This window comes from Neodiprion virginianus, chromosome 6 (genome assembly GCF_021901495.1).
Source record: "Neodiprion virginianus isolate iyNeoVirg1 chromosome 6, iyNeoVirg1.1, whole genome shotgun sequence".
NCBI classification, from domain to species: domain Eukaryota; kingdom Metazoa; phylum Arthropoda; class Insecta; order Hymenoptera; family Diprionidae; genus Neodiprion; species Neodiprion virginianus.
The window spans coordinates 30,500,528-30,610,748 of record NC_060882.1 but is presented as its reverse complement, the minus strand read 5'-3'; the positions used below and the strand labels follow the sequence as shown (position 1 = coordinate 30,610,748).

Here is a 110,221-nt window from a genome sequence, read left to right as displayed (position 1 = left end):
CAAAAAATAGCCAAGAACACATGGACAAAAATGTGGGGTTGGTTCGTAAGCTTCGGCACTCTCACCGCAGGAGGAATCGGGATTTGGGTAACCATCCAAATAACCAAATTCATCCTCGACACAATAATCCACGGATATGCTCTGAGAAAAGCCTACGGGTGCAGCTTTCACATGTTTGGAGCCATATGGAATTCCCTGACCAACCTGCTCTTACATCTAGCCAGGCAAAAACAAGAGGATGATACGGAATCCAAAGGACCATCTAACAATCAAACTAAACCGCCGCCACAACCAAAACCTTTAGACATATCCTGGAACCAAGAACAACCAAAACCGAAACACTGCTCCGGAATCCCCGAGATACACATGGACATGTCAATCAAACACGAATACGCAATACCCAGTTCCTTCAAGCAAGAAGCACCAGCGCCAAAACCTACGGTCACGCGATATTATGAATCAATGGGAAACAATGCGAGCAACGTTAACCAGACCAAACCGACAACAGCAGAAGGCGAAGAATACAAAACACCCCAAGGAACGCCGATACCCATATACCCCAATTTAAACATGAAGCCAGCAACCCAATCACCAATTGCAAAAAACGTCTCAACATCGACCATGGACCCCAAGGACAACCAAAGTACCGTATGGATTGAAAAACCTACAGCACCCAACGACCGTCAGGAAGAATGATCGAGCAGAGGCTCGCCATTCTTGCATAAGGGGGGAGGTGTAACATCCGACCGGAACGACCGTATGTTTTATCGACTATTATTACTGCATGTTACTTTTATCAACTAACCAAACTCGAAGTACGAGAATCTTGTAACCATAAGAAATTAAAACAACTGTCTAACTATTTGGAATATCCCTAGATGGAAATAACTATGAAATTTACTAGCCGAGGCTTAAAAACCATGTTACGAGATCTTCGTACTACAGAGAACTATAATACTATTATGCGTTATTATATATCATATTAACACTATAATTAACTAACACAATTATACCCAATTATTATATAGCACTCAACAATGCCATTTGTGCATTTGGAGCTGAGAGCTATACTATAAGCAATATACGCTTTACTATATAGCCTGGAGTATAGAAGACTGTAAAACCATAGATAAACGCATAACCAATATAATGTAAAGATAGCACTGCTGCAATAACCCACAAAACCAGAGACTGCAAAACCATCAAACCGTGAATGCTAATTACCCAGCATGAACTATACCTTATTCCGCAACGCCGTATTGTAGGCAACACGCGCTACGTTTTGAAGGCAATGCAGATCTCCAATGTGGAACCATACAGAGCCTTACCTAGAGAATACATTAGGAAACTTACCGACGAAACGAAAACGTTCTAGAAGCTTCCAAGCCGATTCATATCAATATAAGAATGAACAACTACAGAAGGGAATCATATACAAAAGCACACATGTAAACCTGCTCTAAAGCTATGAATCATCAAACTACTAAATACTCTAAATCTGTTAAGATAATTATAACACAAACAACTAAGGATATTCGCAGCAGCGCGATTCTAATAATGTTAAACAAATAACAAACTATGTTCATAAACAATAGCTATTGTACTCCAGGTTAACAACGACAGTAGTCGACTATAATACATATGTAATTCTATATAGATATAGCTGTAAAACTAACAAACGACAGGTAACCAGAATGAAATATGGGCTTTGTAACGAACAAGATAGCAAAAACATTAAGAGGTAGGCAGGAAGAAGTTAAGTGGCTGAGGGGCGCCAGAAAGGGGGCTGGCGCCACAAAAGGGGCTGGCGCCACAAAGGGGGCTGGCGCCACAACGAAAAGCCCACGCAGTTCGGAGAACTACGGAACCGAGTCCACGCACCTACACCACCGCACCAAACAGCGATACACCATACGTAAAAACCTACGATATAGTAATAGCTAAAGAACTAAGATAACGGGCGTGTATGCGCGAGGATGTCGTGACCTAATTAGAAATTCCTAGAAAAAGAGGGGAGGTGCGCAAAGGTGACCAAAAAACTAGAGAGGGGGATCGTTCTGCGCAACGATCGACCCCTATAAAAAGGGCGACCGATCACTCGATCGCTCTCTTGTGTTTCTACCTCCAGATTCGTCATCTAGTTCCGGTACAGTCTCGCGGTAAAATCCTTTAGCCTTTTGCATTAAAACTTTCATACAACGTTACTCTGCCCAAAAGTTCAGCGAACTTAAAATCCATTTTGTCATACTAAGTTTAAGATCTTACAAAGTGTAACTCTGCGTTTGTGACTTTTAAATATCAAAACTTATAAAATAAACCAAGTTAGTCAAAATATCCAAAATATTAAAGTCAGTTATTCCGCTAAAACCTCTCACCAATCTACAAGTCATCGCATCCAGAATACTCTCGAAAAGGTAAGCCAAATTAAATCTTTTATCCAACAATTTCTCCCTCTTCGGTTCGTTCGATTAGGGCGACAGAATGCCCGTTGTCCGGTGTATTTCAATACTTAATCGGTAATTGGTGACCCAAACTACTGATGTGAGTCTGGCTGTAGCTGCGTGTGAATGTTTCCGGTGTCTAACATCTGGAGATTTCCACTAGGTACCGTTCCGACGTCACACTAGCACGAACAAACCTACTACCAAATAGGGCCTCTAAATTGGGATTGTCCGACCTTTATACGAGGCCCTAGTCGGTAACTTGCCATCCAATTTTCCTGACACACCATCTCCCATAAGGCCAGTGCCCTTTAGTAGAGTATGAACAGCATCTTCACGTTGACTGACCAACGGTCTTCATTGTAGATTCACTGTTCACCGACCAAACCTGACCAAACTGACTATGTTGCATCCGTCAATTAATGTCAAGCTACTGTCAAACAAGTGAAAACCAACAATCATTTTGAAGGAAAAGACGGAACAAAGAACTGTCGAATATTGCGACATGCCTGGAGGTTGCAGATTTCTTAAACAGTCAACACGTTTACAAGAAAAGTCATAATTGTATAAAGATGGATTTCGAAAGCCCTGATGTTGAAAAAGATTTTCCTGGCTTGTACGCTTCGGAATCCGGGAGAAAGAGCAATGAAAGCGACTGTAAGATATTAACGATTCTTCATCCTAGGAGCACGGGCTCATTTTTTGCCTGCAGAAATCGCACACGCATATTCACACGCGCGCGCGCGTGATAGTATTACATTCCTCCTGTGGAAACTATGTTCCTATTTCGGCATAAATCTCCCAATTTTCTCGAGAGTTGAATAAATCTTCATCGAGTTATATAACTTGTAACGGACATATACATGTAGGCCAAACTTCTGTGTAGAGCTACACAAGGTTCACGAGACTTGCGTGTAGTTCTAAGTATTGAAGCGTAGCATTTTTAATGACACCTGTAGTGTCTAACATTCGACTTGAAATTTATAGTTTTAAAACTCAAACAAACCACTAGTTCAAACAATATTTATGTTGGAAAGTTAGTGACGATGGACACGATAGGCCGTCTAAGAAGGAACTTCTCATTGGCAAACGTAAGGACAAAAAAGACAAAAAGGATCGTGGATATGCTACGCTAGAGGGTGAAAGCTCCCCAGAAGAAGACATCGAAACTAAGTATTGTAATACTTATGCCTTTATAGTAATAATGCCTTTCATGCAGAAATTATATTCATTTTTTTAGTATATCATGGAAAAAATAGAAGACAACATCTATCAGATGTTATCTCTAATTATGATACTTTCTCAATCAGATATCTCAGTTTATTGAATTGTTACCTGCTATTCAACACATATTTGTCCACGGAATTAATTTCAATAATTATCATTCAAATCGCTGAATGATGTACATTTGCGAAGATGTATTGAAGGCAACAAAAGTGTCTTATATAATACTAATATGGATTACGCGTCTTTTTTTTACGTCTTTTCTGGATGTAAAGCAATCACTTTTACGACAGTATAAATAAAGAGCATCGAAGTATGTAAAAGTACACTATAACATCCTAGTATTTCAAAGTGCTCTTTTTCGTACTTGGTTAAAAATAAAAATTGTGAGCCACACTTCTATTACGTAAAGTATTATGTGCACCATGGAGGGAAATTATATTTTGACTCACGTATTTGCAATATTTGTCTTCGGCTTGCGTACACATGCTCACTTACACCTCATATTGCAAACTTGTGCTTCGCGTGAAAAGATCTACTTTGCTTCTTTGGTGCACAATCTACTATTACAATTACTGATTTCTGTTTTGCTTGAAATCTTCCGTAATTCCTCATAATCGCTTTTAGTGAATTTTTTCTATCACGCTAAACCTTGTAAGGGTGCTCACTATTACATATTCTTAATCAACATTAGCATGGTAGATCTAATTACGTTTGCAGCCTATTAGCTGTTGCCTGTCGATTGACTGAGATTCTGAAATTAATAGCTTCTGTCATCACTCAGAGATGCATGGCCCTCATATTTTCTTTACGTAAATACTATTCCCAGCTACTTTGTTTTTGCTTGAAAAAAATAAGAGTGCTTAACGAATATGTCTAACAACTGCTTTGTTTCTAGTTGCGGTGACTTAATTTTGTTGATTATACTTGCTCTAATTTACTTAACAAACTTATATTTTGTGATAAAAGTTTTTATTTACTACGTACAAGAGACAAGCAATTAATTTCTTACCTAATAACATTTCCACATGTTATTTAGCTATGCACACTTACTCAAGACAGTTCTTGTAGGTTTGGATATGAAATTAGTATCTTATACGGTTGAGACTATTACAAATGAGTTAACGGCTTCTGCGTATCGCATCTATTGACTTGCGATATATTTACAAAATAGATGTAAAAGGGACTTATAAATCCCCATCCTACACAAACGTTTTTGAATTTATATATATATATATCTAACGAAAGATAAATGTGTTTGGCCATCTTTTCATATTGTACGCATTGTACTTCTTAATGTATACATTTCTTAGGAGTCCATCGAAGTCAAAAAAGTCTAAAACATTCAAGTTCCCATCTAAGAAGGAAAAGCGAGAGAAATCCAGAGAAAAAGATGGTAAGGAAAAGGAAACAGATAAAGAGAGAGAGAGGAAAAAAAAAGACAAAGACGACAAGGATACGGACAAAGAGAAACGTAAAGATAAAGATAAGGAGAAATCTAAACAAAAGTTGAAGGATCGCAAAAAAGGAAAACATTGGGAAGAAACTGTTGATATTGGTGGTAAGACAACTGCAGAGAATACTGAAGCCCTGTGATTGGGGTGATATACCAATAAAAAATTAATCAATCTTTATTGATCAACATGTTTCAGAAGAACAACCAATCTTTGGCGTTGCTCTTCAAATGGCTGTGGAAAGAGGCCGTTGTCATGACGGAGTGGAGCTTCCATTGGTTGTAAGAAATTGCATTGATTACATTGAAGAATATGGCAAGTCAATAGCATCAATAATTATATCTTTGAATATTTAGTGAAAACTGGCTAGACGGCCAGGCTCATGTACTTCATCTTGATGGTCAATTTGTGTGGAAGTGCTTTTGCAGTATAAAAATATCAAGGTCTAGAAGAGGCATTTAAAAGTCTCCTGTGTAATCATCGACTTGAGTGACATATAAATGTTATTCAATTATTGAAGTTTATTATTGTCTATTAGGGAGAGAACATCATATAGCTCAGGTCCGCTCGAGCACTCCGTTTATAGCAACAAAAAAATTATCTGTAGCTGATCAACTCTGGTATTCTCCAGTCGAAATTTCAAAATGGCCTGACACTGCAACGCTTACATGTATCTGCAAATTTTCTCGTTATCGCTTCCAGGTATGACTGTGGATGGACTATACAAAGTTTCAGCGGTAAAATCCAAGGTCCAACATCTGCGAAAACTTTACAATCAACGAGAAGTGGTAGATATGTCAGAGTTTGATCCCATGGTGGCTACAAGTTTGTTGATACTATTTCTCAGGTTGTAATTAAATTCTGACTGAAATATTGTTCAATAAAAATGAAAATATACCAGGTACGTAATTACGTGGAGTAATCAGGGTTTCTGTCTCCTACCTTGCAGAGAGTTGCCGGAACCAATACTTCAAAATGGCGAAGTTGTATCTCGATTTGAACAGGCAGCTTCATTGAAAGAAGTTGCTTTGAGAGAAACGCAGCTAATTGATTTGATAAGTCAACTACCCAAGTGTAACAAGACTCTTTTGGCATGGGTGATCTTGCATTTAGATCACCTCACTGCACATGTGAGTGTTCGGGAGTAAATATTCCTTGTAATGCTCAATGAAACAAGGTTCTTATTAAATTTTAGGAAAAAACTACCAAAATGAATGCTCAGTCTATCGCAATGACACTGAGTCCAGTTTTGCAAATGAGCCATCGACTACTCTTGGCATTGCTGTTACATTGCAAAGCATTATTTGCAAATGTTGAATTATCCAAGTATATTCCACCATTGGCCTCTGGTAGTCCAAACTTACCAGACACTATGGATGCCATAGCTGCCGAGTTGGCCAAACAAGAATCATTGCTGTCTCAAATTCATATGCAAATGAACGCAGGATTTGTAACCAAATTGAGAGAGGAACAATTGTGGGAAGTGCAGCGTCTCATAACGCAGCTCAAGGTGAGAGGTTTCGCAATTTCACGAAAAAAATACAGATTCCGGAAAGGAAAAGAATATTAATCAAATCTCAGTATCAGCAAACTAGCCAATGAGTATAAGTAAATTAATATTCATTTCTTAGTTTGGAATGTTTGTGAAATGTTTGTTTTGGAAATGACACTCATCCTGTAGGTTTGAAAATAGTAGTACAGATTGTAGACTTATTACACTTGTAGAGAAAATACAAAACTGTGCAAAAATTGGAGGGATCAACGCACAAAAGTTTAGAAGAAGATTTGAAGTTAGGCGACGAGGGTAATCTTGATATCAGTTTGCACAAAGCTAAGATCGTTCCTGAGGAAGATAATAGTTACATCAAAGCTGATTATCAGCCATTGCCTATGGCTGTTGTAGCCCATAAAGAAAGTTGTTCTCAAAGTATGGACGAATCAAACGACCAATGTGATACACCTGAAGTGAATGAGAAATTAGGTATGCTGCCTGCAAGTAAACACGTTTCGCAAACTAAATGCATCCAAGAAAAACTGGATGCATCAGCTAATGAACTAACACCAGACGAAGTAGTTAATCGAAACAGTGGGGAAACTTTGCAAATTTGTATGTATAATATTTTGATTGAAACGTGTATTTGTTAAAAATATTAATTCCAAATGACATTTATCGCACACTAGAAAATGTGATTTATACCTGTTTTATTAAAGTGAAAGCTCGACAGATATCTCTCGATAGTGACGAGGAACTGAGAGAACGGCTGATCTATGGCGAATTATTAGCAATGCAGGAATCACTAGGATCGCGTATTGCCGAAGAGCGAGGTGAAATAAAACGATTGGCCGAACTTTTGATGAATAAGGACTTTGAAAGAAGTAAGCCCATAGCAGTCCCCTGTACTCCCGAAGAAGCCGATAGGGTTGCAATAATTGAACTTGTTCTGGAAAATCAGATGCTGGAGGTAAAAATTACATTTCATAGTCGCTTTTATTTAATACAGTATACAAGAACATTAATTTCTGGTCAATGCCAAAAAAATTCATACAAGGGTTCGCATTCAAAGTTGCCGCATTTGAAAATTTTTTAAGCAGCACTTCTGCAACGAAATATACCACTGCGTAATTTGTAGCCTACAAGTAGTTCTTCCGAAGCGATACAACACTTTCTAATTTTCAAAGGTCTTTTTTGATCAAGAAATAAAAAATAAATAAATAAACCTGAATGAATCATGAATGAAAAAGTTATCAGTTCTAATAACAAGGTCATGAAAATTTTAGTTTTGCGTGAAATGAAACACTAAATAAGTGACAGCTTTACCAATTACCGACATTGTCCACATCTTTAATTATGATATATATAGGTATGTAATACAGCTTGCATTAAGCATTTTGAAGCAGTTCTCATATTTTTAATTTATCAAACATTTAAGGGACGTTAGACTGTACACATTTTACCATGTGAAAATTTTCAATTGTTTACGTCCCAGAATTGTTTTTGCGAACTCTTTTGTCAGATGAATGACTACTTGTAGCAACAGTATTATTTGGAAAAGATTAAATTCCCCCATATTTTATATACATAACAAAATTAGCGTCTTATTATTATTTTTTCTTTAAATTAAACTCTAAATAAAAAAGAATGATTTAAAAAAAAAAAAAACGAGGTTGCAACACTTGACAGGACGCGCTACTTTTACATGATGAATTATTACTACAAAATTTCGTGGTTTTTACAATAAATTGAGTTATTTTATTTTTAATTTATTTTTTGATTTTATAAGACAGACTTAACAAATTTATATGCATAAAAAGTTTCACGGGTACATGATCATGAATAAATTTTTGTTCCACACTCCTTTGTGCGCGTCTCCATTTGAACACTGTTGTTCATGAGCTAGAGCGGAAAATAAAAATAAAAATTTATATTCTTTTTAATATTTATTTCGAAAAGTATGAAATTCTATAACAATATTTCATGAATCTTAAGACTCGATCATCCACAAAAAACTACTCCCGAGCTTAAAATTTTGCAGCCTTATACTTTGGTCGTATAAAATAAGTATGACCTGTCTATATGTTATTAATTATTGTTTTAGAAAAAAAAGGCCACACTTGTGAGAACTATTATTGAAGAAAATATAGCTTGCGTGGAATTACGTGCACAATTCCTGATACAACAACTTTCAGATCAAGACTGTATGCTTGCTGCAAAAAAAATTTAATGGTTTCTAAGGTAATGACAATAAATTGATTTATGAAGATGTTTCTTAAACCAGCATACAATATAAACCGACCTGACTCTCATGTGTCTTTGACATACCTTTGTGATGCTATTAGAAGGCCTTCAACAATCAGTATATTATAGTTAGTTTTCAAGTAGTGGGTGAATTTTACTTGGGCAATTGAACAATCAGCCCTCATGTCTATACATTAATATAATATTTATAGAGAAGTCGCATTATCGTGCAAAATCATTTATTATTGTATACATTTAAGATTCTTCAATTTGAAAGACCCATGAAAATCCGGAGCTGTATCATTCTGACGCGAATGTTGGAAAATATCTTCGAAATAATCCTCGTAAAGTTTCGTTATATGGTGATTGTAGCCATAAAATTTCACCGATATTACTTTTTTGGGTTTAGTAACAGCAGGCTTGAACATAACCCCTGTTGTTTTGTATTCGTCAAAGAGCTCCACTGGAGATCTTAAAAAGGAGGACAAGAATATGTTAAAAAATTAATTCCTACTATTATTATCAGAAAATGTTTTGAAAGCACACTTTGAAACTATCATCAAAAGTGGATCATCAAAAGTGGTTCTTGTTTAAATATAGTAAATTGTCTCTGCATATAGAATCATGCCTCGTACTCACAATTTCCCAAATTCTGGCTCTAGACTGCCCTCTCCACTTGTAGGAACTCCTCTTGCAATATTTTTCGCCATTTTTTGCACCATTGGATGATAGTGCCTCTGAAAGTGAATGGTATTGAATCAACAGACGTATAATCACCAATTTGTGCTGAAAAATGCTATTTCTTTTAAGTTTACTTGTAAAGGAACCAGTTCCCAAAAAGCTGAACGTTGAGCATTGCAGTATTCAGGTTCATTCAGCACCGAATCATAGAAACCTTCTCCTATGGAGGAATCCGTGTCCAGTAAAATGTCAGTGGCTTTTCCAAGTTGCATCACTATTTTGATGATAGCTAGTATCCCAAGCGTACCATTGTGTTCTAATTGTAGTGCCAAAATACTTATTCGTTTCAGAAAGGCAATAAGTCGATTCTGTGAGATGTTCTTACGTTTTTTTATCAAAATGTTACCAAGCGTTCGTAAAATAATTATTAAATCCGCATGATTTTTACCCGCATGAATACCAAGTAAGTTTCTATAGAGGTGTGAATAAAACCTGAAAAACAAAAATCAAAGAATTTTTCCGCATTTAGTCCTTTGACATTGTTATGCGTGGATCACAAGTGAACTATTTTTGCAGCTCATAATTACCTTGATGGATCAATGTTCAATGCCTCCCCTTGTCCAGATAAAATAACAAAGACAGTTTCAATGCAATATAGTTGCTCTCTCAAAGTTAAGGTGTTACCATCCAATAATCGATTCAGAACATTAACTAAATCTTGATAGAACTCTATATTAATGCTGTGTGCAAACCTACAAAAAGTAAATAAATGTTCTTTCGCATCACACCACTTGAACAAGCCCAGTTTAAATAATGCAGTAAAGTCTAATTCTTTCTTTATACCACTTTAAGGACATAAATCACGTCTTTCTGATTGGGAAGGGGGACCAATTAGAGGGGTATGTAGATGCACTTGCTGTACTTAGGTCATGGTGCCTCTTGAGTATTCAAATGTAAAAGGCTTTGTTATTATCAACCCAAAAATTAGTCGGCAATAACACTTTACATAGTTGGTGTATTTGTATGCATATTCCTCCCTGCTTGGTCTGTCTTTGCCTATCAAATTTGAACTGGCTCAAAGATGTCTTATCTCTACCCCTAAGATACTTTATTTTGTGAGAAAAAAATGACGCAGCAATTTGTGCTTGGATGAAAACATACTTAGCTAATCCTTGTAACGTTACAGACAAAATTTTGCCCGTTGGGATTTGCTTCAGAATGCGGAAGTAAATAGTAAATACTATACTGGTTATATCGGTCAACACCCGTTGCTTGCTCTGTTTATTCTCTTCCGCTTTAGTCTCAATCATCTCTTTTTCAACTTGTTCTAGCTTCTTTTTTCTCTTCCGTTCTCGTTTACTCATAGAAATTAATTTCTGCTTATGCATCTGGAGTTTCTTCTGTTTCAATTCTTCCTCTTTGCTCTTATCCAAATTTATATCAGAAATTTTCAGAACCAACAGTACGGTCAATAATTCCACATAAACTGAGTGACCCCTAGTTTTTATATATTGATTTATTCGACGCACAATCTGTAAAAGGCACAAACAGATAAAGACTGGCAAAGTACTAGCGTTAATAAATTTTCAACAAGACTCAGAAAAATTTCCGTATCTATTTTTTATATTTCAATGATAGATTAATTTTATCATTCAAACTCTCACCACAAGAGACAATTCGCCACGTTTATCTTCTTTGAATATCTGAGTAACACATTTAGCCACTATCTCCCTTACATTTGACCATTTACTATCCAAGTATGGAACCAAAAGGTTAGCAATATTGACAGAGAAGTTGAAATATGGATGTGCGATCAAAAGCTCTGACATACAAGTGATAGCAATTTCTCCCAATATTATTTCCTGCTTTTGTAACTTGTTCATGTTCAATTTCTTTCCGTTCAACATGCTAGCAAATTTTTCAAGCTTCTGTAAGTACAACTTGTAGCTTTTCAACATTACTGCTTCATAATTTTGTAAATTCAATGTCTCCCGTTTCACTAAAAAATTTTATTTTATATGTATCGGTTAGGATGATATATCATCATATAGAATAATTTAACAAAATGTGGTGTTTTGGACAAATTGAATTGTGGACTAGGTCAGTAATCAGTATCATACATTTAACTTTATCTTGGGGGATTTGTTTAATGCTGTAGGAAGGTAGAATGTCCTTGAATACTTCCAACAAGGATACCATTGCCAATTTCCTAACGGTAATATAAACTTCTGGATGCTCTTCTTCCATAAGTGACAAAAGTACTTTCAAGTTTCCAGCCTTCAGTTCAGGATTTTCTAATAGGCCACTTGACAAAATTCCGATCTTGAAACGACGTGATTGAAGTACCTCTTCTCTGCATGCCAACAATTCTACCATTGATACTGGTTTACTTACATCTATTTTTCCCTCCTCCTAAAAAAAAGTGTTATTTAATACCATGTGCATTTTTACATAAAAACATACTTCTGATATGCCACAGGTCTTGAAAGACTTTCCCCGTTTACAATGGATTTACATCGCTTATAGATGTCAATACAGTTATCTTTTGTCTAATCAGTATTCTCAGATTTGGGTAATTTCTTACAATATATTCTAGGTTTAGTTCCTGGTCGGTCAATTCCTCTTCATCTACAGATTGTAGACCATTACTTTTACGATCCTGTTCAATTCTTAATTGTTCGTCTGTATCAAAGTTCTCTATTTCACTTAGTGGAATATGCCGTTCAATTAATTTATTTTGAGATTTGATGGGCAGGAGCATTCGTGTACGACTGGTTGTAATTGTGGTGTTGACTGTCGCATTTTCATACTTCTCCTCTAAATCATCAAGTTCTGTAGATTTTTTCCGTTTTCGTTTGATTTCAGGCTCTGATCTAGATTAAGACAATGCAGAAAGTGACTTGGTTTAGGGTACGAGCAAGCTGGGTGACTCCTTCAATTTGGATATATTTTGAGATGAATTAAGATTAAATTTAACAAAATGTCAAGATGGTAGTATATTGTAATTACAGACTGTTAAAGAGAAAATGAATCATCTGACATCAATATGGTTTCAATTTTCTGACTGAATAGGTGATGTTGAAATCACCCAAGATCTTTCTCCATTATAGAAATTTTGTTAGCAGGAATTTCTTTCCATTCAATCCCCAACGGAGATTGCGTTTTATTTTTAATACTCCATAATACTGACCCAAGTTTTTATCACAAGATTGTATATAAGGACATGAATTTGGATTAATTACATACTGGTTTAATCTAATTTGGTTGAGAAGATTGTAACTCTGGTTAGATACAGCTTTTTTCAAAAATTCCAAGTCATCTTTTTCAACCATTCCAAGCATATCTTCACCATGATCACTCTCATCTTCTGTTTCAACATTTTTTGACACTAGTGTTGTAGGTGGCTGTTGCAACTGTTTTTGAGTTTTACGGTTTCTACGGCTCTTCAATTTTCCCTGCTTAGAAAGTTTAGTCCTCGTCTGATTGTTCCTTTTTATCTTACTGATTTTCGACTTTGCTATTTTCTTGAAAGAATGATAGAAGATGCATATTAATAAAAGCACTAAAATGTTATGGAACTAAAGTTACTAATATTAATGTAATGAAAAATCAGGGAAAAAATCATCATTGTCCAATTTTAAAACAACTTTCAACGAGCTTTTCAATACATGAGTATATTTTTTTAAATTATGTTTTGCTAAGTTTGAAACAATCCTAAAGGTGTGAAGTAACGATTTTTCCTCAACATGCATTCTTATAATAATGTTACTAACTTCAAACTTATTAAATGCTGCATATTCTCTGACCACTGGGATCCAGATTGCAAAAAGAGCTGTTGTTAAGTATGGATGTTACGGTGCGAAAGGTTTGTATCAAACAGTAAGGGTAACGTAGCAAATAAAAATTCAAAATATGTGTCTCAGTTTGTTCTAACACTATGGAGTAGGGGTGCACGGTATTTCAGTATCTCCTTCCTCGAAATGTATCGGTACGGGAATACCGAAGTTTCTGATAACCTAAAGTTATTTAGTACAGTTTAATACAGATTTTTCTTAATCTTTTTTCCGACGATATTTGTAGATTAAAGTCTACCGACATTTCGATATTTCGGTTAACCCAAACTACCGAATACGAAACCCGTAATGAAAATCGGTACCTAATTTTCAATACCGCGCACTCGTACTACGACGAATCGGTTTTGTTTACTATTCTAAGACCTCTGGAAAATACGTTTTAATTCATCTCAAGCTAACTTAGACATAAATATAGTTATTACTGTTGATTTTAAGAACATTTACGTAAGAACAAGCTAAAATGTGAGAAATCACAATTCTCTACAAGTGTCGAAAGTGTGAATTTCCGGGAATCCATAATACGGTATATAATTTTTGATGCAATGAGCAGATGTGTAGTATGGCGCGTTGCACCATTAGGTTATGTCACCTTGTGCAATCGGGTGAAGAAGACTTGTATAGTGCAAATATATATTTGAATTCACTTGACTTACCCCCATATCAGAACAATGGTTTTTAAACAGAAAGAGTAAATGCTACTTTTATGCAGACACCACTTCCAGCGTCAATGAATTTCAAAATTGACTCAAAGCACGTGGACGACGCGGGATCGTTAACTCACGAGCAGGCTGATCTCTGCTGATGTCGCTGATGACCGCGGGACAACATTCAATGCTGGGTGTATTCCGAACACGAAATAAGAGAGAAGGAGACCGAACTCTGCCGAGGCCGCATCCCAAAAGTGGGATCAATTTTCCAGCGATAAAAAAGTGAGCAGTTCGCTGCGAAGAATAACGGAGATGACGAGTCACGCATGCGCAGTACGACTCGTACGACTTACCTGCGTCCTTATCTCTCTCGCGTAAAGTGCGAGTGAGATAGTTTTGTTATGACAGTGAGGTTAGTTTTTACGGTAAGATGTCAGCGTGTCGTGTACCGCAGTGCAAAACCAAATATAAAGACAAAAATAACAATCACACGTTGTTTAAAGCTCCCTCGGTACGTAACGTGATCATAGAGTGATGGTAAAACAAAATTATACTTCTGTTTATGTTTATTACCAGATTGTACAATAAATTGAAATTGCCAACAACAAGCAAGAAATATCGTTTTTATGTATATATCTAATTTGTGAATCCTTATATTCTACATCCTAACCTTATCTCCTAATTCTCATCACTGTAGCTGATAATTTCTATTATGTAAAACTTGTATATATCCTGATTCTCCTATTTACCATTTACAATTTTCGTATTGAACATGATTGATAAATTGTTTACATTTAAAGCATGAGTGTAACAAATGGTTGTTCAATATCCTAGTGATCTGGCAAAGGCATTTTATCTACGTTGTTCAGAAGAACAATAAACTGATCCATATTAACAAGGATAATACATTCTCAGAGCGGCCAAATTTTATTGTCTATGTATATTTCAACGTGCATATCTGGTAAAACAGCAATCCTTTTCAATCTTTTGTAGACCAAAAAATGTGCGATCTCCTCGTGTAAAACCCCAACTTGGTGCTGGTAAAATACTTACACATAGCTTTTTCCTCAAATACGTGTAATTAAATTCATTAAGTACTTGCTCCATATCTGTAAGAACGTCCAGAATGATTCAAATGCTCCACTATTTACGGCTTAAAGTTCCATAAACAACGTTCGTAAAATACGCACCTATGATTTCTGACTTCGCAGCGTATTCACGTTTCTTTTTTGCAAATAATAAAGCCATATTTGTGATTCTATCATTATGCCAAGAAATTATTACGCATCATAACCTCATGAACTTGCTGTCACAACAACAAAACTGTCTCACTCGCACTTTATGCGAGAGATACAAGGACGCAGCTAATCGTACTGCGCATGCGTGACTTGTCACCTCGGTTATTCTTCGCAGCGAACTGCTCACTCATCGCTGGAAAATTGATCCCACTTTTGGGGTCGGAGTTCGGTCTCCTTCCCTCTCACTTCGTGCTTGAAGCTTGGCATCTTGGATTACCACGCAGTATTTAACCTCAATTCGAGTGAGTAAATCTACCACTAGGCCTATGATTTACAACGACCTGAGTTTATTTTACCCAACAATTATAGCTCATTTTTAAAACGGTATATTTAACTTGTAGGTTAGTTTACTTTTATGCTGTCAACAGTTGCCAGTCGAAGCAAATCCCGACAGAGCAAATTGGAGAAAAAAATACTTGCATTCATGATTCTCCGGCACGTGCTTATCCATAGAAATGGTATTTTTCACGTGTACTCACTGTGGTGAGGCAATAAAGAAGCCTAAAGTCGGAAAACACTTTCAATTCAAGTGCAGAAATTCCATTTCAGTCAGTTGCATGGATTGTTTCCAAGATTTTCGGTACGTTCCAGTTGGGTGAATTTATCTGATTTATAAAACAAAAAAACTAGAATACAATTAGAAATATGAAAAATTCGTAATATACCTTGCATAATCTGTGTGCTAGATGATGTATGATTCCATGTATAGGGGACAAGAGTTTGTCAAACACACCAAATGCATAACGGAGGCGCAGCGGTACGGTGGAAAAGACTTTGTCCTCCGGCCGAGCAAAAATAAAGGAGAGCAAAAACAACAAGATTGGGTTGCAGTAGTACATGCTGTCATTGAGAATTCAGAAAACCTATCTGTTGCTGAAAGGAACATTCTTAATACATTGTCAAATCATGACAATGTGCCGAGAAAAAAAGCAAAGTTTTTTAATTTTATGAAAAGCATGTTAGCCGGTCGAGTTAACTTGACAGTCCTCGAGAGTATATGGACTAAAATGGAAGAAGCCTTCAAAAAAACTTTAGCGAATAAAGCTCCTACAAATACTAATGTTTGTTCTGTCGCTCAAGATAATGTAGTGACACCGATGATTCAGACAGATATATCGGAAAATGAGAACAACGAAAACTTATCCAATGAATATAAAACAGCAGATCCTAATGCCGAATACAGTGGGAACTCGGAGAATCAAAGTTGTGAAATCAGCCTGCAGACAACTGATAATAGCAGTAGCAATAAATCGAAAAAATCGCTGAAGCGGAAAATACCTGAAGAAATGCAATATCAGAAGAAGGAAAACTTCCACACTAACAATAGAAATTGTGAAAATTTCGAGCAAAATTTATGTTCAATAGGTATGGAAGAAAATTGCGTTGTAAGTAAAAAGTCTAAAAAACTTATAGGTGATGAATTAGAAAGTACTAATTTAACAACTGCAATGAGTCAGAATAATTCTAAAAATATTTCCTATAATAACGAAATGGTAATCAAGAAATTTAACTGGAGTGATGCTATACTGGAGGTACTTTACTCTAAAAAGGAAGTTTCTCTGAGGAAATTGAGAAAAAAAGTTTTGCGACAGTATCAAATATATAGTAAAGTTACAGTACTAAAAGGAAATGCTGCTGCTAAATTTGACAGAAAAATTAATAGAATGACACAGATTGTTATCGAAGATGGAAAAGTCAAACTAGCAAAGTGATATCTAGGCAGACAAAATCTTGTAAAGAAAACGACCACAATAAAAATAAGGGAATTTTGATTCAATATCATTCATCCTAAATTATTTGCGTTATTTGTTGATTTGCATGTGGTGGTATATCTTCTATATTGTTTTAATCATTTCCCTCCTGCCAAATAATAAGTAACAAATAACTGATCCAGCCACTATTCCGCCTACAAATATCGTACGTGGTACATGAATAGCCACTAAGAAATTTTTCCTAAAACTATAATAGGACTTACTTAATAAGCTGGCATATCTTCCCAAAATGGACAGTATTCGAGATATATGACAAGTACAGTCGGACCTCTCTATAAGTCCGTCCACGCTCCTAAGGGGAAGTTTTTCTAGGAAATAAAGTATCCCCATCTTGCTCTCCTCGCGAGCGGCAACAATCGTTTTCCGTCTTCTTCTACACACCGCTACCTCTTAATAGGACCTGCTGCTCGAGTGGGAGACCACTGTGAGCAAAAAACTAGGGAAGCGTGCTTATTGGGCGAGGTTATTACTCAGAGGTCTGTACATACGAGTTAGAAATCATAAAAACAATAAAAATTAAACATGTGAAAAATAAAATATACGTTTATTGTTTAAATGGAAGATTGACATATTAACGTGATTTTTGATTCAACCCCGTGCTGGGAGAAGTTTACAAATGAACAGAAGTTGTGAAATTAATCATGGCTCCATCCAGATGATATGTTTCTTTTAGAATCTAAAACAAATTGTAAAACGATGTTGACAAACTTTTAGTCCAAAGTTGAATTTGATTATACTTTCTACTCACTTGCCACTGCCCTGCGTTTATTGACATTACGTTCTGAATATGTGAATCGTTTCCTTTTCGTTTTGCATTAGTACATGCTTCTTTGCTACTTGGCTGAACAACCAATTTTCCCCTCTTATCTGTTCAATGACATATGTATAGATGAGTATTTGTACAGCTAAAAATATTTCTAACAGCTGTTAAAATATGCTGTGGAATATTAAGATAAAAGATAGCTGTATAACCTTTCGTTAATTGTAATAATCCATCTCTGATTAAAAATGAAACATGTAACATGTTTTCCACAGTTCGACCAAAGTCAACTGGATTGAGAATAAGTTTGAAGAAATCAAGTGGCTTGTCATTTGTTTTGTAATGATGAGACACAAGAGTTTTTATTTTCCGTACTGTTTCTTCAACTCCGTGTTCAACTTTATCGACAGCTTGAACATTCTCAGGCCTTTTAATAGCTACTTGGATGTCTCGAGGTCCTTGCTTTCGCTTTGCGATATGCCTCTTTTCTAATGGCTTCAGGGTTCCTACATATAAGAACAGAATTAGAAAATAGCCTTGTGTTTTGGAAGAGTAGGAAATGCATCTTAAAGATTTACAATGACTCACAATTGGGAACACAATGAACAAACCTAAAAGATAAGAATATTGTGGAGTAACGTTCAAACACTTCAGTACTTCATCAGTCAAAATCGGCCAGTGTACTTCCTCTAACATTGTGTCTGGGCGCAGCCGCACGTAAGATAACTAGAAGGTAAAATCTTGAAACTGATAACCATTACGAATTTAATTTTTTGTTTTTTCCAATTGAAAATCCGATGTGTACTAACTATTTTCTCAGCAAATTCAGTGTGGTCGTATGGGCTCATGTCTTTGTTCAAAGTTTCTGTACAACGTTTCAGAACATCTGAGGATACATACATCACTTCTGAATCTAGCAGAACTTCATCGGTGTAATTAGCTAAACAAACCATGCATATATTACTTTTAAAGAAGCGGTAGAGGATTATTTAGTTTTAAAATTCCATGTCAGTTTTGATGATATGTGTTCTAAGAAATTATGAAACTTGGGTGAAAAACATTTATGGAAAAATAACAAAGTTCGTTGCTTGAGAATATACCTTTGTCTATAGCTTCCTCATCTTCGTTTATAATATCTGTATTAGCCATTATGGTACGTAACGTCATAATCGTGTTTTTGCCTACATTTTCCTCTATAACGAAAACAAACAAAAATATATGAAGATATCGGCGGTCACAACCTCAAAAGCATGCTAGGATGAAACATCTTTTAGAATACGTGAATTTTGAACTGGTGTGAACTTACGGAGAACTTTTGTTTTTCCCAAATATTCTCGGTAAAACGCTTTCCGTTTTTGTGGAGAGTGAGATGATTCCACGGATACATTATTTTCGTTGTCTGACATTGCAAAGACAAATCGTTTCCGACCACTTCTAAGCAGATTTTGCCGCGTACTTACAGACCATGCACCTCGATAATCAGTTCGAAAAACCTATTTCGTCTCGAACGGCGCTCGAAAATCGGGAAGATGAAAAATGGATAGATTTCTCTTTGGATGTCGTTACAATATACGGGCCGTGTTCGAAAATTGACTGACAGTACTGTCAGCAATCTTTCATCTCTCTTGCGCTGCCGAGTTCATGAACAGCTCTGTCTCTGTCCTAGGGAATTTTTAGTACTGGCAGTCAATTTACGAACACGGCCACGATCGACCCGCTACACGGTGTAAAAATAATAGGTGTCCTGTAGCGCGATTCTGTAACTCGTTGTGCTGTCGTTATGGACTCATAACGACAAGTTTCGTTATGCTACCGACCGCGTCGCTATTATAACGACAAATGCGATTCTGTACACTATTCTTAGCGAGTTTTGTCGTTATTAGTAACGAAAAGTGTCGTTATGATGTCGTTACGGTGCGAGCGGATAGCGAGGCTCAGAGACCCCCTCGGTACGCTATAACGACCATTATAACGACACTTTGCGCACGAGTTAGAGGAGTGGTGTGCGTTTCCCATATTTTTCTCGACTCCGAGAAAGTGCTTCGAAAAGTGCTCCGAAAGTAAAAAATAATTACGCCGTTTGAAATAACCAATAAGTAAGTTGAATTTTCCAGTAATTAGGAATTATCAATGCAGATTGACTTCAGAAAAAATTGTAGAATAGATTTTATTATTTTCTAAAAAAGAATAACATAACCTATAAATTGTAGTATTGCTCCAAAGAACCCACAAAGTTGCTTCCACAAATATAATTATTCATTAATTTCATTAATAATTCATTTCTACTATTAAGTCTATTATTTACGCTGTTTCTTTGATTATCTTCAATCTCAAAGGATCATGGCTATCGAATACCTTGCTTGGGATGTATTCGTTCTTGAGGAAAGATTACGTCGACTCGAACGTCGTGTGGAAAGAAGGCGACTGAGAGATGCTCAGAATCCGTTTCAGCTACCACGAGAAGAGTTTCTCAGCCTTTTTCGCCTGCCTCAAGAAGCTGTGATGAATCTTGGTTAACACCTTAAGCGCACTCAAAGCGAAAATATTTTTCACTGTTCAGCAAAGCAGCATAGGTTCAGTTTGAGTTTTATATACATAATATGCATATTATATTTAGTCTACTTTTTTCTAAATCAATATATTTTCCATCAGGTGATGCTGGATATCCATTGGAGCCTTGGCTGTTAACACCTCTGGCCAATTTTTCTGAAGATACGCGACAACATCAATATACACAACAACTATGTAAGGCTAGAAGCGTCGTCGAGCGGTTGTTTGGAGTTTTTAAATCTGTATGGAGATGCTTGTCATACCAGCAAGTCTTGATGTACGAACCAGCGTTCGCAGCGAAAATTGTTAATGCGTGTGCAGTACTGCACAACATGAGAGTGCAACTACGATTAAACAATGAAGATGACGAACAACTAGCACCGATAGCTCATCCCGTAGAGAATGATGTTGATCCGATGGATCAAGATGAAGAATACACCAGACGAGGACCACGCGCTTTGGCTCAACGAATTCAACAACAAATTATGAGAGAAAGATTTCCCAACTTCCGTGATGCGGAAGAATAGAATACAGAATATGGAATGATGTTTGTGGTTAAATTGCCAACAAGTATAATGTTTAAAGGTGATGAGAGAAATTAACGACAACAGAGTCAGGGCGGTGTTACGCTCCGACGTACCGCCTTGGCGTACCTTTTTCAAAATTCCATGTTATTTCATTTCTTTAATATCTTCAATGCACAGATATTATTTCATCAAAATCTCATAGGCTCATAGGAGTAAGGCTCCGGTCAAGCAACTCTAGACGCCAGGTTCGATTCCTGGCTCCGTCGTTAATTTTTCAAAATCACCAATTTTTCGAATTTACATTCCTTCAACTATAATGTTTACAATTGATTGTATATAAAGAAATATTCAATTGTGTTTTTAAAGTATCACTTTATTTTATAAAAAATATTCACCTTTTTTAACCCGAACAAAAAATAAAAACGCGAAAAATCTTTATTCTAAACTAGACCTCAATTTTTTTTTCAAGTGGTATTGTTTTTAAATAGCTTTGCCTCCATGAAATTAACAAACTCAAAGACTTCTTGAAGTATTAAAAATATTACAGCTACAGTTATGATTTTTAGTAAAAAATGGGAGTAGTTATATAATTTTACTCTTCAGAATATTGGTTCTACGTGAAGAACCCAATGGTGGTCCATGCAAAAAGAATAGTGAGGAAGACGTAGAAGCAGTAAACGCTGCATGGGGATTCACGACACGTGGTCAAAGGGCTCCTTTTAAGAGTATGAGTGCAAATAAATTTTTTTACTCGTATTAAAATTTATTAAAAGTATTAAACGGTGTTAAGATATAATAACAATGGTGATATTTATATTTACAATGTTCACTATACGATGGATTTGCACTGACTGTGACTGAGTGATTGTGCGCGCCTCGATTTAAACGATTTAAACCTTCATGCGCGCCACCGCGGCACGAATTTCAGCTATTTTAAGGCGAGTTTCGATAAAATTCTAGTTACTTACTAAGGATTTGTCACAATACGTCACTTCCTGTCGGTATCCATAACGACGATTCGTTATCCCATTCTGTAACGTCGAAGTGTCGCTATTCGTAGTTACGGAATCGCACCGTCGTTATGAGATTGTCGTTACACGCGGCGAAATTCGTTATCGTTACGATAGCGTTCCGAATCGTTATTCTCATAACGAGTTACAGAATCGCACTACTGCTGCGACTCGACGACTGTGATTATTTTTGCATAATTCGGTACCTGTCCACCAGTCAGCTACGGGTCTGTAGGACTCATAGACTATATAAAGATAGACTGAGCCATGCATAGGGCAGCCGGACCACCTATTATAGCGTTTTCCACTGATTGCACTGAGTGCGCACTAGCTTGGCATCGGGGCAAACATTCTGAATGGAACCGTAAAACGTATAAAGGCAGACTAGATCATAATTTATCCTAAATCAGAAATAATGTGACGTTACTTGACCGACTGTGCGACTGTACAGTTTTTCAACCAAGTGATAAAGAAGCCAATTGAACAAACGCAACGGTAATTTTTTGTTTGTAAATAAATGTCACAAATTTTAGGCACGAGCATACAAGGGCAAAAAAAATTGACAATTCCGCTGAAAAGATAAAAATTAATAAGCAGCAAGTCAAGTTGTCCCAATCTCTTGAAATATACCTAGCAGTTAACCTCTAGAAGCTGAAAAAATGTGTATCCATACTTCGATATCGGACATGCTGTGGATTACTCCCATGAAATTTAAAATTTTGGGAATCTCTCCTCTACTATCTTTCGGCTCCAGCAAGCATCATCACTGCTAGACGAAGATGAAATTAGATCTAATAAAAGAGTTGCTCTCACTGCATCTACTTCGACTCTTTCACGATCGGCAGCCATAATTGCACTGCTTTGACACCGACTCCCGATTTCAATGCAATATTTTACGCACTCAGTGCTAAATTCACCCACTCGAGCTGCCAGTGGAACACGCTGGAAATACGAGTCTACCGCTAGTGCGCTCTCAGTTCACACTCAGTGCAATCCGTGGAAAACGCTATTATTCTTACATCGTGATCCGCTACAATTTTTGTCTTACTATTTCATAACCCCTACTAACTACGCCTACAGGTAAATTTTCACAAACGGCAAACAAGTGGATGCAACCACGGTTTTACATACGACCGTGGTCTAGGCACTCAAAGCCCCTTCCTATAAAACGCAGCGTGACCGTCTTCAAGCCTGTGTTTCTCAATTTGTGCACCAAAGACCGGAGGGCTGCAATCTCCGAGGCCGGTTTATGCGGACGACGGTCTTATATACAGGTCTGGAAACTCCTATGCTGAGAGCCACGATTATTCGCGCCGCTTGGCGAGGGCAAATTTCGATTCTAGCGGCACCACCAGTTGTCGCTGCGGTCTAGTTACCAGGATAACAATAACCTCAATAAATACGATGAGTGAGCGTGAGTGAGCGAATACCACGGTCTTGTCTGGACCCCCCCGGTCCCGCCGCTGTAATAAGATCGCAACGAACCTAGTGGCGACTAGTGAACACAAAAATTGCTTCAAACGATCTACCCCCTCCATTGGAATTTCCAGACTACCCAGGACCTGCCTAGCTGAAGACTTGCGAATGTTGTTTTCCGGGAGGTGCCTGCCGCAGACATGCATGATTCGTGTATGCTTCGCCAGGATCGGCTTTGTGGAAGATTATATATAATAATCATAGACATACAAGAATAGACCGCGTGAGCGGGCTGAGAAGGCGATAGCGCGGTAGAAAGAGAAAGCTGCATATAGGCTCCCCGCTATCCTTGTCTAATCGCGCATGCGCGGGACACGCGAGTCGTGTATGCCAGAGCTGAGTTCAGAAACCTTACCCGAGTGAACTCGGATATCATACTGTCTCTGCCTAACACATGAGAATAAACAAAAACACGACGATACTCGAGTCATTCGGGTAAGGTTTCTGAACTTAGCCCAGTATACCACACTGCGCGAGAATGCTGAGCGCGCATGCGCGCGATTAGACAAAGATAGAAGGATGGACCCATATGCATATTTCTCTTTCTATCCCGCTATCGCATTCACCAACGGGCTACCTCTGACCTCGCGCCGTGTATTTTTATATGTCTATGATAATAATATGTGAAAAAAAAATCCAAATTACACAGATGATATGAAGGAATTCGATAATATAAGACTATTAATAGTACGGTAAAAAATTGCCGTAAATCACAAATCGAAATAGAGACATGTGTTCTTATAAAGTGCGTGGAAAGAATAATATCGTCAGAAAAATATAACCTAAAGCTTACCAACATTGAAAAAATAAGGATATAAGTACTCACATGGATGTATAAAAGCAGTCGAAACTCTACAAAAGCATCTGATGTTATGAAATATAACTTCAAACCCATAGTTACCGCATCAAATACATGTATAATATGAGGTGATATATACCAATTGGTTTATATGCCTCAGGAAGTAAAAATATGCATTCAGTCGCGTGTTTCCTGCCGTTTGCTGTCAAATTTGTCACACAAATAATTCTTGTTCGTTATGCCATATGCCATGGAATATGGCTTATGGATCTTTATGTAGATTGAAATCCATAATCCATAGGCAGAATGCATAAACCATACGGACTGGCCTTTTGCAATTGCGCATGTGCTACGGCTTCTGCATTCTGCCTATGGACTCTGTAATTTTATGTGCTCCAGCCTTAATTCTGCCGCAAAGTGCTGCCGAACACGGTCTTTCATGATCTGATGCTACATGAAATGCTACGGATGTGTTGAGGTCCGTGAACAGAATGCTGCCTGGGTAGTTATGCAATAGTCCCCAGAGTTTGCCCAATCCAGGCGCACCTAACGTACGACCATCGTACGACAGCTCCTCATTCAACACTAAATTGCTTTGTATTCCATTCCTCATACTGGCAATCGTTGCTCATTTACAGGTGTTTGATAACACAATTGCAATGTTTGATAACTCGACCGCTTATTCAGGAAAATTGAAACAATTGTAGTTAGGCATAGAACCGATAGCATAATTGACCAATCAGAGCATTTTTGCTGCTGATGCATCCAGCTATTTGCTGCACGTCAAAAAGCAGCTTAAGACCGTGATATAGTCAGATCCAGTTGAATACCTCCGTGTGCGCGGTACGCGTTTGAGGTGGAGTATATTTCAGTGCCTTCGATTACCTGCGTTGACTTTAATTATTTGTCGCCTATCAGTTGGGAGTTGCGGGTAACTGTATCTTTCTGTTTCCACTGTTAAAACACTAGTATGTTCAAATCAACGACGAAAGAGACGTGAAAGCAAATGTCACCGTTTCTATAACCACCAATGTTGTGTGACGTACATACCTTTCATGAGGCATACTACGTATTTGTAATGATCGGATCTGTAGAATTCTCGAAATACAGTCAACTAATAGAAGCTTGGCTTTATCCCAAACTCACAGATACAGATTTTTTAGTTCGTATTATATAAAAAAAAAGTTATCAAAACATGTTGAACCGTGTTCAATGTGTACCAATTTTCATGAAACTTCACGATGTCGGTGCAACTTTCAATTGATCATTGGAATAACTAGTTGTACGAACCTCAATTTCCAAATCGTCTATTTCAAACGTTGGTTAAGCAGAAGACCCGACTGACTTTTTAATTTAAAAACAGAATCCTACAGTGACAATGCCAAGTACTGTACCCACTTGTCCGCTTCATTGTGCCACATGTTTCGAAGATTTAACGAGCCAAGCAGAAGTTAAATTCGAAAAAAAAAATCCTAAGATGGTATGCAAATCTTTGGGAAAATTACTGGATGAAGGAAAGAAACACAGATTGACTGGAGATGATGAAATGGCTTATATAGTTTATATGCGATGGATTCACTGCATTCGCTGGCTCCAAAAAACGCCTGATTTTACAGAAAACAAAGATTTTCTCAAGCCTTATGTTTCGGGGTCTAAGGTAATCCTGGGCAAAAGTTATAGATTTTGGTAGATGGCAGAAAATGTTAGGTTGACCTATTTCCAACATTTTTTTTTTAATAGTACATTATCCAGCCCTCATACCTTTTAGGAAAAATTGCTTGACTTTTGAGCAGTATTGATTTTTCGAAAATCATTACTTAAATTAGGCAGCTAAGTGTGTGTGATTTACAGGTAAAGGAGATACTAAGTCTTTTGGAGGAAATTGCTGACAGATTGAAAAACAGGTATAAGGTGAAACGATTGGAAGAGAATACTAAACAGATACTGAATACTGTTGAAAAGGTGATAATTGAAAGCGATCACATGAACGATGATGATTTGTTAAATGAAGTTGGGGATATCGAGCTGAATTTACCCGACACACCGACGGATGACCCAGATACCAAACTGACTGAAACGTCGATAACATGCATGGAGATGTTTCAAGAAATGCAAAAACTGGTTGATCGAATAATAATAATTGATATTAGACCGCGAGGAGATTTTCAAAATTCACATATCAGAAGCGATCAATGCATAAACATTCCAACTGACCTAATAAAGACTGGGTAAACACACAGTTTTCATTGGCTTTAAATGAGATACTCTTCCAGGGTGTATACGCACTGGAGAAATGCCAGAAATTTTTCTTACTGGGGAAAAACTGAAATTTTCTGGTACTCTGTGATAGTAAGATAAATTTTGCACAATTAGTGCACAATTCATGTTTTGTTTAGAAAAATTTTTTCCCATTCTACCTGGTTGACATAGTGTAATAATATCGTTTGTCTAATGGTATAAAGACATATGCACCAAAGATGCGAATTTCTCGGAAGAAAAAATCTGTTAAAAAATTAGACGTAAAAATTACAGAGGTTAATGGCCCTCTGTTTGGTGGATATGCCCTTTTGCACCAAAAAATATTTTTATTTATCACACTTATAAATGATATCAGGTTGCATCCGCCATTTTTGTGTTTTTTTCGCGACCAATGCAAAACCCTTCAAAATATGAAGATTTCTCAATTTTGAAAAAAAATTTACAATTGCGTCTTTTGTCAAAAAATAATGTTGGACGTAAGGGTATAAGGTCGTATTCGCCAACTTATTTTAAAGCTTTGAAAACCTTTCGAATGTAAAAATTTATTAATTTCGGAAAGGATAAAAAATTTTTTTTCACAAATAATTATATCGGACATAACAGTACAAGGGCGTATTCGCCAATTTATTTTTTCTTGCAAACGCTTTAAAAATCTTTGAAAAGTAAAGATTCGTTTATTTTGGGAAGGATGTTTAAAATTTTTATTTTCTCAAAAAATAACATCATACGCAACGGTATAAGGTTGTATGTGGGAACATGCGACCTTACACCATTAGAGAACATAATTATTTTTCATAAACTTTGTGATTAAAGAGCATACCGACCGTACGTACGACGCTCTACATTAACTACATTTTTGAATTTCAATGTTTTCGAATGTATGCTCATATTTTTCGCTTAAATACGATCGAGGAAAAAAAATATGCCTTTTTATCTTTACATGTGGTAAAAGCTCGTATAATGACACATACATCCTTATACCATTAGACATACGATGAACCTGATGTGAAAATAAAGGTTCTAAAATATTTTACACATTTAAATTATCAATGTACCCTGAAATTCTTAACATGGTGATGAAAAGCTCCCGCACGCATTCCTGTGATCTCAAATTTTATTGATAGAATTTCGTATTTTGCAAGCTATAAATAACATTCATGAAAATTAAAGCGCGATGTTATAAAAGTATATAAAAGGCTTGTAATTTCCTTGATATGCAGAATAATATCAATAATCTATGTCTAGGCACTTGGGAGAAACATATTTTTCACTGGGAAATTCTAGAAAAACCCGGTATTTTTTTTTTTTTATTCCCAAATACACCCAGTCTTCATACTGATTCTTGAATTGTTATTTATTAAACGGATGAAACATGTCGCTGGTTATTTCTCGTATTTCTAATATTTCAGAATACTAGCTACCGATCTTTTTAAACGATTGAACGGGGATGAGAGAACATGTCGAGTTATTCGGCACAGAGCTCGGGAATACTGCGATCTGATAGTATTGTTAGATTGGCAGTCCACTAAAGCCTCGTTACAATCAACCAATCAATTGAACGTGCTGAGGAATACACTGCTTGATTGGGATCCAGGTGTAGCTTATAAGAGGATAGTTGTGCTGCACGGAGGATACAAAGAGTGGTTAACTTGTTTCCCTACATTTACAACAAATCCTGGTGTAATGCCCCCTGATATTGAAGATGACAGCATGGCAGGAATCTTGGAGGAAGTTGAATACCCAGAGTGGAACCAATCGGACGAAGACCAACCAATGTCAGAAATAAAGGTTAAGCAGATTCCGGCGAGGAGTTTGAAACCTATGTTAAATGAGAAGAAAGATTCGCAAATTAGATATTCCAATACTTTGGATAATCGAAATAGTGATCGAGTAAATACTTTATATAGCAATAAAAAGAACAGCAAATACTCTGCTACACTGACTGGCACATTAAAAATCCAAGCAGACCCTATCGATGATCAGCCAAAAGCTATAATTTTACCAAAAAAGATTGCAGAAATTTCGCATCCAAGCGGTTTACGAGTCAGCCAGAATGATGAAGTACAAAGTATAATAATTGAATCTGCAGAAAGCAACGTTAAAAAACCAACAGTCGATCGCAGTAGTAAACCTAACATTGAAAAAACCTATGATTTGGACTCCGAGAAGGTGCTAAACTTATTAAGGTTCAAACGTGATACAGTAAACACTCAGTTGAAATTGGCAAAAAAAAAGTTATTGTTGGAGAGTCAGTTAGTTCGTAGAGATAATGACGATGTTAGCACGCAACTGGAGACTGAAACATCGAAACAAACCCTAACCATAAATGAGGCTATGATTGAAAAAGTAAGTGAATTTCACAAAAATAGAAACCCTGCAATCAGATCTCTGTTTTCATTACTAAGTTTTGCTTTACTAAGTTCGTTAATAAGCGACAGAGGATAGTGATGTGCCTAAAGTTGTATAAACTCAGGTACTGTATAAAAACACTGCATAAAAGTACTGCTTTTTCTTATATATAGATGAAACAAATCTCAAGTATTAAAGAAGCATTAGACAGATGCAAACGGGATGGAATCAAAGTGAACCCTAAACATCACGACGAAGAAGTTAGACTTGAGCTTGATATTGGCGTTGCTGAGCAGGAAGCCCAATATCTGGCCATTGAGCAAAGAGTACTTGTAAGCGAACGGGATAAGTAAGTGACCAAGTAGGATCTTGCGACACTATGGAGTTTAATGGTATGACTCATTTTTTTTTTTTTTTGTAACAACTGTCTATGTCGACATGTATTTGATTATTAGAAAGCTTGAAGAAAATGAAGAAATGAAACGAAAAAATATGTCTACTCCACCAACTGCTATTGAAAAGGATACGAAAAAAACCCCATTAAAACAGGATGGACAGATAAGGAACAGTGCTCTTAAACGATCATATTCTAGTCCAAACCTCGTGAAGGTAAAGAAGTTAAAGACACAATACAAAGTAAATATCTGCTTTTAACTTGCTCATTAATAACAGATGGATTGAAATTCAAACAATGGTAGCCCATAATTGCCTTTGTACAAAGATGGTCTCTTGAAATAGACATTTTGCACTTACAGTGCGAGCCAACTCATATAATTTCAATGCGTTTAAGCTAATATAGAACAGCGTCACCCTGAATGCACTGAAGCGGTCCGCTCCAAGGCATCCGCATGGTATGTTGAAAGTACTCTCGTATGACTGGGGTTGCATTGTATTGACATTTCTGACTTAGACTGGCCCTGAGTATATCAATGCAGCTACACTCTTTTGCGCGAGAGATCCACATTGTAATGAATATTTTTGTTCAATTTAGTTAGAGCTCTCTGTTTAAAAGGTCCAGCAGGGATAGCATATCATGCTATTCAGTTTTATCATTTTGTGCACAGTCCATCATTCTCTCATTCATGACGTATGCCTTGGTTGATATCCATTTTTACAGTCACAACTATCATGGCTAATTTTTTCTCCCTCTTTACAATTCGTGAAGACAACTTTTTCTATCAAGAAGATAACATTCCACAACGAACGGCATCTAGCCAATGAATTTGCACAATTTATATTTTGAATAATTCTGCGGACGAGTAAAAGCTCGTCAAAACATTTATCAAATTAAAAAATATTTTCTGGAGCATGTTACAGCATCCTGAAGTATTACAAAAATTTCAAGCCCTCAGTTCTCATAGCATACAGAATTTGTATAAAGAATTTTTATTTTTGTATCTATCTATTTCGGAGTCATCTTGTGCAATCCGGCTACAGATTGTCATTAATTGTATGAGCTGTGACTTACATACTTGAATACTTTGTTGTCCGCAAAAGACAAAGACAAATACCATTCCTATGGGGATGCATAAGAATATAAAATTTCATCAACTTTCCCAATCGGCGTATGTTTTCCTATCTTGAAGTGAACATATTCATTTGGTCCATATACCAGTTGGAAACTCGTAATGAGTCGGCGACCCGAGGTCTTGACTGTAAAACACCGCAAGTGGACAGAACATCAAAGCCTCTGGTACAACATCAACATAAAAATAATATTATGAACAATACCTTTATCAACACTCAACCTCTGAGAAGGGATCGGGAACAGAGGATGAATCCAGTGTTCGGAAACATGGTAATAGAATGATCTTTATAATTCAAATATAACTTTACTTCAAAATTGGCCCACCGTTTTATCATGGAATATATCATTATACTGCCAATAAAAACTGTGCAGTTAGTCGAAACGTTCTGGGTGTACTTGTTACGAATATATGCAGTCTGATAAATGGAACGGTTCAATAGTTCATTTACCAACATATACTAAAAAAAATTATAATGATTAAGTGTGCTAAACTTGACAGGACCTAATGAAAAAGACGTATCTCAACTAGATAAATAATAAAGACTGATTGAGACTAACGGCTAAGTTGCAGTTGAGTGAAAATAATGTTTTGGCATATGCATCTTTGTGATATGTTCTTATAAGCCCACATGCCGAGCCACGTCTTTTATAAACAGTAGTGTTGAGATTTTTTATCTGTTTCGTTTCTTAGAAATGCTTTTTTAACTGGTACCCGTCAAATTATCAGTCATTTTTTATAGTAACTAAAAATAGCACTTCTTCACATGTTGCGTCCTTAATCATAGTTTTATTTTGGTATGGATCGTTCAGACGATGCTATTATACGAATAATTGAAAGTCGCGGATCAGGATTCTATATAAAATGAATGCAGAAGTCAAACCATAATTAGTGTTCTCAATATCTGATGACATTTAATCATCAATATCACAGATAACGAGCACAAAACTCAAATTATCTGCTACTGCGATATTTTTCTGTGATGTATAAATAAATTGACACTTTCAGCCTTAGATTTCAATAATTTATGTACACAACATGGATATCATTTTTTTTAATCTTATCAAAGAGTAGAGGCCATAAAGATCTTCTATTAACATAATTTAATATCGTACCAAAATGATGTATAAATGTGTAAAGTTTGAATATCAGATCTTGCTTGGCACAGTTGAGTTTTCAAAACGTTTCGAAGAGTTATTAAAATGTAAAATGTTATCAGAATCCATTGATCACGTGTGCAGGAGATATTATGATCAAATTGAGATAACAAAGTTATGTGCTAGTTACCCAGCAGTTTCCGATGTTAATTTAGTTTGGTTAAGCAGCGACTGCTCAACTAATATGAATTCTCATAATACGTGATATTTAGCAATTTGTGATTGATCATTTCTGAGATAGGCCCTTTCATTCATTGCATTTTCTCTTAGTATCTGTACTCTCAGATGTGTGCGCACAGTAGCTGTGTTTATGCAAGTGATTTATCTCAATTCCCAAGCATTATAGAAGAGTACAATAGCATTTGCGAAAAGCATCTCAAGAGAAGATGGTCCAAATCAAATTCCTCAATGTAGTTGACAATAGCAATCCTGTGAGTATTTGATTCCATTTCTATTCATTGCTTCATTACAAGGTAAAATATTATTTTAGTTGTCATTGTGTCAAAATAATTACCACCTCGGCAAACATGTGGTGAAAGATCTTTAGATTCGGCTACCGAGTAGCTATCATTGGTTACCTGACCTTGCCTCTTATCAGATACGTAGATAGCAGGAATAATGTACTTGATTGTTGAAATGTTACTTGTATAATCCATATTCTACTTCCCTTGATATAGTGCAATTAGTACCATGATACTGTTTCAACGGAATAGCATGACTTCTATTTTTTGCAACTAAACTACAGCTTAAACAGTATCAAAGTACCAGAATCATGCTGCTCTTTAAGTTGAACCCAAGATGCTACTAAGCATATCCAATCGATCCCTGACAGGCCAAAGCCGTGAAAACGAAAATAAACCCATCTTTGGTCCCTGAATAACAGACATTAAAATCTAACTTTGATTCCGAATAAGGATTATATTAGTATACATATACGCAGATTGTGTAGGCACAATATTCCACGTGCTACATGGTCACGTTTGCCAATTAGCAGACACATAGATGTATATGAAAGCATGGGAGATCATGCAGGGCTTCCCAATCCAATCTAATGACTAATGTTCAATATATACATCCCTTCCAAGAGACCACAATGAAAAAAATCTGTAATTACTGCCCTACCTACCCAGGTACCAGGTGTTTCTGGATATCACTTTATTTTCTGGAAAAAGAATAGAAAATTCACGTGGTTTCTGGGGTTCGCAACATTTGTTGTATTGTGTGTACACATAGCTGCAGGAATAATTTTTACGGCGTATGAATTTTGCTTCTTTATCATGTCGGCTACATTTCTATGTTTATATATGGTATATTTCTATGTCCAGTAATGTTTGCCCTTTGAAATTCAAAAATTGCGATACATCGGTTCAATTCAATTTTCACATCACTATTTTAATTGTTATTTCCCATAAGAAAAATATGTTGCCCTTGAGAAAACAAAAAATTAGTTACTTCTTGGTTTAATTTTTCACTTTTATGCATAAAATTTTAAATGAAATTAATATTCTTACCGCCAAAAAAATATGGTTTATACAAGAGTACATAGAAAGCTATCATCCCAATACATCATCAGTTATTTCAAGAAGGTAAATAAAGGCGATTAGTGAAATTATTTCTTATTAATCATTAGTAATGATAGGCTTTGAAATAATTCTTTGTAAAATGCCAGTATTCACCTTGCTTAATTTCAACTGACTTCAGCATCCTGGTATAACTGGACTCAAAAACCTTGGAAACTCTTGCTACATGAACAGTATAATTCAGTGCCTGAGTAACACGACTAGCTTGGCAAGATATTTCATCCACGGACTTTATACCGACGATTTAAATACAAAAAACAAAAAGACCCAAGGCCAAGTTGTTGAAGAAGTCGCGCAAGTGATCAAAGCGCTTTGGTGTGGTCATTATCGAAGTATATCACCCAGGGATCTCAAGGTATAGTGACAAAGATTTATACAGAGATGTTTAATGTAATTAATCTAAGCTGATAAACAAATATTTTATTGTATGCTGATAATAGCATAATATTTTCATCAAAGTTGTAAATTTCACTGGAATAAAAAAAAAGCCAAAACGATTCGTAATTTAAAATTTTATCAGGTAGCAATTGGGCAGTACAAAATGCAGTTCGAGAGTTATGAACAACAAGATTCTCACGAATTTTTAACATTCCTGTTAGACTGGATGCATAACGATCTCAAAACGGTAGGAATAAAGAAATGAACTGGCTCACATCGTTTTAAAATTCGCAATAACGATACAATTCTTAATAAATGAATCATATTACCAATTACCAATCCTCCCACAGAAGGCAAAACCGGAAGTAGATCGCCTGATTAGTAACGCAGACAAGGAATGGGATAAAGCTCTGGATGGTCAAACTTCTATAATATCTCAATTGTTTTTCGGTCAACTCAGATCCACCATCAGCTGTGCTACATGTGGAAACAGCAGCACAACCTATGAAAGTTTCAACAGTCTGACATTATCTCTTCCAGACACCAATCGATGTACTCTAGATGTACGTCATCTACTTAATAAGTTTCATTGTTAGCCAAGCAAAATTATTGAGCATTAATACATTATTGTCTTGTTGATGCTGTAAAATACCCAATTTGTATCTTCGCTATGAAGTCGCGATCTACTGGAACCGAAGTTTTCCAGGAATTTTTGTACTTCTGTCTCTTGCGATTGCTTGCTGCAGTTTTCAGATCTCATTTTAATATAAAGATTTTTATAATACTTGCCTCCGGAATGAAGTTCTCCCGAGAGAGGTAAATAAAGTGATTACAATAATCTCTCTTTCAGGACTGCATAAGGAAGTATGTAAGCGGACAACGAGTTTCAGGATGGAGATGTCCAAGCTGTAAAACTGCAAGAGACGCGACAAAAAAGTTTGACTTTGTTAAACTGGCACCGATAATAGTAATTCACCTAAATAGGTTTGGCGAGACTGGTGGATGGATACAAAAAATAAATACTGCGGTCGATTTCCCCCTTGTTTCACTTGATCTAAGGAGTTATGTGGCATACGATTCTGGAAGTAACATTACTACACCAAACTCTTATCAACAAACTTACAATTTGTATGCGGTTTCGAATCATTATGGAACTATGGATGGTGGCCATTACACTGCCTACTGTAACAGCGCTTCGCAAAATAAGTCAGTACCTAAAACAAGAATATTTGCGTCCTAATTTTAACTTGAGATTCACAACGATTGTTGTGAACTAGGGAGATTTTATAAAAACGAAAAAAGAAAAATAATAAATAAAATTGATGTATTTTGAAATAATATTTAGATCATTCTAAAAGATAATTATTTTCAAATTATCTAGAAAAAAAATTCTACGTTACTTTGAGCTTTGTTTACCTCATGATTCTCAGATACACACACATTTTCATGAAGTGCAAAACAAGATCTATGTCTTGGATTCGATATTATATAGTTTTGTAAAGCGAATTATGGATTTCAAAATCTTTCTACAAAAATTTGTATTTGTATCTAGTACAGCTATAAAATCTAGTAGACAGCTAGATGAACTGAAAATAACTTGAAGATTTGTCCCGATTTATCTTAATTTTGTGACTGTATCACTTTAGTTTTACTTAACAATAGATATTCTCTTATTTTCAGATGGTATAAATACGATGATCATACTGTGCGAGAGGTACCGCCGAGTGAGGTGAAATCACAAACTGCAAGTGCTTACTTACTCTTCTACACATCTGTTCGAAATTCACCTTACATAGGCATGTAGCCAAATATTAATATCTAAGAATAAACAACTAATTTAAAAATAAGAAACAATGTATGGGATCTGTCAGAATAGAAATGGAAGAAGCGCAAAGAAACATAAACTTCGCACTCATCGAATCAAAGTTAAATTTAGTAATTTTGAACAATTGTTCAATTAATGCAAAGCTGGTGCCCGATTTCTTATTGACAGACTGCATATCATTAGTGTTATATATTTTGACCAGAACAATATGTTGTGGGTATGCCAGAAATTTAATATCCATGCAGCACTTGCAAATATAAACGTTAGTGTGAAATACATACGCTTTAATACATGTAAATCATATTTTGCTTTACGTATCTATATACAAGGACCGTACCTCTTACGTTCACGTGTTTCTGCATTTATTCAACATTAACGCCTATCGTTCGATAGCGCGACGATTAATATTCATTAATTTTTCATCTTATTCTCTGACTTGGCGTTAAAAGCATATCATCACATCAACTATTGGGCTGTATACTTTTACCTTGATATATATTTTTCAATTAATTTATTCTTACTGTGTTACTAGTGGCTAAACGACTGAGTTACTTATATCCCAATTATTGACTTGTTGGATGCTCACCACCTCACCTTCAAAAAGTAGTTGGATCTGGCAATATAATTATACACACTACGATTGCAGCATAAGTCAGATATCTAATATTTTTGCCAAGACTTATTGATTTTTTATTTTACTTTATTTCTATGTTCGTATCAGACATGTTCTTTGTAAACATAAGCCCAAGTATAAATATATAATAATCGCAGCACTCGAAAGTGTGTCATCCATAATGACAATCTTTGACAGTACGGCTACTTTTTTCCAACCCACTCAGATATTGTTCATAATAGACCACATTTCAGTACTAATTAAAAGTATTTTACACACATCGTAAATTTGGTAAAATTTTTAAATCAATCATGTGTGGTGAATTTTTTTTCACAAATTCATATAACTTGGATTAAACAGGTCTAGCGAAACTCATAATCCACAGAAGTATGTACAATAACCTACAAAAAAATAAGAATTGCGGGCATTGGGTATTTAATGGAACTGAAAAAAAATGTCCACAGTCTCAATACGAACGGGTTATCTTACCATAGAATCGCAGGTTAGTTATAACCTTAGTTTCTGTGTATTGTTATTACTAAACTGATTTGGGAAAAGTAGGTACACGCCGGTTAGTTTTAATTTTAAAATCTGTACATTCTAATTACTGAAACGATTCTGGAAAAGTAGGTACACATGGAGTAGCACAAATGATTGATCTCATATGATTTTGTCATTGAGACTTGCAAAAAAGAAAAGATGTCCAACGCTATTAAGTAGCAGATGCCCACTATGCAAATTTTGCTGAAAGTTTTTTTCATATCTTTATAAATTATTTAAATATAGAGATAACATTGAAGGTGTCGAGTGAGTGAAAAAATTATTTAATTATTTTTTTTATTTCTTCTGCTAAACCCTACCGTCCCAAAGAGAACAAAAATGGAAGATTCATGGCGTTGCAAAGTTTAGTGAAAATCAATACTCTTCTGAACCACCGACTTTTTTGCCATACCTACCTGATCTTAGTTATATAAAGTATTGATAAAAAATTTTATCCACTGAAAGGGAAAACGCAGTCTAGTCTCAACTAGTACTTAAGGGGAGTGTCCCATCTCTGTACGCTACAGTAAGAGTTGTTTTCTAATTCGAAAAAAATGAAACTGCAGTGCAAGCAATTATTTCCGAATTTTCAACGCATGTTTATTATTAAAGTAAAACCGAATGATATTTTATTCCGCACACATGTGGCTATTGTTCGATGAATCAGTAAGTCGACAAAATTTTTCTTAAGAAAATGGTCAATTGCCGAACAAATTTTTTTTACATGTTTATTGAACGATACCTACATGTATGAGAACCGAAATGCCGTTTATTTCTTTTTCAGAGAAATAGAAATGAATAAATCCGGCACATCAGCAGATCTGTGGCGTCACGGACGAGGAAGGTCAGGAGGCGGAATTTTTCGTAAAAATGATTGACCACTTTTTTTTTTGAAAACCTAATATAGCAATAAACATACACAAAAAATTCGGAACTAATTTTTTTCATATTACTAAAAAAAAACTCATTTTAGCGGGCAGAAATAGGACAACCCCTTGAATGTGACCAATTATAAGCACGGATGTCTGAGAATTCGAAAAAAAATGAGTTAACTGACAGAAAATGCCGTAAATACATTTACACACAAAAATGCAGATTTTTTAATATTGCTTAGTATTTAATGTAAATAGCTGCGATTGTAAGTTTTCTTCGAATGGCTACAAACGCTTTGACAAAAATTATTCATATAGGTATGAATTCATAATTACTTAACACAAATATTTATTTTATTTGCAATTGTGTGAACTGAGAATTTTGCCCTTTGCAGTCAATCGATTCTTTTTTTCACTTCTTGCATATTGCTCGTAACTTACATAATAACTACTCCATTACTTATCAATTATATAGGCCTATACATCACATACATATAAGTATTAGCATTTACTCTAAAATTCGACGTGACTGTTGCTTAAATTATGAGTATTTTGAGAGTATAAAGCATTTCTAAACTTTTACGTATCAAAAATTTGTAAATAAATTTGAATTTAAGTAAACCGTGGAATCATGGAATAATTAAAAAATATCAATTATCTCCAATGGTACAAGAGAATCGCACGAAAGATCTCTTCTATATTCGGAATATTGAGTAGCACGTACTCTACTCAGATTATGATTTCTTCATGCATTTTCGCTTTCAGAGACAAACTTTTCACAATTTGTTGAATGCTCTTATGCAGAAGTCTAATCTGGTAAAGGTATGCCTATTTAGCTACGTCTAGTTATTGTAGTAAATCTCTTCCCGTTTCGTTAACCAATAGATTTCCCATATTAGACTGTTGTATCCAAAAGCTCGGCTAGTTTTTTTTTTTTTTCAAAATTCAATTAAAAAATGTTGTCCGAAATAACGAAAAAAAGGTGATGTCCCAGTTTCAGCTCTTAATATTAATATTTAGAGGTGCCTGATCGTGATTTTGTATTTCTCATTTAAATAACATAGGGAAAAATATGTTTTAAACTTTGGAATCTTATAACTCGTCAATGCATTAATTTATTGATAAGATCAAAACGTATTCTTGTAGGGAATTGAACGCTCTACAAAAAAGGTCTGTTATCATTTTACAATAAATTTACTGTTTCAAAAGTTATTTAAGGTCCTCAAATACCTTTTGACTTTAACTTTTGAACGAGTAGATTTATCGTAAAATGATCAGAGGCCTTTTTTGTAGAGCGTTCAATTTCCAACAAAAATATCTTCTGGTCTTATCAGTGCACAAATTCATTGACGAGTTATGAATTTCTAAAGTTTAAAAAAAAATCCGCATGTTATTTAAATGGAAAATAGAAAATCGCGACGAGGACCTCTAAATATTGATATCAAGAGCTGAAACTTGGATAATATCTTTTTTCCGTCATTTCGAAAAATATTTACGACTTGAATTGACAAAAAAAAAATACTGTCGATATTTTTTATACAGTCTAATCTCAATGTTCGTCGATATACTGAACATAATTTGCCATGTTCTATTTCCGCTCATATATTATTTTAGTCCGTACAGGTGAAACCAGCTAAGGATTGCGTTGAAGCTCCTATCGCTTGTATTCATTCAAATGTCGGCTCAGAGCCCACACTGCTGTAGACCACGCTACCGGTAGGGTAAATTCCGATTCCTATCAATTCAAACTGCCTACTTCGGCCCTACCAGAAAGCACCAGAGTCACAAAAAAGCGTTAGGTATGCATGCATGATTAGAGCAGCCCCCTGACACACGCTGCTAAAAGTGGTTCGCAAAATGTCCCTCGATTCTGTCGCCAATTTCCACCACTGGTGGCGCTAGTAGTTATCTGACGAGCTTGCGCGCGGTCAACGAGGGCAGCGAGCGTGTCCGAAGTCTACTAGCGCCACGTAGAGGAACTAAAAAACGGGGACAAGACGCGTATAATTTTTTAGTATACGAGTAGTGGTGAGTGTCAGGGGGCTGGCTTGAAGCATATCACGGACTTGTGGAGCATATACATGAGACGGCTAATTTTTTACACCGGATAAATCATGTTGGCAACGCAGAGAAACCTACAGCGCCATCACGGTCTTACATACAGGTCTGGAAACTCTGCTGGTGGGAGGCGACTCACTTCTTGAGTCCGCTTTCAATAATTCTTAGATTGGCCGAAAGGGTCGCTGTAACCTAGTAGGGTCACCCGTGTCACCTGTGAGCGACAGAGATAGAAAACAATTCTCTCTGTTGGCGCAAGCGCGCTACAGCCTAACCGGCCCTACTAGATAGTAGCGATAGTAACGCAGTGCCGAAACCGTAAACTACAAATTGATTCAATATGTGAGTCATTCCTAGCCACGGTCTTACATACGGAGTTTCCAGACCTGTATGTAAGACCGTGGTTCAGCCTCCTTACCTCTAGTCTCCATGATAGGAGTTTCCAGACCTGTATGTAAGACCGTGCCCCCACCCATGTCACCTGTGAGCGACAGAGATAGAAAAAATTTCTCTCTGTTGGCGCAAGCGCGCTACAGCCTAACCGGCCCTACTAGGGCCGTGTTCGAAGATTGACTGACAGTACTACAGTGCTACAGTGCACTGTACGTGAGCCACACAAGCAAAGGCACCACTAGCGACACCTAGCTGTTAGGGGGATAGCTCGTCCGAGCATCCCAACTTTTCTTGCTTCAAATAGCCTGCAGGCCGTACGCTTCTGTGGGACACAGTGTTCGACCGTTTAACACAGGGTATGTTCCGATATACACTGCGAGCACTGTAAGGTGTGACTTCAATTTAGTATACTGCGGAGTATTACATATATTGTTCCTTTATAGTTAGCTATACTGGTTACTGTTTAAAACGGAACGCAGCACAGTATACTGTGATCGACATTTTTTGCCGTTACTTTCATTTCATACATAATATTTGTTTCACACTGCAATAAACACAATTTCTTCAAATTTCCCATTTTTGTTTTTAACGGCCGGTATTTTTAAATGACAATATTCAATAATAATAATTATCAATAGTGGAAGCAGGTGGAGCTGTTAAATTTCTGAATGCTGTTGATCATAGCACTGAGAGCACCTTACCTCGAAAACACCAGTATTCACAGTAGAAAAATGGCGACAATTTATGACGTCATATATTTCCCTAGAATACTGCGACTGTATACTGTCAGTCTATAATGGAACGAATTCCTCCCCAGTAAGAGCACTGAATAGTTCTCGCAGTGTATATCGGAACATACCCACAGTGTCACACTGGGTACGTTCCACTAAACGCCCGCAACGCCATCGACCACGACCGCTGAAATTGTCGTTCCACTAACGTAAAAACGCCGCGGGCGTTGTAGGCAAATGTTATAGGTGGAACGCATATTTGAGCGCTGTGTGCTCACAATATGGCGGCATAGTGGAAACGCGCAGCTCTGGGGGTTGTGCGTTAATAGTTCGCATGGATTCGCGTGAATTTATAGTTGCGTTTTTGATGAAACGAATGAGAGATAATGACCACTATCAGTATTTTCAGCATCTTCCTGCTGCAATTCCACAACCGTTGCGGCCTTTTCTTGTAATGCACTATTCATTAGTGCCGTTGCAAAGTGTAAATGTGGAATAAAAAAACTCAGTTCGTTAGAAAATGTATTAGAAACGATGAAAATACATGACTGTTCATGAACACATCTATCGCAAGAAATAATTGGAATTGAATGAAACAATATCTCAAATAATTATTTATATTGATATTTAGAAAATATGATGAGTTCCATTTTTTTCAACAAATAGAATGACGCACACAACAAAAAGTTCTATTTGAGTTTAGGATAAGAAAAACGCAATTTTTTCCCAAACCAAAGTTATTCGATTGAAAATTATCTTTTATCTTCAAAATTAAGGGGCCACTAACCATTTTCGGCACGCCTCGCATCCTCCACTAACACTTTCACTTCCACTGCAATGTCAGTTTCAGGATTATACAAAGTTATTTGTCTCGTCGCCATTGTTGTTTTTTTCGAATTCCCGCCACGTTTTGGTGAGAGCCCACTCTGACCCACCAATATTTTGTGGGCGATGTGGGCGCGATGTGGTCGCGAACAGTGACGTCATCTATGACGTCGAACGATCGCTCGCGACGACCACGAGCCATAGGTGGAACGATACAGAGGGTGTTACAATCGTTGCGGGCGTTTAGTGGAACGTACCCACTGTGTCTCCTTGCTGGAAAGCTCCCACTATCTAGGCCGTGTTCGTGAATTGACTGACAGTACTGAAAATTCCCTAGGACAGAGTCAGAGCTATTCGCGAAGTTGGAAGCGCAAAAGAGATAAAGGATTGCTGACAGTCAATCTTCGTTGCCTGTATATAAAACCGTGAGCGCCATAGTAAGCTGAGCGCGAACAGGGTGGACAATTGAAGGCTGCGTAACGCTTAGGGTGCGTTCCGGAATTTGCTGGCAGTGCTAAAAACTTCCTAGGACAGAGGCTGAGCTCCCCGCGAACTCGCAGTGCAACAGAGATAAAATATTGGTTACAGTACTTGGAGCTAATATTGAACGCACCCTTAGTACACACATACATTCTTTAATCTTGGGAATGATTTCAACAAATTAGAAACTTGTTCATATACATTTCCCATAATCTTACGGCAGGTGGGTACGTATATACTGTATAATGCTTTCATGAAGCTATCACCAAACATAAGGGAAACAATAAGGTTTTGATCTGTATTATAGTTTTGGCGGGACAAGTCCAAGGAAAGCATACCTAGAACGAACGTAAGGGAACGGGATCTGTTGCGACATCTCGCGTCGGTCGGACAACAATTAAACGCTCCCCCGGCGATTGGCATTTTCTTGCTCAAGTTAGTGATATGCTATCGCTCTATTTGACAGAAGCCTAGATACGGGTGTATAAGGGCGAGTTGTGCGTGCTGCGTGCACTCCGTCAGCGGTGGTGTTACGTTGGCGGTGGATGGACGGACAGATCGCACGGTAGCGTTTTCCAAGGTTTGTCCCAATCGAAAAGATGTTACTCCTATCAACAATTCTACCGATTTCACCCTAGTTTTGCTCTTGGCCTCCACTCTTAGATTTAATAGATGGTTACGGGTTTTTTTATTTCGATAATTAGCGCCGCATCGAAGCTTGGCGTCAAACCAGTTGTCAGATTGCATTCTTCGAATAAGCTTTTGCACAAATTATATGGGCCTCCATATATTACCTGCTTTCAGTATGCGTACCTGTAGCATTCCGAGTGGCGCGGTACACCCATTTGTGCATAAAAATATACTTTAATATACTTGTTGTTGAATCGTGGATGAGTTACGTACGTATGTTACATACATATCTACACTTTCCTACGTATTGTGTTTGTATGTGCGTTTCGGCATTACCATTTTACGGGTGTGTAATTTCAATACAAACTATCATGCACGGCTCCAATCATAATCGCGATATTAAAGAAATCTAGCGGATGATTTCGAGTCATCAGTTAATAAATGTCTAAAAATTTATTGTTGAATTAACGCTGAGGCTGAGTATCACGTATTAAGTCCGAAGATACATCATTATAACGTAAATAACGGTAATGTGTGTATGCATGAGTCGTGGAAATACATATAATTTTTTTTTACTTGAAAAATAATGCCCTCAGTTTCTGCAAGATATTATTGAGACATTGAGACTTATTATGATTTTAGTTTACCATTCATATATTTAGATAAATTCATTCATAAACTTGTTTTGTGGCCATTGCCAATATCAAAATGTAGATAGAATGCCAATAATTAAGGATGTTTAACATCATCCGGAAAGGATCAAACATGACCATTGAACGTCGAAAAATAGTTCATAATATTCAGTAACCTCTGTCTTATTAACAAATCCTACTGTTTTATCCTTGGATCACCGACATAATCACCGTGTACCCTATTTTTCCAAATATAAGTTGATCCCTTGTATTCACTTTGCATCTCAGGACTTTCTTTTAAGTACTGAATATAAACCTACGTTTATAACTAAATTGATATCACAAGAGTACATTTACTTGTTGATTCATAAATTGCCATTTTCTTAAGTAGGTAAATTTATCAATCAAGCTAAGGTAGATTGAAAAATCGCAGCGTGAATATGATTAGTTTAATTTGATGATTGGAACTTTCATGAGAAACAATTTCAGTCTGTAAGGTAAATTAACTAAAAATCCCTTGTATAAGTCGTCCTCGCGTAAAAGTCGAAGATGATCTTTGAGGATGATGTTAACAACAAAAAACCTTGACTTATACTTGAAACGATATGGTAATTTTTCATCATTGTAAATAGTAAAAATATTGCGAGTTGCATTTCAATACACCTTACAATTAGTATGTATGTTGAAAAGAATTTAAATATGGTATAATCAAACTCTAAAACCATGATTTTTAGCCATTTTTATATTGTTTATATGTATGTTATGTCCGTGAATGGGGTTTACTCCCGAGCGGTAGGAATAAACCGGTTTGGCTTCACTTTTACATACTAGGACAAGCGGAAATCAGTATGAGGGTTGAATAATGTAGGGTTTGTTTGAAATGTTAATTATATATTTATTGCGAAGAAGCTGAGATGGCGGTAAGAACGAAGTGTGCTGTACGAAGCTATGAAAGAAGTCTAGATGTGACGTTGTTGAGAGTTAGAATAGGAGTGTCTCTAAAGACGAGAAATGTACAGGTGCAGAAAAGGTGTGAAGATGCTGAAGGAAGGGAATAGAATTAGATGAGTAAGCGCGACAGTGAGTAACGTGAGGCTAGGTAGAGATAAGAGGACAGGACAGAGACCATGATATTAATATAAGAACTATGGGAGAGTTAGCGAGTAGGAAAAATAGAGAGAGGTGGTATGCCGGACGTGAACATGTATTTTATGTCTTGTGTCTATTTTCAACAATGATAATTCGAACATTCCAACAATTATGTTTCAGCTTTCTTGTAGTTTTGATTTTATGATCCATACGCGACCAATCAAAACTCGTACCGATTAAGGCCTATGAGTTATGAGCTTGACTTTTTTTTTTAATATGGAGTGTTGTATTTACAAGATGTGCTCATTTTTCCAGATCGTTCGTTATTATTTCTGTTAAACTTATACATTTGGCCTTTCTTGACAATCTTTCAAAAACGTATCTTATGACGAAACCTTGTCAACTGTACCAATCGAATTTACATATGAAGTCCTGAAACATTAGAGGGTTCAATAAGTGCATTGTATTGTCAAAACAACATCGACTATATTTTACAGAAAAATTCAGTGCAGTTGGTAGCATTATTTCTACTAATTGACCTTTATCTATGTTCAATAAATTTTTTCCTATTTTTTTGAAACTTTCCCTGATTCGAGTCCTAACCACCACTCTGATGCTAATTTGATGTAATTGTCGTAATGCTAATTATCGGACCACACATAAATGTTTGTTGCAGACTGAACAAAGTATCACGATGTTCGAAGCAAATGCGAATAGGACTGTGACCAAACTATGCGCCGAATACGATCCATGGGCTTATGATCTACTCAATGTCAATGCGAATAATCAAGTTAGTTGATTAATAATTTACACATCAGGATCTTTTGATTTTGATCATGCTACCTATAGCTAATTAGTTAGTTTTAAACATATCTCAACTTTTCACAGTAATTAACTTTATTGAAGTTGCTTCATAATTCATTTTAAGAAGACAGGATACTTTCGCTCTTGTTGGAGGCATCTCAGGTCAAACATTTGCTATTCAATCAACCCAACCAGTAATTCTGTACTATTCTATTTTCAGACAAATAATGACGATGAGGATTGTCAAGATTTAAATAATACCATGGTCAACGATCTTGTTGCCAAAATTCTTGATGACGATTCAAATATTGCCGAAGATAATTTCACAGATGGACAAACCAGATTACCGCAATATCAGTCCGAATATTCCAAGCATATTGATCTTCATACTACTAACGAATTATTACCTTCTATTTTGAAGCCCAATGGCGTAGCAAGACACCGCAATACCGCTGAGATAGGTGTATCCAATGAATCTCACAGTGAAAAAAATTATCAAAAGTACTGCAGTCGATTACATGCTCTAAGTCTAAATGTGTGTACAGGAAATACATGTGGCGAAGGTAATACCTATTCCAACAGTGTGATAAACGAGCTACAGAGATCTACTGCCCAGCAAAGTAATTTATTGTCCAGCAGCAATTGTTACTTAAATGAAAACAGAAATTATGCATCACTCTCGAATGGACTGCTTACTACGACCAATGGGTTGAATTACAATTCGCGTACACCTAACTGGTCAGAGACATTGGTATCACCAAATTGCACAAAAGATCTGTTCGGGAACTACCAGTCAATTCAGAAACATTGCAATCTTGACTTGAATGTGAATTTATCTTCAAATTTGCCAATGGATTCTCCGAGTTGCACTAGAATAAATGATTGGGAATCACAAAGTAACTGCGATTACCATAGCATTGGAAAATCTAAAAATAATCAAATGCTGAGCATCCATGATTCTTACAATGTAAGTACAGCAGGTCAAATGTATAGGCCAAACTCTGTTATGACCGATTTGAGTGGTGATTCTGGTTTTTTGTCCAACTCGCCGTTACAGCATTATTCTCCAGCAGAAACTGGTCTACAAAATTGTATACCTAATAATTTTCAATGTACCAGATTTGATGATTATAGAGACGTACAAGATCCCAATGGTTTAGGTGTGGTCGATAAAGCAAATGAGTCCCACTTCCTTCAACAGCAATCGCAAGCTTTGAAAACAGATTCACCAATGGATCAGAGTTATAAACGAATGGTTAACTGCTATCCTTATTTGAATGATTACGCATCGATACCAAAGATTCATCCCAGTAATTCTGAAACTATATCATCAGTAGGAATCATGGATCACAGGATGAACAATAATTTACATACATCGCCGCTTAGTCCTAATGTAAAACAAAGAGATAATCATCAAGTTTATTCTCCCATTGGATTTCCAAGAAATTTAATCTCAAGGAGCTACACTATTATGTCTAATAAACATAGTTACCAAACACCGAATGGATACCAGCGTTATACAACCAATAATGTTGATACATTGAAAGGTACACAGACCACCACTGGGAATAATTACCAGAATAACGTAAAGAAACAAAATATGACATACATGGATTCATTTGATTTCTCGAATGAAATTTCATATCCTTCTTCGATGTCGTTCGCTCCAACATTAGCAGGAAATGCACAAGGCGGTGAAATGTTTAACCAAATGATGAAACAACGCCAACATCAAGGGATCCATCCTGTGCCACCACCCGACGTTTTATTCAACACTGGGTTGGTGCATGCTGGAAATGTTTTTTCCACAGTTTTATCAGTGCCCGTGTCTGTATCTGTTCCACCATTGCACCCGATGTCTGTATTGTTTGGAGGACTCAGGAACAGCACTTCTAGGCGCTCAGGCCCTTCTAGCATATTGCAACTGAGATTGGAGCAGACCTATGAACAGTTCAAGCAACTGGAGAAAGAGCGGAAAAAATGCGAGGCTGGCTTAGCTGCTCACTTTCCTGGAAAACGAGTGACCAGTGCCAATAATATACCTACACCACGTCTACAAGGAAATCCGTCACGTGTTGACCGGCTGATCATTGATCATCTCAGAGAACATGCGCGTGTTATTACCCTTGTGGCTAAGGTAAGAGCATCGGATACTAATCTAGAGAAGCATCCAAAATGCATTCTAATATTTGGTTCAAAATCATTAGAAATATAATTATTTATTTATTGATACACAAGGAGAGCATGTCGCGCCATCATTCTTTTCCCTCTCTAGAAGTAATACTTTGAGTATTACCTAAAGATGCAATAGAACACGTGATCATTGTGCACGTTTCAGGTGTAATTCGTTATTGCAACGTTGTGTGACTAGTATAAAATATAATAGACAGTGACATATATACATTCAAAAGATATGAAACGGTGTGAGGTATTAGTGAATGAGAGTGGAGCGAATGCAAGGAGGAAGGCTGCAGTGATTCACAGGTAGCGCAGGGGTTCGCATTGCGTTTCACAGGTCTCAGGTGCTTGGTAATCGTTTTCCGGCTGTGCTAAGCACACGTCTGACGTGGATCTTCTGATTTTTCATTTACGCCCCTGATTGATCTTCTTAAAACTTCGTAGGTGCCGATTTCCTTTTCTCTCTAGACATTAGGTCGTACACCTTTGCCTCAACAAAGGTAAAGGCTCTCTGGCCTAGTGTCGTCTTTTTTCCTGGAATGTCATGAGAACGGTACGTCTGAGTTTGGCAGTTGTGCTGCATGCATGGTTCTTCCACCTTAGATTGCCATCTAGGTATGTACTCAGGATTTTAACACAGTCTGTTCATGCGCACTCGACACCTCCTGCTATGGATAGCTTTCGGAACGCTGGAAGTCTATTCTGGTAGGGGGCAAGGAGAGTGATGCTCATTTTCCTTATGTTTACCATCAGGGAGTTATTCAAGGAGCAAGCAAGTGCTTGTGATAGATCCTTTTCTACGCATTGCTTCAAGTCCTCCCATGAGTAGCCGATGTATACGATGTTTATGTCGTCTGTATAGGAGATGTGTTTCCCAGTGGAGTTAGAAAGCGTAAGGTCGTTAAAGTAAAGGTTGAACATCAGGGGGCCGAAAATGGTACCTTGCGGTATCTGAAATTCCATGATTACCTCCTCGCTGTAGGCATTATTTATCCTTAGTCACCTGAGTATCTTGAAAATCTCATCCATTCACAGGACTGAGGAAGATTGGTGCAGGTATCTCTGTCACGATGCCCGAGGTCCTAACGGCATGTGATTATGTTGGCTAACTTTTTGCCTACGCTGGCGAAGAATGCGTTGAACTTGTTACCTACTTTTCTGTATTTTTGGAGTATGTAGCCTTTTTCATCACAGAGTTTGTAAGTATCCTGCTGATTACCCCTACTTCACGTGCGACTCTCTTTATGGTGTCCCATAGCTTCTTTTGGTTGATGGCACACTTCGCTACCGCTGCTCTCTTGTATTTCACTTTCTTGAGCACGGTCGTTAGATTGTTTCTGTACCCTGTGTACCCTTCCGCGATGTCCAGGCTGTTCGGTTTCTTAACTTCTTTCACTGTAGAGGTGTTCCTTATGTTTGATGAAGCTAATTAGTGCTAGCGTGATCCAAGGTTTCTTGTTCTGTGGCCTAGCAGATGAGATACCATACATTTTTATCTTCCAAGCTTGGACCACTTTAATTATTAATTCTTACCATCTCATATTTTCAAGATGGAACGTCTTCGGGGTGCTACAATGAATCAGCGAGTTCACAAAGCTATGGAATATTGGCTTGAAGTTATCAAGTATGTGCAAGAACGACGAAAACAAGAGATAGCAAATGCAACTAAACGCCAGAAAGAAAATCCACACTGCATTCCCATGCACGATGACAAGGGTATGTATCAGTTTATATAATATGCTTATTCTATATGTTGAGGGGGAAGGGTACACCTGTTGATTGAGGTAGGTGATGGAAATGTTATACAGGGCTGATAACTTATTTTCTCTTTCTGCTATTGCTCTCTTGTCCCTTACTTCTTCTCGTTCGTCACAATCGCTGGTCGATAGAACTCTTAAGGCTGGGCTGTTTGCATTGTACTCTGCAGTCTATAACAATAATTGCAACTAATACAGTGTTTTTCTACTATGTTGCAGTAATGTAGGCTATAGTACACTTGTAAGATAGATGCGATACTCTTGTACATTAAAAAATCGTGCATCCTTTCATATTTCAATAATTGCTGTTACATTCTATACAACAATGTGGCAGAGATACTTGGTTGTTAATCTGATACAAATGTAGTGACATTGTAATCTATTCTCAAGTTACTGTAGGCTAAAAAAGGCTTTCCGTCTCTTCATTCTCACATGAGGTCAAATTAATCCCACATTCAACTTGATACAACAACTGCTGGGCATGGCTTATTTTCTCATTATTAATGAAAGATTTTCTCTATGAATTATATATTTTTCCTTTACTCTCATAGACACATCTCAGGTGTTGGCGCAAATAAACTATTTTAAAACACCCAACAGAAGCCTATTTTCCATGCCAAATCACGACCTTCAGATTTAATGAAAGAATATCGATTTTTGCCGTTAAAAAAAAAATACTTTTCTATAATTTCACAAATGTCAAGACCTTCGGGACATGTCTTTTGATACTACAAATGTGTACCTAAAAACATATTCTGCAACGTGGGAAGTATCTTCCATATTCTTTTTCTTTTTTTTCCTTTTTTTGTACTAATTGGATGCATAGTTAAGTTTTGAGATAGTAGCCATTTGAGAATCGATGGGATTTATTTGAACCCATGCGACAATGAAGGGTGAAACGCAAGAAAAATTTGTATCTTTTCAAAACGATCAAAATCAAACCTTATTATTTTATCCTGCTCTTACCCATACTATAAAGCGAATTTCTTGCATCATATTTTCAAGACCACTCTGATATTAAATTTGTTCCACTGCTTAATAAACCCTGTCTGGTTTATCTTGTTTTTTCAGATATATTGGCCCTAGCAGGAAGCATTCATGAATTAACTAAGGCATCCCGCTTAGCTAGAACTGGTATGTACAATGCCCTTCAAGCTACACTTTTGTACGATGCCGAATTTGAAAGAAAAGTAATTGAGACGTGCAAAGATACTTTTTTCAATATCAAGCTTAGAGACACCAACAGCACACATCTTTCCAGCCATGTTGACTGTGCTTAAGCAAAACGCGATTTAACTGGTTAAAGTTACTTTTCAGATTATAGATTTGAAGTGTATTGACTGAACCATTAATTCATTTAATTTATAAAGTTATTTTGCAATTGATCAGAAAAACCATCCCGATTTCTGTTTCGCTCATTTTATTTTCTACTTTTAGGGTATTAACTCCCAATGTTATAACAATTTAGTCCCTGCGATAGCTGCCTAATAATGAAGACATTTTTTGCAATTCTTGCAAATGAAAAGCTATTACTTTATCTCAAATATTGTAAGACTAGCTGCGTGCAATAATTCAAGCAAGGTTTGATTAGTCCTCTATCCATAATCATGTTGATATTGCACCAATTGGAGATGATAAGTAGTTGCATACGTCTGCGTATAATTCGTGAATATGGAGCGCAATTGTGATTGAAACTTTTTTACCCCAAAAGCAGAGATTGTGTAGTAACACAAACTCTTTAGACACATGGCAACTCTGTGCCATACGGCAATTATGTTACTTTGTTGCAAACTATTGAAAAAACAAATAACATGTGAACGAACTCACCAGGGTTAGTTTCTAGGTGGAATTGCATATCAACGAAACATTGAGAATTTCACGAACAGTTAAGAGCTTGTACGAGTATGTGTAGCAAAATTTTCAAGGCTGGACATTTTAGGTCTGCAAACGATTACTAGGATTAAAAGTTTTTCCATCTCTAGTTTAGTAATTGGATTTAAAATTATTAAGAATATGATCACAACGCAACTTTTTGACTACTAACCTTTAAAATATCTTTGTTGTGCTAAAAAATTAAGTTATAACCGTCATCTTAACTCGCCGTTAGATTTCTCTAATAGTTTGACGTCTCAGTTGTTACAAGTATTTAGATATTTAGGGCAATTGTCAATTTTCGTCTGTAGGTGCGAAGAAAATTGTCTAGTAGATGGAATGTTACAAAGAAAAAAAGTAGTTAAAATGCTAGATAGAATTTTTAGAATAGATATATGTGGCCTTTCCTAATTACGACCCGAACAATGTGACATTTAACTAATTTTCATGCGATTTTTAAGAGGTATTTTCAACTAACATATATTTATTACGAATGTACTTCGTTTAATGAATGTAGCAAGGTAATTGATATCGACGTCGCAAAGCAATCCAAATGCTGTCCACTACACTATACATATATTATTATATTGACAATTGAGTGATTGCATATAATGCTAAATATAGTGAATATCTGAGACGGAATTTAATATTCAATCTATATACGAAGTAAGTCTAGCCTCTAAATACCAAAATTTTGTTGAGTTTATCGCTCGTGCATTGTACTACATACATCATATTTGATAAGAAATTTTGCCACAGATTTTATATAAAACTTGTAGCTGCACAAAAATCGGGGATCGGGACGTATCCGAATTTGTTGTAGTGATGTAGAATCCATAGCGTAACTCTTTGAGGATCAAATTTCAAAAAGTATCGTGATAATTATCGAGTATCGGCATAATTTTGCTAAATGCATTCGATCAGTTATCTTGGTAACATACCGCAAGTCTTCAGCACACGCGTACAAGAACCGTACATATTGCAGTTGCTACAAACTGCTCAATTTTTAACATTTTTATGATTCAATCTTGCGTCCGCTAGTAAAATATCACAAACAAGGCTTTTGCTTATGTATAGATAAATATTTTCATTGACTAGATGAATATGAGATTCAAACGTAGCGGTAGAGAAATGGTCAATTTGTGAAAAGAAGCTGAGAGAAAAACGAGAGTAACAAGGTCTAGAATTAATCGTCAAATGGCAAAAGGAGTTGAAAATTAAACAGGCTGAAATAGCTGATTAACAAAATAGAAGCATAACACAAATGTGAGTGGCGACTTAGGCGCCATGCTTCTAAAAGTTCCCTTTTGGCATTTGCAGAGTATTAACTGTGATAACTTTTATGCCAATACTGTAAATTATACTCAACTCCCTACTATATAACTTAAATATCTTTTAACTACTTTAACAAACTGCCTACTGGATATTGTTATCAACTGGAATCTGATTGTAAAAGTTTTCAACTTTAAAATTTGTTGTATCATCGCGTAACATAATTACTATACATCAATTGAACAGTCATTATAAACATATAGGCATGCAACAGCTATAGTACTTAAACCGACAATGAGATATCCAAACCCATTTGCACGCACAACGACATGTGCATGCCCAGGCTTACGCCTAACCAGTGGATAACGTCAACTGATTGTAATGTCCATAGGTGTCAAATATATAGCAGGGTGTTAGTGTGTTAGCTGGTTGTTATTTAGCCTCGCGTGTTACAGGGTGGCCACAACATCTCTCCGAGTAACAATCGATTGACGTTTTTCTTTACCATGCAACACAAAGCAAATAACATGTAATGATGTTCCCACCAACTTCCGTGCTTTTCTGTTGCTTTAGTATTATACTTTTCGATGATTCATAGATTATGAGATGCAAATGTTCAATGAGATATAAAAATAGGAATTTAAAAATGTTATTACGAAATGGAGAGATAAAAGAGCCAGGCCTGCATAATATAATATAATAAAATATAATATAATATAATAACCTAACGGTCATTATATAAGTAACATTTAATGGTAATATCGAGTTGATATAGTATAGCGCTAGTAGGTACATGTCCGACAATCCTAGTTTAATTGCATGTGATATTACTAAATATGTAAGTACATTAACAAAAATATTTAATATATATTATAATATAAATACGTAAATTAATATTGAACAAAAATGACCAATGTTAAGCTATAATATCGGCAAGAATTACCTATACATATATTTAAGCTAAAACAATTTTCAAGGCATAAGTATATACCTGTTCAGACATTACAATGCCAGCACACTTATGTGGGTACACACATAATATTCAACACATTGATGACATTTTATTCAAATATTTTCTATTCGTTGAAACTTGCCAATTACATGTAGGAATTTAAATAATATATAATGATTATCGCTGTGACGTCTGATTCGTTTGATGTAACTCTGATTAATCGGTGTTACTAGGATTGTCTGGTGTCATATATTCCGATAGTTTAGCCCAGGCCATGAGTCTGCAGAAACTTCGTACGTTTCTTGTAACTGTTTGATTCTTGCGAGATTCCCTTCAATATTTCAATGATGCGATATACGTTAATGCAAGCAGTTGACCGTTGTGAAGTAACGAGAAAAAGAAAGGAAGAGGAGAAGAATTAGAAATATCAAAAATCGCTGTTCTTTTAGCCAAGTGATATATAACAGGATTATTCCGAGTTATCAAAATTTTTGTAATTTATATCATTATCAGTAATATCATATGATCAAATTATGCGTTGCTTACGTATTGAATATATGTTGAGCGTATTGTACGTTGTATTCATCATTGTATTCTTTGGCTGTGGTGATAAAATCAAAAACCACTCAATAGGACCTTTCTGAAAGACCTTTTTTTTTTTTTTTGTCTACTTTCAGTTGTATTTTTTGGTAGAAATGTGCAAGATTTCCATACGTTCTAAGTTGTAACACATTTGTTTCTATGCCATCTGTTCCCGCATCTTTCAAAGTTGAGACTATATTAGTGAAATATTGGTGCAGTCCTCATACATGATTAATGAATTGTGTGGCTTGCATATATCCTGTTAAATATTTATTGGCAAAAAATAAATTTACAAACGGTCAACTGGTAGCTTTGCCTTCCAAGGTAATTGTAATAGACGGCTCAATGTAAAATGACAAGTCTGGTTTATAAGAATACTAATTGTAGAAATATCTAACACAACACACACACACACACACACACACCCGCACACATGCAGTAGAAAAACAGTAAACATACACAATACATAATACTATATGTGGGGATATTATAATATATAATGTATCAATATAATATAATAATTGTTTCTACGTTACAACGTGTAAGCGCATATCATAAATATATGTTGGGCGGTCATTTTCTAGTTTCATGGACCAGTATTAACTATAGAAATATTGTTATAAAGGACTGATAGAATAGATTTGGACGAGTCATTGCTAAATTATCTAAGAGAAGAGCTTGATTAATGTGATTCCGAGGAAGTTTTTTTTGTTGAAACTTCAATCTAATATGTTTAGCTGGTGTTGCATATGTGTCACTTCTGTTCGTAACAATAGATGAGTAACTTATTTGCCAAGCATCTGTACATCATATAAAATTATTACGTTCTGGTTGTTGTTAACTTTCGTACAGCTATAGCAGTTGGCGAAATTTAATTAAACTGATAAAAATCAGCGGTTACTAACGGAATATGGCCAGCTAAATAGCATACGTACCTATTTGTATATTTGTTCGCATCTGCTCTATATTGTCAGGGAAAACTACGAAATTATCATTATTCTCACAGTCGAAACTTTGTTCGACGTTTTAGGATAAATATTGTAAATTGAATTATTTGTTGTTGCGTCTACTCTTCGACGCTAATTGTCACAATTGTAAATAAGATAAACACATCGTTTTGTTTTGTCATGACAGATTTCAATATACATCGAATGCAAATAATACAGCCTACGTAATCTAGTTCGAGAGCGCATTTTTGGTTAGAGCTATCGTGCTGAACATTTCTCTGCTTTTTTCAAGTAATATTTGCTCAATAGTTCCTTGTACAAAATTCAATTTCAATTCTGTCAATGCATTATTAGTATCACAGCGTTGCATACAGCTGTCAGATTTAAATATGGTTAGGTGCTAGTACCTGTGTACCCAAGTATGGAAGAGAACAAATTTTCCGCAAGATTATTAGAATTGTTGGGAATATGGGAATTTTTAAGTGTGGAATGTCTTTTATTAGTATTCAGTGTTTATACGTGAATAGAATACAGCTAGTTGTCGGATGAATGTTAAGCATATGGAATAATTAGCTTTAGGAAATCCTCAATCAAATTATCTGAATATCAGCCTTTTTGTTGAATTGAACGTGAATTGATATCCATTGCATTGAATACGAAGGCATAAAAGTCTATTTTTACTGTTGGAAACTCTAAATGGTTTGTTAGAAAAGCTTCGTATAGCAAGCAATTTGCATAACTCTAGGTAAGGATTATTTGTGTATTATAGGGAGTTTTTTTTTAATTATAACATGATAGGTATTGTGGTAAAACTTAACTACTGTACGATGATTATAGTGATTGTATAATATATTTGGCAACAATGCAGTTGCATCAACAACCAGTTGAAACCGTATTCTTTGAAGAGAAAAATAATAATACTCAATACGTGGACCACTATGCATATATATAAATATATATACAGACACACACACAACGATTATATTACAATAATATATCATTAAAGTGAATTTTGTATGGAACATTACAGGAAATATTTTGAAACTGAATTAGTTATTCAAAATGTCATGTGTAAGAAAATTTGATTGAGGAGCACATAGTCAATCTCTGGTTTTAATGGTTTTAGGAAATATATTTTTCATGCACCTGTTAAGTTTTAAATAATGATTCCATGTGCAATAAATGTGTAAATATTACAAACAATTTCTTTCTTGTGAATAAGCGTATTGGATTGTACCACTAACGGTGAAAAAGGTAAATAGTGGAGTCTAGGTATTTATAGTTTGCACAGTTTTCGTAATTGATTAGCGTACAATGTGAATACCTATTGTTTACAGTGTTTGGTCATTTTTACTGACAAATGTATCTTACGATAGTCATTTTGGTGGTGAAACCGACTTAAATCGTAAATAGTCTAGATTATTAGATCAGGTATGCTATATATGTATAATGTGATACGACAATTTTGTTATTAGTATGCATAACGTGTTAAGCATTAGGCAATGTCATATTGGCGAATGGACTGCGTTTTTGAGATTGCAAAAATGGAACATGTGAGAACCGCAAAGGGTTGATGATAGCGGTTTGAGGTGAGGGTTAGAGAACAGGAAAAATAAGAACTGATTGATTAATTGTTTCTATTATTTTAATTTATTTTTAGTAATGACTAGAAAGAAGTGTAGTTTAATTTTTAACTTGTTGAGTTATGCTGTCAAAAGGAACGATAACATGAGAATTTATATTTTGCTTCCACTAATCTTAAGCTGAATTGTATCTGTTGTCAGTGTCTTCAACTCTACCTTTGATTCTGGCAAATAGAACTATTATTGTAATGCTGTACTGCTACTACTACTACTACTGCTACTGCTACTACTACTGCTACTAGTAGTACTACTACTACTACTACTACTAGTACTACTACTACTACTACTACTACTACTACTACTAATATTACTAATACTATTATTACTGAACTACCACCATTACTAGTTTCAATTTCATATTTGTAACAACCGCAATTAACCGGCAAAGTTTGGTTTCTTATTATTCTGAAATGAATTTAAGTGCTCTGAAACAGTGTACTACGGTACAACTTGTTCATACTTACGATTATAGACGAGTATTCGATTAAAGAATCATTTAGGGTATTGTTGTGATCACAGAACACCTAACACGAACTAAAGTAATAATAGTTACCTAGGCTTGGCATTTCTATTTGTAATTTTTATCTTTGTCTGTTCTGTCGATGTTGAATATCTGTCCAGTGTATTTTACTTTGTATGTAGATTTAGAACGACACGTTTTAGATAACTTTGGAATATTCTTAGTGAAGATTTAAAATTAGAAAAGCAAACATCAGCTAGATTGTGATTAATTTTAAAAATATACTGTCGTTCGTCATTTTTTTGATATTGAAATAGTGATGGGGCAAAGAAAAAAAAAATATATATATATATATATATTTTTTATCTACTGACATTTATATTTGAGTTGGAGATGCAAGAATCATTTTTTCTTTTCGAAAGTCAACTAGTCTATATTTTTGTTTATGCTTGTAACCTATAGTAATTTCATAGCCTGATTACAAAATTAAGTTCTGAACCTTCGAAATTATTTTACTGTGAAGCATAACGATTCCACTAAAAAAAACTTTGAGATGAGAGTATAAACGTACTGTGTATTATGCACATGGAACATCCCATGTCAATTCGACCAGGTCTTGACACTCATATTTTTTATGGCTATAGTAAGACTTCAAAAACCCCTCAATTTTTTTTCACGTCTTTCTGCACAATTCTCTATGAGCAGTGATCGTTAAAACTTGTGAAAAACGTATTGCTCGTAAAACCTGAAAACATATCAAAATTGCTGTATTTTGTTTCGATAATTTTGACATAAAACCCCGTAATGGTAAACGATGTCTTTCTAGGTGTCTAGTCATTTACAACATTTTTTTTTAACCAAAACGCGGGCAAATGATCATTAAAATTAAATCTCAAATGTTTTCCGGTCGGTAAAAATTTGTTCATGAATCCTCAAAAAGAAGCTATGCCACAATTATTGGGATGAAATACTGCGGTTTTTTCCGATTTCAAAATACAGGATGTTTTTTCACGATTTCTTGACCCTTATTGTTCGTAAGGGATTTTTCAGAAAAATGTAAAAAATTAATTTAGATGTCTACAAGGACCTACTGATCCAGAAAAAATGTCGCGAAAAAAAAATATGCGGCACAGGACCTAATGGAGTTGAAATGGAATGCACAATAGGTGTCGTTTTCATAATACGTTTACATATTATTAGATTCAAATGGGCGTGAATGTCATGTGTATACTTTGTGCACATCGATTCAACAGTAGTCCGTTGAAAAACTCTGAATTTGTATGTGGATACATTTATACACTGAACCGTGTCTGGATTAGATGTATGCATATTTTTGTATCACCTGAATTCAACCAGATCATTGTAATCGTTCATAAATTTTATTAACATCCGAATTTAATGCATTATGTTGGATAAAACTTTACTCCCATTTCTATTGCTAAAAAAAGCATATACTAAATTCCAAAAAAAAAAAAAAAAGAAGAAGAAGAAATATAAAATGTTTAAGTTTCATGTCCAATTATAAACATTTTTATCGTGGAAAATGAAGACGTGATTAGATGATTGGTTTGCACTTGAGAAAGTCAAAGCTTTTACGTCTGTATGTATGATATTGCCTACGAACTTTGAGCCCTCGTAATGTTAATTGAATAAACCATTGGTAGATGATCTTCCACAAAGTTGATGTACAATAAAGTTTGTGCCACACGGTTTGCAACTACTAACATTATTCTCGGTAGTTTTCAAGTCGCCAAAATCGATGTCAGCATAAACAAAATGTGTTAATATGTTAAATAGCTATAAGTAAATTTGGGGCTTAGATTAACCACCTGTAAAATTGAAATCTTTTTGTACCTTATCAGAATATATTTTATAGCTTTTTCGCAAGTGTCGATGTTTTATGACAAATACATGTAGCCTTGAGATGCTTGAATGGCCATATCTTGCTTAGTGCAGTATATCTATTCTGAGCATGGTTTCTTTGGCTTATTCACGTTATATGTTTTTATTCGTTAATAACTAGAAAAACTGAACTTGCAATCAGTGCTCACCGAGTACAATCGAGAAATAACGCCACATGTTATGATTGAAAGGCCACAAAATGTGCTTTTTAAGGATTTTAAGTCAACAATAAGATTGATTATATGATGTTATATAAGCTGTTTTATGGATATATGTTTATCCTGCTAATATTGGCAGTCGCATTTTGTGAAAAGTGTCCTTTCTATGTAAACTTATATATCCCGCAAATTATCAATAAATTGTATCTTTCATGTTCATTATGATACGAGCGTCTTTATTAATAATTTCATAAAATCTGACTCTCCTCCCCACTGAGTTGGTGCACAAGTATACGTTGATTTTAAGTAATATATTATTCATGCATAATTATGCTTGTTTCATTTGCTTAAAACATGCGTTGTCAGAACTTGATTGTGCATGTGTATCGGAAAATTATGAGCTATTTTCTGCTCAATCTGCAACTCATACAAAATGTCATTGATCAGATGAAAATAATTCATTGTACAATCGTTATGAATTCTTTTCAAATAATATTACTTTATTGTACTTCATTACATAATTCACAATATGCTAGATCAAAATATATTAATTTTTACATTTTCCTTGTCATGTTCGGCAACACCATGTAGAAAATAACGGACCTGACAATGTAAGAATTAGTTTTAACTTTGAGTGGAGTGCGTGGCTCGAGGTTATTGCTCTGGAAATTTCAGTAACAGCAATAAGTTTCCGATATCCTTTTTGTGGTGTATCAATCGCCATAATAACAACGTATTTCAAAACTGGATATTACAGTGTTTTATAAATGTGCAGAACATGTGTGTGCCTTTTTTTTTGCTTTTCCTAAACTTTTCCTAAACTGGAACTAAGTTTTCAATGAATAATCAATTTCCAAATGCAGGACGTAAAGAACATATACCTGACGGATTTACTTACAAAAAAATAAATAAATAAAAAAAAAGCTTATAGAAGTCCGATGATCATAATTAGTACATAGTTACCAGTGCGTGTCACTAGGAACACGCATATTTGGCATGACAAAATGTTCCCCCTGTCTTTGACAGTCAAAACATGTCTTCATATCTGCGATGGTAAATTTTTCAACAATATTAATTGCATACATTTAGCCTTACTAGTGTATTGTGAAACACAAGTCATTTTATACCGCAGGTTATGTTACGTCAGCTTAACAAAGAGCACATCAATATCTAATACTGCCATATATGGCTCAAGAGAAGATCGTTTTATTTTGCTTTCTTACAGTATAGAAAATAATTACAATGCTTAAACAAATAGATCATTATTATTCCTAGTTATCAGAGTTACTGACAAGATAAAAAGCTTGTTGGATTATAAATGGATAAAGAAGTGCTCGAATAAAAAAAGGGATCGAAATAAGGTAACGGCGGGCAAATATTTTAGCTACAAAATTCAGGAGATAATACAATTAGACTTTTCTTGTACATTGCCGTCAGCTTTCTCGATCTCAACCAATAATGTATGAAAAATATCTGCAACAGACTGAAACATTCCAAACAAAATAACATTTCATATTAAAGCAATATTAACTTTCCATATGATTATTCAGCTGTGACGTCTATTAGAAAAATATCTAATGCAATGTGAGTCTCAGGGATATAAAATACGATATCAACAGAATTTGCAACATTTAAAAATTCAAATTCTGAAATAAATTACTACAGTGGGTAGAAATTTATAAATTTTAATACCATGTTGCCAACATTTTCTTAAAATTTGGCGAGAGCAAATATTAAGGAAATTCACTAGTTTCATGAAAATGGGGTTAAATTTTTTATTTTAATTTTCAACACTCTCTCCATGACCGTAGAGATACACTTGAATTATTTGAAAATTTTCGTGTGCCCCATTTACTCATAATAAAACGAATAAAGTCAATTTTTATTCATCGGCTTTCTTGGAATATCCAATGATATATTGCGTTTTTCATTGAAAATAATTAATCAAACAGAAGGTTGAACAAAGAACTGCTGAAACTATAGAGAAGATATTTAGGACGTTATACGAAAAATTTGCATTATTTTGATTACATCATTTATGAATAATCAACACAAACATGAGCAAAAGCGTCAGTTTATAAGGTCTGTGAGAAACTGTGCAGCATGGCTGGCGGGAAAGACCGACTGTGTCCAAAACTAATCCCTTTTGTTTTCCGAAGTGGCAAAGAAGTGAACCTCCCTGAGCGTCGTTTATGCCCTACATTTATTAGCTAAGAAATTAATGGATATCGAGCTACCTCATTCTGTTTTGCACTTGTCTCTAAAAAGGCGGCATGCCATGTCTCTGCTAAACGCTTCCCCTGCTCCGTTGATATCATTCGGTCCATGTGTAAATCAGTTTTATTACCAACCAAAACGATCGGCACGCTGCAACACGATAATTCATTTGTATTTGGAAAAAAAAAAGTGTGTGTGTCAACTCCGACGCACGACTGGAGTTTACTCCTTACGAACGATAATTATGATATATATCGAATAGAAAAAGAAGGTAAATGAACGCATCTTCCAAAATGATAAGAGAAACAAACATATATCTGTAATTATTCGGATTATTTACATTACTTCAATAAAAGCTTAGTACATAAAAATACACGTATCAATGCATAGAAGTAAAAAAAAAACTTTAAAATCAAAACATTAAAAGTTGATGGTTAGGTTGCTGTTTGTGTACGCTGTATCGATACAATAAATGCTACTATATGTATTTATTCTAAAGCATGCATACCCTGTACTCGGCAGCAGTATACAAGTTGCGGCAGAACTTCGTAATACGCAGGCACATAACACACACGTACAAACATACACACACATTCAACTCTCAGACCAGAGGTAGTGAACTATACAGTGAGACTACGAAGCATCGCACAAAGAGGAGACCCCGAGTATAGGATACGCTGTATAATGTATTCCATCTCATTCTTTTGCACGTTCAATCCCACAGATATATATGCTTGTCTCTGTCTATGTAACACCTCAAGTTTTCGTGTCAGACTTGATTTTACTCCTCATAAAATTTCCGTACCGGGCCTTATAACTCGAATCGTTTCTCAAGGAGTAAACTCCAAAAATTTTCATTAATCACAAAGGAAGCATTGACGAGTAATAGAGATGTAAGATGAATTTGAGGATATCCATAATATTCATCCATCTACTAAAAACCGATGAAATTGATCAAGGAATGTAAAATATTGCATTACAGAAAAGATAATGATTCAGGTTTTCAGGTGATGAAAGAAGAATATCGATGCGGTATAAATAAATTCTATATAACCATGGTCACGAAATCATCAACAACATTGCGGTATAAAGTTACATACTGCACTTTGCCTGTGATGTCCAATAGCTTGTCGTAGATTATTTGTACAACTTCGAAACTTTTTGCACTAGTTATGCTGTAGACCAATACATATCCATGTATGTCCATAGAATACTGGGTAGGAAATATGCTATATTCATCTTGACCAGCTGTATCCACCAATTTCACTTCATATTCTTGACTATTGACACGAGTGCTCTTGGTAAATGCTAAAATATTTGCATTGTAGATGTAAAAGTTGCGAAGTGATTTCAATGAAATTCTTAGTCTTAGAAAGTAGTAATGAGGTCAATATTAATACTAAGAATAATATCATACTGGTAAAACTTACGATATAAAAAATTAAGCTATGTAATGACTCATTTGAGAATTCTTACTATTTTCAATTGTTGGATCGTACGAATCGACGAATAGCCCTTCGACGAATTGTATGCTGAGGGATGATTTTCCTTAAAAATTGACGAAGTACAGTCAATACCGAGAAGTTAAATGAGAGTAAACACGCGCGCGATATTCTTGCATGAGTGTGGAGATAAATTAAGTATTTATTTGGTTAACAAGAATGAATATCAAATATATGAGATCATGAATTGAAAATGTAAAAATTTTTGACTCACCTACTGATCTGTAGCCCATAATGGCTATTTTTCTCTGTTTTGATGGCATTCTTCATGAATTTATAAACTGACAATGGTCCATAACAGGTTAAACTTTCATGAATAAATTTCGACAACCTAGTACTTGACTTTAATAATTAACAAACGCTACAAGGAGCGAAATTAAATTTGCAACAATCCCAATATGAACCGAGTGTGGTGAACCGTACAAACTTCGTCTTTAAAGATTAACTGAGATTAACTGAAGAGATTAACGCATTCTACTTAAAGTAAGGACCACACGTTTAACACAAGTGAATATGATTGTGAGATGCGTGTTGAAGATATGTTCAGAATGACTACTGGGATTTCATCATGGCAGTATTCGTGGGCTGTGTTTCGAGAATCTGTCGTACCGTCCGTAGACTGCACGTGAATTGCATTAGTGTCCTTTTTTATCGCAACAAGTAAAAACGGGTGTTTTCGGATGTACACCGAATCGTCACTGAACCCGAATGAGTTTGGATATTGCCCTTGTGTTTACTAGCTCGTAATTACGTATTGTAAAGTAATGTTCCTAAATGTCTTGGGCTTCCGCCTAACTTGTTTTCAGTCCGAAACAAAATGCAATCTCAATTCTATGAGAATTATGTGACAAATGACTTGCGATGCAGCCGACGTCAGAGATTAGGAGTCATTGTTACATAATTCGTATAGAATGGAACTCGCACTTCGTTTCGGACCGAAAACAAAGTATCCGGAAAAGGAAGACAATAACGAATATTACTGTGACCCTCACGGTCACGATATCTGTCCCCCTTGGGATAGGCATCCGAAGTTACCCGTCAATTTAGGCTGTATTTTCACGGGCAGCAAAATTCTGCCGAATTATTTTCCTGTCGCGGTTTTTTGTTTTATCCAATAGGAATACGCCGATAAGGTAGGGAGGCGCTACCTGGAGCACCCTGTGTGACGTCGGAACGGTACCTAGTGGAAATCTCCAGATGTTAGACACCGGAAACATTCACACGCAGCTACAGCCAGACTCACATCAGTAGTTTGGGCCACCAATTACCGATTAAGTATTGAAATACACCGGACAACGGGCATTCTGTCGCTCTAATCGAACGAACCGAAGAGGGAGAAATTGTTGGATGAAAGATTTAATTTGGCTTACCTTTTTGAGAGTATTCTGGATGCGATGACTTGTAGATTGGTGAGAGGTTTTAGCGGAATAACTGACTTTAATATTTGGATATTTTGACTAAGTTAGGTTTATTTTATAAGTTTTGATATTTAAAAGTCACAAAAACGGAGTTACACAGTGTAAGATCTTAATCTTAGTATGACAAAATGGATTTTAAGCTCGCTAAACTTTTGGGCAGAGTAACGTTGTATGAAAGTTTTAATGCAAAAGGCTAAAGGATTTTACCGCGAGACTGTACCGGAACTAGATGACGAATCTGGAGGTAGAAACACAAGAGAGCGATCGAGTGATCGGTCGCCCTTTTTATAGGGGTCGATCGTTGCGCAGAACGATCCCCCTCTATAGTTTTTGGTCACCTTTGCGCACCTCCCCTCTTTTTCTAGGAATTCTAATTAGGGCACGACATCTTCGCCGCATGCACGCCTGATATCTTAGTCCATTGGCTATTACTATATTGTAGGTTTTTACGTATGGTATATCGCTGCTTGGTGCGGTGGTGTAGGTGCGTGGACTTTGTTCCGTAGTTCTCCGAACTGCGTGAGCTTTTCGTTGTGTCGCCAGCCCCCCTTGTGGCGCCAGCCCCCTTTGTGGCGCCAGCCCCATTTCTGGCGCCCCTCAGCCACTTAACTACCTGTCTACCTCTTAATGTTTTTGCTATCTTGCTCGTTACAAAGCCCATATTTCATTTTGGTTACCTGTCGTTTGTTAGTTTTATAGTTATATCTATATAGAATTGCATATGTATTATAGTCGACTACTGTCGTTGTTAACCTGGAGTACAATAGCAATTGTTTATGAACATAGTTTGTTATTTGTTTAACATTATTAGAATCGCGCTGCTGCGAATATCCTTAGTTGTTTGTGTTATAACTATCTTAACAGATTTAGAGTATTTGGTAATTTGATGATTCATAGCTTTAGAGCAGGTTTACATGTGTGCTTTTGTATATGATTCCCTTCTGTAGTTGTTAATTCTTATATTGATATAAATCGGCTTGGAAGCTTCTAGAACGTTTTCGTTTCGTCGGTAAGTTTCCTAATGTATTCTCTAGGTAAGGCTCTGTATGGCTCCACATTGGAGATCTGCATTGCCTTCAAAACGTTGCGCGTGTTGCCTACAATACGGCGTTGCGGAAGAAGGTATAGTTCATGCTGGGTAATTAGCATTCACGGTTTGATGGTTTTGCAGTCTCTGGTTTTATGGGTTATTGCAGCAGTGCTATCTTTACATTATATTGGTTATGCATTTATCTATGGTTTTACAGTCTTCTATACTCCAGGCTATATAGTAAAGCGTATGTTGCTTATGGTATAGCTCTCAGCTCCGAATGCACAAATGGCATTGTTGAGTGCTATATAATAATTGGGTATAATTGTGTTAGTTAATTATAGTGTTAATATGATATATAATAACGCATAATAGTATTATAGTTCTCTGTAGTACGAAGATCTCGTAACATGGTTTTTAAGCCTCGGCTAGTGAATTTCATAGTTATTTCCATCTAGGGATATTTCAAATAGTTAGACAGTTGTTTTAATTTCTTATGGTTACAAGATTCTCGTACTTCGAGTTTGGTTAGTTGATAAAAGTAACATGCAGTAATAATAGTCGATAAAACATACGGACGTTCCGGTCGGATGTTACACCTGAATGCGAATTACCCATTTTATTGGTATTCCTATTGGCCAATGACTAGGCAGCAACTTACTAAATGCTATTGCGGTATTCTGATGCCCATGATGATCGAGACCAGCCCCCTGACCAGCCCCCTGCAACTAGATCGAGTGAAAAAGTAAAAAGAGTAAGCTAGTATGTCACATGATTTTAGTTCTTATTGAGGGCGCTAGCAGTGCAGTTGTACAGGTTGCACGCCGTAAAGGCCGTAAAGGTAATCGCGCAAACCGCGCAACTGTACTAACGCTCTTTACCGAGTGTGACAACATAGACTCGTTTTCTGAAACACGGAGTTGCAGGGAGCTGCCCCTGACACTCACCACTGCTCGTATATCAAAAAATTGTACGCGTTTTGTCCCCGTTTTTTAGTTCCTCTACGTGGCGCTAGTAGACTTCTGACACGCTCGCTGCCCTCGCTGACCACGCACAAGATTGTCAGACAACTACTAGCGCCACTAGTGGTGGAGATTGTCGGCAGAATCGAGGGACATTTTGCGAACCACTTTTAGCAACGTGTGTCAAGGGGCTGATCGAGACACAGGTGGGAAATAGCGTGCTAGGTTGATGGTGCAATTTGGGTTGCCTGTTCCAGGGGTATCAGATCCATGACTGCTGCTGTACATACATACGCACTTCGCTTATCCCGCCGACAGTTCATCCGTCTCCTTTCTACTAGAAATGTTCAAGTACTTGCGGCTGTTTGCTAATTTAAATACGATTGTTTTAATTCATATTATCAGGATACTTATACCTATCAATTTTAATCTGAAGTACGTTATTTGAACTGATGATTTGCATGCCGTTCTAGTCCTATGAGAACTTCACCACGTATTTACACACACAGTTCGGTGCCCGTGACTAACTGCAATAAATTAAGCACTCATCTGACATGTCATCCTCGAATACACTATGATCAAAACATTAGCAAAGTTTCGGCAATTTAATTTCGCTTTTGTAATGTTTCTATGACGGTTAGCGCCCTTCTTTAGTAGTGTAATAATTGTTTCCGAACTATGACGGGTAACTCTTAAACGAAAGAATAGGATCGGATATTTACAAATTTAAAAAAGTAGTGATCAGTTAAGAAGTCGATGATTATTTCAAAATTTTGTTTCACATATTCTCTGTATACACTAATAGGATCACCTTGAGAAAAAAACTTGACAAATTTTTTGTGCTGTGCTTATCAACACGATTGTGTGACTGTGTTCCAGTTGGTGAGGGAAGTATACTTGATGCGTACTTGCTTTTGCTAAAGACATATTATTAATAACTATCTAACATATCTGTGTAAATAATTATATATTATAAATATTGTACAATGGCACGGACAAGTGTGGTACAAGGGTATACTAATACCAAATGAAAGGGAACCTATCTCTTGAAGACGTTGTGTGGTATATAAATGAAGTCGTGTATGCATCGATGGTATGGGTTGAGCACAAGTTTTCAATCGCCAAGAGTCATTGCTTAAGCGTAAAAGTGTGCAAACAGCACCGTCAATATGTATTATTCATCAATTACCATCTCTACGTCATATTGGATAGTTATTAAAATTAGAATAATTGGACACTATTGCAATAATGTAAGATCTCCCACTTCATCAAGTAGAATATACTGATATGTATACAAAGTATATGGTATCTATCGAGAATTTTGACTCCTTTCCGATGGTCATAGATTTTATACTTGAACATATTTTATTTGTTTCGTATTTATCCTCTTACCTTAGATATGACCACCTTGGGTTGTCATAATGTGGAAGATCTGATGCGACAAAGCTGCAAAATTAAGCCTACCAGTTCAGCAATAATGGAAAGTTTGGATAGCCTTCCATCCAATGATCGTGATAACCAGAAACCTAGTGGAGGAAGTACACCATGGCATGATTCGACGATTCATAAAAAATCTCCAGTGCAACCATTAAATGAATCGCACAGCTTTTTACTAATTGATGGAAGAGAGCATCTCAAAGTTTCAAGCACTGAACAATTTATTGAGAATTTAAAATGTGGCGGTAAAAATGTAAAGTTAAAAGTTGTATCCATATTTGGCAACACAGGGGATGGAAAGAGCCACACGTTGAACCAAGTATTTTTTGGTGGTCAAGAAGTATTTCGAACTTCAAATGAGCAAAGCTCTTGTACACTCGGGGTCTGGGCAGCATTTGATCCCACATTAAAAGTAATTTGCTTGGATACCGAAGGACTGCTAGGTAGACTTATCAGTAAATCTCATTAATGATTCAGGAAGAGTTTATAATTATTCTGATTCAATTATACAGCACAGGGGAAGTTTTGAAGCACTTAATGCACATTACTTCACTTAATCTCCGATCAATAATATAATATATTGATGTATTTCCGTTGTAGAAGATGATGGCCTAATACTTGTCTTGTTTTTAGTACAACATTATAGAATAATTTGCTTTCACTACATTTTCAGGAATAACAGCTCATGAAAATCAACGAATGAGACTTTTGCTCAAAGTTCTCGCGGTGTCTGACATTGTAGTTTATAGAACTCGCTCTGAGAGACTTAACCGAGACTTATTTACATTTATTGGAGCTGCATCACGAGCTTACAGTCACCATTTTCAAAATGCACTACAAGCTGTTGGGCAAAGAGAAGGTATGAACGGCTCTTTGAGTGCACTTGGGCCAAGTATCATAGTGTTTCATGAGACTCGGCATACCAGAACATTGTCCAGTAGTAAGTAAAACCATTAATCATAAAGCAAGAAGTAAACCAATTTGCAAACATAACTTCTTAAATATTACAGATGCAACAGAAAGTGCAGAGGATATTTTAAGAGCACGTTTTGATCAGATGCGGTTGGAAATTGAAGCGTTTAGCTCAATAAAGTATGTTGGTGTCGAAACGCCAAATCCGCCAACAGATTATCAACCCTTGAGGAGGGCCATTAAAAATGAGCTGGATAATACGACTGTTCGTTCTGCTAGGAGGCCTCACCTGGTCTATGGCACTCTTAAAATACTCAATGATAAATTTTCTGGTGAAATTGAAAACTTGTCAAACATCCTATTTCCTGACCAGTACTTTACTTGCACTGTCAAGTGCTTGAGCTGTGATTGTAGATGCATCAACAGTATGGGACACCTGCGTGAAGGCAAACCCCATGCTAGTGATTCCAGGTTGAAATACTTCCGTTATTACTGATCATATCAAATTCATAATGAACAATCTCAATTTAGATAGGTTCCCATAGAAGTACTAGCTAATATTTTTGAATGCTGGACTCTTCAAAATGGAACAAAAAACAACAATGAATACTGATTAATTTTGACCTGATTGCAAATGAATTCTGAATATGCAAAATAATTAACAATATAATGTATTGCAGATGTCGTTACCAGCATCAGTATGAAAACTTGGTCTACATTTGTAAAAAGTGTCATGGCAACGGAAGTGAAGTCGTTGTCACTAGTCGTACGCTAACCCAGAGTGATGCAAGCTGGTATGGATTCGCCAAGTATGCGTGGTCTGGATACGTGATAGAATGTCCACACTGTGGTGAGATATATAGAAGTCGACAGTTTTGGTACGGAAATAAAAATCCTGAGGATGCAGCTGTTAGGACAGAAATAACACATGTTTGGACTACGGTATGTCATTTGGAAAAGTTGTTCTTAATCACTGATATTCGTTAAGAAACATATCTTACCCTTCGTCCATTTCATTTCAGGCTAATGCTTCACTGGCATCTCAGAATACTGCTCAAAGAGTTATTGACGGTGTTTCGTATATAACTGAAGCTGTAACCAATGCATCAATTCAACCGACAAAACTATTGACATCCTGGGTTGCCGATCAAGTTGCTCCTACATACTGGCGGGCCAACAACGAAATTAAACACTGTCATAAGTGTAAAGCTCCATTTGGCCCAACAGATACAAAGCACCATTGCCGAGCTTGTGGTGAAGGGTTTTGTGCCACCTGCTCATCAAAAACAAAACCAGTGCCACTAAGAAATTGGTACACGCCAGTTAGAGTTTGTGATATATGTTTTGACAAGGACGATAATTCTAATGAAGATTTGACTGAAAGTTCCGAAGATGTTAGCGCAAGGAAAGTTACCGAACATGTCGTTTCGACATTGAACGTGGTTGGAACTGTCTTGAGTTACTCAAAGTGTAAGTACTTTATCCTTCATCCGTTCATTCTGATTTCTCAGTAACATATTTTGTTACCTGCCATTGGGTATTTATTTGATTATGGATAGACGTGTCTATCATACGAGGCATCTAGCGTTGGATTTAGATACAGCCCGGAAAAATCAGGGAAATTCCAGAAAATTCGGGCAGTTCTAGAATTTTCTCGATTTCCTCTTGATTAAATTTCATTGTTCAAGACACCTGCTGAATTGAATGAATGGCTAGGGGTGACTTTCTTTCACGTAAATACATATATCATCATCTATTTTCTTCCAGTAGGAATGACGAATCTTCATTAAAATGTTAAGTAACCGTGATTAGGTAAACTTGAATGAAATTCGTAAAGTCGCTACTATTTTGACTTAGATCGAAGATATTATGCGTATAATTCAATGAATTTGCATACGAGAAAAGTGAGTATATTCGGTAAAGGTAGTTGAAATGTACCCTGGAAGAAAGCAATATTAGTGCTGAGAAAACTAGGAAATATCAGAGAATGAAATATGCCATTGACGTTAGACAACCTATCATACAGAAAAATTTCATCCGATGTTAGTGATATCGAAAGAATATGATTACTCGACTTCAAATGCAGTATCCTGAATGTTACGAATACAATGTTGCATTTATAAAGTTTATAATGACAACCAATGAACATCTTGTGTGACAACAAAATATTCTCGTTTATTCAGCACTGATCAAGGATACAGTGAGGCCAAGCTACTGGGTACCTGACTCGGAAGTAACAAACTGCTGTGTCTGTGCGGTAAATTTTTCAGACACAGTGCCTTTACATCACTGCAGGGATTGTGGCCGCGGGGTTTGTCAAGATTGTTCTACTCATCGAAAGCCAGTTACTCGACGTGGTTGGGATAAATCTGTTCGTGTGTGTGATCTGTGCATCAAGATCGATTGAAAAATGACTGTTATTTTAATAACTTGATGGCGAGCTATTAAGAGTTATATAAATGTAAATAATTGTTATCCCGATGTCGAGTAAAGACCATCAAAGAAATTAGATGGTCTGAATTTCTAAAAATAACCATTGATAAGTGACAGTTATTGAGACATTGCAAATGTTTTTTTTATTTGCAATGAAAAGATTCAAATTTCTCCCCAAAGCATCCTGCGTTACATTTCTTTAAAATTATTAGCAATTGTTATTGCTATTGCCTATATTAACGTCTTCTTTTAACACTGGGGGGAAAGAAAAACTGCAGCAAACCTAGCCCAGGTGCAGCCAGACTGAGTTCAAAATTCACCTTGTCGATTCAGCATCTGAACAACCTGCCATGTCGTATATATTTTGCAGGCTGTTGCTCAGGTCTTCCTTGATTCGCTAGTGATTTGAACTCGAGTCCTTTGTTCCATAACACTGCACGCTAGCTGAAGGTTATTGTAGTCTGTATCGAACAGTAATGTTAGGTGAAAGGATGCTTACATGAGGAAGAATTTAGAAAAATACCACAGCAGTGAATATATTTTCATGTTCTTATACACATTTTTAAAAATAACCTGTAACTTTAACAATCATCATATTGTTCCAATTCCGTTTTAGTGTGAAAGTCATTGCAATATCGTTAATTTTGACATAAGACTGTGACAGTACCTATTCCAATATTATTATTCTATCGTATTTGTGTATTCTGATTTTATTTTCCTTTTTCAAGCATGATTCCTGGAAACGAAATAAATTTTGAATGATGAATATAACAGGCTGATTGGCATCAACCTATTGAGTTTTTAATATAAGTATGTGTACTCTTTGAATATCATTATAAATTAAGGTAGAATAGGTGGCAGACTAATGACATAATTGATGGCCTGTGGCATTACCTATATCAAAGGAATTTGTTAATTACCTTGAACTAGGTCATTAAGGGATTTAAAATGAATTCAATAGAGATCTTTCAAAATAGCCCTGAATACAAGATAAAATGAGACACCCTAATACATGTGGAATACACTATAATTATTCAAATATTCGACAGTCTGACTATGGGAACTATTGAATTACAACATTGCATTTCATTGAACTATGAAGTGAAGAAAGGGGATTAAAAAAAGGTCAACATTGATCGTTCTTCTGTCCGCTAATTGTCTACATCTCTAATCGGCCCGACGACCAAGGGTGCGTTACGTGTGCTCCGATAAGACCAACATGCTCCAGCATATAATTCCCTGGATCTAGCGACAGATGGAAACGGAGTCATTGCCACGTGATCGGAGCACAAAACAACCAAAACAGAACAGATAGCAACAGATAGCGCGTGCGCACGTAGTTCTGACGAAATACGTACTCGTTAAATGTAAATATTCAATGTTAGAATAACAAATGTATAATACGGTTGAGTGTCATCATACGTTGAAATTGTAAGCGAATATTGCTGGTTTATTGAAGCTCAAATCTCTGTCACGTATACCGCGTTCGTGCGTACAAGCCAAACTCGATCCATAAAGGAAAGTTAGGTTATGACGTCACCGCAGCCATATTTTGTCGTCACAACATGGTGCCGTGATCAGCTGGGTGTTGTGTAGTGTGCTGCGATGCCCGTCTTTAGAAAAGTTGTTAAGGACACCGTTTATCTTCTCGAATATGTAAGTGACCCAGTAGTTGTAATTATATTTGAAGATATTTACGTCTAATTCTTCTTCTTATGAAATAAATAAACGTACCAGGTCTGAGCAAATAAATTCCAAAGACGCAAAATATTAGTTCATGCGTGCCATTTGAGATTCTGCAGAGAAACTGTTCCGAAACACAAATTGAATGCTATTTCGATCTTTGTTTCGCAAATACATATTAAGCCGTATGGCTTGAAATGCATCCTAGTACGTCTTACTATTTCGCCACACTGTAGCATTTTGCGGATAACGCTACTGGAAACATAGTATGAAATATGGATTTCCGAAAATTAAATTTCTTTTATGATTGAGTGTGCAAATTTTTATTACTAGATCCAATAGTTGAGAAGAAATTTGATTTATTTTCGAATTTTACACCATTTTGATGCCATTTGCAAGTGATGCCGTGGCCATTTTCATGCATGCTTGAGTTTCGTAATCAATCTACAACTCCATATTTGAATTCAACAAGTAATTGCATTCAGTAGCCTGAAACTTCCCCGTCACGAGTCCTGGCTTGCTGATAACACGAAACTGAATTTAAATATAAATACACTGCAAGGATTTTCCATCCTATTTGATTGGTTAATACGTACATATTACCGACGTAACTTGCGCAAAACATCTTCAAGCTATTCGTGAAACAGTGATCACGATATAAATACACATGGTAATGATCGTATCGCGTGTATGCATACACACGTCGATTCATGACTATTCATATAAACAAGGAGATATGGTTTGGTTGAGGCTATGCTTTTAGTAGACAAGCCGGCTCCAACTATAAAAACTCTCGGCGCATTATTTTTCCTATTGACATGTTGCAAAAAGTGAAGAGCTGTTCCGCACAACACAGGTATAACGAAGGCTGGAACTATCTGACGCCATTTTTCAATGCATTTAAGTTTCACCGACGCAGTTACCACACAGATTTGAAGAGGTACGGGAGTGGGTTCTTCATTAATGATCAATTTGTATCCAAGCCAAAGTGAACCAATTTTAATAATTGCTAGTTAAGCGAGGAGTGCATAGCTTTTTTTAACCGCTCTCGTACAAGCTGACGCCATTTTGTCGCTCATTAGTGAATAAACAAATGACAATGCAGGTACTCTGGATTCGAGACCGAGGTTAGGCGCGTTAATTTAAGCCCGGATATTTCATAGGCGAGAACAGATTTTTTCAACGATGCTTTTTCACTCTGCGTTTTATTCCTGCGTCCCATCGAGACTGGAGCAAGTGGCACGTGATACCCCCCATTTGTGATTACAGCCATTTAGACGAAGGCATTATTTGAATTTGGAAGTAATCTTTTTTTCCCCGACGAATAGCGTTTCACTTTCCGAAATAGCTCAGTTTGCTACATGCAAACTTTGTGCTTCGGATCTTAAATAATCATGCTTGGACATCCAAGCAGTGTAAATTTTCGGATATGCTGTTGAATTTACTTGCGTGTAATGTGAGTATTAAAGTTGAAATATCAACATCGCAACATACATATGTAACGCCGAGACATGGTTACAATATCACAAGATATTTTGCAAAACAAATTCCCAAATTATAAAGCAATAGATTCTTTGTACTGCGATTTCTCAAGAGTTCCACAAAATTTCATTATTTGAACAGATTATCCAAGGCACTTTTCAATGGTGAATTTGTATTGTTAACCTTACTTGAAATTAATTTGAAGAAATACAAGTCATATTCAATGACGATTTTTTCATTGCAGTGACCGAAATTACGGAGGTATAATGGCTCCAGATAAACCAGATGCTGGCGATGTCGAAGGCACGGTTGGCCTACCGATTACTCGAGTATTTAGTTGCGGAGATGCAGCTTACGTTTTGAAAGAGGGAGACAACGCTAGCGTATTTAGTGAATCAAATTTGGTTGATGGGATCCATGAGGAAGTCGGCATAATTGATAAATCTGTAGAAAAGACCAATCATTCGGACGATGATTTGACCTCTCTCAGCTGGCTGCATCAACAGAATTTATTAAAAGGCTTAGAAATTTCTAGACCTGCAAAAGACTTGCAAACGACAATAAATTTGAACAATAATGTTTGCGATGACACTGCTGACTTATCAGAAAACACAAATTCCATTTCAAGTTTAGATGATGGCTACTCTCCAGGTAAACGCTTATTAGTTGTTGGAAGAATCACAGAACTATAAGATATACTACACATTAGAATTGCAAAAATTGCTTCGAAAACCAAAGAGAGTGTACAATGTCCGATACGGAGATTTTTTAATTCATAGTCTCATACTTGAGAGAAAAATATACAGTATAGCCTGAACCTTAAGTTCACCTTTTATTTAACAGTCTTATATATCAGCATCGGGCAAAGTTAATGTGGCTAGCACTTCATTCTCCAGGTTTTTGGGGAAAACATTCTTATTATCATTTGGCATAATGGAAAAGATGATTATCAAAAATTGTTTCTATTTTTACAGCTGTCGAGGGTAACATAAAAATACATAATACAAATTTAATGCTGATTCAGGGGCAAAATTGCCAAAATACAAGCAAAAGTTACCAGAAATCAGTGCAGATTTATCAGGAGTCGGTAAAAAACCACTACAATTCGGTACAAAATAATCAGGCAAAGATATCTTTGAGTAACAACAATTTGCCAGTGTCGAATCGTAACAAACATCCAACTCACATACCTTACGATCCTCATTTGCACAGGAACAGTAAACCGCCATATTCTTTTTCCTGTTTAATATTCATGGCGATTGAAGACAGTCCTGTCAAAGCACTACCTGTCAAAGAAGTTTATGCATGGATCTTGGATCACTTTCCATACTTCAGAAACGCACCTACAGGCTGGAAGAACTCTGTTAGGCACAATTTGAGCCTGAACAAATGTTTTCGCAAAGTAGAGAAAGCGCCGGTAAGTTTCAACAGAAAAAATTTGAATCAACTAAACGTCACAAGGATATGCTTCTTTTTCATTTCAATGTCAATAATGATTTCCACATTGTAGTCCTACTTGAAATATAGATCAATATGTTTAGAGATAATTGATGCACGTTGAACGTTCTTCTTTATTTGTCAGAGAAATGTGTGCTTTAAATTGATGCAGAATTTTTTCTTTAGTTTGTGTTCTTTGTATATTCACATAGAATTGTACACCATTTTTTTCTATGCTTGTTACGTAAATATTACCGATTCAAATCATTCAGCGTTTTTCATACATTTTCTGATTCCAGAACTTGGGAAAAGGATCGTTGTGGATGGTTGATGCACAGTATCGTCCAAATCTGATACAAGCATTATCCAGAGCGCCTTTTCCTCCATTAACTGCTCAGAACCTCTCTTCACCTGAAAAAATTCCTAGAAAAAATGCTAGTGCACGTCTGCCGGATCCAGTTTTATTCCCATACTTGTCAAAACGTCTTGCTTCTAGTAATATAGGGGATAGTCCGGAGGCTGAGATCGACAGCGATGTAGATGCTGCAGCAGCTGCTATGTTATCCTTCAAGCATGGACCGATTATCTTAAGTCATAACAAAGGTATGAAATTTGCTAGAATATTGGAGATAGTATAATTATTATTAACAGTATTTTGTAATAGGTGGTTTGTGAATTTTCAGACCGTAAAAGAAAATTGGTAGAAACAGATAAGCTAGTACCAATAATTACTAGGAGCTCGAGCGAAGACCACACTTATAGCTGTATTACATCAATCAAATTAGAAAGGTAAAGTAATATACGTACTATAATCTGGAGAAGTTAGGTTAAACTCTATAATGAGAGAATAACGAATCTATTTTAAATACCATGTAGCAGGAACATCAAACATTTGCGGCTCAGAGCCATCTCTTTTCACATCCAATAGACTTAATTTCTTCATTTCTTAATCAGTTTCCGAAGGTACGTAAGAACAAATCGAGGCGGATCTTGTGATATATCTTTTAGTCAAGGAACAATGATAGTTAAAATAAGGCATTCTAGTGAAGGTACAAACCACTTGGAGATATCAAAGCCAGATGCGTCACATGTGGCCACCCATGCGGTACACTGTTAAAACTTGGTATAATAAAATTTCCTTTACAGTAAGAGGTGCGGGGGCTCAGATGTGGCCGGCACAGATTTTGACGAGCAACGAAAAATAGCAGAGGGTGCTGATGCGCTTTTAAACTTGGCAGGAGTTAGTACACCTCTTATTCAAGGAAGATTGCAGACGCACAGTGATCCACCTGGGTCGATGAAAATGCATGAAACTTCGAAAGTGAAAAGGCACTCTAATCCAAGTGAGTTTTCCAATAATTCTGAAAAGAAGCGTAGGCGCTGGCGAGAATGGGGCGACGGAACCCGATACCTCAAACAAGTTAGGGGTTAGTACTGAATACTGCAAAGAATATTGCAATACACTGCGCATGGTGACTAAGCATTGTCAATGCTTCGAGGCTGACAGCTTAATGACAATGAATGTCACTTATTCTGTAGCGGTCGTTGATCACAATAACTATCAGTTTCTTAGGGTTTAAACAAAATTCAACTGCTTTTTTCTCACATTCTTTTAAAGAGTGTTCCGTACTATTTCATTTCGTATTTATTATAGAATCGTTAATGATGCAATGGATGAGTGATTGTTCAGTGTGTCGCTATGGTGTCTAACATGTTTTTCAAATTGACATGTCTTGGTATTCGAAGAGAGATAGAGTATTCTTATCTACTACGTTTTCTTGCATACAAACAAGACCATTCACGTGGAACGTGCAACCCATAAATTTTCAAAGTCTGTCATTAACCATTGGCCAAATAATGTGGATAAGTTTTGGAGTGTTGAGTCAGTGCGATGCCAAACAATTATACTTGCTGGACTTAATTCAAAGTTATCACAAGCGAGTCTTCCTGGATCAGCCGCACTAGTCGTAAACGCCTACGTGGGTGTTCTGTACCAAATCGATCTACCACGGACACTTACCATTTGGAATTTTTACTTCCAATTAGTCTATTGTAAGGGTAATTGAAAAGCAATTTGAATATTCCAGATTTTTTTTTTTTTTTTTCACCATTAAACTGATGTTAATGTTATTACGTAGGTACTTGCTACCAAATCATTTTTAAAAATTTTTTTAGTGCAAACTGGTGGTTAAAAATCTGTGTTGTACTAAAATTCATTACAGTGAAACAAATGTCTCTGTGACATGAAGTGACAGAGAAGAAATATTACTGAATAATTTTCTGTATTCCATTTTTCTCCAAAATCAGTCGAAAATCGGAATATTTACATTGCTATTTGTTATTGATTTTTGGAAATGCTACGATAAATTGGTTGTTGAGTTAAAAAAAAATTTTATGCCTAACCAAAAGTAAGAATAGCTCTAGTTTAAATACTGACATTGAATGAATACACTGAAAATGTGCAATACAATCGTAAACTGAACATTTTGCAAATGAGGCGTGAGTCATATATCACACTAATGCTCGGTTGAAACCAAACGTTCTGCATTCGTGTTATATTATGTGTGTACTTCCTGAAACTTTATATACAAGACAGCTGTAGAGCTGATCAATTATTCCATTGATTGTCATTTGTTCTGTACAAGTAACCTTATTGAAATCTGATCACACATTGAATCAGTGTTCGAGATTCTCGAAAGACTTAAGCAATCTGGTACACCAAAAGATGATAGATATATGATTAATATGTTGATACAGAAAAAATTGATTTACTGAACATTTTCTTGTTATTTATAATGGGAAGATTCCAAGAAAGTTAACAATTCTAACCGCAGTGAGGTAACCGAAGTGATATCTTACATGTAGTAATCTATCTGCCAGTGAATATAGTTCATACGTTAAACTCCCGGTATATGACTGACCTCTTTTTTTCAGTATGTCAAGTGTACAAGGGTATTTCGCATTTCCTCAACACTTGGTCAATTGTAGCATCCAAAGTAGATTTACCTCCGCTCTTGTGTAATCCGTAAAACTTTCCATTTTTATAAAGGATTTGTAATATAAATTGAAAAGAAGATGAACAAAGGATAACGGCGACCAAGTCCTGATTTGCGAATATTTTCCCTAAAAGCTGTTTCACTAATCAATGACTTTACTTGGTGGAACCTATAAATTATTACAAGTTTTCCGTGGAACAAATAGAATTTTAACTACGAGTTGTTAGTGAAATTGAATAATTTCAACTTATTTATGTGACTGGCTTCCGAACAGGTAATTAAAAATTTTTACTCTGCTAATACTAAAAAAAAGTTACAGTGGGTGAGGATCGGTAGTAGGTCGCTTTAGTATGAAATGCCTAATTCATAAGTACTAAATTACTTTGTACAGTTATAAATTATGAATAGAAGAAAAAAAAGTACTACTGCACAAGTGGGTAAAAATTTCACATTTCTTTTGGTTATTCTAATCATTAATACATATCCAATATACACACAAGTTAGGACGGCTTCGACAAACCTTTTCTCGCGAATTAAGGAACAACGCCCGATTAATAATTTCGGAGTGGTCTTGCATATTTGGAGAAGCAGACAAACCTTCTTCTGTTGCATGTTAAATGAAGGAATTATATTGACACTCTGATAAAGAACGATAATATTAGTAGTTTGCTGAAATACTTAAATTTGATCATTTCATCCATGTATCAGAATAATTCTAGTTTATGTACAATACTTACAAGTTTAAACACCCGAGTAAAGTTGATTCTAATCCCCCCCCTCTGCCCCGCCAATTTAGCAGGTCGAAAGTAAGGTTGGTTTTAGCACTTTCTAACCAATGGCAGCGCCGCATCGAGTCGATTCGGAGTGTGTTGTTCAATGGTCATATGTTAGACGACAGCACTGTCAACCTTGATTCGAACCCCCTAAACTGAAAGTGGTCAAAATCGACTTCACTTGGGTGTGCAGAAGTAGATGAATATTTGGAGGGGGTATTAAATTGCTAACAGTGTTGAGATGACAAAGAGAAAATTTTTCCAGTATATGATACTGAATCCCCTTGTACGTATTCATTTGAGTTATACAGTTTCGATCCATTGATTGATGAATATGGCAGTGCTTTTCAAAGTAAACCTGTATGCTCGGATTTCGCAGCTCGCCTAATGCCAAAATCAACCCAATAGCACTAAACTTCAAGCAATAATAGAATAATGATTAAAATTAAATCTTAAGTACACATATTATTAAATAATAATTCAATCGTTAGCAAATACAAAACATTTTCGTATGTAAACTTGGAACAACAAAATTTTTAACATCATCGAAAACAAAACTCCATATTAAACTCCTAGAAAGTCTAATTAATTATAATAGAGAAATTCTATGATACATTTTTTTTCTGTAGATATGTATAGAGATACAATTGTTTATATTATTCGATAGACAAATTGGTAATATATTTAAAAATATATATATAGACCAGCCGATACAGATTTTTTCGTAACTTAAATCTCACCTGAAAACCAACTGCAAGACGATTTGAAATATGGTTTACACATAAAAACGTGCAGGTTTCTAACTCTTGAGTTTTTTTTTTTTTTTTTTTTTTTTTTTTTTAAGTACAAATTAGTATGTAGTAATGGAAGCGCACAGCACCTTCAATCGGCTTTTTCGCGCACTCAGACGCTTAGCCCGACGTTTGGATGCATTTTTCACCCATTTCAACGCAAAATAACGCCATGGTATGAACGGACGATTTGTAGTACATAATCTACTATAAAAATCCGATTGAAAAAACGTCCTACTTTTTGGAATTTTAGGATTTTTTTTCATGGCTGAAACAGACCGCATAGCGTCGATCTAAAGCTCATTTTAATTCTCTATAACTCTTCTCTACAACTATCTTCATTAGTTTTCATTCTAGAAGTGAAAAACTAGTAATATAGAGAAAAAACGGTTTTCCCATCCTTATACAGTAAAAAAAAAAAAAAAAAAAAAAAAAAAAAAACCACCGAGTTGAAAGAATGCACGTTTTCATCTATACATCATGTTCAAAATTATGGGTACAGTTGGTTTTTGCGTTGGACTTATGTTACGAAATCGGTTTTATTTTCGCTGTCGGTTGGTTTAATAACATAGTCGAAATATATCATGCGGTATGTACGTTGCAAGTTATAATTCGACGAAAATTTGAATTTGCAACATGCATGCTACCATAGATTAGTAATCCAGAAAAATCCATAATTTTTCGCGATTTCTACTCTTCCCGCGGCTATACTGAGATGATTTTAAGCTGTGCTGTATATAAATAAACCATACGACGCATCTTAGGACTAATTCCTGACCTGCGCCAATTACAAAGTATTTTCATCTACTACGCTCATCGTCAGCAGAATAGGCAATAAGTAAATTCAAATGTGCCTCGACCGAAAAATACAGAAGCTTTAATCGCACAATAGTTTAACTTGTTTGGTTTTATGAAACGATTGAGATTAGTTTAAAGGAGTTTTTCTGGTACATACAAATAAATAAGTTCACTAGTAGTCAATTCGTATGTGTAACTTTGACGGATGTGTATTTCCGAACATGGTATTTTCTGTGAATTCTGCCATTTCTGCAGTTTAAAGAGGAGAAGATGATGGTGAGCTAGAATGTCGATGAACTATTTTGTCCAGTACCTGCATAAAAAGCTTTTTAGTGTAGAAATGAAATTTCGTGTTATTTGAGTTCTTTTTGGATTGCTGCATTCATAGAAAATTATATTAATGAACAGCTATTTTTTTTTCAACTGTCAAGAAATTGAAGCTAAACTCTGCTTTTTCCGGTATTACAACCGTGATTAAACAGTATAAAAGTATTCGACTTCTATGATTAACGAATTTGATACTTGTGTGAGTGATTTCAAACGGCAATGAGCTGAGAAGTGAAAGCTTTGGATTGGATCCAGGCATGGGAAAAAGTCCCTGACTAAAGTTATGCGTAGTAAAATCTATATAGAGAGAAGGTATATTTTTACAGGGCTCTGCCCGAGTGATAAAAGCTCTTCCTAATAATTCGCTACTTCATGGTTCATTAGTTTGAAGTTCTAAAAGATTATTATCTAGCAAATTTAATACCATGTTCAACATTCGACACGTGCCGTGACACAACTCGAACAATGCTGTTTATGTTTGCGTGGTGGTAATGTACACATGTGTACAAGTATATTTATATATGGATAGTTACAGGATGTTAGCTAAAAATTTGGATGATTTTTAGCTTCCCTCAATGACCTTAAATAATTATTTAGCAAATTCATGCAAGTAGAAGTCATAATTTTATTTATTCAATAATAAATCAATATAAAAACCATTGGTTATAAATTTTGTCATTGGTCAGCATTTTTCAAATCTTGGAGTTGAAGCTTTTCTACCTCCTTACCACAGGCGAGTTCGGTAATTGTCAATTGTTAGTTCGATTTCCTCTGTGCAGGTATTTTCAAATAGCAAAGTTTGCGCAGTAAGAATCTCGAGCACTCCGAGGTACTCAGAGTGGAATTACATAATCCAGTTAATGTTTACATTATTTGTTATTCTGTAACTATCTACCAAATAATTGGATTAGATTTTTATTTTATTAATTGTTTATGATTTGATACAGCAATGGAATTATAAATTGATAAAGCCTTGACGGGCCGTGCTGCCAAATCTTTTTTATGTGATCGTAGCTAGTCTACTATATGTATAGGGGCATCAAGACTAAGTACATTGAGAAGATAATAGCTATGGATATCAAAGTGAACGAAATGATATCTCTTCCACTGTTATCTTCAAAGCAATATAATCGTTCTAATAGCAATGATAATAGTAACAAGAAAACAGCAATAATAAAACTATTGTGAAACATGTTTTACGAGCATTCAATGATAGATATCATAAAACAACTGTGAAACATCATATGAGGTTATCAATTTGGTGTCACATTATGTATGTATGTGTTACCTTTGATATCTATTGGCATTACTTTCCCATTTACATGCTTCAGTCGGGATAAAAGAACAATGTACCCTAGACTATTGTATAGTGATGTAACTAAAGTAATAATTTATAAATTTATTAAACTGTTAAGGCTAGCTTCCGTTTGCTACGACTGAAGGTCTGTTCTTCCATGTAGCTTATTCTAAAGTATCTGGTCAGGCAGGGATGGGAAAGGGGGGCGGGGCATTTGAATCCATTCATCATCACAATAGAGGTAGCTGGTCATTAAGTTAGCTTAAGATAAATGGTTAGCAACGTAACATAACATGTAAAGCAATATACCAGTAACACCTGATATCGGAAGAAATACTCTTTAATCAGCCGGTTTCCTCAATATCACCACCATCATCATCACTGCCGCGGCCGCCGCCGCCGCCACCACCACCACCACCACCACCACCGCCACCGCCACCACCACCACCACCATCACCATCATCATCATCATCATCATCATCATCATCATCATCACTATTATTATTATTATTGTCGGATAACATGTACGGTTTTTCCATGTACAAATTGTTTTCAACGTTAATATCAAAGAATTTTACTGTATACACACACATTGTTAACGGATCGATCCTGCTATAGTGAAGGTTTAATATCGACAAACTTTGATATCCTGTTTGCTTCTGATGTATTTACATGTATGCTGACGATGTATATTACTCTATTAGTCATTTAGGTACTTACAATTAATGCTAGTCTCTGTAATAAATCGCATAAGGTATGTAAGTATATAGTTACCAAGTTCTCTGGTATTAACGTACAATTGTGTCTGTTAAGTTTTTGTTTATGAAAAATTTGTTGTTTAACCTAAGGAGAAGAAAACAGAAAAAATTTGGTGAACGAAAGAACGATGGAAATGATATATTAGAGGAAGAGAATGAAAAAAAAATTATTTATTGGATTTTAAAGGAAAGTATAGTAATTTTCGGCACGTGCGATAAAAGTGGCTGATGATGATTTATCAAGAATTCAAACACTAACCGAGGACAATCAAAAAATACATGTTAACGTAACATTTGATTTTTTTCCGTTGTGCGACGTGCCAAACAGTTTGAACCTTTCATTTCTTGGATGAAATATACATGTAATTGATAGTACGATATAAAAATTTTGTTGGCGTAATATATTACATTATATTATATTATATTATATTATATTATATTATATTATATTATATTATATTATATTACATTACATTATATTATATTGACTATTATTCAATGGTCATTATTATCAATGAGTAATATTAATGAATCACTGTAAAATGTTTGTTAAGTTTCTTGGCCTTGCTTGCAATTAAGTATAATATTTTTAAGCTTTATATATACGACAGACTTATTTTACAATAAATATAGGTATGCATATGTGCATCTACTGATATATTTACATACGTACCTATATCTGTATGTATAAACATACACGCGTGTACAGTATATATGCAAAATATATACACACATATACGTGTAACGAAAAGAAATGATAAATTTATTATTATGTATTTGAAACCCTATTACATATATATGATATAAATTATAATACATATTGTACATTGGACGGTTCTTTATTACTTGTATAGTGTATACATATGTAAACACATATAGGTATAAGTTACATACGTTTTAACATAATAGAGACATACCCCGCGTACTTGATATATATTGCAGATATTCGTACAAGTAATTAATTATACTTTGTGCCGTATATAACAGCTGACACTATTACATAAAACCGGGTTTAAACCTAGAAATTTATTCTGGTCATGTGTCCGTATATAATTTTGAGAAATTTGGCCAGAGTCGTGACTTTTTTGCAACCAGCTTTCGTCCGCCTGTAGTTCAAGATTTACTCGCCGCCGCCATGTTGGATATATATATATATATATATAAAAAAATGATCATTTACACAGTATGTCATCTTTACAAAATAATCTTTTTACATATACGCAATTCTATTTTTAATATGAAGCTCAATTAAATGCAGATATTAAAGAATCGTTGTTAATATATTCAAAAACCGCGGCTCCATTCTTGCCTAACTGCTCGACCGCTCATTGGCCGGATGGGCGGTGTATGCAGTGGCACCACACCTGGGTATTCTTTCCACCACAGGTCTCGCTGGGGCAAAAACGCGGCAAACCTCCTCCTACCTCCCTCTGGTCCTCTGTTCGAGCTTTTCTCTGACGAGGTCGAGGCGGTTGAGGCTGTTGCCATCAGATGTCGCCCAAAGTTAAATCCCGTTTGGTTGCATTCCATAGGCCGCTGTTAGTGGACGCCAAGCATCTGCGGTACACGTTCGGTTCGGACTCAAATTTTGTGTATTCTCGTCCGAGTGATGTATACTTGTTGTAGATAGATTAAGAAATGGAGTGATGCGGTTGTAAACTCCATTACTTTGAGTGTCAAGAAACTTCAGGTGTGAACGGTGAATCTCTGCGGCTTGCAGATTTCTCATACATGTACACAAAAATCGGTTTACTTCAGTAAACTACGAGGGTGAGTAATTGAAACTAAATTTTCACGCTTCTCCACTCGTATAGTGCGCTCAGCTGCGTAAGTAGTTTGGATTTTGGATCTCCTCGTAAATTTGTGTATAAGTTTTACATGTTTGGAAAGAAATTATATCTTTATGGACGATAGTTTATTTGTAGGCTTTAAACAGTTTTCTTCGTAAAACCTGAGGGGGGCCCATAGGCGATTTCGACGTTGTCTTGTACATCTCCAAATATCGAAGTTCAGGTATCTCAAACGCGAATAAGGGCTTAATTAACAGCCCAGTATTCTATACACAATTCTGAACAAAACCAGTTCGATGCATTTTCGTTTGACGCAGAAGTCAAGAAATTGCATTAATTCTACGATTATACCATTGCGATTTCATAGAATCCGTGTCATTTCTTTATTTCTGTGTAAAATGAAGACAGATTGAAGTCTTTTTGTTCAGAATTGTGTATAAAGTGGGGCTGTTAAGCCCTTTTTCGCGTTTGAGATATAGGGACTTCGATATTTGGTGATATACAATAGGTCAACGTCGAAATCGACTACGGCACCTCCTAAATGTTTGCTGATACATGGGTAATGATATTTTGTTTACGAATTCTGGTTAAAGTTCCGTGGGGATCTACAAGGAGATAACCGCAACTAGTGGAATTTACGCGATGAAATCCTGTAAGGATTTATAAATTACTGAAATGCATACAAAATTGTCAGTATAATTTATGTTATAAATACGTATTCGCACATTTTTATTTTCAATCAGTTTCATACTCTTTCCGAGATTCCAAACATGCAGTCTTCAGGTTCTTATAAGCTTCTCCGTTTTTGTTGTCTATATTTATATGAATAAGTCTGTCACTATTTGCAATATTACTTGAATATAATTCAAATCCGCATCTATAAGTTTCAAATTGTAAGTATACAGGACGAGTCCCCTCGTGTGTCGAATACGGGAAGAGCTTACAATTCGTTAATGCAAAGTTCGTCCTTTCAGTCAATCAGAGAAGCTACGAAATCCATCCCTTAATCAATAACCCTCTGCACGATTAACTTCACGTACTATGAATTTTGTGCGTGAATCGCGTCAAGCTCCTTCCATTCTCGACATATTAGGCAACTCGCCCAGTACCCTGCATAAGGAACTAGCAGTTAGTAATTTTTTTTTTTTTTGCGCCAATACATAGGGTTATTGTTATCCGATTTGATACCGAATTTACGATTAAATTTGAAAAACGCAAATAATTTCCAATAAAAAAGTTATTAGCATATGACCAACCCTGCTGCTTCAAATATCCATCGCAATAGGGTAGCAAATATGTACCTTTACTCCGTGTTTGCAACTTTCATCTGCTTGTAGTTTATCAAAAAGTTGTTGGTAAACCGAACAAAGTTACTTGCCAACAGAAAGTCAGGCTGAAGTACATATATTGATAAGTATCAAATCATAACTTGTGATAGTTGCCCGAATAATTGGTAGTACCGAAACAAAATGTTTATCCTCTTTATTTGCGAAGCAACATGTTGAATTTGACTGATTGTTACTGGTTATGCCAATTTTCCAAAGATTCTTCATAAAGCGAACCAGTTCTTAGCCATGCCAAAAATGTCTCAGGAAAACCACATCATGAAAAACGGGCGAATATTTATTTTCGGGTCTATATAACACATACAATTGTATTCCAGCTTCAATCATGTTTTAAATTCATAATATCGGTGGCACATGTTCTTGGTAAAAGTTGTTTCTGGTATACAGGTAACCTCATGGCAATCTGAGCAAGGTTACAAGAAATTAATATACAGGAATAGGTACGAAAACAAAAAGACGGTGAAAATTAGAAAACTCATAATTACACGTACTACGAATTTCCTGTAATACAGTAGGTGTTTACGTGATGAAGAATTAAATGATACTGGCATCAAAAGCTTCTCGTGTAACGGATAATTTGAATATGAAAATAAAAAAATAGATAAACGAAAGCAGAAAATAAAAATCATGCAAGAACGCAAAGTGCGTGAACGCTGTCTTCGAAATTTATTGTGCCTTATTTATTGTAATAATGTTCGGTAAAATCATCGGCCGTGGCGACGCGACGCGACGTGAGAATAAATGGGAGTCCCGCGGCAACATGATAGAATTGCCACGCAAAACATGATATTGCGTATTAAATATCGAACTGTACGAATACATTGTAAAATATACCCTACATATGTATTTAAGGGATACATTATGTGAAAGTAACGTCTTAATCTGGTTGACCTCGATAGGCCAACTTACGAACTTCGGGCTCGGATACGTTCCGAGTTCAGAGAGAATGGTTCGATATGATTTTCATTTTATTATTATTATTTATTTTTTTTAATTCTCTTACTTACATAATTTGAAACCTGCAGGACAAATCGAATTAAAAATCTTATTAGTTCTAACTTAAGAAGAGTCACACCAATTTAGACCAAAATCATTCAAATCTGTCCATTCATTTTTGAGGTATCGACGAACAAAAAATTGACGACTCACAGACCCAGGCGACCGTCTGAATGCGGTCGAAATTGATTCTCTGTTAGACCTCAAAACGTGGAGATCTGGCAAAAGCCCTCAACTTTTCACTCTTGGGGTGATAATACAATAGCTTCCACTTTTAGAAGTGCGAGAAGTTGAAAATATTGTGTTCCTAAATACAGTCGCAAAAGCTAATAAAACCTTATAAGTCGGCGCTAAGTTGCCTTACCCGCCTGTATGAGATAGAGCGATACGAAAAAAACTTATTACACATTTGAATTCGGAAAAATGAAGGTAGAAAAGTAATCTGTCACAGTCGCGGCTACAAATTATACTGTATGCTTCATAATGATTTTTCCTCAAATTTCTATTAATCAAAATTCACCAATAAAGTCCACCAATAAGCTCACCTGTTTCGCACATAACACTCACCGTATTTGTTCCACTATATCTATATGCGCATTGAGAAATGAATAATTCTGTACTATGATTTCCAATACATTAGGTAATTGATTGCTGTACTCCCCTCGCCCCGCCACTATACCTGTGGAGAAATTTTTCGGAATCATATATTTTACTTTTCGAAATCGACTCATCCTATACGTTACGTATTAACTGCATCATGAGGGTCGCATGCTGCTCCCTGCCATACAATGTTACATATTATGTTTTTTCTTTGCATAATCATTGTGCGGAAACTATAGGCCAAAAATGTGTTGCTCATTTTCGATGTCTTATTGTTAAATAAATATTTCTTTGCACAGAGATAAAAAAGTCGTTGAATCAACTGAATCGATTTAGTTTGATTAAAAATTGTTGCTTCAATCGTTATTTTGTGAAACTGAATATACCATAGTTGACGTAATAAATTCTGTCAGGCTGTCACGTCAAATCAGCCAAACGAGTTATTTGAACTATGCTATTAATTTGATTGAAAATTTCATGGGTCCTAAAAATATCTAGTTGTGTCAACTCAATGATCCGGTTGAAGAAGGGTACCTGTGGTTGAATGCGTGCAATCGCTTCAACTTAAATATTTTTTCTGTCGTCAAAGAATTCAGTATTCCGCGGAATCAAATTTGATCCCCTTAAATCGACCCCTAAATATGATTTAGTAAACAAATTGATTTCGTCAATCTAAGTGATTTTTATTCTTTGCGTTCAAACTCACACATTGTTGAATACGTATGTTTGATCGAACTAAATGTGCCATTTGTCAAGAACTTTAGACGATCGAAACAAAAAATTTAAGTGTCTTAGCCTAAGCAAATCTACATCTCGTAGGCATCGCTTGCTTTGTTGATCCAAGTCAGCGAATATAATTGTACTAACTGCAAATACTTGAGTTGATTGAAACGTATGTATCAGGCGATAAAACAACAAAATTGTTTCCGTACAAATAGTTCAATGAATATATCTACAATCACGAATAGGCTAATGAATTTAGCTACTTTTGAATAATTTGTTGGTCGAAAAGAACCGACAAAAGTTCAACGCTTCACGCAAAAGCTTCATATCACTGAAATAAATATACTTCGTCATCTATTGTAACTCGGCTAAAGTCAACCCGAAGTCTGTGCGATAGTTTGGCGTAGTGGCAACAGATGTCCGCCTAAATAGGATTATAGGTATTTGCGAACGGTCCCCGGTTCGGATCTCGATCAAATCCACGCGGCATTTGTCGGAAACTAAAAATACGTTTTATCCGACTTGCGAACAATTACAAGTTACTTGCGTTACTAAGAAAACTACCAACTACCGTAATTAGGTTTTCAATTACAATTTTATTTCTGTTCAGCACCATTCCAAATGATTACAGGACGTTCTTCGAAATTTATAGTAATTTTAATTTAAAACATAATCTTACTTTAGAACCTGAGCATTAGTTTATCCGAACGATACGAGACTACAGTCGACAAATAAGTTGTTTCAATAAATGATTGAAACACTACACTGAACTGAATGTTCAGTTGCTTGTATCTAGTTGTGATTTTATCAACCAATTCTTCAGCTCCGTTAACTGAGATTTTTTCAAACCTACAAACAAAGAACACAATCTTGCATTTATCAAACATTTGTTGGATCAAAAAGTAGAATATTCATGTGAACCCCTTAGCAGTCCGTTTTTGTGGTGGATAAAAAAAATTTCATAAAATTATCCTATAATTCAGCGACCTCAAAAACGCTGATCTGCCAAATTACAGTCGAATCGATGTAGTAAAACTTGGCATGATTCTTTTTTCAAATGCCCGTAATATATGTGTCTCACTGACAGTCAACGGGTTACCAAAATGATTTTCACGTATATGATATAGGTCTTGCAACTTGATATTTCATTTACTGTACATCCTCGTATTTCTGTTAAATAATAATAAAGTCAACAGAAGCATTTTTCATTTACTTTGTGTAATTTATAAATTGTTATAATAACCAAGTATTGGTTTCGCTAGCCGTGAACTTGGCTCGAAACTTTTTTTTTTTTTTTTTTTTTTTTTTTTAATTCAAGAACTTTTCCCTCCCAGTGTAGGAAATAGTTCGCCAAACGGTGAGTTTCAGTGAAATCAGACTTTAGTTCAAGCCCACACAAGCGGCTCTCTTACTCAAGTATCAGATAACAAGCGACTCGCAAGTTATGTGTATACATATAGTCTTAGGTTGAGAGAGAAGGTCTTATCCGGATTTTGTTTTAGGGAAAATGAGGTGCTACTACTCCCATAGAATGAATGACTCTGTAAAATCGTGAATTCATTATTACCTATACATGTGTTAATTATACATCATAACCCACTCGTGCTATACGATAAAAAGTAATTTGACTATCGATCTGCATTAATTGAGATAGAGGGTAACCAGACAGTAAAATGCTAATCAAAGCGGAATTCATCCTCTTATTACCAGAAACTTATTGTACTTCACCGTTCCCCGGAGTAGCGTAGTTCAATCTTTCCGTGTGTTACGTCATTTTTACAGTAAACTATTTGCTGTCCCAAACTATTTCACTCGATGTTCTTCAAATACAACTACATAATACGACCGTAATTTCTTGGTCAGGAACACAATATTATCTGGATAATATATAATATAAACGGAACTTTTTCCATTAACCACTTTCAGTATATCGAATCAAGGGACAGTATTTGTATTGCGTTATATTTTTCACACAACGGTACAAGCGAAAGGAAAATTTCATTTACTAAATTACAATTTAACATATTCTTGTTGATTTTTTTCTGTTTGAAATTTATTTCACCACAACTGTGTGGCCACTGTATTATCCTGATTGTCGTCATCATATTTGCAGGGTATCGTATATATATTACATCGCCACGCCTGCAGTCAACAAGCGTATAATACCTACTTTACTACGCGACTTTGTTACAGACGTACATGCACTGACATCATTTATGCTCACCGTATATGTACATGTTAATGACACCACGCAAACGTTCTTTACAGTATTTTCGGCACCGGCACACGTATCGGATACCTTTAACATACATATTGTTATTAACCATATTATTATTGACTGCAATGCTATATTCATAATAGCTCGCGCACCATGCGCCGATTCTTTACCCGATCTATGATGCAGACAGTTATAATACATATTGTATTATAAGACAGCTGTAATATTACTATGTATACTCGTAAATATTACCTTCGCCTATGGGCTTGTAGGAGCGTACATAGGTACGTTTTGTAGCACCGCGAGCGAGGATGTCGCCTTGTGTGAGTTGATAGTCACTGCTACGGAATTTAAGTTCTTTATTTGTATGGGAGATCGCTTCAAGCCAGCATCTTTCGGCCCTCTTACCTGCTACGCTATTGGCATACAGTATATTTTGGTAGGCTACTCGTCCGGTGGTTACTAAATAATTACTGTACGCATATAGGTAAGGCCTGCAGATGAATGTTACGAAATTGTTTCAAGTCCTCCCGCTTTCGGCATCAGAAATAAATGTCGAATTGAATCTATCGCAAGAACATATATATTTTTTTATCAAACACTATGCCTTCATACCAGTAAAAAAAATATGAGGATACGTGGTATTTTTTCCAATTACAGATATACTACCTACATTCCAAGGTATTACAATTTTGTTTATAATATTTTAGTATCACTTTCTTAATCCGGAATGTTACGGAAAGCAAAGAGAAGTGAAAAAATTACCTCACCGTAACTACTGACATAGGCTCATATCCATGCAACAATATCGAGCGTTGAACAGTAACCGTGTACTGAAGCGATTCGATGAGACGTGTATATAAATGATACAATGATATCGTTGTTCGTCGACAATGAGACGTAGAAGTTTTGTCATCTAATGACAACGTATATAATAGTTCGCCGAATGTTAGAGAATATCGATGTACATAACTGGTGACTGTGCGTATAGGTATTCGTATGCAATGCCTTGTACCAATAATATTAAAATAAAATAATAATTTTCGTTTTTCTGCAATAAATTATATGCGTTACGCCTACATATACTTGAACAGGTATGATGATAGAACTTTGAATTCCTCGTACATTTCGTCTCCTTTATCATGATTAAATATAACACTGGCGTTGAAACAGCGAAATACAAATATCACTGGCGATAGTACAATGTACGATGTGTATTGTAGTTGAAAAATACCTACGACTATTCCCACAACGCAGCGGGGTCCGTGTTTCTTACGGCTTGGTCGGGTTGATCATAGGGTTGCAAACGAAATAATCAAACTTCGTGCAATGCGTGGCTAAAATTGCGCCTGCTTTACCGATAAATTACCAACCCTATACATAGTCAATCAGTGCAGTCGCCCTGATGTTATCTTGTCAAAGTTACAATTACAGCTACAGAAACGCTTTGGTGGTTTGTTTAAAGCGATATTTTTCACCCGGTTGTATTTAGTTTTTTAAATCACAACCTTCTCATCTCCCCGCCAACTTTCTCCCTTTGTTAGGTATATTTCGATAATTATTTCACTTTCAAGACCATTATGTGAGTTCATCGGTGCATATAACCAATTGTTTTGAAAAACTATGGAGAAAAATTTTTGCACGCAGAGAAAAGGCGGATAAAGTGGGTCGCACCGGGCAAAGCTGACCCCTTTGAAAAAGGTTTCCTGATGCAAGTGCATAAGCAAATTTGCAATGTTTGTCAATTTTGCAAAATTTCGCAAAAATTTCGGGGGAGCCCAATTTGCCTGCAATTTTCCAACTTTGCGATAGACGCTCGTGCTTGGTCAGGTGTTCATTTTTTTGGTTAATATCAGAAGATTCAACGATTCAAACCTCAACTCGTAAATTATTTCCTTAATAGGCACACTAAATGTTGTACTAACCTACATTCGGATTTATATAAGAACTCGGTATTAGTGACGAATTATGGGTTTTCGATCGAGCATAACCGATCGAAATTTCAGATACAAGTTTTTGCAAGTACTTTTCTAGGGATAGAATTGAATGTAAGACTACTTATTCGTTTCGTAAAATACCGCTGTACATGTCAGACACGAATGTTTGATCATAAATGTTTGAGTACCGCCCGATTAGAGTCTTATGTATCGATTTTAATAATTTTTATCCGGCGGTTTCGCTGCCCACACTTGAGTTGTATAGTAAAATAAATTATTTTCTATCTCGAAGCAGCACAGTTTTTGTTAATATCACATTTACATTTAGGAGTGAAAGTATCGAGATATTCAAATATGCAGTTCTTGCAACCATCGTTGTTGGAAAAACTCCCTTAGGTATAATATTATTTACAGCTAAGTTGGACAAGTTTTAGTGAGAATTGCAATTCCGAAGGTATGACTAACTAGTTTCACATGAAAACTATCACATTAGCTGTGTGAATTGGGACGCAACAGATTGCAACGATAAGCCGCACATTAAGTGTGCCCGCCATTGGTATATTTGAGAAGATTATGTGAGACAGGGCTTAGCATTATATCTAGTAGCTGTGTACCCTATAACAGAATTGCATATTATAATTAAGAGACACATCATTATATGGTACTGATCTCGAATAGCTCCTTATAATTGTATCTAATTGCGTCAAGGGTTATTGTCAATTTGCGTCTCAAAACCATCTAATTGTAAGCTATCCACGATATGTCTACAGTGGAATGTGCATATGCTGTAATTTTATTTAATGTTGACCGATCTACCTGAGTAAACTCGAACTCTTTTCGTGACCGTGATTTGAGCGATCCTCACAGTGCGTAAGGGAGCTTACAATCAGCCTATAATCAATAAAGTTGAAGAATCCTTGGCGACCACGTGTTTCATCGATTACCTCTTTTCAGAATATGTGATGATGCGGCCGATGTCCTTCGTATACGTTGTTTTCGGGGTATTACTGTCCTTAATGAAACACACTTTGGCCGGTGAGTATTAAAAGCTTGGGTAAGCTTTATACATAAAATACTCTTATGCAGCTTGGTAATTACTCATATTTCATAATGGTAGGTGTACAGTAGTATGCATACATTGCGGATGTAATCAAAAAATTGACGAGTCTAGTTATGATGTATCATCTCGACTTTAAACTCGACTAACTTCATCATTAAAATCAGAGTGCTAGCAGGCAAAACAACATTATCGTTTGCTCATGGTCATTTGCATAGTCTTTACATCGAACATGTTAGTAGTAATTTTAGAATTTCTTTATATTTAAATTCTTAGAATTGTTTTGATCGAATGGTTTTCTTTTTTTCGACCAATCATCTGAAAAAGCAGACTTGGGCATGTCGTTCAACAGACATCCTGAGCCAATAGCTGCACCTCTGGGCGATGAAGTCTACTTTGAATGCAGCCTCAACCTGCCAGCTGAAAAATTTTTTTGGCGACACAAACCTCTGAATTCCGATCATTGGGGACCCATGATTCAATCTGAAAATAGCGGCGTCAAAGCGTCCAGACATGTTGTTTACTTTGATGAGAAGTCAAAAGCTGGGGATTATCAGTGCATAGCCTATTACGGTAAAAATTTGTTCAGCAAATGGAACAAACGAATCTGTATATCAGAGTAAAGGTATTGTTGCTCCAATCGGATCCGTTTGCTTCATTTGTGAGCAAAATCACGAGTGTGTAGTTATAATAAGCTAATCTCATAATGCGAAATAGCTTCGTTTTCTGAGTGCACTGATTTAGACTTGGTTCATATTACAGGAACCAGTGGACTGGCATCAGATCCAGCAAGATTAAGCCTCGCCACGCTGGAAGATTTCGTGGAAGAAGAGAATGAAAAGTTGCAAGTTGCAGCAGGAAATACAGTACCCATTACTTGCCCGGTGTCTTATTCGTGCCCTCAAGCAATTGTGGAATTCTACAAATACAACGACACAATAAAAAACGCTTTTTTTACGGACGGCAACACAATGGTGTTGAAAAATATATCTATGGCTGACAATGGCCAGTATCACTGTGTGGCCAACAACGATATTTCATCCCAGACGTATACATCTCGGCGCAAGACTATTTTATCGGTCCTTGGTAGTGATAAAGCTCAACCGCCGTATTTTATTAAACAACCACAATTTGAGTATAGAGTACTGCCTGGTAAAAATATAACTTTGGAATGTTTTGGTGCTGGTAGTCCAGTACCTCGTGTAACATGGAGCAGAATTGGTAACCACCTGCCGTCCAAAGTAAGGGTCACTGCCGCAGGACTAAATATACACAACGTGCAAATCTCAGATAACGGGCAGTACCACTGCCGCTGGAGCAATGAACACGGTGTCAAACAGTGTAAAATATTCTTACACGTTGTAGAGAGTCCCAGAGTAACCAAACCATTGAAAATATCAACCGTCTCGGAGGGTGGTGACTTGGAAATATTCTGCAGTGTTTCTGGTATCCCTGAACCATTTGTAGAATGGTTAATCAATGGCGAATTTCTACCTCGAGATAAAAATAAAAATTCTAGGTCATTGTACATATCTCCGGTTGAGAAGAAACATGCCGGTATAGTTCAATGTGTCGCCAGTAATGAATATGGTTCGGACTCCGGTTACGGTTTGCTGAGGGTCACACCAAAACAGCATTTGAGCGGCGTAGGTGAATCAAGATCAGATAATACATATAGCTCAAGTCCTAATCACCGTGAACACACGAGAATCGGTGGCAGAAGGCGTCCCATTAAGGAAGGGAAACGTAAGGGAAATGGTAATTGGATGATATTCTCAGTTTTCTTGACTTTTGCACATAGCTAGTTCATTCGGTAATACTGGCCCACAACACATATTAACGTCCAAAAGCATAGTAGATTATTACTTTATACCGGAGATCTACCCTGTGGAAGATCTTCATTTTTTTCCAAGATTTCGTAATGTCATTGAATAAGAAATAATTCATGTTTGGTAAAGAGATGATAATCAGTGTAAATTTTTCAAATTTCAGCATTGATGGTGCCGCCAAATCAGCCAAACGTCACACGGCTTTCAGACGTCTCTGTCATGGTGAGGTGGTCAGTACCAGAGAATAATGGTCTGCCGATTGAATTTTTCAAAGTTCAGTACAGAGAACTAGGACCAAAAATGAATAGAAAGCAAGGAAAATGGATGACCGATACAATGGTGATACCGAAACATGTGCGTTCTTTTGAAGTAACCGATTTACAGCCAAACCATACTTACAAATTCCGAATAGCAGCCGTATATTCGAACCATGATAATAAACTTAGCAGTAACTCGGTAAAGTTCCTGCTGAACCGCACTTCGGACGTAAAGGCCCCCAAACTGCCCGTTCCAATATTGATAAACACAGAGGCTGTGGGACCACACGAAATACTGCTTGTCTGGAATATCGAGGACACGGCGGCAAAAATAGATGGCTTTATCGTTCACCATAGAGCGACTACATTTGCTGGAAAGTACATCAAGACCACAGTTGAAGGAAAAACGGCAAACTCAACAACGATTTCACACTTGAATCCCGATACAGCATACGAGTTCAAAGTTCAGAGTTTCTCTATCGCCGCTGGTTCAGAATATTCACAAATTCACAAACAGAAGACACTGCCACTTCCAACCGAATTTTCTGTACAGCAAGTAATTCCTGAAAATACATTGAAATCTACAGAAATCAACAAAACTGGCGGTTTGTACGCGATTGTTGGGGGCGGATTCGGAGGAGTAGCTATTTTAGCTGCCTTAGCCGCTGTGACTATTCTTTACAAGCGAAGCAAACGTAAACAAAATCGTGAATCCCCACAAGGCCTAGGTATATTCCTACAATCGATTCAATGTACCCATACGTAATTATATCGATATGTCGCTTTGTATGCTATCTGAGTTTATCGCAATTTTAAGCTTCAGGTTTATTCAGATGATAGGTTTATCGTGGACAAGTGTAATATACACGTATAAGCTACGAAGCTGTGTCAATTATGTAAATGCAAGTGTTTGTACTAAGGATTAAGAATACGAAAATTTCAATTTGGTTATCATGTAATCATTTTCACTGTTAATACGCTGTATTTTGCAGATAAAGCAGTACCTAATGGCAGGGTCGTGAATGGAGGTATACCAGATTCTAAGATCAACATTACACCAAATCCACTAGCTAGTCTTGATACTCCTGAAGATTCGATTCCCAAGGTTAGTGTATTGAGATGAAATATATGTATTCTAACATCATATTCTATCAGGATAGCATGTTAAGCATACAATGACTTAAGATATACAAAGACAGCCAGTCTGATACGGCTTATTTTATGCAAGGATAAAAAAACACAAATTGGGCCAGTGAAACGACTTCAAGTATTCTGCAATTATCGACTAATTTACATTGCGTCCCATTGCCTAGACTATGTAATTCTAAAACAGTTTGATTGCTCATAAGGCCCTGTTTTCCATGTTTTTGATGACATGCAACCTGTGAAACCTCACATGGCTGGCCGTTTTCACGTATCTTCGGTCAGCTTACAAGGTCTTTTTCTTCTGATCATACAAAGGAAATATGTAACGTGCAAGACAAAATGATAGCCTATGTACGAGTAAAAAAATTAACAGACAAACGTCTGAGACAGACTGACAATGAGAAAGATGGCATAGTGAAAACAACATAGCTATCTGAAAGAGTTTTACTCTTACATTGCATTTTGGATAATGTTAATAATTCATTCTTATCTTAATGTCTTATAACTTGAAGCTTTCAACGTACAATAATAGGGAAAAGTACTTTTATGTAGTAAATAAATATTGATATGTGCATTTGGAGTTTTCAGCACGCCTATAATTATTAAAGTCATGAAGAAATAGAAATATTTTCTTTTGTTCCTTAGAATGTAGCTGATATATGTAGAGATTAAAGAACTTTTTCTAAAGTTCTTTTAATTATTTATACAGGGAAAGGTGGGGCAGTACCGACCTGCGGGGCAAGACCGGCCATTATCCGTTATTTTTTCAGGTGAACGGTTGTCCCCCTCTCCTATGGTTGTTTATTGTTATTAACGGAGCCACGCTGCTTATTATTTTGTAATACTCGCCTGGGCGCGGGACTGCCAGTTGACAAATTCTTTTGGGTGGTTGGTTTTACCCCACAGGCCGGCGCTGCTCCACCTTCCCCTATGCATAGTTGACAAAATTTTTACCTCATTAACAGTTGTAAATATGAATCGATAATTCGTGAAAGTTACGCTTAGCGCTTAGTTCTTCAGTACAGCCTTGAACTGATGAGGATGAAGCTAGTAACGTTACTGTACGATGTATTTTTACGAAAAATCGCTACTTCGCACCTTTAGGAATGTCTGAAATTTAGTAAACCATGATAAATAAAATATACTCATATTTTGCAAAGCCAACTCCTTAAAAGTTATTCTAAAAATGCGCAATAATAATTTTTCCCTGGTGTTTCGTCAGGTTTACATTACTAATTTCAGCCTCATTTGAACTGTCATCTTCATTTTATTCTAACTTTTTTTTTATTCCTCTGGTCACCTATGCAAAGATAATACCTCAGACGCTGTTTAATATCAATGTGTATGAAATACAAATTCTTACAAGAATACATACGTAAATACGCGCGAGTTGGTGAAGCGGGTCCCGCACACTAATATTTCGGACCGACTTGTAGCAGCAGTGTTAGCGCAAGCACAGAGTTCACTCGAGTGGCTCGAGCGGTTTGAGCAGCCTACTTCATACGTATAACAGTACCGTACGGTGTGTGCACTCTATTTATTATGTAAATGGTAAAATATGGACTATTACTGATTGAGAGTATATCAATTTTTTTTTAAACACTGGCATGGATAGAGAAATTTAGACGTATTCCGAAATGTGTGCTAGCACGTGCGACATTTTTGAACGGTCGCTCCGTAACTAGAATGAATATGCGCGATTCGTCATTTCGGAATGGATTTACCGAAAACGAAATCTTGTGTCTGACTCTCAAAATCACTCATCTCATTTTGCTTCTTGAATTTTCTTTTTTTTTTTAATGGATTCAGAAAGGCTCAAGTCCAAAACACACCAACATTACCTCTACAATCTTGACACCGCTACCGGTGAATCAATTTGAAATATATCATATTCTTTCATTTCGGTACGATCGTTCAGAAATGTGGGATACATTTTGCGCGCCTAAGCCCAACTCCTTACGGAACGTTCCGAAATGTCGCACGTGCTAGCACGCATTTCAGAGTATGTCGATTATAATCGATTGATCATCGTGAGTTCTATACGATTGGCACGAAATAACGTCTCTGGTAATATCGTTGCTATTCCTATCAGCTGTCTCCGTACTCTTTCTGGAGTCTGCACTCTTCTTTTGTTTTTTTTTTTTCCGAATACCACTTCGGTACGTAATCTACCCAACCTAGATCTGACAGAAGCGAACGAACACAAATGTTTATAAACAGAACGGACAACAATCAACAATGGAAATGGCTTCATTTTTAAATGGTCAAAACAACAACAGCCACAACAATGGGGACGCAACAGTGCAAGCTAATACCGTGGGAGAACCATCACTAGGAGCTCCGGCTTCAAACGAACAGCCTCTATGAATTCTGCAATTCTCATAATGATTTTTTCTTATAACATAATTCAAAACTACTGGAATACTAAAAATATGTAACAACGGACATGAATTTACATACAGGATTAACGCTAGAACTACCACATCAGTCATAGTGACTCGTCTTGAAAAAAATCGTCATAAAAGTAAATTTTTATATCAATATAATAAACAAATATTTTATTATTACGTATCTTTTAACAACCAGTCGTTTTGACTGATTTTGGTGAAGATAGCATTGTCTTAATTTCGGAAGTTCTAGTGTTCTTTATTTATTTATTTATTGGTGAACACGAGTGTGACTAACGCAACCGTTCTACTTGGTGTCTCAGCAACGAATAAGTGACTCTGTTGAGCATTTCATAAAAAAAAAAAAGTTATAATTATAGATACAGGAATAGTCATTCCAGGCTTTATCATATTTGCTTGCAAAATTCTTCACAACGCAAAATCATGGTGATAATTTATTTTCATTTCCAGTTAATGGCGAAAATAGCTTGCGCTGCTCTTCCCCTTATATCTCTGGTATTTCCATCCGTATCTGCAATTCCTCGTATCCCCATAAGACTGTCCTATGGCATTCCTTTTCCAAACCTGACAAAATTGAATATAACATATGGCAATTACGAGACTCAAAATATGTGCTAGTTTATCACATTATACTATGCACAATACTAGTTATAATAATTATTGATTTATTTGCAAGTTCGAAGTATTATTCGATATTAATGGTAAAGAGAAGATGATGAAGTGTTCACCCGAAGAGAAAAGAAAAATGCGATCACGTTCCGTTCTCTCGTAATCAGGTATCGCGTAGACGCAAATTACTACAAAATATGATTCTCTGAATTATTTTCAATTTTTTTCAAATCGCAAAGAATCGACTTCAATTTTTGTCGATTCGTTTTCATCTCGTTTTCCAACTGCATATTCGGTACCGTTAAGTGGGTTCATGCACAAGGAGATAGTTCAAGAATGGTCTTATTCTCATCCAAAGGATAAGTTATACCTATAATATATGACTGCTACGGCAATAGAGAAATGGAAGATGTCTACTGGATCTATTGTTATTATTGTTTATACTGGGTTAACGCTTTGTTATCTTCTCGCTCTTTTAACGATTATGTTAGTAACACTCCTGAAGATCATTTCGTATAAATTTTGTATTAAAGTAAGAAAAATTCAAGTGCCGAGTAATGAAAACTACAGAGGCATATTGTCTCTTCTTCAATTGAATACGTGATCCTTGAGTCTCTACTCTATCGCTGAGATTACAGATGTTGATCTATATTATTTATTAGTCTATATTTTCAAGCATCCAATGCAATACGTCCATATAACTATAAGAAAAAACAGGAGTTTTTATTTCACACCTGACTGAATTTGAGACAAACTGAACTGTGACTCTGCAACGTATCCAGCGCGCAATTTAAATTTTCGGAAATGGCATGAGTTCAATTGATTTTTTTGATACGCCTACTTTTAATAAGGCTAATAGAAAAAAGTTGGAATCAATAATGCTCACCACATCATCATCATCATCATCATCATCATCATCACCACCACCACCATCACCACCACCACCACCACCACCACCACCACCACCACCACCACCACCACCACCACCACCACCACCACCACCACCACCACCACCACCACCACCACCACCACCACCACCACCACGATTATTATTATTATTATTATTATTATTATTATTATTATTATTATTATTATTATTATTATTATTATTATTATTATTTGTATACTACGTAAGTCTCTCTTCCTAGCATTGATATGCATACTATGACGTAATAGTGCCTTAACGATGGACAAATAACTTCGTTCTGTTTTCTCTATTGATATTTGATGATACTTAATTTATAGTTTAGAAGTGAGAGTCTGGTTGTGCGTAAGAAGAAATGTGTTCCGGTGCATCAAAAGCATTTTAAGTAAAATAATTAAAACTCCAGTGAAAATTGTAAATATAGCTTTTATATAGTTACTAAAGTACAATTTTTATTGTAACGCGATAATGTTGAAATATGCAAATTATGGAATATTTTATATATTTTGAAACTATTTTTTTTAGATATAGTTTTACTTCGTACGTGACCCAAGTTTTTTCTGAGAGTCGCTAGAGAAAAGTAAAAGGCAACATTTTATGTACATATTAGGATGTTTTTTCGTCGCATTAATCTCTGTACGTGATCAATAATTCTTTACAGAGTCTAAGAAGTCAGTAATTGCAATCGAGAACGACTGATTTTGGCCAGAGCCTGTGTATGATCTGCTTTCTGTTGGACTAGGGATTGTGATAGCCTGTGCTCTTCTTGTGCTAGTTAAAGAACCATTGGTCCCGTGTGCATAAGCCTTATATCTTGCCGACAAAATAATGTTTAATAATAAATATGTATATAACTCACCATGTTTATGTACTTAACTTCAATAAAAAAAACCCGTATTTTCAAAATCACACTTGTCAATAATGATGCTTTATTTAATAACTACAAAACGAAAATCTGTTCCAAATTTAAATTATCAGGTATAGGTAGAAATCAGACCATTTGCGATGAAGTAAATACATTGAGCATTTGTATGTAGATTCAAATGTAATGGCGTATTGCGGTGCCAGAAATTAGGGTGGGGCATGCGTGGGGACTGGTTAGTATTGTTTTATTGTTTTTTGTGTACGGTCGTGTGTAAACCGGGTGCCTTTATTGTATATTAGCCTTCGCAAAAAACGGCAGATAGAGCAAAATTGAAGAACCACGTTGGAAACATGTTTTGTCACTTACAAAATCATATACGAGTACTTTCAGAACTAATGTACAAAAAAAAGTGAGTATAACCCCTTTCAATTTTTTATATAATTTTTAGGGACTTTGAAATATGCTGAAAATAATTCTTTAACGCACTTAGTTTTGCGGAAGGAAGCAATTGCTCGCAGTTCGGATACGCTGCGAGCAACGGATCGAAAGTTACAGCGAAAAAACCAAAGGTTTAATTCGTCATTTCTCTCCTGTTCATCCCACGCTCTTTTCTTTGCGTTTTCCGAAATCTTGGAGGTCCGATTAGTCAGAAAAGGGTCACACAAATCGAATCTGAGATCAAAAATTTTTTGGTCCAAAAATGAAAAAAAGTAAGGCTAACCCCTTTGCATTTTTGGCAAAAATTTTCGAGATTCTGAAAGGTGCTGGAATAAATTCTTTCATGCACTATTCCGACGTGATTTTGCGAGAAAAATCGATTGGGCGCAGTCCCAATACGCTGCGATCAACGCATCAAAAGTCACAACCAAAAAACCAAAACCTGTGTTTTTGACACGTTTTAGCAGCTGCTTTTTCCTTCGTAATTTATCTCCTCTTGGTCCCACGCTCTTTTCGCTGCGTTCTCTGAGTTCTTGGAGGTCCGATTAGTCAGAAAAGGGTCACACAAATCGAATCTGAGACCAAAAATTTTTTGGTCCAAAAATGAAAAAAAGTAAGGCTAACCCCTTTGCATTTTTGGCAAAAATTTCGAGATTCTGAAAGGTGCTGGAATAAATTCTTTCATGCACTATTCCGACGTGATTTTGCGAGTGAAATCGATTGGGCGCAGTCCCAATATGCTGCGATCAAAGCATCGAAAGTCACAACCAAAAAACCAAAACCTGTGTTTTTGACACTTTTTAGCAGCTGCTTTTTCCTTCGTAATTTCTCTCCTGTTGGTCCCACGCTCTTTTCGCTGCATTTTCTGAGTTCCTGGGGGTCCAATGAGTCAAGAAAGGGTCACACAAATCGAATCTGAGATCAAAAATTTTTTGGTCCAAAAATGAAAAAAAGTAAGGCTAACCCCTTTGCATTTTTGGCAAAAATTTTCGAGATTCCGATAGGTGCTGGAATAAATTCTTTCATGCACAGTTCCGACGTAATTTCGCGAGAGAAATCGATTGGGCGCAGTCCCAATACGCTGCGATCAACGCATTAAAAGTTACAGCCAAAAAACCAAAACCTGTGTTTTCGACATTTTTCAGCAGCTGCTTTTTCCTTCGTAATTTCTCTCCTGTTGGTCCCACGCTTTTTTCGCTGCGTTTTCTGAGTTCCTGGGGGTCCAATGAGTCAAGAAAGGGTCATACAAATCGAATCTGAGACCAAAAATTTTTTGGTCCAAAAACGAAAAAAAGTAAGGCTAACCCCTTTGCATTTTTGGTGAAAATTTTCGCGATTTTGAAAAGCGCCGGGATAAATTCTTTCATACACTGTTCCGACGTAATTTTGCGAGAGAAATCGATTGGGCGCAGTCCCCATACGCTGCGATCAACGCAACAAAAGTTACAGCCAAAAAACCAAAACCCGAGTTTTCGACATTTTTCAGCATCTGCTTTTTCCTTCGTAATTTCTCTCCTGTTGGTCCCACGATCTTCTCGCTGCATTTTCTGAGTTCCTGGGGGTCCAATGAGTCAAGAAAGGGTCGTACAAATCGAATCTGCGACCAAAAATTTTTTGGTCCGAAAATGAAAAAAAGTAAGGTAACCCCTTTGCATTTTTGGCAAAAATTTTCGAGATTCCGAAAGGTGCTGGAATAAATTCTTTCATGCACCGTTCCGACGTAATTTTGCGAGAGAAATCGATTGGGCGCAGTCTCAATACGCTGCGATCAACGCAACAAAAGTTACAGCCAAAAAACCAAAACCGAGTTTTCGACATTTTTCAGCATCTGCTTTTTCCTTCGTAATTTCTCTCCTGTTGGTCCCACGCTCTTTCCGCTGCATTTTCTGAGTTCCTGGGGGTCCAATGAGTCAGAAAAGGGTCACACAAATCGAATCTGAGACCAAAAATTTTTCGGTCCAAAAATGAAAAAAAGTAAGGCTAACCCCTTTGCATTTTTGGCAAAAATTTCGAGATTCTGAAAGGTGCTGGAATAAATTCTTTCATGCACTATTCCGACGTGATTTTGCGAGAAAAATCGATTGGGCGCAGTCCTAATACGCTGCGATCAACGCATCAAAAGTTACAGCCAAAAAACCAAAACCTGTGTTTTCGACATTTTTCAGCAGCTGCTTTTTCCTTCGTAATTTCTCTCCTGTTGGTCCCACGCTTTTTTCGCTGCGTTTTCTGAGTTCCTGGGGGTCCAATGAGTCAAGAAAGGGTCATACAAATCGAATCTGAGACCAAAAATTTTTTGGTCCAAAAACGAAAAAAAGTAAGGCTAACCCCTTTGCATTTTTGGTGAAAATTTTCGCGATTTCGAAAAGCGCCGGGATAAATTCTTTCATACACTGTTCCGACGTAATTTTGCGAGAGAAATCGATTGGGCGCAGTCCCCATACGCTGCGATCAACGCAACAAAAGTTACAGCCAAAAAACCAAAACCCGAGTTTTCGACATTTTTCAGCATCTGCTTTTTCCTTCGTAATTTCTCTCCTGTTGGTCCCACGCTCTTTCCGCTGCATTTTCTGAGTTCCTGGGGGTCCAATTAGTCGGGAAAGGGTCATACAAATCGAATCTAAGACCAAAAATTTTTTGGTCTGAAAATGAAAAAAAGTAAGGCTAACCCCTTTGCATTTTTGGCAAAAATTTCCGAGATTCCGAAAGGTGCTGGAATAAATTCTTTCATGCACTGTTCCGACGTAATTTTGCGAGAGAAATCGATTGGGCGCAGTCCTAATACGCTGCGATCAACGCATCAAAAGTTACAGCCAAAAAACCAAAACCTGTGTTTTCGACATTTTTCAGCAGCTGCTTTTTCCTTCGTAATTTCTCTCCTGTTGGTCCCACGCTCTTTCCGCTGCATTTTCTGAGTTCCTGGGGGTCCAATGAGTCAAGAAAGGGTCATAAAAATCAAATCTGAGACCAAAAATTTTTTGGTCCGAAAATGAAAAAAAGTAAGGCCCCTTTGCATTTTTGGCGAAAATTTTCGCGATTTTGAAAAGCGCCGGGATAAATTCTTTCATACACTGTTCCGACGTAATTTTGCGAGAGAAATCGATTGGGCGCAGTCTCAATACGCTGCGATCAACGCAACAAAAGTTACAGCCAAAAAACCAAAACCGAGTTTTCGACATTTTTCAGCATCTGCTTTTTCCTTCGTAATTTCTCTCCTGTTGGTCCCACGCTCTTTTCGCTGCATTTTCTGAGTTCCTGGGGGTCCAATGAGTCAGAAAAGGGTCACACAAATCGAATCTGAGACCAAAAATTTTTCGGTCCAAATTGAAAAAAAGTAAGGCTAACCCCTTTGCATTTTTGGCAAAAATTTCGAGATTCTGAAAGGTGCTGGAATAAATTCTTTCATGCACTATTCCGACGTGATTTTGCGAGAGAAATCGATTGGGCGCAGTCCTAATACGCTGCGATCAACGCATCAAAAGTTACAGCCAAAAAACCAAAACCCGAGTTTTCGACATTTTTCAGCATCTGCTTTTTCCTTCGTAATTTCTCTCCTGTTGGTCCCACGCTCTTTCCGCTGCATTTTCTGAGTTCCTGGGGGTCCAATTAGTCGGGAAAGGGTCACACAAATCGAATCTAAGACTAAAAATTTTTTGGTCTGAAAATGAAAAAAAGTAAGGCTAACCCCTTTGCATTTTTGGCAAAAATTTCCGAGATTCCGAAAGGTGCTGGAATAAATTCTTTCATGCACTGTTCCGACGTAATTTTGCGAGAGAAATCGATTGGGCGCAGTCCTAATACGCTGCGATCAACGCATCAAAAGTTACAGCCAAAAAACCAAAACCTGTGTTTTCGACATTTTTCAGCAGCTGCTTTTTCCTTCGTAATTTCTCTCCTGTTGGTCCCACGCTCTTTCCGCTGCATTTTCTGAGTTCCTGGGGGTCCAATGAGTCAAGAAAGGGTCATAAAAATCAAATCTGAGACCAAAAATTTTTTGGTCCGAAAATGAAAAAAAGTAAGGCTAACCCCTTTGCATTTTTGGCGAAAATTTTCGCGATTTTGAAAAGCGCCGGGATAAATTCTTTCATACACTGTTCCGACGTAATTTTGCGAGAGAAATCGATTGGGCGCAGTCTCAATACGCTGCGATCAACGCAACAAAAGTTACAGCCAAAAAACCAAAACCGAGTTTTCGACATTTTTCAGCATCTGCTTTTTCCTTCGTAATTTCTCTCCTGTTGGTCCCACGCTCTTTTCGCTGCATTTTCTGAGTTCCTGGGGGTCCAATGAGTCAGAAAAGGGTCACACAAATCGAATCTGAGACCAAAAATTTTTCGGTCCAAATTGAAAAAAAGTAAGGCTAACCCCTTTGCATTTTTGGCAAAAATTTCGAGATTCTGAAAGGTGCTGGAATAAATTCTTTCATGCACTATTCCGACGTGATTTTGCGAGAGAAATCGATTGGGCGCAGTCCTAATACGCTGCGATCAACGCATCAAAAGTTACAGCCAAAAAACCAAAACCTGTGTTTTCGACATTTTTCAGCAGCTGCTTTTTCTTTCGTAATTTCTCTCCTGTTGGTCCCACGCTTTTTTCGCTGCGTTTTCTGAGTTCCTGGGGGTCCAATGAGTCAAGAAAGGGTCATACAAATCGAATCTGAGACCAAAAATTTTTTGGTCCGAAAATGAAAAAAAGTAAGGCTAACCCCTTTGCATTTTTGGCAAAAATTTTCGAGATTCCGAAAGGTGCTGGAATAAATTCTTTCATGCACCGTTCCGACGTAATTTTGCGAGAGAAATCGATTGGGCGCAGTCCCCATACGGTGCGATCAACGCATCAAAAGTTACAGCCAAAAAACCAAAACCCGAGTTTTCGACATTTTTCAGCATCTGCTTTTTCCTTCGTAATTTCTCTCCTGTTGGTCCCACGCTCTTTTCGCTGCATTTTCTGAGTTCCTGGGGGTCCAATGAGTCAAGAAAGGGTCATAAAAATCAAATCCGAGACCAAAAATTTTTTGGTCCGAAAATGAAAAAAAGTAAGGCTAACCCCTTTGCATTTTTGGCGAAAATTTTCGCGATTCTGAAAAGCGCCGGGATAAATTCTTTCATACACTGTTCCGACGTAATTTTGCGAGAGAAATCGATTGGGCGCAGTCTCAATACGCTGCGATCAACGCAACAAAAGTTACAGCCAAAAAACCAAAACCGAGTTTTCGACATTTTTCAGCATCTGCTTTTTTCTTCGTAATTTCTCTCGTGTTGGTCCCACGCTTTTTTCGCTGCGTTTTCTGAGTTCCTGGGGGTCCAATGAGTCAAGAAAGGGTCATACAAATCGAATCTGAGACCAAAAATTTTTTGGTCCAAAAACGAAAAAAAGTAAGGCTAACCCCTTTGCATTTTTGGCAAAAATTTTCGAGATTCCGATAGGTGCTGGAATAAATTCTTTCATGCACAGTTCCGACGTAATTTCGCGAGAGAAATCGATTGGGCGCAGTCCTAATACGCTGCGATCAACGCATCAAAAGTTACAGCTAAAAAACCAAAACCCGAGTTTTCGACATTTTTCAGCATCTGCTTTTTCCTTCGTAATTTCTCTCCTGTTGGTCCCACGATCTTCTCGCTGCATTTTCTGAGTTCCTGGGGGTCCAATGAGTCAAGAAAGGGTCGTACAAATCGAATCTGGGACCAAAAATTTTTTGGTCCGAAAATGAAAAAAAGTGAGGCTAACCCCTTTGCATTTTTGGCAAAAATTTTCGAGATTCCGAAAGGTGCTGGAATAAATTCTTTCATGCACTGTTCCGACGTAATTTTGCGAGAGAAATCGATTGGGCGCAGTCCCAATACGCTGCGATCAACGCATTAAAAGTTACAGCCAAAAAACCAAAACCTGTGTTTTCGACATTTTTCAGCAGCTGCTTTTTCCTTCGTAATTTCTCTCCTGTTGGTCCCACGATCTTCTCGCTGCATTTTCTGAGTTCCTGGGGGTCCAATGAGTCAAGAAAGGGTCGTACAAATCGAATCTGCGACCAAAAATTTTTTGGTCCGAAAATGAAAAAAAGTAAGGTAACCCCTTTGCATTTTTGGCAAAAATTTTCGAGATTCCGAAAGGTGCTGGAATAAATTCTTTCATGCACCGTTCCGACGTAATTTTGCGAGAGAAATCGATTGGGCGCAGTCTCAATACGCTGCGATCAACGCAACAAAAGTTACAGCCAAAAAACCAAAACCGAGTTTTCGACATTTTTCAGCATCTGCTTTTTCCTTCGTAATTTCTCTCCTGTTGGTCCCACGCTCTTTCCGCTGCATTTTCTGAGTTCCTGGGGGTCCAATGAGTCAGAAAAGGGTCACACAAATCGAATCTGAGACCAAAAATTTTTCGGTCCAAAAATGAAAAAAAGTAAGGCTAACCCCTTTGCATTTTTGGCAAAAATTTCGAGATTCTGAAAGGTGCTGGAATAAATTCTTTCATGCACTATTCCGACGTGATTTTGCGAGAAAAATCGATTGGGCGCAGTCCTAATACGCTGCGATCAACGCATCAAAAGTTACAGCCAAAAAACCAAAACCTGTGTTTTCGACATTTTTCAGCAGCTGCTTTTTCCTTCGTAATTTCTCTCCTGTTGGTCCCACGCTTTTTTCGCTGCGTTTTCTGAGTTCCTGGGGGTCCAATGAGTCAAGAAAGGGTCATACAAATCGAATCTGAGACCAAAAATTTTTTGGTCCAAAAACGAAAAAAAGTAAGGCTAACCCCTTTGCATTTTTGGTGAAAATTTTCGCGATTTCGAAAAGCGCCGGGATAAATTCTTTCATACACTGTTCCGACGTAATTTTGCGAGAGAAATCGATTGGGCGCAGTCCCCATACGCTGCGATCAACGCAACAAAAGTTACAGCCAAAAAACCAAAACCCGAGTTTTCGACATTTTTCAGCATCTGCTTTTTCCTTCGTAATTTCTCTCCTGTTGGTCCCACGCTCTTTCCGCTGCATTTTCTGAGTTCCTGGGGGTCCAATTAGTCGGGAAAGGGTCATACAAATCGAATCTAAGACCAAAAATTTTTTGGTCTGAAAATGAAAAAAAGTAAGGCTAACCCCTTTGCATTTTTGGCAAAAATTTCCGAGATTCCGAAAGGTGCTGGAATAAATTCTTTCATGCACTGTTCCGACGTAATTTTGCGAGAGAAATCGATTGGGCGCAGTCCTAATACGCTGCGATCAACGCATCAAAAGTTACAGCCAAAAAACCAAAACCTGTGTTTTCGACATTTTTCAGCAGCTGCTTTTTCCTTCGTAATTTCTCTCCTGTTGGTCCCACGCTCTTTCCGCTGCATTTTCTGAGTTCCTGGGGGTCCAATGAGTCAAGAAAGGGTCATAAAAATCAAATCTGAGACCAAAAATTTTTTGGTCCGAAAATGAAAAAAAGTAAGGCCCCTTTGCATTTTTGGCGAAAATTTTCGCGATTTTGAAAAGCGCCGGGATAAATTCTTTCATACACTGTTCCGACGTAATTTAGCGAGAGAAATCGATTGGGCGCAGTCTCAATACGCTGCGATCAACGCAACAAAAGTTACAGCCAAAAAACCAAAACCGAGTTTTCGACATTTTTCAGCATCTGCTTTTTCCTTCGTAATTTCTCTCCTGTTGGTCCCACGCTCTTTTCGCTGCATTTTCTGAGTTCCTGGGGGTCCAATGAGTCAGAAAAGGGTCACACAAATCGAATCTGAGACCAAAAATTTTTCGGTCCAAATTGAAAAAAAGTAAGGCTAACCCCTTTGCATTTTTGGCAAAAATTTCGAGATTCTGAAAGGTGCTGGAATAAATTCTTTCATACACTGTTCCGACGTAATTTTGCGAGAGAAATCGATTGGGCGCAGTCCCCATACGCTGCGATCAACGCAACAAAAGTTACAGCCAAAAAACCAAAACCCGAGTTTTCGACATTTTTCAGCATCTGCTTTTTCCTTCGTAATTTCTCTCCTGTTGGTCCCACGCTCTTTCCGCTGCATTTTCTGAGTTCCTGGGGGTCCAATTAGTCGGGAAAGGGTCATACAAATCGAATCTAAGACCAAAAATTTTTTGGTCTGAAAATGAAAAAAAGTAAGGCTAACCCCTTTGCATTTTTGGCAAAAATTTCCGAG

General features: G+C 36.5%; 10 protein-coding genes and 2 long non-coding RNA genes across 33 annotated transcripts; 7 read left to right on the top strand and 5 right to left on the bottom strand.

Annotated features, from left to right (window-relative positions):
* The first annotated feature begins 2,623 nt into the window (after positions 1-2,623).
* On the top strand, positions 2,624-14,304 carry LOC124307217 (ralA-binding protein 1). Of its 7 annotated transcripts, XM_046768711.1 has the most exons (12): positions 2,624-2,698; positions 2,808-3,098; positions 3,479-3,614; positions 4,979-5,226; positions 5,318-5,434; positions 5,822-5,966; positions 6,069-6,249; positions 6,315-6,629; positions 6,845-7,226; positions 7,331-7,581; positions 8,716-8,852; positions 12,402-14,304. In XM_046768711.1, the coding sequence occupies exons 2-11, from the start codon at positions 3,014-3,016 to the stop codon at positions 8,839-8,841; spliced, it is 1,986 nt and encodes a 661-aa protein (XP_046624667.1). In that variant the 5' UTR covers positions 2,624-2,698; positions 2,808-3,013; the 3' UTR covers positions 8,842-8,852; positions 12,402-14,304. The 7 variants fall into 7 exon arrangements, with proteins under 7 accessions (XP_046624667.1, XP_046624666.1, XP_046624672.1 ...); XM_046768710.1 differs by having other exon boundaries at positions 2,630-3,098; XM_046768713.1 differs by having other exon boundaries at positions 2,631-3,098; positions 6,845-7,100.
* Positions 9,078-14,181, bottom strand: LOC124307209 (nucleolar complex protein 3 homolog). Of its 2 annotated transcripts, XM_046768691.1 has the most exons (11): positions 14,044-14,181; positions 12,783-13,060; positions 12,121-12,409; positions 11,657-11,948; positions 11,201-11,535; positions 10,698-11,068; positions 10,124-10,288; positions 9,922-10,028; positions 9,671-9,852; positions 9,495-9,592; positions 9,078-9,326 (listed from the first exon to the last, which is right to left on the bottom strand). In XM_046768691.1, exons 1-11 carry the CDS (start codon positions 14,047-14,049, stop codon positions 9,098-9,100), a joined length of 2,352 nt encoding a protein of 783 aa, XP_046624647.1. In that variant the 5' UTR covers positions 14,050-14,181; the 3' UTR covers positions 9,078-9,097. The 2 variants fall into 2 exon arrangements, with proteins under 2 accessions (XP_046624647.1, XP_046624646.1); XM_046768690.1 differs by having other exon boundaries at positions 9,671-10,028.
* A 1,475-nt stretch (positions 14,305-15,779) lies between the features above and the next one.
* Positions 15,780-17,128, top strand: LOC124307224 (uncharacterized protein C16C10.8). The gene is made up of 2 exons (XM_046768734.1): positions 15,780-15,915; positions 16,045-17,128. Exons 1-2 carry the CDS (start codon positions 15,791-15,793, stop codon positions 17,045-17,047), a joined length of 1,128 nt encoding a protein of 375 aa, XP_046624690.1. The 5' UTR covers positions 15,780-15,790; the 3' UTR covers positions 17,048-17,128.
* Positions 17,129-17,632: 504 nt separating this feature from the next.
* On the bottom strand, positions 17,633-26,152 carry LOC124307226 (EP300-interacting inhibitor of differentiation 3). The gene is made up of 8 exons (XM_046768741.1): positions 26,148-26,152; positions 19,174-19,298; positions 18,968-19,060; positions 18,677-18,807; positions 18,479-18,593; positions 18,080-18,373; positions 17,856-17,974; positions 17,633-17,783 (listed from the first exon to the last, which is right to left on the bottom strand). Exons 2-8 carry the CDS (start codon positions 19,271-19,273, stop codon positions 17,718-17,720), a joined length of 918 nt encoding a protein of 305 aa, XP_046624697.1. The 5' UTR covers positions 19,274-19,298; positions 26,148-26,152; the 3' UTR covers positions 17,633-17,717.
* On the top strand, positions 24,669-37,890 carry LOC124307206 (ubiquitin carboxyl-terminal hydrolase 8). Of its 6 annotated transcripts, none has more exons than XM_046768685.1 (13): positions 24,669-24,731; positions 25,593-25,886; positions 26,081-26,457; positions 27,898-28,834; positions 29,011-29,186; positions 29,293-29,446; positions 30,453-30,635; positions 33,222-33,455; positions 33,621-33,725; positions 33,829-34,041; positions 34,329-34,684; positions 35,159-35,274; positions 37,241-37,890. In XM_046768685.1, the coding sequence occupies exons 1-13, from the start codon at positions 24,684-24,686 to the stop codon at positions 37,246-37,248; spliced, it is 3,201 nt and encodes a 1,066-aa protein (XP_046624641.1). In that variant the 5' UTR covers positions 24,669-24,683; the 3' UTR covers positions 37,249-37,890. The 6 variants fall into 6 exon arrangements, with proteins under 6 accessions (XP_046624641.1, XP_046624636.1, XP_046624639.1 ...); XM_046768680.1 differs by lacking the exon at positions 37,241-37,890 and adding an exon at positions 36,277-37,232; XM_046768681.1 differs by lacking the exons at positions 24,669-24,731; positions 37,241-37,890 and adding exons at positions 25,037-25,511; positions 36,277-37,232.
* A 3,882-nt stretch (positions 37,891-41,772) lies between these two features.
* Positions 41,773-56,450, top strand: LOC124307211 (putative uncharacterized protein DDB_G0282133). Of its 2 annotated transcripts, none has more exons than XM_046768698.1 (6): positions 41,773-42,038; positions 42,123-42,395; positions 44,843-44,956; positions 45,191-47,107; positions 48,699-48,864; positions 49,977-56,450. In XM_046768698.1, the coding sequence occupies exons 3-6, from the start codon at positions 44,861-44,863 to the stop codon at positions 50,183-50,185; spliced, it is 2,388 nt and encodes a 795-aa protein (XP_046624654.1). In that variant the 5' UTR covers positions 41,773-42,038; positions 42,123-42,395; positions 44,843-44,860; the 3' UTR covers positions 50,186-56,450. The 2 variants fall into 2 exon arrangements, with proteins under 2 accessions (XP_046624654.1, XP_046624653.1); XM_046768697.1 differs by having other exon boundaries at positions 41,773-42,042.
* A 2,722-nt stretch (positions 56,451-59,172) lies between these two features.
* Positions 59,173-63,371, bottom strand: LOC124307227 (GTP-binding protein Rheb homolog). Of its 2 annotated transcripts, XM_046768742.1 has the most exons (5): positions 62,627-63,369; positions 62,387-62,458; positions 62,011-62,218; positions 60,931-61,060; positions 59,173-60,176 (listed from the first exon to the last, which is right to left on the bottom strand). In XM_046768742.1, the coding sequence occupies exons 1-5, from the start codon at positions 62,673-62,675 to the stop codon at positions 60,087-60,089; spliced, it is 549 nt and encodes a 182-aa protein (XP_046624698.1). In that variant the 5' UTR covers positions 62,676-63,369; the 3' UTR covers positions 59,173-60,086. The 2 variants fall into 2 exon arrangements, with proteins under 2 accessions (XP_046624698.1, XP_046624699.1); XM_046768743.1 differs by lacking the exon at positions 62,387-62,458 and having other exon boundaries at positions 62,627-63,371.
* A 2,700-nt stretch (positions 63,372-66,071) lies between these two features.
* Positions 66,072-70,677, top strand: LOC124307215 (zinc finger FYVE domain-containing protein 1-like). 3 transcript variants are annotated; one of them, XM_046768706.1, is made up of 7 exons: positions 66,072-66,173; positions 67,220-67,702; positions 67,933-68,199; positions 68,270-68,642; positions 68,852-69,113; positions 69,194-69,641; positions 70,355-70,677. In XM_046768706.1, exons 2-7 carry the CDS (start codon positions 67,222-67,224, stop codon positions 70,576-70,578), a joined length of 2,055 nt encoding a protein of 684 aa, XP_046624662.1. In that variant the 5' UTR covers positions 66,072-66,173; positions 67,220-67,221; the 3' UTR covers positions 70,579-70,677. The 3 variants fall into 3 exon arrangements, with proteins under 3 accessions (XP_046624662.1, XP_046624663.1, XP_046624664.1); XM_046768707.1 differs by lacking the exon at positions 66,072-66,173 and having other exon boundaries at positions 67,147-67,702; XM_046768708.1 differs by lacking the exon at positions 66,072-66,173 and having other exon boundaries at positions 67,933-68,118.
* Positions 68,307-69,300, bottom strand: LOC124307230 (uncharacterized). The gene is made up of 2 exons (XR_006908771.1): positions 69,173-69,300; positions 68,307-69,078 (listed from the first exon to the last, which is right to left on the bottom strand). It is a non-coding gene; the product is annotated as an uncharacterized LOC124307230 (long non-coding RNA).
* An 80-nt stretch (positions 70,678-70,757) lies between the features above and the next one.
* Positions 70,758-73,517, bottom strand: LOC124307229 (uncharacterized). The gene is made up of 3 exons (XR_006908770.1): positions 72,884-73,517; positions 72,339-72,807; positions 70,758-71,849 (listed from the first exon to the last, which is right to left on the bottom strand). It is a non-coding gene; the product is annotated as an uncharacterized LOC124307229 (long non-coding RNA).
* On the top strand, positions 71,900-83,701 carry LOC124307221 (forkhead box protein N3-like). Of its 3 annotated transcripts, XM_046768728.1 has the most exons (7): positions 71,900-72,260; positions 73,144-73,227; positions 74,014-74,420; positions 74,744-75,186; positions 75,506-75,809; positions 75,890-75,995; positions 76,353-83,701. In XM_046768728.1, coding segments are annotated over exons 1-7 (1,632 nt in total). In that variant the 5' UTR covers positions 71,900-72,258; the 3' UTR covers positions 76,639-83,701. The 3 variants fall into 3 exon arrangements, with proteins under 3 accessions (XP_046624684.1, XP_046624685.1, XP_046624686.1); XM_046768729.1 differs by lacking the exon at positions 73,144-73,227 and having other exon boundaries at positions 71,905-72,260; XM_046768730.1 differs by lacking the exons at positions 71,900-72,260; positions 73,144-73,227 and adding an exon at positions 73,616-73,743.
* A 660-nt stretch (positions 83,702-84,361) lies between these two features.
* On the top strand, positions 84,362-100,072 carry LOC124307210 (interference hedgehog-like). Of its 4 annotated transcripts, none has more exons than XM_046768696.1 (7): positions 84,362-84,716; positions 93,511-93,591; positions 93,941-94,186; positions 94,376-95,371; positions 95,606-96,427; positions 96,692-96,804; positions 99,027-99,162. In XM_046768696.1, exons 2-7 carry the CDS (start codon positions 93,519-93,521, stop codon positions 99,030-99,032), a joined length of 2,256 nt encoding a protein of 751 aa, XP_046624652.1. In that variant the 5' UTR covers positions 84,362-84,716; positions 93,511-93,518; the 3' UTR covers positions 99,033-99,162. The 4 variants fall into 4 exon arrangements, with proteins under 4 accessions (XP_046624652.1, XP_046624651.1, XP_046624650.1 ...); XM_046768695.1 differs by lacking the exon at positions 99,027-99,162 and adding an exon at positions 96,928-98,972; XM_046768694.1 differs by having other exon boundaries at positions 84,363-84,716; positions 93,944-94,186; positions 99,066-100,072.
* Positions 100,073-110,221: the final 10,149 nt, after the last annotated feature.

Coding starts and splice junctions, on each gene's coding strand:
- LOC124307206 (XM_046768680.1), top strand. CDS start 24,684: ATGAAATGCTACGGATGTGTTGAGGTCCGTGAACAGAATGCTGCCTGG. Junction 25,887..26,080: donor CTTATGTTTCGGGGTCTAAG/GTAATCCTGGGC, acceptor TGTGATTTACAG/GTAAAGGAGATACTAAGTCT. Junction 34,042..34,328: donor CCAATCGATGTACTCTAGAT/GTACGTCATCTA, acceptor TCTCTCTTTCAG/GACTGCATAAGGAAGTATGT.
- LOC124307217 (XM_046768711.1), top strand. CDS start 3,014: ATGGATTTCGAAAGCCCTGATGTTGAAAAAGATTTTCCTGGCTTGTAC. Junction 5,435..5,821: donor TGATTACATTGAAGAATATG/GCAAGTCAATAG, acceptor TATCGCTTCCAG/GTATGACTGTGGATGGACTA. Junction 5,967..6,068: donor TTGTTGATACTATTTCTCAG/GTTGTAATTAAA, acceptor CCTACCTTGCAG/AGAGTTGCCGGAACCAATAC.
- LOC124307227 (XM_046768742.1), bottom strand. CDS start 62,675: ATGCCATCAAAACAGAGAAAAATAGCCATTATGGGCTACAGATCAGTA. Junction 61,061..62,010: donor GACATCACAGGCAAAGTGCA/GTATGTAACTTT, acceptor ATCGTGTTGCAG/CGTGCCGATCGTTTTGGTTG. Junction 60,177..60,930: donor CAAGTGCAAAACAGAATGAG/GTAGCTCGATAT, acceptor GGAATGTTTCAG/TCTGTTGCAGATATTTTTCA.
- LOC124307211 (XM_046768698.1), top strand. CDS start 44,861: ATGTTCGAAGCAAATGCGAATAGGACTGTGACCAAACTATGCGCCGAA. Junction 47,108..48,698: donor TTATTACCCTTGTGGCTAAG/GTAAGAGCATCG, acceptor CATATTTTCAAG/ATGGAACGTCTTCGGGGTGC. Junction 48,865..49,976: donor TCCCATGCACGATGACAAGG/GTATGTATCAGT, acceptor TTGTTTTTTCAG/ATATATTGGCCCTAGCAGGA.
- LOC124307224 (XM_046768734.1), top strand. CDS start 15,791: ATGGTATTTTTCACGTGTACTCACTGTGGTGAGGCAATAAAGAAGCCT. Junction 15,916..16,044: donor GATTGTTTCCAAGATTTTCG/GTACGTTCCAGT, acceptor TTCCATGTATAG/GGGACAAGAGTTTGTCAAAC.
- LOC124307226 (XM_046768741.1), bottom strand. CDS start 19,273: ATGTCAGACAACGAAAATAATGTATCCGTGGAATCATCTCACTCTCCA. Junction 18,808..18,967: donor TGAGGAAGCTATAGACAAAG/GTATATTCTCAA, acceptor TGGTTTGTTTAG/CTAATTACACCGATGAAGTT. Junction 18,594..18,676: donor CTGAATTTGCTGAGAAAATA/GTTAGTACACAT, acceptor TTTACCTTCTAG/TTATCTTACGTGCGGCTGCG.
- LOC124307210 (XM_046768693.1), top strand. CDS start 93,519: ATGATGCGGCCGATGTCCTTCGTATACGTTGTTTTCGGGGTATTACTG. Junction 93,592..93,940: donor AATGAAACACACTTTGGCCG/GTGAGTATTAAA, acceptor CATCTGAAAAAG/CAGACTTGGGCATGTCGTTC. Junction 95,372..95,605: donor AGGGAAACGTAAGGGAAATG/GTAATTGGATGA, acceptor TTCAAATTTCAG/CATTGATGGTGCCGCCAAAT.
- LOC124307221 (XM_046768728.1), top strand. Junction 74,421..74,743: donor AGATGATGGCTACTCTCCAG/GTAAACGCTTAT, acceptor CTATTTTTACAG/CTGTCGAGGGTAACATAAAA. Junction 75,810..75,889: donor TATCTTAAGTCATAACAAAG/GTATGAAATTTG, acceptor GTGAATTTTCAG/ACCGTAAAAGAAAATTGGTA.
- LOC124307209 (XM_046768690.1), bottom strand. Junction 11,069..11,200: donor GTGGCGAATTGTCTCTTGTG/GTGAGAGTTTGA, acceptor TGCCTTTTACAG/ATTGTGCGTCGAATAAATCA. Junction 10,029..10,123: donor TTGAACATTGATCCATCAAG/GTAATTATGAGC, acceptor TTTGTTTTTCAG/GTTTTATTCACACCTCTATA.
- LOC124307215 (XM_046768706.1), top strand. CDS start 67,222: ATGACCACCTTGGGTTGTCATAATGTGGAAGATCTGATGCGACAAAGC. Junction 67,703..67,932: donor GGATACCGAAGGACTGCTAG/GTAGACTTATCA, acceptor CTACATTTTCAG/GAATAACAGCTCATGAAAAT. Junction 68,643..68,851: donor CCCCATGCTAGTGATTCCAG/GTTGAAATACTT, acceptor AATGTATTGCAG/ATGTCGTTACCAGCATCAGT.